Here is a 132325-nt window from a genome sequence, read left to right on the forward strand (position 1 = left end):
ACACTGTAGAGGCGAGTCCCCTCACCCCATGCGGGGAGGAGATGGCACGCTTGGGAAGCACTGCGCAAACACCTTCCTTCTTGTAGACAGGGGAGAGGAGCCCTAGCTGTGCTGGGGGTCTTCCACTCCCCCAGGGACTGTCCATACAAACACTGCGGCCTCACCTGTGTGTCGGATCCCAAATGCTGCTGACTTGTGGACAATGTCAGGTAAAGCATGCCCTGGCAGGAGGGGCCTGTGTCCTACCTCTTTTCTCCCACCACAGAGAAGGCCTCTGGTGTAGCTTTGCTTGCCAGGCTACTGCTGTCTGGCACAGTTGTGCCAAGATGTGAATTCCCCTTGCTTAGGAACACCCAAATTCTTCCTCCTTCTTCCTCTGCCAGGAAAAATCAGCCCAGCCTCTTCTTCCTCCAACGGCAAAAGAAGGAAAACTGGAAACAGGTGCCAGATATAAAGCCATCTGTAGCAGGCCATGCTGTTAGGCAATGTCACACTCAAGGTGGAGGGGCAAGGTGCAGCAGCAGCTGGACCCTGAGCAACATATGGCAGAGTTTGGGCACCGAATGGTCAGTGTGTGCACACACACGTATGGCAGAGAGTGTCCTTTTGACTGCCCTCACTGCAAAGAAAGATGACTTCCCACAGTGTTAGATCCTGGGGTCAGCAGAGTTCTATCCACGGCAAGGGGTGCTGCTGCAGGTCAGCCATCTGTTCGGTCTTTGTCCTGTTAATCTTCCCCCAGGAACATCTTGGCCAAACTGTACCCCTTTGCTAAAGGAGCAACCATCTGCACTTGAACCACAGCCCAGTCCAGGTGTTGGAAGTTTTCCTGCTGATGCTTTGTGCTTTTGCGAGAGGCCCTGAGAGGGCTTTGCCTGTTCATGACTTGACTGCGAAGCACCAGGTCTACCTGTACATGTATTTGTGCAGCACCCAGGAGTGCTTTGCCTAGTGCCACACAGTAGCTACACTCTTGGTGGTAGGCAGGAAACCTCTGGGTCTTTCAGGGCTGATCTTTAGATCTCTAACAGCTGAGTAATACAAACCCATTTTGCAGACCATCAGTCTCCCCTTGGCTTGAGGAGAACAGAGGTTTTGTTTCATGCCCACTGTGGATGGAATGAAAGTGCCTGGAGTGTATAGTGCCTGCTGTTTTTCTGTGAAAAACTCACCTTGTTCTGGGGCCAGTTCACCTTAGGACTCTAGGGTGCCCATTATACCTGAGCTGCATCTGGGATAATCTGTGCAGCAGCTCCTGGTCTGTCCCCCAACTCCTGATTTTCTCCACTATTGCTGAAAAGGATTTGCCACTCCTGTTGTCTTTCTTTCCCCCTTGAGCATTAATGCTTTCCAGACTCAACAGCACAGGCTTGCTCTTCTTGTCTTTGTATCACCACAATTACTATTCTACCTTTCCTTTCTCTCTTCCATAGCCTCCTTCATCAAGATATATTACTCCCTGCTCCCCAACACATGTGATATATCGCACCCTTTTAAGGGAGTCACCCTCAGGACAGCCCATCACCTGCTTTACCTGAAGAGCCTTGTCCATCCATTCACCTGTTTGTCTGGGAATTCCACACTTCCATGTTCGCAGGAGGGCAATAACTTTGGTTTGCAGTCCAGGCTGAAGACCAGTGTAACAATTAAGACCTCTTTTTTTCCCATTAACAGTATAAAGATCATGTGCTTTTTCCTGATCCGTAGCCTGGAGTTCAGCAGTGTGAACTAACATTTATAACAGGCAATGCCTGTAGGTACATTGCTCAGTAGCTTCACCCAGGTTTTGCTGATCCAGCTGCACGCGACTCTCAAATAGCCACAGTCCATGTTTCCTACCAAAGAGTTGAAAAAAAATGATGGTGTTTATTTATGAATTCCTCCAGGCACACCCACCTGGGATGTGGCATTAACCATGTCTCCAGGTGCTTGTTTCATATAGCTGCATGAATTTTCTACATCTGAACTTACTACATTCTTTACTGTGGAAGCCAGTCAGCCAGGTTGCAGCTATCATGTTTTCCCAAAGCCTCCCTCATGACATGGAGATCACTAGAAGAAACAGGTGGGACTTATAGTTGGTATTTTCATTCATTCTCTGGTTTAGCAAGCTTTCCTCACTATTTCCACTCTAACAGGGCTGTCGGGCTCCTGTGGTCCAGGGTCTCCATTTAAAATACCTTTATCACCATCATCCAGAGCCTTCCTGCCTACAGACTCAAATGAGCCATCCCCTACAAAAAAGGCTCTGGGAGCCTTTGGATTTGCTACTTAGTTCCCTGACTTCTCTGCTTTTAATTCACAAATGACCAGGGACCCTTTTCCATCTTCCCAATTCTCTGCAATCAGTTCTTTGACTAGTCCTGCCCAGCCAGAGCTCCTGATGCCTCTGGACCCAACATCTTCCCTGCAGCTGAAGTGAGGGGCTGCAGAGCTGAGCATCCCTGAAGTGCCCAGAGCAGCCTCTCTTTCCCATTGCAGGGCAGAACCTGGCAGGGTTTCCTGGGAGATAGGGGTGTCCCTTCATCCCCTCTGTGACTCAGTCTGGGGTTGCAGTGGGACACTCCACATCTCTGTTACAGGTTTCCACGCCCATGGTGCCCCAGCCTCTCCCCACACATCCCTGTGAGGCTGGGGGACATCAGCTGTGAGCTGCTGCTCTCATCACCACTCTTCTCCTAAGAGCTACCTTGCAGTGAGGAGGAGGCAAAGGGAGGCAGTAGAACAGCATGAGGGGCTGTTGGGTGAAGTGCAGAGAAGGAAGTGAAGGAAATTGGAGAGGAAGTGTTTGAACCATGAAGTGGTTTTCACCTGAATTTCTTTTCTGGCTGTCTCCAAAAATCCGGTATTTTAGCAACCAAGGTGAGGCCTGCAGGAGCTCTTTCATGAGTGTTGTTGAAGAGCATCTTAATTCTAAAAACAGTCATGAATACCTGGGGTATGGGGGTGGCTGGACAGGCTTAGTGGCTGCAACAGGAGCCCTGACTGATGGTTCCTTAGGGCTCATGGGTCAGTGTGGCCACCAGGATTCCTGGGTCCTGTTCCTGCCTCTGCCCCTGTCTTCAGGGGCACCATTGTGCAGAAGTCCCTGACACCTTGCAATGGAGATTGCCCACCTGAGCTCTTGACTGGATGAGAGGACTGGAGCTGCTCAGAGTCAGGCCATGCAGAGTTTGTGTATGCAGGGGGAAACTGGCCCCTTCAGGGGAGACCCCTGGGGGTGCCTTGAGCCACTGAGACTTCTCTGGACACAGCATTGGCCCCTTGCTGAGGGGGATGGAAGTCCATGGCCAAGCTTCCTCAGGGAGTGGGTCACATTTTGAGACCCACATCTGAACAGAAATGAGCCTTGTTTGAAGAAGGCTGAGGTGTTCTGCAGCTATAGCTGGGCACTGGAGAGACTGCTAGAAATGCCTATGTTAGAAATTAATCCTTCGACTTCTCATCAGCTCAGTGTGGGAGCCCAGACACTGCTTCTGATTTCTTCCCACTGGCTCTTCTTGTGCCTCCGGGTTGGCAAAGCAGGCTCAGAGGTGATATGGCAGGATGCCCCTGGTCCAGAACCATCCTGATGTCTCTATTTCAGCCGCAGACCTCTTCTGTGGTCAGAAGAGAGCTTCCAGCCTGAAGTCAGTCAAAAACTCAGCTCTGCAGCCCTGCTCATTTGTGTTTTTTACTGGAGGGTGGTGGTCTTCGGTTACACCTAAATCTGTCTGACATGTGCAGGGTGGCTGTGAGCTTGTTGGCTTTGAGCATGACATGTTTTACATTTGCTTTCCAGAGATTGTTACAATTTGGGATGGCATGGCTGATTGCTACCGATAACAGCTCCTGCTGCACAAGGCTGTTTCCTAGTCCTCCCCACAGACCCTGATGGTTTCATTAGTCCTGAACTCCCCTTCCACCACGCCATTGAGTACCATTGTTCTTCCCCTCCCTTAATGCAGAAAGAACATCTTGGAAGGATCTTGCCAGTGAGAATTATGCCACAGAGCAACTTCTGTGTCAATTGAGAGAAAAAGATGAAGCCCATCTTTGGTAGAATAAAGTGGGCTTTCTTCTTTGAGGAACTTCTCTAGCCCTACTGAGAGGGTGGAGAGGCCAACCATATAACCTGGCACATTGTTCAGGGTTTCTGCCAACCATTGGGTACCCCTCAGATCTTCCCTATCTCAAGGAGGTTTTATCCTTTTACTTTACCTAATAGTGCTTTGAAGATGAATAGAAGGGAGAGGGAAAAAATCTGGAATCTGTGGCTCTTCTCCAAAGCTTTCCAAAGTGCCTGTCAGGCATGGACAGGCCCCAAAACACTGCCACCATGGCCTGACAAGTCATCATTCAGTCCTTCCATCTAAAAAATGCATGTTACTGCTCCTTTCTTGCTGTTCTGCTTTCAGGCTGTCGGACTAACAGGTATGAGGGCCATCCATGTTCTGAAAGACTACTTCTGTTACATGAACAAGGAGGGTTTCAATTTTCAAGGACCTGTGTTTTATCTGGACAAACCATTTATACTTCAGAAGTATGTCAGATATACCAACAGTGTGATGCCTGATAAGAAGAGAGATTCAGACCTTTGCTTCCCCTCGGGCCGTAGCTGAGTCCATGCTAACTGCTCTGCAAGACTGCAGAAGGTCCCAAGAACAACTGAAGCTTGTCCAAATCACACAGCCACAAGGTTGTAAAGTGTAAAAAGGGCCCTTTGGGTAAAGCTTTTTTAAGAATACTGCCTAGAGTTAAACTTTGCTCTGCTTTAATGACTGGGTCCGTGCCATTCACATCTATGCTCCAGGGACTGCTGTCTGATAGCAGTTCGTTGTATCTGTTTATTTCTAATCTAACGGAGATAAAATTTATGTTCTATATTTATGCTGTACCATTCCTTGGGAAGGCAAATGCCAGTGTTCATGCAGACTCTTACAGCCTCATCCTAGTTCAAAGTGGGTCTAAGTCAGCTCTAGTCAGCCTTGAAACAGAGGTAGAAATGGTAGTTTGCACAAAGCCTCCTGATGGTCAGGTTTGCTATGATTTCTGGTCAGAATTGTCATCTCTGCAGCAGTACCATGCCATTGATGGTGTCTGTGGGGCACCAAGAGCTGCAATCTGTGTCTGGAGTGTGGCTTTCCTTCGGATGACCCCATTTTCTCCTTAATAGGAACATCAGTCTGTCTCAGACTGGATGCTGGCACCAAAAGCAAGGACATTTGCTGCTTGATTTGAGGGTCTCTGGGGTGATGAGGGGTGCAGAATACGCTGTCAGGGCTGTTGTGCAGCCCTTGCCTTTTGCTTCTTCATTGCAGCTATTTGACAAGGCACAGTGAGGTGTCTTCAGATCCCGAGTGGGACACTCTCAGTGGCCTCACAATCTCCTTGTTACGGGCACCAACCTCTTCTCCCCTCGTGGTCTCACCATCCTGTGCAGTGCTCATGCCAGGGGCTCAGTTTCTTTGTTCCTATTTCTGTAACTAAGCAATCATTGCTGCCCACTTGGCATTTCAGGTTTCAGCTTACAGTGTGTAGGGACTACAGAAACTTCTTTTAGGAACTATGCCAGAGGATTCAAGAAGACAGCTCCATAGCAGTGTATTGTGGTGATCTGAATCTGCTGAATGGCTGTAAAAGTGACTTTGTTCCTCTGTGGTTGTTTTCCAGGGCATTTAGAAAGGGCAGAGCCGGACTATGCACAGATATCGCTGAGCACCCACATTCCTCAGCAGAAGATGATGGACTGTAGAGATGCAACTATGTAAGTGTTGGGCCTTAACAAATGGAAAGGATTTTGTTATCAAGAACATTGGCATTCTTGTGTGCCAGGAAAAGAACATGATCATGAGATTTTGTGGAGATGTTTTTGAAGATAAGACTGGAAACCTGGTGAAATCTTTTGTCAATGTAAGGTCTTTTCTTTTGTTTTGAAGGCTGATCTAAAACTTGAAATGAGTTTTTTGGCCTGCCATGGCCTGGCTAGCTGCTCTGGCTAGACTTGATCTACAATAACATGAGCCCTCTTAGAACTGTTCTGTAGCTTTCAGTAGAGACTTTGTGACAGAGAAGAACTTGAGAAAAGCTGTATTAGGTCAAACCAAAGATCTAGCCACGTATCCCATCCTTTCCCTCAGCCTCTGCTGCAGCACATCCCAGACCAGGACCCTGAACTGCTGCTTTTACACCACTGCACTGTTTGGCTGAAGTCTTATAAATGGTATAAAGGAGAATGAAGGACTAGGTCTCTTTTCCTGCAAACTACAAATGCTACCGTTTAACTCTTGGGAGAGATATGGGCACTAGCATAACCTCTTGAAGCATTTATTCTCTGCACAAAAGTAACAATGCAGAACAAAAGCCAGCAGCAAGAAGAGCAGGCTAATGAAATACCTTCCTCTGTGCTTGCCTCCACTGACCTTTTCATTAGCAGAGAGTGTCCTGGCTGAGCCTCTTGACTCTTGCCCTTGAAAAAAGCCTGGTAGTGTTTTTACCCATTTCAAATCTTTGCCGTGCAGCTCTTGTTTGTAAGAATGGGGCCTAATGTTAAAGCAATCATGTGCAAGCTTCAGAGAGGCAGCTCATTCTGTGAGCAGCAGAGAGGTTTGTTATCTTTATGAGCAATGAGAGAATTTCTGAGAGTCATCTTATATATCTCTGTCCCCACTGTAGAAGCCTAAGCTGAGGCCTTTGATCATAGCCCACACAGAAACCGCTGTTTTCCAGATGATGTCTAGGAATGTCTTCATACTCCTGCAGTGAGTATCTTTGCTTCTGTAGCTTTGACTGACAAAATGAGCGGCTTCTCGCCTCGTGTTTGGCAAATCTGCCTGGGGCTGCCTTGGGCCTAGTTGTCAGGGATTATCTACTCATTAAGTTAGTTGTGTGTGTGAAGGTTTGTGTGTGAAGAAGAGAAATCAGAGAAAGAATTAGCTGAGAGGACTGAAGAAAAAGATGATGCAACAATATAGATATCCAAGAGATCCAGATCCCAAGAGTCTTTTCCCCCTGCGTGAAATTATTGTCCCCCAAAGAGACTCCGCGTTACCATCTCCCATCGCCCTTTTCAGAACATGGACTAGAGAAAGCAGTGGGACAAAAATACCTGTGGGAACAATGTGGCACTATAGAAATGGAGAGGTAGTCACACTTTGGGATCTGAAGGGGCAAGGGAACACTCCTAGGGAATGTGCCTCCAAGGGTGAGGAGTGCTGGCACACGCAGGTGTAGCACGTTCATGAGCAAGCCAGTCCATCATTCTTGAGGGAACTGTCACAGAGGTGCCATCCTGACGAGCTTCCCGATTTGGCATTTACAGAGGGTCTTCTGAGGGAGCACCTCTTCTCTCCAAGGCAATGTTCTGCAATCCAGATAGGTGATAGATACTATGGAAGAAATGAGGCTGACAGCAAGGGGGAGCAAAGCACACACTTGGGTGAGCCTCTTGGAGAAGTGGATTTGGGTAGCCCTGGGCTCTTGCATGTCTGTGAGGGGGCTGTTTCCCTTAGCAACATTGTCAGTATTAGTGCTGAGTGATTGGGAAGGTGTCACAAAGACTTGTGTTTTCTTTCTGGACAGCAAATGTGTAGCAGGCTTTGGTGAGACCCTCATGTTTGTTTCATTTCTGTCTTCTTGTTTCCAGGTTTGCTGATGAACTACCACTTGGCATACCAAAGGCAGACTGTGCCTCCATGTATCTTCAGCTTGCCCCAGAAAAGAAGACAGCAGAAGGTGGCTCTGAAGAGAAGAGCAGCACAACAGGTAATGAAAACAGCTGGCTCCTGACAGGGTCTGGGGGAGGGTGTCTGTTTTTACTGTTAAAAAATTCAGTCCTGGGTAGCATATAACACATCTGTCAGGACCCCATTTCTCCACTACTATCAATATCCAGTGACTCCTTCCAGACCAAGATCTCGGAACAGCCCCAGAGGCCAAAAAGGAGGTGAAAGATGCTTTCCCACTGAAACTCACTCACTGGCCTAAGCTGCAAACTCCTCTTTCCCTTTATGAATTTGTTTGTGCAGAAAGGAGTAAGCAAGTGGGAAAATCCTTCCAGCCTCTGAATAACAAACTCTTCCTGAAGCTTCATGTAATGGAAGGGTTGATGCATATCACTTAACGGAATTGTTTCAATCAGATGAGAACTGGGCTCCTGGAGCTGTGCGAGGGAGCTGTTTCCTTGGGTCACATTGCTTGTATTTGCGCTGAGCACTTCTGAACATGTGCCACAAGGGGTTCTGCTTATTCAGACAATTGTTCCAGAAGTTTAGGATCTTTCTGCCATTCCTTTTGGATTTAAATGAACCTGATTTTGTTTTAAAGTGAGGCAAGCTTTATTTTTTTAATGTTTTAATGTGAGGCAAGTTTTAATGTGAGGGCATGATGAAATGATCAGGGCAAGATAAAATTCCACTTGTTCTGCCTCAAGGAGACAGAGCAGTGTCCATTTTTGCTCTTTGTTTATGTTTTATTTAGTTAACTAGAAACCTCTTATTTTAAAAGAAATACTGGTTTTGTGGCCAGCACAAGAGAACTGTCAGAGACAGAGAAGTGGCAATACTGTTTGTCTCAGTAGAGCACTCTTCCTTCTTCTAAGCTATCCTCTAAATCATCCATTTCCATAAAAAACACGGAGTCGTTGGGAACACCAGTCTTTAATGCGATGGGCAGGAGGCAGGATGATGCCACCAGGTGCCTGGTTTTGGAAATAACATTGCTCCTCTCCATAGTGTGTCAGGAGAGGCCCTGGCCCTGGGCACCTGAGCATTACTGGGGGAATGTCATGCCACATCTGAGTAGTACAGCTTGTGGCTATCTCTTTTTCTTTCTGCTTCCGAGCAATTAATAGAGTGCACCTAATTCTCCTGCTTAACTGCCTTTTGCCGCAGGCAGGTGCTCAGCTCACAAGTGTGAGTTGGAGAGCAAACTCCTCCTGCACTCCTATAAACTCATCCTACCGTGTATTTTCAGTGTGCTACCATAAATCCCAGGGACCTCTGCAGAGGAAAAAGAAGTAAAGATGAAAGAATCCCCTGAAGCCAGACTCCCTGCTTTGGGAGAAGAACCAGTATGTGACATGGATTTACATCATTGCAGTATCATATTTAGACTCAGAAAAGCATAGCTACAGGTATATGGAGTCTTAAAAGATCCCTTCATGAGTGTTTATTTGAACATTCAATAGTGCATATTACTCCATATTTTTAAACTAACCTTGTCTTTCAGGTTTGCCTGTTCATTATCATGAGAGAGAAGCTGTCAGTGAAAGCCAAAGGACAAAAATAGGAATGTGCGGGCATGGATTGATCATCCCCCCAGGAAACTTAGACAGTCTTTGCCTACAGTACTTATACTTGAGTTTGGACTCAAGGCCTCACAGTTTAATGGCTGGAGCTAGTTGTTGCTGGACTTCTTGCAGAGGGAGAGCTCCAGATGGTCTTTTCATTTACTGTACCTTTCTTAGTACGAGCAGAAACATTATTTTTAATAATAAAAATTGTTTTTTTAAGTCCCATCTACTTGTTTCCTTGCACAGTACTTGAGACCTCAGGCAGAAGAACTGAAATCTGAGAAAGATGATGGCTTTCATCTAGAGAAGACTGAAATGCAATGGAAGAAGAAAGATAGCAAGCTGGCAAGAGTTATGGTAAGCACTTTTTTGGAAAGAGAAAACTAATTTCCACCCTGGTAACATCTTTGTCAAGACTGTGCACCTGTTTTCCAGAAGTATCAGGGTGAGGTCTTCTGCTTAAGAGAAGACATGGTGTTATTAGATCCCCATTGCTGGGATGGCCATTGCTGGAGAAGCAGCAAGTGGGGCAGTGAGCACTGATGCTCAAGATAAAACCTGAGGTCAGAGGAGGTCTTTAGGGTCTTGGTCCAATCTGCCAAACACCACTGGAGGATTTCACTTCCTCGTTCCTGTTCTGCAAATAGCCATTCCCTGCCCTCATTCGTGGTGCCATGAGTGATAGCAGAATGAGATCAAGCCCCTCCACTGGGAATTGCCATCAACCCCTGATCAGACCCAGCCACATTTCTGGGGACACATTGAGGTGACTACCCTGGTTCCCCAGGGTTCCTGCCAGGGACAGTTCTCCCTGTGGGGTGTTTGTGAGACCGGACTAGACCAGGTCAGCTGGGTGGCTGCACAGATCCTGCAGTGACTGGCTCCTCTACTGCTGAATTTTCAGGGTGTGAGTGAAGTTAGAGCCAGCGTCAAATCTTCCCTAATTCCAATGTAGGCAAAGCTGCGTGTTGTCATACCAGAAGTATATCAGCCTGACTTCTCACTGCCCTTCCCCTGGTGGATGAAAATACTGGGAAGAAGCTGGATGAAGAAAAGCCTGCAAGAGAAAAACTCATCTTCTGGAAGAAGGTCTCAGAGAAGGAAATTATTGTCTTCCTTCTTGGAGAAATGAAAAAGAAGAAACCAGCCCAGAGGCTGCAGACACAGCAAGAGTGTGTGCCTGCTCCAGCCAAGGCATGGGACAGTCAAGTGGCAGGGACCCGTCTGTGGAGTCAAGAATCCCAAGCCCTGAGCAATGGGGCTGGGTTTGGCATCCTCTGTTTGCTCATGGCATGGGAAATGCTGGGGTTAGACCCTCTGTCCAGGCTCCATTCTTCAGCCCACAGCTGGTACTTAAAGCTCGCCCCAAGTTGAAAGAGGTGGAGGGTACAAACTGGAGTATGTGTGCATGCGGGGGAAGGGGGAGGGAAGGGGGAAGGGTTCACAGCCAAGGCTAAGAGAGTTGTCTCTGCCTTTACAGCACCCTTTCATCATGAGCAAGGCAGGTTCTAAAATGACTGGAGCTATTTAAAGACTGCTGTGGAAGCAGCAAAAAGTGGAAGAAGAAGGTAGAGTTCAACAAAACATGGAAAACTGACAAGATGCAGTTCCCCCGGTAAATCCCTCCAAATGCCACTGGAGTTTCCCCTCTCCCACAAGTTCCTCCTTCCCCTGCCAGCAGCACTTGGGAGAGATGATCTTTTCCTGATGTCCCTCGTGAGATGGATAGGAGCAGGCTTTGGAGTCTGTGCCCTCGGCTCAGACCTCTGTTCCACCCAAGGGGGAGTTCCTGGGCACTCAGAACAGGATGTGAATATGGAAAAAGGGCAGCTGAAGGCAAAAGGATCTTCAAGTTTTGGTTCTCCCTTTTCAAGCCAGAGAGTCTGTCCTTCCCTCCCAGAGCAGCGACCCCAAGGCTCCTTGCCCTTTGGGCTGATACTGTTAAGTTCAAGGTCTCAGTCCTGGGCTGGTCAGCTGCACATAGTACTTTGCACTTGGCCTGGACCTGAGGGGCTATATGGCATCAGAAAGACCACTGAAGCTCTGTAGGAACCAGCTCCTACAATAAAGGGACTGAAATATGTCTGCAGTAAACTCTGCCCTCCTTCCTGTATATAAAACCAAGAGCTGTTGTTTTCCTCCTTAGCATACGGAAGAAGATGAAGCTCCAGGAGCACAAAGGAAAGTATGAGGACTTCCTGGCAGCACGGAAGATATGTGAGCAGTACGGCCAAGTTGAATCATGTAGGCCTGTGCCACTGCATTCAAGAAGGAAGCCTGAATAGACCCTAAGAAAACCCAAGGGGACAGCACTGCTGTCAGTGTTGCCTCCTTTGCAGCAGAGTAGTGCTTTTTAAAATGCTAAAATTCTTCTCCAAATGCAAAGCAGACCATGGATGCCTGCTTCCAACTGGAATAACTAGCCTGTGCCTTGCAATGCATCGATCTTCAGGATTTAGGAAAGGAAGGTGTGTTTAAAAAAAAATCATGTGTGCTATTCAATCCTAATATAAATTTGAACTATGTGTACACACCCTCCTGCTCACAACACCCTCTTCAGGGCCCATGCACACACAGCTGACATCTCTCATTCACAGAGATCTGTGTGTACAGAAAGGCATGGAGGGGATCTGAGTGTTCACAGAAAGTAACGGAGGGCATGTAGGCCCGCATGAGGGGGCTGAAGGGGATCTAAGCAAATAAAAAAGTGAATGGAAGAGAACTGAGAACACAGGGATGGGCATCAAGGGGGTCTGAGTTTGCATGCAGAGGAAAGGGGATGATCAGTGCATGCCTGGAGGTGATTAGGGGATATCTGAGCACACAAGTAGAAGAATGGGGGAGATCTGAGCTTGTGCAGTATTAGTAGAGGTCATCTGAAAGCTCAGGGACAGGAATGATGGGGGTAGTGCATAGTTGTGACATGAGCATGCACGGATGCGGTGTGCATGAAGAAGGGAATGGAGGGGAATGGAGGGGATCTGCCAATGCACAGAGGAGTATGGAGGAGCTGTGAGCACTCATGGATAGGAATGAAGGGAATGTGCATGGAGAGGAAAGAAGGAGGTCTGAGGGCTCACAGAGGGGAATGAAGGAGATCTGAGTGTACATGGAGGGGAATGGGGGAAACCTGAATGTGCGCAGAGGGGATAGAGGAAATCTGAGTGCTCACACAGAGCTCTGAGCACTCAGGCATGAGAATGAAAGGGATCTGAGCATACATGGAGAGGAAGGGAGACAATCAGAGCATGCGTCGAGGGAAACAGGATATAAATGAGCTTACATGGCATAGAAATGAGGGGATCGGAGCATGCATGGAAGGAGATAGAGGAGCTCTGGGTATGTACAATGGTGAATGATGGGGATCTGAGCACATTCAGAGGGAAACTAGTTCTCAGCATGCATGGAGGGGAACTGAGCAGATGTAGGCCTGTACAAAGAGGACTAGAGGGGAACTGAGTGCACATGGTGTGGAATAGAAGCAATCTGAATGTGCAGGGTATAGTGGGGACTTGAGCATATACAGAGGGAAAAGGAGGAGTTCTGAGCATGCACAAAAGTGAACAGTTGCGTTCTGAGAATGCATGGAGAGAAATAGAGTGACTCTGCTCAGAGAGGGGAATGAAGGATTCAGAGGGTGCATGTAGTGGAAAGGAGGGGATCTGGGCTTGTACAGTGGAGAACAGAGGGAATGAGTTTTCATGGATGAGAATGGAAGAGATCCAAATGGGCACGGAGGGGAATGGTGGGATCTGAGCTTGGATAGAGGGGATAAGAGGATATCTAAGAGCATACAGAGGGCAACAGTGGGGTTCTGAGCCCACACAAAGGGTCATGAAGGTGACACGAGCACTCAGGGATGGGAACAAAGAGGATTTGAATGCTCATGGATGGGAATGGAGGGGATATGGGAGTGCACGCGGTGGATATGGAGGGGATCAATGCACGTATACAGTGTAATGGGATCAGATCATGCACAGAAGGGAAAGGAAGGCATCGCTGCATGAAGGAGGGGGAATGGAAGATACAGAATTTTTAGGAGGCAAGTGAATTGGATCAGAGCCTACACAGAGTGTAACTGAGGCATTCTGAATATATGTGGAGGAATAGGGCTGATCTGATCACACACAGTGGGGAATGGGGCTGATCTAAGGGCACCTGTGGACCTGGCGAGGATCTGAGCATTCATGGAGGGCAACAGAGAAAAACAGGTCAGGCTAAGTTGTGGGTGAAGGAGATCTGAATGGGTACATCTGCAATGAGGGATGTGAGTACTGGTGTGTGGGGATGGTTGGGGTTTGTTTGCATTTGAAAGTCTATGGAGCCCAAATGCAGGTCTCTGTGGAGGACCAGAGCGTGATCCAAGGGATGTGGATGGGACAGAAAAATGAACAAAGAAGAGTGGAGAGGACTGGAGCAGAAGTGCAGCTCTCTGGAGGAGCATGAACCATGATTGCAGGGTTGTGCAGGGAATGGGGTAGGAATGGATAGCCTCGAGGGGCAGAGAGTGGGATTGCAGGGCAATGAATATTGCTGTTTTGGCTGTGGAGCATCCCACAACAGAAGAGGAGTGGAGCAGAGTGTGACCACAAAGTGCTGGGCAGTGTGTGGCAGAGAGCCTGAGGCAGGGCCTGGCCATGTCAGGAATGGTGGGGGGTGACCCCAAAGTGGGAAAAACAGCAGGGGAAAGGGCTGCCTGTTCAGGGGAGAAATTCGAGTTGCCCCTTCCCTGAAGAGAGGGCCAAAGGGAAGGCAGGGGGTTAATAGTTGGCTGGGGCTGCTCATGTGGTGTGGGGCAGCCCCACACTGACCAACTGATGCCAAAGCATCACTGATGTGCTCCTATTGCAGGAAATGTCCTCCAGAAGGAGCTAGTCCCTCCCTGGGTTCCTGTTGGACCATCCAGCCCCTGTCCAGTGCTTGATGCCCAGTGCACAAGGCCACCCCACAGCTCTAATGATACTGGGAGAACTACCAAGGGCTAGAAGCTCCCCAGGGATGTCCAGGAATTCCCTGGGCTGATGCCTGGGCCAGGGAGGTGGTCCTGAGAGAAGTGGGGGTCTAGGAAGGAGAAGCAGAGAGGAGTTGGGCACCTCAGGGCATCTGCCCTGGATCCAGCCCTCCCTCCCCAGCCCCTGTGACGTTCTGGAGCTCTCCATCCTGCCCAGCCCAGTCTGGTGCGCCAGAGCCTGGTGGTCGTGCCTGCAGCACAGTGCCCAGGCTGAGCACAGAGGAGATACACTCCTTGCTTTGGTCCTGACAGCAGTGTGGAGTGAGGGCTGGGCACAGGGTTGTGTGCCTGAGAAAGGGCACAGGGCCGTGCCCTTGCCTGCGCTGGGCTCAGCTGAAGTGGCTGAGGCCAGGAGCTGCAAGGCCACCAAGACACTCTGGCTGCAGCAAGAAAATTGCCTGCCATGCTGGGAATGGCCCTTAGGCGGCAGGGGAGACTGAGCACATTGCCCTGGCCAGCAGCATTTCCCCCCACACCCCCCACGTCAGAGAGGGAGAGCCCCTGGGCTCCACGAGGCGCTCACCGAGGACCCAAACCGCCTGCGCCCACACGCCGCAGGATTTGCACGGCCGGGCAGCAGGGCAGCAGAGCCCAGAGCTCTGCACGGCCGCTGGAGACACCATCCGCTCCGCAAAGGAAGCTCTCCAAGCAAGATTGCTTTAAAAGCCAAGTGGAACAGCCAGAGGATGTTTGCCTTCAAAACAATGGTGCTGTGTTTGCCTAGAGTTTTCCACGGTGGAGGTGAGGCTTTGAGAACGGGTGACTTCTCTCCTTTGCCTAGCCCCATTCTCCAGGGCTGCAACGGGTGTTTTCCCCACCAAAGGCCACAACGCATCATCCAGAATTCACCTGAGAGCCCCGCAGCCCAAACCTGGAGGCTCCAGGTCCCCGGCGCCCTTGTGCCGCCACGTCCCTCCCAAGGAAGTCAGTGTCGCAAAGCAGACCCTTTGCTATCTCCCAGCCACATGACCCTGCAATCCAAAAGTGCCCACAGACCCCAACGGGGAGCCAAGCAATGACCCAGACACGACTCTCTCCATGTGCCAAGCTGAGCTGAAAGCGTGACACACTGGACATAACTTGTCTGCCTCCTGAAAACCTAGCATTAGGTCCAAGGCTGCTCCAAGGCCTGAACACACACTTGTGCTTCATGCTACAATTAGTTCGTACTTTCAGAAGCAGAAGCTGAATGCTCTCTTCGAGCTTGCTAGAAGCTTTGGAGCCCAAGACAAACTGGCTGAGCTGCAGCAATATGGGAGACAGGGTGGGTTCCCAATAAATTGGCCTGAGTAGCAGCTCTGGAGAAAAACGTTCTGTGTCTCTGTAAGAGCAGAGGCTGGCTCTGCGCCAGGCCATATGCAGACAGCGCAGAAGACACCCCTGCTGACGCAATTTTTAGTCACTGCCCAAATATCCGATCCTCATTTCCGCAGCAAGAAGGAGAGGATTTTGTTTCACGAGTATCACAAAGTAATATTGCAGTGCAGGATCCCAGCTGCACAAGTAGAAATCTCCTTCCCCTGTTTGCACTGGCTGTGCAACTGCTCTGGATTGTGGACATGCATTTCTTAGGGCAAGTCAACTTTGCCGCACAATCATCTGCCAACAGGAAGGGAGAGAGACCTTCTTGGTGGGGTCATCTGGATATCACATCCGCTCACCAGGGCAGGAGGTCACGCCTGCAAATCCTTGAGGCAGACCTCGTCTGGTCAAGTTTCCAAATCCATTCCCCTCACCTTGACATCAGAAGAGGAATTTCTGCCTAGGGAAGTCACCTGTGAAATTCCACCCTAAGACTTTGTCCTGACCCGAATGTCCTTATCCAGGAGTGAATGTTACCTTGCTTAGAAGGAAGCCCTCCAGCCATTTCAGTTGCCTGCTGTTTGGCATCTCATGGAGCCCAAGACTGTCAGGTCTGGGATGTCCTGGAGAACTTTGAGGATGCGGTTCTTCTTGGGTTTCCTGCTTTCTTGTCCATGGTGCTCTCTCGTGCTTGTCAGTGACTCGGAGGTGCAGAAAGAGCAGGGGAAGGAATGGACTTGTTTTCTAGAGTGAGATGAGGGCATTCCATGGTGTTTGCTTCCTCCGGAGCCATGCAAAGCAATGCAGGTATCCTTGCAGTAGCACCCTGGGGAAGGGATTTTAGGCCATCCCACCTCCTTGCCCCTTGTGGGAAAGCCAGAGAAACTCCCTGCCTGAAACTGCCTGGGGTGCCCCGCTCCCTGGAAGCAGCACACACGCCCCAAGGGAGAGACCTTCTCCTTTGTCAGTCACACGCTAATCGTCTGGTCTGGCCTTTTCCCCAAACATCTCTGCAGGGAGCACATAAACACAGACCTCAGTGGACAAGCACATGCAAGTCTGTCATGGTTGGAATGGAAGCCAGCTCTACTACAAGGACATGCTTGTGTCACAGGACAGTTAATGCCCAAGCTATCCATACGCTCAAATAACATGTGCACACGCACGCACGCGTACACACATGCACACACACCGCCAGAAACAGCCCAGCCAGCAGTCCCCTTCTGTCTGCAAAGTGACAAGATGAAGTTAAGAAGCTGCTCCTCATGAAAGTTTCAAGCCTGTTAATACTCCACGGTTTTTAAACAACCCACACAGCAATGTTATATCTGAGAGAGAAAGTCTGCCTCAAGTCTTGCTGCTCCCTTGGAAAGGATGTATGGATTGGGGCAGGAAAAACTGTCTGTGATAGTTTTTCTACCATACCCCAGAGGGTCTGCTTGCAACCTGTGAGTCACTAAAAGCTCTTTGTCAATGACCAAGGCACAAAGGACCAGAAACCCCAGACTGTTCTTTCACAGAAGGCCTGAGTCTCCAGCTGAGGTCGGCAAGACCAACTGTGTCTTGGTTGAGCTTCTGCTCACGCTCTCGCCATTCAGAGCCACTTCCAGGATCAGGGAGTTCAAGCCAAGAAAATACTATGGTTCACAGGAGCTATGGTTTTCTTCCAGATCAGCAGATGAGGCTATCAAGAGAGCTCCGCTGGTTTTCAGTAGTACAGAAATCTGTTCTGAAAAGAGTCCGACTAAACTTGGGAACTGCCCTTGCTCTAGCTGCTCTGGAAGACAGCGATCCACACAACCTCAGTGGATTTCATGGGACATTGGCATGTCTGAAATGCTTTTTCCTTGTGCAGGGCTTTTCCCTTCCTCTCTGTTTTCTGGAGGGGCACTGTCCTCTGCTGTTGTTTTCTCTGGCTGTTCACCTGTTTCTGGAGCCTCTTCAGCAGAGCTTTCTTCCAGGTGGCTCCTCGATGCCCTCTGGAGGAAAACAGGCCATGCTTATTCTGTAATTCCTGCTGTTCCAGCATCCACAGCTGGCAAGATTCATGCTCCTCCCACCTGCTAGGTGCCTTCTTGGAGCCCTCTGGACTGTTCTTCTGGGGAAGTGTGGCTTTTTCCAGGTGGTGAGCTCAAGTTTTCAGTTTGCTCCTTTGGAGCCTCATCCCCACTGGCAACAGCTTCATCCAGCTCTGACACCTGTCTCACTGCCTGTTGATGCAGTGCCACTTCCTTGCTCATATTTTTCTCCTCTTCCGAAGTTTCTGGCACTTCTCTTTGCTTTTATTCAGGTTTCTGCTTTCTCATTGTCATTTGCCAAAACCTCTTAAAACACTGCAGGATGATTACGCAAATATCTAGTAGACAGCAGTCAGGACAAATGCCCCCTAGCTTCAACACAGCCTGCTTAGCCATGCAGACATGGAGCACCAATATACAGACAGTCCCCACACAACTGCAGGGAGCACTGGGCAGTTGGGCCAGCACATGTCAGTGCAGCCCACTTGAATGCTTAAGCACCACTGGCTTAACCAGTCTCAGCACACCACTGGGCTCACTGCAGGGTCAGCTCGCAAAAACCATTGCAGGTGTTCCCCAAAACACCACAACACACAAACCAACACCTTACACAATCATAAGGGCCCTGAGAGCGTTCCTGCTCCTGGAGTTCTGGGTGCCAGAGCTCAGGGCCAACTTAGAGCCAGCGCAGCTGAGGGAATCCCCTTCCCTCTGGCAACCGTGGGGAGAGACTCCCAGACAATGTTGTTGGGGGGCCACAGCCAGGCCCGATCCCCAGGCCCCAGGTGCTGCTTTCAGCTGAGGCTCCAGCACCTGGGCCCCCCCTGAGCTCCAGCTTCAGCTGCCTCGCAGCTATGCCTGAGCCTGGCTCTGGGCCCTGATGATCCAGACCCAGACTCTGGCCCGCAGGCTGACTTCATGGCCAGAAAGCTCTTCCTCAGCTCTGCCTCGTCACCACAAACCTCCCCAGCCAGCTGGACTCTCAAGTATCCCTCTTCTCCTACAGGGCTACAGTGGGGGTTCTGCCCATTGTAAAAGCCCAAAGGCTGCAACAGGTCAGTCAGGATTCAATGGAGAACCTCAGAAAACCCAAGTCAAGTTTAAAGAGTAAAACTCCAGCAATCGATTTGCAGCCTCCCAAAAGCCTGCTGTTATGGCCAAGAGCACCCCCTCAGCTGGGAACAACGCATTGGGTGCCCATAGCTGGGGTCAGACACTTGGCAGCACCTGGGAAACAAGCCCCAGGGCAATGGGGGACCAAGAGCTGCAGCAGGGCAGAGCGTGTCCCGCACCACGGAGCAGGGTAGAGAGGCCTTCATGGCTGCCGGTGGGCCAGGCAGCCCAGGGAAGAGCCTGTGATGAGGAAGAGCTGTTTGCTCCAGGAACTGGGAAGCTGCCCCATGCCCAAGGGGCAATTACTTTTAACTACTGGAAATTCCAGAGACAGAAAGAAAAGGAACAGCACGGGCACCAGAAGGAGTGCCCACTCTGGAGGGGCAGTACGAGCTCAGAGGGGTGAGGACAAAAGAAACTAGCTGGTGAGGGGCCAGGCATGTGGAGGTGCAATGTTATCATTTCACTTTTACAGAGAAAAAAGAACTACAGCAGGACTTGCTTCTGGTCACATCTAAGCAGAAACGCCAGGACACACGGAACAGACTGATGGCCCTCCATGCTAGCCACTAGTCTTTGCTTCCTCATCACAGGAAATTGTTCCCCAAAGGAGGACAAGAACCCACCTTTCATTTATCCACCAGACAAAAGAAGCATCCCCAGAACTCAGGGCCCAGTAGCTTGGCAACAGGCATCCCAGGCACTCCTCCTGGGAGCAAGCACAAGCTTCTCCCCAGGCAGCCCTGGTGAAATCACAGAACCAAAGCAGGCTGCAGCCAGGCAAGGAAGTGACTGCTGCCACCCTCACCTCTCTGCAGTCACAGCATTGCTGCCTCCAGCCTCGCTGGTGAATCACTTCTCCTTTTTGCCAAATGGATTTGGTATGAAAAACACAGATTCGCAGTTAAAGCCTCTCTGTCTCTCCAGACCCACGTGGACACTGCAACCCATCCAGTTTGGGGCTGGCAGCCTTTCACCTTCAGTGCTCCCTACTGGGGGATTTCAGGGTGCAAGTCCCCTTGCTTGGGCAAGGGCTGGTTCAAGAGCCAGGGGGTGAGTGTCTTGCCCTAGTCAAACCTGGGAATAATATCGTTAGTCTATTCATTAAATTCTATTTTAAGCTGCTGTCAAGGTTGAGCTCCGTGTGACTGTCAGAGCAGGGCACTAAGCAGAAGGAAGTGCTGTGTCTCCAAATGTCTGAATGTTCACAGACTAAAGGGAAAAGTTTAAAACACTTCTTAAAATTGAAGTGCTTTTAGATGCACCCCAGAGCACTCCATGTGCCCTCTGGTTCCCTCGGGACCCCTTTGTTTTTCATCCCATGCACTCCTAAGCTTTCTGTTTGCCTCCATGTCCCCTCAAGACCCAACCATGTGCATTTCAGTTTACCACAGAGCCCTGTTTGCCCTCTGGTCCCATCAGGACACCACTATTTTCCCTCCTGTACACCCCAAAGACCTCCATTTCCCTTTCAGTGCCCTCCCCCCACCCAGTGACCTTCATTTCATCTTCGATGCACACTAAGACCCTCCATGTGCCTTTCTGGTCCTTTCAGGATCTCGTTTTCTCTCCCATGCAGCCCAGAGGTCTCGTCTTCTGGATTCCTCAACACATTTCCCCCCTGGCCATGTCAGGATCCCTCCATCTGTCCTTCAGTGCATCCCAGAGCCCTTCCTTTGCCTTACACATGTCCCAGATCCCTCTGTTTGCTGGTCTGTGTGTCCAGAGCCCTGCACTGGCCCTCTTGTCCACCTGAAGACCTCTCTGTGTGCCTTTCAGTGGGCCCCAGGGCCCTCAATCTGCCTGCTGGGCCCTTCAGGACCCACCTCCGTAGCAATCCCACCCCACCCTCCAAAAGCATCAGCCCCAATCACCCACCAGCCTCTCCCCGCATCCCCAAGGCAGTCCTCTCTATACCTCTGGGGACCTGGGGGGACTGCCAGACAACTCAGCATCACCAGGACAAGCCATCACTGCCCTCACCCTCCCAAGACATACAAGTAGGCCCAAGATTTGGTTCACCTTAAGAAAAGTCTTTTTTAATATCTGCTTTTTTTTATTTTAAGAGTAATCGAATCCAATTCAGAGCTCAAAGTGACTACACAGCCATCACAAATGTGAGGTTCTCATCATCAGCACCATCACATCACCCTCACCCATGTGCTCTCCAGGCCATCCACTCAACCCCCCACTGCCACCTTTGGCTGCCCACAAAGCCCTCTCCCAGCCCCACAGGCTCCAAAGCATACCTTGCAGAATGGCCAGGACAGGCAAAAGCCTCCCCAAGCGTGCTTTTTGCTATGGCTAAAAAGTTGGAACTGCACAGCAAAACCCCCCCAGCCCCACTCACCTGCCAGCCACCCCTTCGGTCCCACACATCCCATCCCGCACCTCCAGGAATCTGGGCACATGGACAGGCTCTGTGGCATCACACTGTCCACACCAAAACATCTGCATTGCCTCAGGGACACCCCACATACCCCCACACCCAGACATGCCACAAAGGACCCAATGGGGGACTCTAGAGCTGGAGAAGGAAGGGAGACCCGGACACCAAGCAGAGGGAAAAAAGCAGCATAAGGCAGGCCCCAAGACCACATACATCCACTTCTGTACATACACCCTCATATCAGCTCCATTCCCTTCCACACAGCGGAATAGATCAGCTCTATTCCCCCACATGCGCCCTTAGTACAACTCTGTTCCCATCCTTACAGGATCAGAGCAGTTCCATTCCCCACATGAACCTTCATCTCCATCATTCTATTCCCTTCACACACACCCCTCTCTGTGCCTCCAGATCAGCTCAATTTCCTTGCATGTACAGTCGGAGCTCTTTACTTCCCTTTCCATGCCTTCAGACAAGCAGCACCCCTGCCATGCACCTTCACATCTCCCCCATTCCTCTCTACATGCCTGCAGATTGGTCTGCTCCCCTCTGTGCACGAACAGATCCCCTCAATTCCCCACCATGTGAACACAGATCAGCCATTCCCTTCCACGTGTATTCACATCCCCTCCAGGTCTTCATATTAGCTCCATTTCTCTCTGTGCCAGTTCAGATCCACTCTTTTCCCTGTGAGTGAAGACAAAACCTATCCCATTTCCTTTGTATGTGCACAGATCCATGCCAGTCCCCTCCACATGCCCTCACAACCCCATCACTACCCTCCAGGCAAGTTCAGATCTGCTCCATTTTATTGTGTGCGCCCTCAGATCGGGCCTGTTTCTGTCCTCATCTCCCAGACGGACCTCAGACCTACACTGTAGGTACCTTGTCTCTAGCCCTGTCTCTGTCCAGTATCTCATGTGTGGACCTTGGGCCTATGTGGTAGCCTTGTCTTCAGTCCTGTCTCTGTCACCATCTCCAACTCCTGACTGGACTCCCTGGATGTACCCTGGCCAGGTTCATCACCTACCTCACCCTGCCTGGGACTGTCAGTGGAGCTTGTTATCAACCACCTGGCTCAGTCCACCCTGGTCAGATGCTGTGGGACTGTGCCCTGCTGGTGAGGGAAATGCCTGTGTTGCAGACACAACATGCTCCCGAGCTTATCATCCCTCACACAGCAGCCCTACTCTTGGTGCTACCTGACACCCTTCCTATGGTCTTTATTCCTCTCTGTGGGTCATGCAGACTTGTCCACTCTCGCTCATAAACCCTGGTCCATGCCAACCCCTACCATAGGCACTCTGGTCCCATGTGTCCCCCTTCCCTACGTTCTCCATTCCCTTCCTTTTGCTTTATATGCACTCTGGCAACCTCTCCTCTCCATTGCTCACACGCTGAACCACTCAGTTCTCCTCTGCCTGTGCCCTGTGCCAGTCCTCCTGTGTGCTGTCTTTCCCTCTGTCCCTCCCTGGCTGAGCTCTGCTCCTTCCATTCCCCTCTGAAAGCCTTCTTGTGGGCTCTGCTCCCTTCCTTTCTGGTCCAGGAGCACACTGGTCCCACCGCCTGCCTCGATGGCCTTTCTTCCACTTCCTTTCCCTTTGTGTTCACTACAATCCACTTCACTCACCTTCCTGGGTGCTCTGATCTACTGCCTTCCCATCACATGCTCTTAGATGTGAACTTGCTCCTTCTGTGCCTCTCTTTGTGTACTCTGCTCCCCTCCATTCTCCTCCATGAGCGGCAGCTCCCCTGTTCCCCGTTACGCACACCAAGCCACTACGTTCTCCCTCACGTGTGCGCCATTCCACTCGTGTGCTCCATCACCTCCCTGCCTCTCCACGTGCACCCGCTCCCTTCCCACACGGAGAGGGATGGATGGGAATAGAGGAAACATAGCGGCGAACAGAGGACACCAGCATGAACAAGCTGGGGAGAAAAAATAGAGCTGATCAGAGCGAACATGGAGGGGAGGACGGAGGGGAATGGCGGGGCAGTGGTGGGAACCAAGCTCTAACAGACGGGAATCAAGGGGAAAGCCCGGGGGGATGGAGGCCAGCAGCACAGAGCCGACAGGAGCGTAGCGCAGCACCAAAGAACAGGCGCGCAGGAAGGGCCGGGGCTCCTCAGCTCGGGGCACCGGAGGAGACCGCGCACGCGCAGGAGCACGCGGAAGGGCCGGAGGAGGTACGGAGACGACACAGAGGCGCCCGGAGGAGCCACAGCGCCACCGAGCGGCAGCAGCAGGACCCTCCCCCACACACAGGAAATGGCGCGCCCGAACCCCCTCGGCCCCGCCTCCGCCGGAAGGACGTTGCTGCCCGAAGGACAGCACAGCCCGCCAATGGGGAGCGGGAGGCGGGGCAGCCTCCCGCTCTGGGGACGGGGGCGGGGCTACGAGGCGGCGGCGAGCGCCGGGGAGGCTGAGGCGGGGCGAGGCGCCGCGTGCAGCGACAACATGGCGGCGGCGGCGGCGGCGGCGGCGGCGGCGGGCGGCAGGAAGAGGAAAGCGCCGCGTGGGGCGGCGGCGGCGGGTCGGCGGCGACAGCGGCAGCAGCAGCAGCAGCGGGCTGCGGTGAGGGGAGGGCCGGGCCGGGCCGGGCCGGGGGAGCCTCTCGCGGCCGCCGCGTCCCCCCGCTGAGCGAGCCGCTGTGTTGTGCAGGCCCCGGGCGCGGAGGGCAAGGCGCGGGCGGCGGCCGGCTGGCACCGTGACGAGGAGGTGTCCAGTGACTCCGAGGCGGAGAGGTAAGGGGGGGCGGCGGGCGGGGGCGGCCGCGCCGCTGCCGGCGCTGGCACCGGCGGTCACGCGTGTCCCCACAGCCCCGCGGCTGGCGGGCGGCGCCGGCGGGAGGAGGAGGATGAGGTGGAGGAGACCCCGCAGGAGAAGAAGCTGCGGCTGGCGAAGCTGTACCTGGAGCAGCTGCGGCAGTACGGTGAGTCGCGGGGGCCGGCGCCGCCCGGAGGGGCTCTTCTGCTCGGGCGGCTGGGGGGGCAGCCCCGGCCTGGCCCCCTAACCTGCCCCATCCCTCCCCGGGGTTCCCCGGGCCCCAGGCCCCGCATCGGGGTCCCGCAGGGCCTCGCCCCGCTGGCCCGGCTCCCGGCACCGTGCCCAGGCAGTGGGGTGGAGTGGAGGGCAGCATCCCTGCTGTAATGGGAGGCCCCTGCCCAGCGGGGTGAGGAGCTGAGCCTGGCAGGTGGCAGGCATACAAACCTGGCCCTTACATCACGGTGTCTGGCACAGAGGAGGAGAAGGCAGAGGAAGAGGCCTTTGCGGACGATCTCATTGGCGACCGCCTAAAGGAAGATGTGGTGAGTAGGACACCAGTGGCCTGGTGCACCCCCTCGGCTGGGGACAGCATGGATCCCGCCTCCAGGTCCTTCCCTTCTCCCTCGGGACAGCAGCCCCCAGGAACAGAGTGCCTCTTCCCCCAAGTTGGGAGCGTGGAGGTGTCTCAGGGCCCTTCTCACAGAGGCTTGTCCTTCTTCCCTAGCTCGAGCAGAAGGGCCGATTGCAGCGTCTGGTTGCCAAAGATGTAAGTATGCAGGGCTGTCAGGCCTGGGAGAGCCCCTTCTGCTTTGGGCACACCATACCGTTCACCTTCAGAGAAATGCTACCATGGGCAGCTGTCGGGGTCAGACAGTGCTGGCAGGGGCACGGCCCCTGCTCTGCCGCAGTCATCGTGTGTGGGCTTGCCATGCTTCTGCCAAATGCAAGGATAAGGGCCCTTTTCCCTCCCTGGGACATTGGTGGTGCTTGGTTTGTGCCCAGGAGGAAGGGGAGGGAGATTGTTTTGGGACCCTTTGCTGTGTAGGGGTACTGACCTGTTTGAAGGCACAATGTGCCCAGACACCCCTGTGCTTGGGGAAGCATTTGGGGACCAGACCAGAGAGAGGCCCTGTTCACAACCCACTCTCTCCATTCAGGTGCAGCCTCCAGATCCAGCAAGCATACGAGTGTTGCGGGGGCACCAGCTGCCCATCACTTGCCTCGTCATTTCTCCAGATGACAAGTTCATCTTTTCAGCTGCCAAGGATGGCTTCATCATTAAATGCAAGTCTGGTTTCCTCCTCTTTAGGGCTTGAATCTATCCATTTCTCCCACTTAAACCTTGCAGAGACCCTGCTGCAGTAAGACTGTGGGGTCTTGCTGCGATTATCTGGCTGTCACAGGAGGTGCTGGGATCCTGAAGAGAAAAGGGAAGCTCTCTCTAGAGCATGGGGACCATGGGCTCTGGGGTTTGACCCTTGATGGGTCCAGGGACATCGTGGTTGCCCCTTCTAGGGTGTTGTGCAAGGTTTATTCAGCCTTTTGGTGGGGGATGAGACGCCAGCTTGCCCTGTGGGGGGGTTGGCAGGGATTTCCATCATTTGACAAAGGCTACCTTTTGTGCAGGGGAGGTGGAGAGTGGGAAGAGGCTGTGTGTGGTGCCTGGAGGGAAGAAGGGCACTGAAGAGCAGCAGGTGGGGCACACAGCTCACATCCTCTGCATGGCTATCTCATCGGACAGCAAGTACCTGGTAAGGTGACAGGAGGCTGGTGCTGTTGGCTGGGGCCCGTCGTCACCAGCACTGCTTGGCCCCTTTCCTGCACTCTTGGGAGCCTCTGGTGGAGGCGATCAGAAGGTGGGGAGTGCACCTCTTCTCACGGCCCTGGAGGGTAGTTTTTCAGCTGCAGATTTACCCTGTTAGGTTAAAACAGCCCCCACCCCTTCTAGAGTTGATGGCATGTTCCCAGGATGGGACCAGGTGGGATGGGAGCCTTGGTTGTGCCCTGCAACTGGGGAGGGCTGTGAGTCTCCAAGGGGAAGGGTTCAGGCATCCTCTGCTTCCTGCCAGGCAACTGGAGACAGGAACAAACTGATAATGATCTGGGAAGCAGCCACCTGCAAGCACCTGTACAAGTTCACCGGTCATCGTGATGCTGTGTCGGTGAGTAGATGGTGGGGACTGTGGGCATCAGCTGTGATGCCTCTGGGATCAGGCAGCTGTGTGCAACTGCGTTGTCCCTGGTGACTCTTACATGGGGGTTGGTTATGGTTCCTACCTAGCAGGAGCTGGAAAATGGGGAAGGGAGGCTCAGGGACTTATTTGAGGGCACACAAGGCTGCACTGGTATTCTTCTGTCCCCATGGGGGATGAGCTTTGCTGCACCTGCCCCCAGCTGTAACTGCTTATCAGCCCCATCCCAGGGCCTCTGGAGGTCTCTGAACCTCTTGCTGCCCCCAAAGAGGTAGCTTGGATGCGTGGTCCCCCTGAACAGGGCAGTCAATTTGTGGGACATCCCCTGGCCTTGCTGTGATCCCTGGGGACAGGTGGGAAGGGGAGACTTGTGGCTGTGCACATGTCCATCTGCCTTCTTGTCCCTCCGCAGGGCCTGTCCTTCCAGAAGGGTACACACCAGCTGTACAGTGCTTCCCATGACCGCTCCGTCAAGGTCTGGAACGTGGCGGAGAATGCGTACATAGAAACCCTGTAAGACCCCGGTCAGGCAGTGGGAGGTGAAGAGAGCACAGCACTGAGCCTTTGGGCACAGCGTGTGGGCAGCCTGCTGGCCGGAGGCACTCCAAGACCCTCCTGGTCTGGGATGTACCAGCAGCCCTGCCCAGAGACAGAGGCAGGGGAACAGAGAGCTGTGACTCAGGGCAGCCCTTTTTTCTCTCCCCCTCCAGATTTGGGCACCAGGACGTCATCACAGGGCTGGACAGCCTGAGCCGGGAGTGCTGTGTGACATCAGGGGGACGGGACGGCACGGTGCGGGTCTGGAAGATTCCCGAGGAGTCGCAGCTTGTGTTCTACGGGCACCAGTAGGTCCAGGGCGGATGAGGGGGCTCACGTGGGCTGTGAGCAGGCAGGTTGGGCTGGGGGTGAAGTGTGTGCACATACTGAGCCAGCACGTGCCCTGGTGAGCTCTTGGGTGCATGGGGCTTTATCTCCCTTCCCTCAGCAGAGTCCCAAAGCCCACTGATAATCAGTGCTAAACACCCACTCTCTTCAGGGGCTCTATTGACTGTATTCAGCTCATCAATGAGGAGCACATGGTATCAGGTGCAGATGACGGGTGAGTGCCAGGATGGGGCCATGCTGGGATTGGGTGTGTGCGTAGTCGTGCCCCCTGCACCTCCCTCACCACCCACTCCCCCGGACAGGTCCATCGCTCTGTGGGGGCTGACAAAGAAGAAGCCACTGGCGCTAGTGAGGCAAGCTCATGGCACACATGGCTCCCAGGGCCTGCAACAGCCGTACTGGATCTCGGCGGTGGCTGCTCTGCACAACAGTGACCTTGTTGCTACAGGTGCCTCATGCTGTGAGACCCTTGCTTTTGCTTGGAGGTGGTGCATAGAGGAGGCAGGGCAGGGGGCCTTGCTCCCTTCTTAAGACTGGGGTGCGTGGTGGTGGGTCTCTGTTCCTCTGCCCCAGGCTCACACAGTGCCAGCGTGAGGCTGTGGAAATGCGGCGAGGGATTTCGGAAACTGGAGCCCCTCTTTGACATCCCCCTGGTACGGACAGGGCAGGTGGGGGAGGTTGGGGTGGTGGAGAGCTTGGCTCTGTTCTGTTGGCTCAACATCTGGCTTTCCAGGAGGCCGCAGGTGAGGGCTGAGTGACTGCGGGAGTAAAGTTGCCATGCTGAAGCTGCCTGGTCCTCATGCCCATCCTCTCCCCTCCAGGTTGGCTTCGTCAACAGCCTGAAGTTCTCGGCGGCAGGTGACTTCCTGGTGGCTGGCCTCGGGCAGGAGCACCGGTACTGCTCCCTCTCCCCTGGGTTGCGGGTGCAAAGCTCCAGCTGGGTGGGGGCATGGGGCCCAGCTCCCTCCAAGGGCTGGGCACCTTTATCCAGTGTCCTGCCCAGGATGAGAAGGGGGGACACAGCTTGCTGTGAGAACAGGCACCAGCTGAACCTCATCTTCTCATCTACAGGCTGGGCCGGTGGTGGAGAATCAAAGAAGCCAAAAACAGTATCTGCATCATTCCCCTGAAGCAGAGGGCAGGAACAGCTGACAGCTCCTAGCCCCCTTGCTCACTGTCCCCCAGCCCTGTCTCCTTGTTCATTAAAGCCTCTGTTGTTCTTAGACTTGCTTTTGGTGTCATTGGTGTGGCTGCCCTACTGGGACAGGGAGAGCTCAAGAATTTCTGCCCCTCAGCACTGGAGTTCAGTGCGTGACCCTCCCTTTCTCCTCCCCCCCCCCCCCCCCAAACCCTGGCTGTAGGCCCTCCACCAGCACCGTAAGTTGTGCCATGGTTTTCACTTGTGCTCATGGCCCTGCACCCTGATAGCTGCCCTCTTCTCAGAAAAGTCAATTAGAGAAAAGAAAAGAACACTTTATTTACATAAAATTACCCAAAAAATCACAATCTTGCTCACAGAAAAAAATCTACTCTTAAAAACTTGGTTGGGCTCAAATACACAGGGCAGATCACTCAACCTAGGCAAATGCCAAAAAAACAGAACTCAGCAGCTGGCTGAGCAGGGGCTGTAATGGAGGGTTAGACATGGTGCTTTCTGTCGCCCTCAGCCCTGAGCGCCTTGTGCCAAGAAATGCTCTAGAAAAACTAAAAACACCAGGAGGATACATAGGTGGAGTACTCCGGCACAGCCTGGCTGTGCTTTTTCAGGTTGTTGGGGCAAGGGGAGGTGTGACGAGGGCCAGTGCAGCCATGGGTGCTCGGCTAGGGGGCACGAGGGGCAGTTGGGGCTAGCAGCACAGGTGCGAGGCAGCACCTGCCCTGTGGCTGTTGGGCTGCTCTTGGCTCCCTGCAAGCCCAGGGGCAAAAAAGAGTGGGAAAAGGTGAAATGTGCCAATGGCCAGTGCCTAGCTCTGGCTGTCCTGGGGCAGCATGACGTGTAACATGGCTCATTGCAGGGTGAGCAGGATGTGCAGTGCAGCTCAGTGTGAAGGAGAAGTGATGTGTACCGTGGCTCAGCAAAAGGAAAGCATGATGCGTAACACAGCTCACCACAAGGGAGGAAGAGTATGTACCATGGCATGGTGCGAGGGAAGTGCAGTGGGTAACGGCTCAGTGCAAGGGGAGCGTGATGTGTAATGTGACCTGGTGGAAGTGTGACATGTAACAGCTCAGCATGATGGAAGTGTGATGTATGACATGGCTTAGCATGAGAGAAGCACGATGTGTAACACAGCACAGTGTGAGGAAAGCCTGGCGTGTCGGCTCAGTGCAAGAAAGCACGATGTGTAATGGCTCAGTATGAGGGAAGCAGGGTATGTGACGTGGCTCAGTGCAAGGAAAGTGTGCAGTGTAACACAGCTCCGTGCCAGAGAAGTACGCCGTAACACAGCACAGTGCAAGGGAAGCATGTTGAGCACCCTGGCTCAGTGCACAGGTGGTGAGGCTCACGCTGGGCTGGGGGCTGAGCCTCCTTGCTGGCTCAGGCCCCCAGCAGCAGGGCACGAAGCCAGGGTGGGTTCTGCTCTCTGGGCTCTACCTCTGGCAGTGCCCTCACCTCAGTGAACAAGCCCGGGTGCAGTGCAGCCTTGCAGCTCTTGTTCGAACTGGAAAATCCCGAGGGGTCTGGGGCTGCTAGCAGGAGGGCAGGAGCTGCGCCACCTCAGACAAGCCAATCCCATCTCTCACAAGGATGACGTCGTGGAGTCCACCACCTCGCGACCGTTGCACACCGTGGGCACGTACTGTGAGGCAGAGCCTGGCCAAGAAGGTGGCAGTGAGCAGCGTGTTGGGGTCTGGCATCAGCCTTCCCCACCCCCCCAACGCCCACCCAGGCCATCCCACTTCGGTGGGCGATGGGTGCCCAGGGTTGCTGCACCTCACTGGGCTGTGGCAATGGGTGCCTGGGGTGGCTGCACCCCTAGTGTGGGTGATGGGCACCCAGTGTAGCTGCATCCCATTGTGGTGGGAAGTGGGTGTCTGGGCAGCTGCATCCCACTGGGATTGGGCGGGGAGGAGCAACAGGCAGTGGGTGCCTGCGGTGATGGCATCACGCTGGCGTGGGCAATGGGCACCCTGAGTGCCTGCATCCCACTGGGGCAGCGGGTGCTCAGGGCTACTGCATCCCCCTAGGATGGGGCAATGGGCGCCCATGAGCAGTACCCTCCAGCACACTATGCCACGGCCTTGAGGCTAGCAGCTGTGTGAAACAGGAGGGATCAGGATTTGGGATGGGGAACAGGGATGATCAATAGGGCACACAACAATGTCTTTCACTCTCCTGTTTTCAGCCATGTCCTACTCCCGTCCCAGCTTTGCTCCAGGGTCCTGTGCTGGTGTCTTCCACCCAGCAATGAGAAGTGGGGTGCTGGCCCCCAGCCCTCTCCCCCAGCCCTGCTGCACTTACCGTGGGACTGGCTAGAGCCTGCAGCTGCCACGCTGAAGCGAGTGGTGCCCACGCGGTGGCTGGCCACGTTCTTCTGTGGCTGGAAGAGGATGATGTGGAGTTTGGGGGTGAAGAGGCAGCCAAGGACCACGGTGCCGCTGAGGCTCACTGAGATGCACATGGTGGTGGTCTGGACCTGGAGATGGGGCAGTGGAGGGGGCAGCCATCAGGCCAGGCCTGCAGGCTCAATGGGATGCCAAGAAAGCTCCTCTGAACTGGTCTGCCATGAGCCCTCTGCCCCGAGCAGGGCAAGACAAGGCCTGCCCTGGTATCCCAGCCAGCTCCAGAGTGCAGAGGATGCTGCTGAGCCGTGGGGAAGGGCCACTGCCATGTGCATCCTGCTCTATGGACACACTGGGTGGGGGCAGGGTCCAGCACACTCCTCCCTGCCCTTCCCCAAGCTGGGACCTACGTGGAGCCAGGGACAAGGTGTTAGGGCCAGCAGCCATTGTCAGCTCCCCTTTCCCATTTGCCTGCACCACTTTTGCAAATTGGATGCCACATCCCACACCACATCTCTGTATCAGGGTGGCCTCACTTAGCGGGCTGAAACCCCAAGGCCATGGGAAAAAAAAATCCCCTGCCAGGCCAGTGCCTACATCCAGCTGGAGACTTGTGGGCAGAAGAAGACCACTGCCCCAACGAGGGCATGCTGCATGTGCGTGGCACGGCCTCGGAAACGCCCTAAACAGCCCACCCATGTGCCCAATTCACTGGGCCACACTGTTTCTCCAATGCCTTGCAAATGTCCCCATTTTGGACTTTTCCTGATGTGGAACCAGACTCCAGCACAGCTGTAACACACATTTCTGCTCCCACCAGGGGCTGCTGTTTCTCTCTAGAAAATCAAGAGCACAGTCGTTCTCACCATCTCTCTGCACTGCCAGCACCCACAAGGCCCAGAAAGGAGGACAGACATGGACCGCCCCTTCTCGGGAATAAGCATTGCCATGCGTCTGCTAGCTCCCTAGACCCACCACAGCATGCTCCCTGCTCTCCAGGACTGCTTGGCCTCCCTAGACTGCACCAGATCCATGCTCAGTGTTTGTCTCCAGGGGGAATGGGCAGAGGGTGATCAGGGCTGCCTTGTGCCCCCCTCATAGCCAGGCCCAAGGAGGGCAATTACTGCAGGGTGGGGGCTCGGAAGGGTGGGCAGCAGGTCAGGTGGTTGCTCTGGAGAGCTCAGGAACAGTGTGTCCCATCCTCATCCTTGCCAACAGCTTGCTAAGGGGCAGTCATGCCCCCAGGGACCTTTGCCCCTTCAGACACACCGTTTTAGCACCAGCTGTGGCCACACGCTTTATGAGTTCCAACCTCAAAGACTCCCTTCCCCAGACACACTCATCTCCCAGCCACAGGCCTTGCAGGGCCCATGTCACAAGGACCAGCTGGGTCAGGCCCTGCCTGAGCCCCCCGAAACTCAGGCTCTTACTCGGTAGTCACTGGAGGTCACATAGAAGATGGGCAGGAAGGCCAGCCAGATGATGCAGGTTGTGTACATTGTGAACCCAATGAACTTGGCCTCATTGAAGTTTTCGGGGCATTTCCGTGTCTTGAAGGCATACACCGTACACAGGACGATCAAGAGGACATTGTAGGTGAGCGAGATGAGCATGTTGGAGTCACGGTTGTTGCACTTAAGGATAACAATGTACCTCTTGTCAGGCTCAGTCTCCTTGCCTGTACCAGGGGTCTCCACCAGCAGCCAGATAACAACAATGATTAGCTGGCAGGAGATGAGGGCCATGCAGATGACCACCTGCGATGTGGGGCTTATGAACCGGGGGCGCTGCACTCCTTCCTTCACACCACTGAAGATCCTGGAGATGCGATTCGTCTTGGTCAAGAGAGCTGAATAGCAGACAGCAAAAGATGTGCCCAGCCCCAGGCGCCGGAGTGTGCACACCTCGGTGGAAGGCTTTGCGATGAAGATGAAGGTCATGCTGTAGCACATGAGGACCCCTGTGAGGAGAATGTAGCAGAGTTCCCGGCCTGAGGCTTTCACTATGGGGGTGTCATTGTTCTTGACAAAGACCCCAAAAACAAAGAGGGTGGAGATAAATCCCAGGCAAGAAATAGTGACGGGACCAATGGCCCAAACATCTTTCCAGCGAATGTACTCTTGGGGCAACTCAAAGCAACCATTGAGGGTCTCATTGGGCCAGTAACCAAGACCACAGTCCATGCAGGTGAATTCATCCAGCAGGTATTCATAAGGCTGGCAGGGGATGCAGATCCAGCAGCATATGTCTCCGGGCTGCATGCTCTTTATCTCATTCTTCTTGCATGGGTCACTGCACTGGGACACAGGGACAGATGTCTCAGCCCACGGGATGAGGCTGGTGTTGAGACTGAGCCCCTCGGCCCAGTAGCCCACCTTCTGATACCGATACCGCCCATCCATGTGGTGATAGTTGAAGATATTGTAGCGCCCAATCCCATCACCGTAGCGGTCAAATCGAACGATGCTTTTGGTATCTGCTGGTCTGAATGGAGCTGGAGGAGGAGATGGGGAGACAGTCACTGCTCAGAAAGCTGGCTCCACACTGCCGGTATGCTGCAGCAGCATTGCTCAGCATAGCCTGCTGACACCCCTCCCAGCCCGTTGGACAGGAAAGCACTTGCTCCCTGTGCAGAGATGAGGCTGCATCCAGCAGATTAAAGGGACATGTCCAAGCTGCTAAGGTCAAGGGCAAATTTCCAGCCTGTTCCCTGCCTTCATGATAACTCAGCAGTAATTGCTTCCACGGACATAGCAGGGTCATGAAAGTAATGGTGGAGAACTATCTCCCCACATGTCTAAGAGCTTGGCAATCCCCAGGCCAGCTCTGCAGGGGTAAAGTGTGTGGTGGGTTTTTTTTTTTTTTGGGGGGGGGGGAGGGGGAAGGGAGGGATTCTGAGTTCCTGTGCAGTATTGTTGCCTCCTACTACCTGCACAGCTCTGCATTACTTACAGGTAATGTTCAGCCCAGATTATGGAGGAGATACTTCAGATTCACCCCCAGAGCTGTGGGTCCCTGATCAACGGTCTCCCTCCAGTTTAGTTCCTGAAACAGGTGACTAAATCACAGAGCATGCAACTGGATGTCCAAAGACACACGTACTTTGGGGGGAAAGCCAGGGGTGGGGAGGGACCCTGTGGGACCCAGTCCCACACAGCCATAGTAGTCTGCCAGCTTCTTCTGGGAAGGGAAGGCTTGGATTTCCTCCAAAGAATGATGGTGTGCTATTAGTGTCCTGGGAGAGCCACAGCCCACTGTGTGAGGGCTCCCAGTTTGGGCACACTGGAGGAATTGTAGGGTTATAGGTGAAATCTGGCTCGCCTTGATCTTCCCTGCCCTTCCACCCATCCCCTTCAGATAGGTAGTCAAACCTCTTGTCCACCTCTGAACTCACCATCAAAATTAACGTTGAGGATGAAGTCCTTGTAGAACCTCTTGCCATTAACAGGTTTCATGGAGTCACAGAGTTTGGTGGCACTGGGACACAGAGCCTGGTGCATGTTGTGAAGAGAGTGAGCCATGGCATACACTGCATTAACGACAAACGTGATCTTGGACTCTGGCTCAAACTTGCCCGTCTTTAGGGAGTAGCGGCTGCAGTCCTGGGTATGGAAGCTGCACTTGAACTTGTGCTCCCAAAACTCCCTAAACCAGGGATTTCGGCTGTTGTTGTAGGGGCTGAGATTACGGAAGTAGGCAGCAAACTCTTTAATGGGGTATGCTGCCAGCTCAATGGTGATGGCTCCCTCAGCAACAGCTTCTCTCCCGGCCACCACGCTCTCCAAGGCTCCCCACCCGTCGCTGGCCACCCACATGAAGGACACATTTGCTCTGTGAGCAGCTGCCAGCAGCTCCCGGGCATCTTCACTCCGGGTGAACAACACAACCACTCTGGCACTGGGCTTCTGCAGCAAGGCCCTGACCACACCATCATAGGTCTTTTTGTTCATGGAGCGCCCCACCTTCTCTGAGGTAGCGATGCAGATGTTGCGCATGCGGGCTTCTTGCTCAAAGGCCTCTATGCCTGTTTCACCATAGTCGCCTTCTGAGGCCACAGTGGAGACATAGGTCCAGTTGAAGAAGCGGAGGATCTCCGACATGGCCTTGGCTTGGTAGAAGTCTGGCGGGACAGTGCGGGCGAAGTAATCGTAACGGGACTTGTCGCTCAGCTTGGCACTGGTGGAGGCATAGCTGATCTGTGGGATCTGGAAGAGCCGCAGCAGGTTGGCTACCTGTGTGGAGGAGGAAGGACGAGCATAAGGTGCAAGGGACCTTGCCCAGCTGTGGTCTGCTCCTGCTGCTCTCCTGAAGACATGTCCCAAGCAGGGACAGAGTTCCCACTGTAAGATCTCTGCCCAACACCACATGTTAAAGGGTCAGCCAACCACCCCATTGAGCCTAAACACAGTAGTGTGCTTGTAGAGCAATCCCACATCTGGTGGCCCAGAGACCCTGACTGCTCAGCAACCAGCTCACAGCAGGCAGACAGACAGGTGGAAGGGACGTTCACAGGATGGCCCAAGCCTGTGTGTGTGCTAGAGCATGGCTGTAAGTGTGGACCTTGCAGGGCTGTGGCAGCCTCAGCCCACAAGCTGAGCCCTCAACAACCCACCAGTCGCATATAAGAGCTTCTGCTCCTTTATTAGTCCTTGGCCAGCCGTTAGCCTTTGCTGCCAAAGGCAGCCAGGCCTTGGCAAGGGTGGGGATAAGAGAACAGAGGGAAAGACCCACAGGATGGCCCAGCCGTGTCTGAGAACTTAGCAGGCTGTTGTGATCCTGCAGCAGGGCCATTTGCTGGCTCTTGCCTGCTTGCCCCTCCCATGCCAGGGAAGGGACATCATGCTGCCTAGTGGGCAAAGGGACTTGGGGTCATTTTCTCACCCAAGTCCTCCAGCTGCGCTGTGATTACTTGCTCTCAGGAAGCACAGCAGTTTTGCAGGGTTCCCGTTCCTTCCAGCTCCTGCTTATTCCTTTGTTTTTAATATTCATACTCTCTCCTCTGAAATTCGGGGCAGGGAACGGCGAGGGAACGAGTAAATGGACTCATCACAAAAGCAGGAAAATCCACCACAGGTGACCCACGAGAGACAGTGTGTCCCTGAGGACAAAGCCAACGCGCCTCAGCACAAGGAGGGCCTCCTCAGCATCCCCACTGCTCGCCGGCAGGGAGAAAGGACCGGGAGCAGGGTGAGCGCTCCCTGCACGCCTTGCCTGTCCGTTCCGGGGCCAGAGGGAGGCATCAGGGTGCTGAAGACGGGGAGGGGGCTGCTGGCAGCCCGTAGCCCCCTGCAAATGCCTGGCACAGCTGCCCCTTCCAGCCGCTCAGCAGAAACACTCGTTACCTTCAAAGGGGAAAAAGCGCTGCTAATGAGGCTGTTAAAAATCCAGGCGCTCAGAGCAGCATGGGGGGATGGGGGGGGTCAGGAGCCTGCCGGCCAATGGGAACAGGGAGCCTGAATGCATCTCTCTACTCCCCATGCAAGAGCCATGCCATTTAATTAACATGGACAAATATGTTTTTAACAGCAAATTACTTCTCCTAATGGGAAAAAGGCCCCAGAGAACAGCAGTGCCTCTGCCTAGGTTTAGCCTGGGGTTGGAGCTATCAGACAATAATTCCTTCCCATGAAGGCTTGCGGCTCACTGGCCAGGTGCGTGAGCCAGCTGCAGGGCTCCACGCGCCCTGGAAGAACCCGAAAATTTTCTCTCCCAACTGTCTCGGAAGCATGCTGTCTCAAGAGGTGCCCTCTGCACCAGGGCACCTTAGGGTGCTTGGATATAGCAGTGAGTGCTGGAACATGCCCTGGCATCAAGCTGAACTGCAAGAGGAGGGAAAAGCACCCATACAGCCCAGGCCAGTGCCCATCGCCATCACTAGGCACTAGCTTCCTCCATCCTACAAGTGGGGAAACATGGGCACTCGCAGACAGAAAGCTGCACACAGGAACTGGTGGGTGTGCTTAGACAATCCCAAGGGACTTTCAAAATCTTAGCGAGCATGTGGCCCGCCGACAGCCCCAAGGTCTTGGCTGGCCCCTCTAGCTGGCTGCATCGTTAGGAATGATGCTCTTTCCAATGCATCTCACTGCCAAAGCTGACCCCTGGATTCACAGAGCCACTGGTTTGGGAAGCTGAGCTGCATTGCATCCAGGGTTACAGCCCAGGTCTCAGATGCTAGAGGTGCCCATTCCTGCAGGCAGGCACTGAGGACGTGGAGGAGGCTGTCTCCTCCTTGTACCCTGTCCCATCTAGGCAATGCTCTCATCTGAACCCAGAAAAGATGTGGAGCTGGCCGTCGCAGTTGGCCGGGGTTTGGTGCAGGGGATGGTAGGGTTGGGACCCTGGCAAGCATCATCCTAGCTGGCATCGCCTTGTGGCCCCCCCCCCCCGCCTCATATCTGACGGCTTTAACACCCATCCTGTCACAGGCAAGAAGGGCCACGGAAGTTGGGTCCTCTCCCACAGGCCTGTCAGGAGACATCACAGCCGTACTGGAGAGTGTCCCCACACTGACCAGTGCATCAAACCCTCCAGGAACAGGAGTCATGGGGCTGCAAGTGAGCCGACCTTGAGTGCTGGCATACTCTTCCTCCCACAGTGCAACATCCCAGGGGAATGACCATGCACAACAGCCGGGTGTCACGATAGTGAAGCAGCCCCAAGCCCCCAGTGCTACACTGGGAAGGGGGGACTGGGACAATGCAGATGTCCCATGGCAGCTGGCTCCTCCAGAGCAGCCCACCAGGACTGTGGTGAGTGGACTCCCTCCTCCGCCATGGCCCAAGTCATGTGCTGGATGCTGGCGCTCATCTCTTGGGCAGGGAGATAGACGGATAGCGTGAACCCTCGCAGGGCCAAACTGGGGAGACACAGCACCTCCTGCAATCTCTCTTTCCCCCATCTCTGCCCTGCTATGTATGGGTTTGCACCCAGTTTGCACCTGGACCAGGACACACTTCCCCAGCTGGTTATTTAGGCTCCTTTGAGTGACAGAATTGCTACAGCCTACAGTCTATGTGCAGGGCAGCATTTAGGTCCTGAGGCATCTCCTGGCAAAGTGTGCCTGCAGGCCTAGGAGGAGCTGTGTCGTATCTATCGCTGGCAGCAGCCAAAGAGGCTGCCCGAGGAAGCTTGGGTGACACCTCCCTCACGTATGCTCCTGGTCTCCAGGGATTTGCAGCTCAGCAACTTTCCCAGAGGCTATTTCTATGGATTTAGTAACCTTCAAGAGGTTGTTTTTCCATAAACTTGCCCAGTCTTCTCTCAAACACAATTTTAGCTTCCAAACTCCTGCAGCAAGGAGTCCCACCAGTAAATATGACCAGGAGAAAAACACCACCTTCGGTTCATTCTGAACCACCTCTAGGCTGCATTCAGTCCCCAGATTCTTGTCCTGGACCATGGGGAAGAGCTGATTCCTCTCCTGGCCTAGATCAGCCCCAGGTTGCCAATGTGTGCCATGTTTCCAAGGGACCCCCTGCTCCATCTCCGCAGCAGGAACGTCATGCTGACGCAGCTGTGGCCATCCAGGCCTGGTGGCATGGGCAGCTGGTCCGCCAGGCCCTGTGGCAGGCAGTGAACAGCGTGCTCAGCATCCAGGCCTGGTGGCGCCGAGCCGTCGCCCGGCAGCGGGAAGAGAGGCGGCTGCAGGCCCTGTCGGCGTACTTGAGGCTCGAGAGGGCGAGCGTCATCCTCCAGGCCCATGCCAGGATGTGGAATGCCAGGACCCAGTACAAGAAGTACCAGAAGGCAGCTCACACTATTCAAAATGGCTGGTGGAAGATCAGGGAGCTGAGGGCACTGGCCGGCCACCACAACACAGAGGATGCCATGGACCTGAATATCAAGATAATCATTGGCTAAGGAGCCCCTGCTACAGCTCTCATGCTTTGGCAAGCCACAGGAGGTGAAAAAAAGTATCTCCCATCTGTTTCCCATCCTGGCCAGTGTCCACCTTAGAGGGAATTGGCAGGGGATGATTTTGCCATGGCCCAAGTTGCAAAGGCCTTTGCTGAGGAGCTGGTGTTGGGCAGGCCCAGCAAGGTCCTCCACAGCCTGAGATGGGGAGCCCTCAAGGGGTAGCCCAGGCACTGGCTGGGCCTCAGATCCCCAAATTAGTGACCAGATTGGTCTGGGAACACCATGGTAGAGAAATAGCTCCTAGTGTAAGCCTTGTGGCTCTCCCATCGGATAGGCCATCATCCCCTCCACTGCCTAGGGAGCACAGCATGACCTCAGAGCAAGCAGACCATAATGGTAGCAAGGGTGCAAGGGAGAAGAGGGTAGCTACACTCCTTCAAGCCCCGAGAAAACGGAAAGGGGAGGTTTTTCTTTAGCAGAAATTCAGACACCCCCCCAACACACTCCCAGGGAAGGAAGCAGACACGTAGCCAAGGAAGAGGATGAGCCCAGAGCTTCCCAGTTTGAGGCAATCCTAGGCCAATAAAGGCTGAGATATTGTAGCCCTGTAACCAGGTTACCCCCACTGCCATTTCTGTCAGCCACTCAGGCCAATCAGAGACCCTCTCGCCTTCCTGCATGGTACCTGGATGGAGACGTCACTGTAGGAGCCCCCAATGACGCCAGTGATGGCTGTGGGCACATCATCGTGGACAGCGTAGGAGCCATCAGGGCAGATATGCTCAGAGCCATCCACCTTGGTCAAGGATGCACGAACGAAGTCAAGTGACTGCTCCAGGGCATAAGTGTCCTTGGAGCAGGTGTCAAGGATGTGGGCACCCAGCGTGACCCCTGGCAGGATACTTGGGTCCTTGTTGATCTCGTCCAGGGCGAAGAGCATAGCCTCAAGACGCTGGATGCCCCGGTGCTCATTGATTTTGCCACAGTCTTCACTCCCCACACCTTTCTCGTGCACAGGAAAGAGGCCCCCGATGACCAGGTCCCCGTCGATGCTGATCTCCTTCTTGACAGCTGGGCCATGCCCGCTGGCCAAGCAGGCAGCGGAGTGCAGCAGCCAGACCCAGAGGGCAACTGGGACCACCATGGGGTGCATCGGTGCCGGCAGGGGGACACACATTACCCCCTGTTGCCAGTTGCCACTCCTGAAGATGAGGGCAGCTGGTCCCAAAGCATCAGGTGGCAGGGGGTCAGAGATGCATGCTGTCAGCAGAAGAGGATCGTGCTGCCTGGAGAGAGCACTCAGCACCTGGAAAAGCAGAGAGACGAGACAGTGGGTCTGAGGGATGCAAAGAGAGCCAGGGACCGTCTCCCAGCAGTGCTGCTGCTGCAAGGGGACGCTCAGAGATGTCATGCCTGGAGACTGAGCATCAGGCTTGAGGGGACCCGGAGAGCTTATTGGTCTTCCATCAGCTCCAAGGGTGAGCCTGTTTGTGTTCTCCATCCCAGTGTGCCCACACCAGCCCCTGTGTCCTGTAAGGAGAGGCCCCTCACGCCCTGCGAAGGGGTAGGAAAGAGCCAAGCAGATGTGACAGCCCCAGCAGCTACCCAGGACTTCCAATACATGAATAAGTGACACAAATCTGGAGACACAAGCTGGGGCTTGGGGTCTGATCCTACCACAAAGACTTCCAGGAGGAGCCGGAACGTCCAAGGCAGCCTGGGAGCCAGCTCCCGCAGCAGCACCAAGCAGAGTGGCTAGGTAGAGGAGAGCTTTTCTGGACCATTAAAACATCAGGGAGGGAAGAAAGGAATCAGGGATGTCACCCAGGTGCAGGAATGTAACCCAAGGGCATGGACATCACCCAGGGCAGGGATGTCACCCAGGTACAGGGATGTCACGAAGGGCTGAGATGTCACCTGGGGTCAGGGATGTCTCCCAGGTACAGGGATGTCACCCAATCCAAGGATGTCACCCAGGGCCAGCACACCATCCAGGACAGGAGCTTTTAACCTGTGGCAGGAATGTCACCAAGAGAGAGGACACCATCCAGGGCAAGGACATCACCCAGGGGCATGGATGTCACCCAAGGGGAGGGATGTTGTCCAGGGCAGAGACGTCACGCAAGGACAGGAACGCTACCCGGGGGCAGGGCCATTACCCAGGGCAGGGATGTCCCCTGGGGCAGGGACAGCTAGCCTGGGCTGGGCAGACAGACCCAACGCTGGCTCCAAGCAGAGCATCCTGACCCAAACCACAGCACTGACTGCCTGGATGGGGCCTGCAACTATGTATGTCCCGCAAATGAGCAGGACATTGCTGCTAAGCCCCATTTGCCAACTGGACTGCTAAGCCCTGGGCTGACACACATGGACAACTGCTGCATTCACTGTATTTTAGACACTGCTTTTTCACCCCCTTCCTTCCCCATATACTAAATTTGGAAATTTCAGGAAAAGTAAAAGTCAGGTTTGCTTGCTGCTGCTGCATAAACCACAATGGAGCTAAGAAATCAAAGACTTTTGCAAAAGACATGCCTTTTTTGGATATAAATGAAGTCTCTTCAGAGATTAGTTGCTTTTCCCCAAAACATGGGAGAGGGTTTTTTTTTCCCCCCATTTAAAGTCAACTTCTGAAACCCTGCAGCTCTGGGATTAGGCATCTGGGCCATGAAAAGCAGGAGCGGCAAGGAGACCCACAGCAGCCTGGCAACCTCAGGATGCTCCAGAATTGGGGTGACACTACAGGTCCCTGACACCTGGGCGCAACACAAATTTGCAGCAGTGGGGAAAGGCCGCTGCACGGTTAGGGTGCTCATGGGGGCATGTGGGTCCTGCAGTGCTGGATGACTAGAGGGGAATGATGGCTGGTGATGCCAGATGGTGAGGCTACATGGTGATGCCAGACAGTGATACTGGAAGGCAGTGATACTGGAAGGCAGTGATACTGGAAGGCAGATGGACGGCATTGCTGGGCAGTGATGCCAGACAGTGATGCTGGACAGTGATGGCAATGCTGCATGACGCTGCTGGACGGCAATACTGGACGTCAATGCCAGATCATGATGCTGGATGGCAATGCTGAATGGTGAAGCAAGACAGCAATGCTGGATCGTGATGCTGGATAGTGATGACAGACCACAATGCTGGACAGCAATGCTGTGCCCCCTGCTATCCCACCCCAAAGCAGCTCTGTACCCTGCACCCTCCCCTGGGGCATGACCGGGGCACCCCCTGATGCCCATGAGTGCACAGTCAGTGCCCGCAGGGCAGGCAGATTTGCCCTGGGTGCAGAGATGCTCACAGCCAAGGAAGCAAGCCCTAGGACGTGCAGTGAGAGAGTAGACCCTTGAGGCTTCAGCGCCAGCTGGAAGGCAACCAGGAGCCAATGGTGATTCTCCACAGCTGTCAACCCCCCAAAGAGGGGAGGAGCAGTGCGGTGAAGGGTGTAATTTGGGAGGGGTGAAGAGGGCAAGCAGCTGGAACCTGCATGAGGACTTCTTTGCTCATGCCGCAAAAATCTCTCCCTGGCATGAGCTGGGCAGTACCCTGCCTCGCTAGGGTGCCTTCTGCCCGCAATGGGCCCCCAGCCACCTGGAGGCATTTCTTACCCAGCCCTCCAGTTCAGTGGAGCTTGGGGAAAAGGCTGAGAAAGAGTCCCTGCATAATTTGAGAGGTGAACACATTTAAGGGATGGGTACATTGCTCCCAGGGATTCCTCAAGCAGGAACGAGGCCAAACGCACATCAGCGTGGATGGAGTCTAGCGGCAGGCTGAGCTCTGGCGTATGGGGTCAGCAATGTGGGGAATACTGCTGCTCCCTGGGGTCCAGCTCTCCCTAGGGCAGCCAGCAAGTTCCATGGGATGAAGGGCATCTTTGGGATAGGCTCTCCTGAAAGAGCAGCTCGCAAAACATCACCTGCCCTGCAGCGAGCTCAATCAAGGAGTCCATGTGCTGGGTTATGGCCACCCTTGGGGCTGCTTGGGTAGGTTGGCATGATGCTGGAAAGGAACATCTGGGGAACATCTAAGGAAGTGAAGCTGCAGCTGGCAGACAGGCTTGAGGGCATCCTGAGAGCACCAGGCAAAGCAGAGCCAAGTCCATCCCAATGGACATAGGGCAGTGGAGGGACTCCTGTCTGCTCCCAGCTGCATATGGCCTCTCCTTCCCAAAACATCAGCAAGAATAAATGTTTACAACTTGCAGTCAGTCCTACATGCCCTGAGAACATCCTAACCACCCCCAGCAATGAAATTGTGGCTAGACTATGACCTGCTCATCTCTGATACCAGCACACTTAGGGGCAGAGTGGGATTAGAGAGGACAGGGGTATGGAGAGGCACTAATCAGGAGCACAAGCCCTCATGCAAGACCACAGGGAGTGGAAAGCCAGCCCTTGCCCCACTTCCCAGAGAGAACACACAGCCCGTGTGTGCACCTGCGCTCACACACACGCTGCACCATGGCTGGACTCCTCCCTTGGGGCGGGTGCCACTGTCACTGCATGCATACACACAGCTGTACGAGCATGCACCGTGTGTAGGTTACAAGGTATAGGTTACACACTGTGTATTTGCACAGCTGTACGCACTGCATCTTCACGCAGCTCTATAGGGAGTGCAGTATGTGTGTGCACCCATCTGCACAGAGACGCACTGCGTGTGCACGCTCACACACAGCTGCAGGGTGTGCGTATCTGTATAGGTGTGCACTGTGTGTGCACGCGCACAACAATATATTCAGTGTGCACATCTGTACGGCTATGTACTGCGTGTGTGTGTGTACACGTCAGCATGGGGTACGCTGTGCAGGTACGCAAAGCTTTGAAAAGTCTCTCCCATCACCTCCTTTCAGGGTCCCGGGTGGTCCCATGGGGCCATGGCCACCTCTACTGGGCTCTCCCCCCGCCCCAGGGTCTTCACAGCCACCCTTCTCCCCCAGCAGCCTGCAAGCCCTGGCGCACCATGGGGTCAAAACACCCACGCTGGGGCTCTCGCCACGTCGCCTCCGACCACTGTAACCATTTGGCTCCTCCTGTCCAGCCTGGAGAGAGCAACGAGTAGCCAGGAAAGCACGGAAGGAGAGAAAGCAAGGAAAGAGGAGCCTAGAGTGGTTGAGCCCACACAGCTCTGGGACTGTGCCCCCAGCAGCAAGGCCAGGGAGGAGGGTGCCTCCTGCTCCACACCAGCTCTGCTGAGGAGCTTGGGCAAGGATACGGTGTCCCATGTTTCACTAATCCATCCATCCCATCCCCTCCCAAACTAGCCCTGGGCTCTAGCCACCCTTGCAGCCCACGGGATCCCATCACCGCCCTGGCCGAGGACAGCTGGAGAAGGCAGCTATGGGCGCAGCATCGTCCCACAGTGAGCCCCAGCCATGGCGCCGTCCTGCCAAAACAGCATCTGTGCCCCGGGGGAGAGCGGGAAGCTGTCCCCACTTGTGCCAGGGCAGTCCCCTCCGCTTTGCTGCCTCATAGCCCCCATCTCTCCTTCAGGGTGCCCCTGGGGCGCCAGCCTGCCCACGCCAGGGTGCTCCAGGATTCGACCACACAGCTGACCGCGGGCATTGCCTCGCTGGGCAGAAAGCAAGAGGGGTCCACGAAACATTAAGGGAAAAGGGGGCTGCAGAGGTCCCGTCCCACCAGTGGCTCCGGGTGCCTGGCTGCCGCGGGCTCAGCACCACCAGGTCCTTGCTAGGACGGGGACCCCCCCAGCGGGCTCTCACTGCCGAGGCTCTGGGGAAGGCGTCCCGTGCCCTGCGCCCCACGGGCTCCGGGGGCTGACGGCGGGGTCCTGCCCCGGGCCGGGGGCGGCAGCAGCGCCCGGCCTTGGGGAGGTCGTGCTGCCCGAAGGTGAAGCTCCAGCCCCAGCCACCCCCGTGCACACGCACAGCCAGCCCGACCGGCGCCGCTGCCCCCGCCGCGGTGCCGCTGCCCGGCCTCGGCTCCCCTCCCGCAGCCCCGGAGCCCCGCGAGCGGCGCCGCGCTGCCCGGCTGCACAGCCCCGCGGTGCCGCGGCCCCGACGGCTCCGCGGCGTCCCGGCTCCTGCGCTCCGCCGCCGCGGGCGCGGGGCTCCGGGGGTCCTGGGGGGCTGCCGCTCCGTCAGGGCACGGCGTGGCCCGAGGCCACGGGGTCGGGCGCCGGGGGTGGCGGCGGCGCGGGAGCCGCAGCGCTTACCTGGGCCCGGCGGGCTGCGCCGGGAGACGGTGCCGGTGCCGATGCTGGTGCCGGTGCCGGTGCCGGTGCCGGTGCAGAAGCCGCCTCCGAGCCGCGGCTGCCGCCCGCCTCCCGCCGCCGCCTCTGACACTCCGCCAGCCCCAGCCGCGCCGAGCTGCTCCGCCCCCCCCCGGCCCGGCCCGGCCCCGGCCCCCGCCCCGGCCCCGGCCCCCGCCCCGGCCGCAGCCCGCTGGGCAGCGGCACCCCCGGGCCGCGGCTCGCAGGTTCCTCCCGGCCCTGCCCGCAGCGGCGACGGCCACTGCCGGGGCTGCCCCGCCTGCCGTCGGGCTGCTGACAGCACCGGCACGGCGGGCACGGGCACGGCGGGCAGGGGACGGCCGCATCCAGGCAGGGCACGGCGACCGGGCAGGGCACGGCCGTGCCCAGGCGGGACACAGCCAGTCTTCGTCAGTGCAGAGCCAGATCCAGGCAGGACGTGGCCAGATCCAGGCAGGGCTCAGGCAGGACACGGCTGGACCAGGCAGGGCCTGACCACATCCAGGCAGGACATGATCAGCGCACAGAGAGACCCAGCAGGGCTCGGGTCTACACCTGCACATCCACAGCCCGGTGTCCCTGGGGCCACTCACCCCATGCCTGGCACTGCCCCCTGCCCAGGCTGGCATCATGCTCACCAAAACCTCTGGAAGCACCCAAGGGCCCAGCACCAACCAGCTGACACCCCCCAGCCCCCCAGCATGCAGCCTCCAGCACCCATGCTTAGCCCAAGCACTGAGCTTGGGGGGTGGCTTGGGGGATGCTCACGAGGGGGTGATCCGATCAGGGGTCCAGCAACTTCCCACGGCAGAGATGGCAGCTGGAGGTAGTGTTTTGGGTCACTGGCTGCCTTACAACATTTGCCCAAATCCTCACTGGCCCCATTTGGCCTCCCAGGATCCTGTAGCACTGCATCCTGAGTGGTCCCCAAGAGAGGGACAAGAATGGGATGACTGGGGGTGACCAGGGGCAGAGGCAAGCAGGTGCCTCCAGGGCTCTGACAGCTTTCCATGTGGCCCCAAATAACCATCTCACTGCCCTGTGCCTCAGCTTCCCCACTGTGCTGGCAGGCTGCAGGTAGGGATGCCACAACAAAATTCAGCACTGTTCAGTCCCCCACCCTCCAACGGTCCTGTTTTTGGGAGGATAACACAGGACCTCGGGGGCTAGGTCACCTCCCAGGGCTCTCACAGTGCAGAGGCTCCAGATGCTCCTGGTCCATCTCCTTCAGCACTCGAAGCACAGGCAGACCAGGGTGTTGTGGGACAGGAGGATGCCTTGGCTGCGGGGACCCTTCATCAGCTCTTCTGCACCTTGCTGCAGCTTTGGCATTTCTGGCAATGGAGGGATGATGGCAAATCCCCCCTCCCCATGTGATGGGGCTAGGGGACAAGTGGCTTTAGGATCTGCTGTCTGGCTCCAGCCCCCAGGGAGAATCATCCAGGCATAAATATTTCAGGGGGTTTGGTTGTTTTGTAATAACTGGCAACAAAGATAAACACCCAGGAAGAGCAATATTTTTCCATGTGGGCTGGAGGAGTTTAATATTTTATCACTCAGAGCACAAAATATTTATGAACAACCTCATGTCAATCGCTGGCTGAGGAATAATCTTCACCTTTTCAAGCCAGGAAGGACATGTCCCGCCCTGGCGGGATGGCCAGAGGTGTTCCCTGTCCCATATCCCCCCACACCCAACTTGTGGAGGAACAAGCCTTGGGTTGCCAAAGGGAAACTGAGGCACCAGGCAGAGCCGAGTGATGGACCTGGGCAAGAAACTTAGCTCTGCTGGGCCATGAGAGGTGTTCTAACCCCTAGACATTGGTGCAGGGCACTGTGGCAGCTGGGCTGATGACATCCTGGCTGCTTTCTCCTCTCTGGGGGTGAGCCTGTTCTTGGCTGCCTGCTCCTCTTCCGGGGGCTGCAACCAGGGCCTGCACAGGGACCACTCTCCATCCGAGCTCTAACACAGCCCTAAATCACTCCTCCACGATCCCCGGGCCAGCCCCAGTGGGGCACCCCACAGATGGCTGTAGTGTGCCCAAGGGTGCTGCAGACACCTACGGTCCTGCTGGATGGGACAAGTCCTGTTTTCCATGTCGACAGCCCAGCAGACAGAATGAGTGGGGAGAAGAGGCAAGGCAGGCTGTGCAGCTCTCCCCCCAGGACCCAGGAGCTCTCCCCTGTCAACGAAGAGTAAGGTGAAGGGATGGGGCAGGGAGGAAGCAGAGCCGCCCGTACCTCCCCAACCCTTCTGTGCCTCTCCCAGCCCAGACAGGCTGGTCCTGCTCACTGCTGAACCCCATCAAAGAAGCCCCAGAGAGCCAGCAGGGGCTGCAGCCAGGAGGGGAACATGGCAGTACCATGTCCACCAAGGACTCAGTGAAGTGGTACGTGGGCATTTTTACTCCCAGTGGGTTTTCAAGACCCAGGAAGAAATTATTCTCCTCCAGCAAAGGTCTGACCCAGCTCAGCACAGCGGATGTGGCCACCTCATCACTCACAGAGCAGCTTGAGAAAGCAGGTGCTGTCCTGGCCCCTCAGCTCAAGCCCTTCTATGAAAGCGAGTGCAATCAATAGGGCCAGCCGGGGCATTGCCAGGCATCCATGCACTCCTCCTCGCACCGCATCCTTCTCACGGAGCACTGGGAGGGTGCGGGGAGCCTGGGAATTCACAGCAGCATGGGAAAGGAGAGGCAGGCCTTGCACAGGACAGCCCAGAAGTCCAGAGCCTGTAGCCTGTTCCCTGCCACGGGGAAGGAAAGCACAATCAGCCAAGAGGCAGTCAATAACCCCGCTGGCCACCTCAGAGGAAAAGCATCCACTTTATTACAGCTTCCAAAAGCTCCCATGGCAGTTTCAGGAGGACAATTTTACACTGGATGTTTCAATTTTCTGCAAGGAAAAGAGAAGGGGGGAACAAAATCAACCAACCCTATTCATTGCTCTTTGGTGCTAGAAAACACACACCCATGTGACGGAGAAATAGACTGTGGGTGAGAGAGGGGCACCGACAGAGAGAACAGAGAGAGGGGGAACCTGTGCAATGCACACACACACACCCAGAGGTGCCCGCAGAGAATTTGCAAGGCAACTAGAGACACACAAACTGCAAATGCATTTCGCTGCCCACCAGCCTGCACCTACCCCAGCACACCCTAGCATTGCAGGAGACCCACTGCCTCCCAGCTCCAACCCCGTGGCTGAACCATCTGTCCCTGTAACATTCAAACACCCTTTCTGCGAAGAGGGAGAGCAGGTCCCAGGAAGAATCAGTAACTTAAATCTCTTGGCTGGAGAGGAAGGAGACAGGAAAGATGGCCAGTTCTCGGTACTTCAGATCCCTACGAAAGGTGAGGAAGCCAGGTCTCTGCTTTACTCTTCGCCTCTCTCAGCAGCAATGGGCTCCTTGGTCCACTTGCCTGTGACCTCCTGGTCTTCTGCATAGCCCAAGTCAGGCGGCAGGCCTGGGGCTCCCTCCCCATCCCCGGTGACTTCTAGGTCCAGCTCCTCGAAGGAGGAGCCACTGGCTCCGGACTCGCTGTAGCTGTGCTCACTACGATTGTCGGCCTCCTCCCGACCGCGGCTGGCTGGGAACGGCGACAGGATGGAGGTGGCCACTGAGGTGTCTCTGCTGCCGGTTGTGGCTTCCACGCTGATGGAGCTGGTCTCACTCATGGTGTCAGCCCCTGGGACAGACAGAGAAGGGAGGAAGTGAATGTTGAGGCAAGGAGGGGATGCTGCAGGTCTGGGTGTTCCAGTGCAATGTGCCTTTGAAGACACCAAAAACCTTGGAGATGACAGCAAAGCAACAGGCCACAGTGGAGAGAAACATCTAGCTCTCATCGCCTCCTGTGCCTTCAAACAACCGGGCCAAGACAGGTGTGAGCACCCTGTGATGGGATGCTGAGAGTTGATTTATTAATGCTAGACTCAGAAGAGAGGCACTGAAGAGCAGCAGCTGTGAAATAAGCCCCCCAGCTCGCCAGCAGTGCCTCAGTCTACCAGCTGCACGCTGGCACCACTGCTGTTTTCTACGCGCACAAGACCCAGCAACCCTTCGTGATGGAGAGCGCCCGGCCTGGGAGCGAGGGGATAACCCTGCCCTGATCATGGCACTAGAAGTGGGAACGATGTGTGGGGTAGGGTGCCGTGCCACAAAGGTCAGAAAGGAGTTGGAAGGGCTGCTTCATTCCTTGAGCACCAAATGAGGCAGAGACGCACGAGGGGAAAGCGGTATGTGATCAGGTCCTTGGACGTGCTAAAGTCAGAGTTAAAGCTACATATGCAGCCTTCATTGCAGAGCCTCCTCATGCTGGCTTTGACACATAACAGTTGTTGTAACTCACCCTTCATTCCTCTGCTCTCCCAGTTGCTCTAATGGGAGTAACTATGGTAGGAGAGTGACTCTGCCCACAACATGATTACGTTACAGTATCAACAACAAGCCCTGGAGAAACCTGCCAAAACACTACCATACATGCAGATCAAGTGGTGCCTACCCTGGCTAATCACATCCCACACTGTCCTCCGCACAGCCGAGACCCAGCCCTCTCATCTCATATCACCCAGGGTATTTCAGCCGCCAGTACAGTGACAGAGACTCTCCGCAAGAGCAGACAGAGATCCAGTGCCTTTAGAGAGATGTTCTCCACGGCAGGGGAAAACCACTGATGGTCAGAGGGTCCCAGCTCTTCTAGGTGTGTGGCAAAGAAGGACGGACAGCGTTGGGAAGATGGCTGTGCACTGGGGCTGCAGCTGCCCTGCTCCAAGCCTCCCCACACCCAGCCCATGAGCCAGGCTTCCCAGAGAAGGAGGCCTTGGGACCTCAAGAGAACATGCAAGGGACCTACAGATGGAGAGAGGCACAGAGGGGTGCAGGCAGGACTGGGGAGACCGGGGGAGGTGAAGCAGGGGCACAAGGGCTGACAAAGTGGAGGGGAAGCTGGTGGCCCTTATCCTTCCCTTCTGCCTGGCCCTGGGAACAGCAGGTAGCATCTTCCCTTTCTCTCCCCAAGCACCAAGTCCTTCTGCCCCAGCTTTCTTCTCACAACATGGGCCCACGCTGCCCAGTGAAATGGTCCTGCCTTCCCCCACACACCCAGTGGAGACGGAGGGGTGGACTCAGGCCAAGGTGGGAGTGCTTGAAAGCACACGGGCACATGGGGCAGCAGCAAACCCAGCTCAAGGCTTGAGGATGGAGGGCAGCAGAGTGGGATCACCAATCTGCATTCCCAGCCGGATCAACATTTCCACGTCACCGGATCTACAACCCCCCTCACACCCATCACATTATGGAGTTGGCAGGTGCTTGGGCCCACTCCAGCTTCCTGCACGGACCCCGGGGGCTGCCTCCGCATGCCTAGCTGGGCCCCTCAGTCCACCACCTCCTCCTCAGCAGATCACTGTCTCATTATCTTGGTCAACAGCACAAGCAAGGAGTTGACAAAGAGACAACTGTGTCAGATAAAGAACAGCAGCTTAGTGCTGTTGCCAGAGCAACCAGCGGGGAGACAAGACTCTCCTGTAAAACATTAATCATTGTTAATTATGACATCACAGAGTTATGACAACAGCAGCAAACGGTGGCCTTCCCACAGCGGAAGAAGTCTGTCCTTTCGCCTGGTGTCACTCCCTTCCCCATCCTCTTCCTCTTCCAGCTGCCTGGAAGCACGTGCTGGGCTCGGGCTGCCTTCTGGTTCTGCTATCGCCTCTGCTTATTCCTTCTCCCAGGCGTAAGAACTGCACCAGGTTGGAAAATCACGCCAAACAACACTCCCATTTCAAGCCTAGGAAGGGAAAACGGGGAATAACACCTGCGAGAAAATGGGAAATCTTGGCAGGCATCATTCAGCATGACAGTTGCTCAGCAATACTTGAGGTCCAGCTCAGGAGCAACACTAGAAGAGGACTGCAGGTTCATCAACACCAGCAAAGCTCATCTCCTGTGCGCACACTGCCTTGGGGACATCACAGCCTGGGGCGCACAGCCAGATACAGAGCCAGCAAGCAGCAAAGAGAACTGCAATGAACCCAGAGGGTCTCAAAAAGAGGGAGAAGAAAGCACTCTCCTCTGGACAGCATTAACACACACACCCCTTCCAGCACAGCCAGACGCAGCTCCATCTTCAGACTGTGGCACACGAGCTCGACCAGCCTTCTGAAACCAGGGCTGCCCATAAAAGAGCAAGGAGTTCCCTGCAGGGATCGCCAGCCTCCTCAAATGCCCAGCAATAAAACCCTCCGCCTTTTCTCCAGCTCAGTGGCAGGCGCTCTGGCTTCTGGACGGAAGGGACCTACCAGAGGATTCTTCTTCAAAACACTGTTAAATTGCCATACTTTCTTTGCTGTTTTTGCTTCTTGGCACGGTTGGCTGCCAAGAGAACTGCTTGGAAATGGCAGTTCTTTCCCTTCTGAGCAGCAGCATCCCACAGTCCCACCTTCACAGCAAGAACAATTCGGAGAGGACCAAGCAGCAGCAGCAAGACTGGGAGCAAACAGGAAATGCACAGAAAAAAAGCACAGCTGCTCCCTGATCAATCCTGCCTTCGTCCTGCCCCTGCAGGCCCACGTGAGCGGACTTTTGACAGTTCTTAGCTGAGGCTAACATTAGCAAAAGAACCCACCCAAGCATCTCCTCTCCCATCTCTGCCAAGGTTCACAGGCCAGTGCCTACGCTTCACCCCAGAAGCGTTTACATTTCAGCAGGTGTCATGAGCTGAGCTGCACCAAGCGCTCAGCTTTCCAAACAAGCAGTGCTCGGAGAATACTCACTGAAGGGGAATAAAGAAACACCACCCCTGGAAACGCTGCATGTTTTCTACAAGATCAGGGAGAGTCTTAACATGGAAACCACATTTACTCTAAGTTAAAAAAGATGTTTTGCATGCTGCTGGTTAGGTGCTCACTGAAGGAGACCACGGGTGACAAGGAGCTGAGCAGGCAGGGCAGGCAGAAAGCCAGGAGCTCCTGTGCTACCTGCAGCAACCTCAGCAGGGCAGTGGGTCAACCGACACCCTCTAGAAAGATCAAGAGCACAGGGAGCTGCAGGAGACGAAGAGCACGCAATCTCCAAGCTCACTGCAAGATGGGTGCCACCTCCTCAAGCAGATTGCCTTTTACGTGAGCTCTAAACTGCACGCCAGGATTTGCACAAACCCTACTGCATAGCAAGACAGGGCAGTCTGTCTTGCACAGCGCAACCGTTCATGGGAAGCTGCAAACGGGCATGCTGGGCATCAAACAATGCAGGAGCTGTCTTGGACGAACATCCAAAGGAGCTTGGGGAACCGGCCAGCAGCAGAGGCTCCTTTCTTTGCTGCTGGCCTGCTGGTGTGGGCACTGGGAAAGGGTCATAGGGAAGTAATGCAGAATTTCAGGGCTGTGGGATCAGCCTCATAACAGATTTCCAGCAAACGGGTCAAGTCAACAGACTACATAAAGCATGCAGCCCCACGCATCCATGCGCGCCGACTTAATGGTTGGGCCAGGGTGAGCAGGGTGCCCAGCAGAGCTTCCCTGCAGAGACCCTGCAAGGAAGGACAGGCTCTGGCTGGAGGACCATTCTAGACAGGCAAAGCAGTAGCTCCTGTCTCCTTTCAAATAAAGCCTTAAAACTCCTGAGGCCAACCAAGGCTTTTCAAGCTCCCTAGCGGGGACCTCAAAAGATCAAGTTTAGCCAAAACACTGGTGTAGCTTCAGTGCTTTGAGGTCACACAGACACACTCCCTCCATGGCTCACCGGTGTCAGGCAAAGCACAGCACGCAGCTTCCGGACTGAAGCTCACACCATTTGTGTTCATCTTGAGTCCCTCAAAAAGCTGGGCCAAGAACGAACCAAGTCTTTCTCTGCCTGCACAATAACCATCCTGTATTAAGGAGGGGACAGTTCCAGCTGAGGAGCTGTCATGTAACCATACAACACAAAATTAAGGAAGTCTTGAGGAGACAAGCACCAGCTTTGGAAGTTAAAAGACATGGATAAAGTTGACCTATGGTTGCAGTAGCTCTGCTCTAAGCTGACTTCACAGAAAAACGCCGTTGTTCTCACCCCCAGCAGCCTTGTCTCTCTTCTGCTCTGAGGGCGACAATAAATAGATTCATGTTTCCTTTTAGCCAGGCACTTTTTCACTGCTCTGTCACTTTTGATCATGTTTGAGCAGCCTCAGCTGGCAAATCTGCCCATTTCAGCAGCCTTGTTCCCTTCTGCACAGGACGAGGCTTGCTCTGGTACAGCCTTCCAGTCCGGTCAGGCACGTTTTGGCCAGGCAGTGCAGGTGGCCAAAACGCGCAGGGGCAAGAGAAGGAGCCATTTGCTCTTGTGGAAAACACGGCTCACCTTTGGCACGCGGACGTGGCATGAACCCACATATGTTCCAGCAGATTTACAGCTGAGCCCGGGGAGGCCAGGCAGGGAACGTGGCAGGGGTCTAAGGGGCCAGTCAAACCAAGGCTGGTCTCTTCAAAAGGTGCCTTGTGCGTGGCAGGGATTCAGCTCTCATCTCATGAACACTGAGGTTTCTGGCAGCCCTCACTCCCAGGAGGGACCGGATCTTACAGCACTTCAACTTTTGCAGCCAGTGCTTCAAACCTCTGAAGCCCAGTTGCAAGTCGAAATCCACAGCCAGCGATCCCCCCCATTCTGGATTTAAGCCCTCTATAGATGCTCTTCAGTCACAGCCTTTCCTTACACCTCATGTTACCACTCCTGGGTTAGCAACAGGGCCTTGGGTCACTGCTAAGGAAGAGCTATTATTTTATTGTTTGGGTTGAAGCAGAGCAAGCTGCTGACCAGTAAGGACTGCAGATAAGGCATGGGCTCCAGATGTGGGAGGCAGCTGGAGGATGCAGACCAAAGCCAGGACAAGGCCCAGGAGGGATGTGGTGGTGAGCCCCTGCTCCATGGCCTTCTGCACAGCATTGGGGTTTCTTTCCTACCTTGCAGATGTCCTCCCAGCTCCTCCTGCCTGACTATCTTCTGGACACAGCTTCCCTCCCTGGAAATTCAACTTGCCAGCCATTCTCAGAGCAATGCCTTGGGACTCTCAGGTGTCGAGTCTTTCCTACATAAATAAAGTTAGTAACAGCTGCACAGGGTCCATGCTGTACAAGAGCTGACTGTAGGAGCCATCAGCTCTCTCAAGACCAGCTGGACACTGACGAGCAAAGCCCAAGTCAGCAACCCCTTATGAAAAGGTTGCCTGTGATATTTCTTAAACAGAACCTGCAGGGGACTCTTAAGAGAGTCCTGCAAGGGGCAGCAATTTTCACTCAGCAAGAAAAGAGCCCTGCTCCCCAGCTAGGTCCTCCAAACCTGAACTGGGATATGGCAGGGCTCAACAAGAGCCTCAGAAGGAGACCACAACGGTCAGGACAGGAGGACTTAGTCCCTCCTATCATTGCTGCATGGTCCTGCCCAGCTTTGACAGTCCACCGAGTTCACACACCTGTCCCTGTAGTTGGCTGCTGATGAGAAGCCCATATACAGCATCTCCCCTACTCTGTAAAGCACACAGACTAACTCAAAACAGCTGGAGAAGAGGTCAGCTGCAGAGCCAAGGAGGGGAAGAGCTGCAGTCTAAAACACGCCTTGCACCAACTGCTTCATCTTGCCCATGGCACCTCCTTTTGCCCCCCAAAGAGCAGGCTGATATGATGGCACAGATCTCCCGCATCCCACTTTTCAAGGCCTTGCTAGCCTCTGCTCTGAGAGCTGGCCCCAGCTCCTGGGTCCAACAAGGGTTTTCCCTATGGCATGCAGCTAGGTGGAAAGACACAGTCCCGTGAAAACACTCTTACTTATTCTGCCTCCTCCAAATAGCCATCCTGCTACAACAGGTTCACAGATCAGGAGCACGGAACCTAAAAAGTTTTCCTTTGTGAAAAAGAGAGACAGTTTCTGACTTGCCAGATGCAAAGACTACTAAAACATAGCACTGCAGCCAATCTAACTAGGCTGTGACCACTGGCAGTGTCTGAACATCCAGGACTTGACTTATTATTATAACAAAATGTATCTTGTATTAATACTGGGGCTGAGCCCAAGCTGGAAAGGATAAGATGGCTCATCTACAGGAGTACAGTGTGTTCTGAGGGTCAGGAAAGCCAAGAGCAAGTGAAAGCATTGAAGTATGAGGCTTGAAGCCAAACTACGTCTGCTTGGGATTCTCTTTCCAGGCAGAGGAATGGCCAACCATTTTGCAAACTGAGAGGAGACTCTGCAGGTCCAAAGCAACAGACAGCTAGGACAGGTCAGATGGGACAACTGCTTGGCAGGAGCTGGCCACACATTTTGAAAGAGGGGAAATTCTCCTTGAAGAGCTCACTGCCTTGGAGAGGGCAGAGCAGCCAGATGGATCGGGTAGCCAGTGGCGCTGACTTTGCTGTTACTGGGGCTGCAATCGCCGTTGCAACTACAACACTGAGACACCGCAGCACAGCGCACGCTACAAAGCCAGCTGGATCTGGGGGAGCCAGGGAACAAGCCCAGGCTGAAGGCCACACTAGGTGCTGCGGAGCCCACCCACAGGCCAGGGCCAAGGCTGAGAGTGCCACCTAAGAAGAAGGGAAGCCAAGAGGCCAACACCAGCAGCCAGGACACCAGCCAGGTGAGAGGTGCAACGGCCAGAGCTGTTTTCAGACCAGCTAGGGAGCCTTAGACAGCAGAGCAGCTGCTCCCACAGAGGAACTGCTCATCTGGCAACTGCTAAAGAGCCTCAGCAGGGCCCCAGCCACCCCAGGCAGCTCAGTCCTGGGGACAAAGCAGCTTCCAGCAGCCCTGGGCCACCCCGGGTAAGGTCAGCTAGAAAACCTCCTGGGAAAGAGGGCTGGCTTGCTCCCCTCTCACGTCACCCTGCTGGGACACAAATGTCTAAGCACAATTCCCCTCTTGGTGTACTTGGGCCCTCTGTTTTCCCAGCCTGATCAAATATTCATCGTCTCTGCTGCTAAATAATAGATCAATGAGCTGTCAGGAGAGGCACAACTAATCTGAGCTTGCTAAAGCTAAAGCCCGCCAGGCATCATGTGCCAGGGCAGGCCAGGCAGAACAGCAGGCAGGCCAAGTCCCCGCGTGGCAGGCAGAAGTGTCCCTGCCTGTGCGTGAGCTTGGCACTGGGAGCCATGCCCCAGGCTGGGCCTGGCAGGAGAGGCTTGCCGGGATGCTTCTTTAACAGGGATGGTGGTTAAGCAGGGAAAAGGGGTGAGGCAGAGTACATCAGGAAGGGCCACCAGTGTCCCCCCGTCACACTGGGGCTCAGCAGGTGATGCCACCAGAGTCACACAGACAGGACGCTGGCCGCCTAGTTCCTTGCCTAGCTCAGCTGAGCAGGGCCCAGCACCAGGGGAGTCACAGGGTGCAGGACTGGGGACTTGGAGACTGAGAAAACAGTCCTGGGCAATGCACATGGGAGCCTGGGCAAAGTGCAGGCAGCCTGCATCCAAGCAAGAGGGAACAGTCCAGTCTCCACTTCGGAAATGCCACATAGTCCCAGGAACATGGCTGGAAGAAACCTTCTCCAAAACAGACTGCTGGACAGACTAAACTCCAGCAAAAGTAGCACCTGAGCCTCTTGGCAGAGCCATGTGCTTAGAAACCATCTGTGTTCTCACCAGGAAGCCCATGTCAAGAGGCGACTTTTGTTTGCTTTCACCTTCCACTCACTGCAGCAGGGTCACACTTGGGAGCACGCTGCTGAGAACAAGCCTGGAGCGAAGGCCCACTGAGTGCAACACTGATGCCAAAGCCCAAGAAAATAATTAAGTACAAAACAAAACTGATTGTGATTGACACTGGCTCCCTGGAGACCCATCGGCCACGTTCCAAAAATGTTTCCTGTCTTTCTGATGACCCTGATGGTTGCAAAGAAGGGACAGAGTTGGTGCTGAGGCATCAGCATCTCCCAATTCATTCCACGTGTGCTGAGTACATCAGTCCTCAGAGAAGCAGCCAGAATCTTGTTCCATGCATAGAGAGATGACAAAGAGTAGAGACATTGGATCAAACTCAGCAGCCTTTGCAGTCATTAGTTTCACTCAAAGCTGGAGGCACACAGCATCTTGTAGGATGAAGTCAAGAGAGGAAAGACGACATATGACAGCCTAAATGAGAGATGTGTATTCCCTGCTACAAGGTCAGGCGCTCACTGCTCAGGTTCAAGAAAACAAATCCAAGCCCTTGTTGCGCAGACGAGTTGCTGGCTTCTGTGTAGCACTAGCACACGGAAAGGTGGGGGAAATGGCAGAGCCTTCCACTGGAAATTCCTGAAGTGATTAATTCAAGCCAGCTTCGGATTCGTTGGAATAGCTGCTTGTGGAGAGCTTGGAGAGCCATGGCTGAAAGGTGCTGTGTCCACGCAAAACATTATTAAACATTATGGTTGCTCTGAAATCAAATGGTCATTTATGGGTTTTTCAACATTTTGGGGGAAGAGGGGGAAAAGAGGGCTTAAATATTCCAATTTGAGGCTCCAACTGAATGAGAAGTGATGGTCCAACACTGCCTAGTGCAGAGCACCCTCAACTGCCATTTGCCTCAATGAGAGGAAAAGGTGCTCAGCACTTCCCTGGCTGATCCCACTTTTACCTTTCGACCCAGCAGGGAGCAAGAGCACCATTTCTGGATTTCCTCTGTTCGTGTACGGCCACTGCCTCTGGAGGAGCTGATCTGCGCCAGCAGAGAACAGGGCCCGCTCACGCCCCTCCAGCAGCATCCCTGCTCTTTGCAGACTGAGGTGGAATCAGGGCTGTCAGCACCGAGGTGAATCGAGCGATAATCCAAGCCCTTGTAATTAGAAGGGGGAAAGCGCCGAAAGGCAGACTGGGACATTGCTGTACCTGCGCTCCAGCCAGGAGAGAAATGAATGAAAGCTGTCAAAGACACCCTGGGAACTGCAGGATCATTAAGGGCTTGTACTGGCCATCACACCTGTTTCAAGGAGCTGTGACTAAGCTGAACTAGCTCTCTGAGCAGCTCACCAGGGAAGACGGGAATAAAAAAAAAGGGATAGGAAGAAAAATCATTGCCTTCTCTCTCTCCAACCCAGAGGTGGGCCTATGAACAAAATGGTTGCACAGATCCAGGAGCAATAGGAGCAGGCAGCATCATCCAGGACAGAAAATACATGGAAATGGGAGGACAGGTCTCTACTGTTAACACTTTCAGCTTGGTTTCTAGGGAAAGTCATGGTCTGTGTGTTTGTCTACACGTGCTTCCCTCACCCTAATGCCTTCTGAACCCAGTCCCCTTTCAGCCCCTTCAACTGCAGTTCTCCAATCTGTAAAGCATCGTGTTCAAAACTTTTGAAATGAGAGACCAGGCAGAGCAGAGACAACCATCAGTTGTCCCTGTCCAGTAGGATCTCCTCTCATGCTAGGATTCGGGAAATCCAGGCAGGACTTCAACGGCAAGAAGCGAAGCCCTGAGAGAGGCTTCCCCACCACACTGTTCATGGACCGCCTGCTGACACCAACCAAAGCATCTGTGCTGCTGAAACAGGGTCTGCCTGACAGCCCCAGAGACTCAACCCTTGTGGCCAGAGCAGCACAGACAACAGTAAATCGAGCTTCTCTCATCAACAGGCTTCCTGGCAGGCACCTCTCTTGCAGAAGAGGCAGCCTTTCCCACAGCCTGGGGCATGCTGCATCCTCAGTCACCTCACCCAAAGCGTTGGGAGCCTGGATAATTTGTATCACTCAGGCCAGTGGCTGCAGGACAGAGGTGCTCTTTGGCCACCGGCTCCCTCTGCCCAACGCCACTGCCGAGAAGGCCTCCCCACTGTCACTCCCCACAGAGCAGGGCTCACTCACCAAAACGTTCCCTGTGTGCCAGCAAAGTTACAGCAGCCTGGTGGCCCTGTGACATCACAGGGATGGAAGAGTTGCATTTATGACCTTAGGGATTCTCAGACAAAAATGACACAATCAGCCGGAGAGCTTGTCAGTTCCTTGGCCCTCTCCAACCCCAGCGGGATTTGGTGAGAAAGAGCGATGTGATGATCTTGGCCCCAGATGTTCTCTACAGCTCCCAGACCCATTTCCGTTTCTACGCTCAGCAATGAAGATGGTAACAATGATGATATCTAAACTTAAATTTTTAGTCCTTACAGAGGCAATGCCAACCTCTTAAAGCTATTATTATTTTAAGCTGGTTTTCTGCAGACTCAGCAGACGACACTGCATCAGATTGCATTTATGAAAGCTTATCTACGCAACTGGAAAGGTGGTGATGGAGGAGCCACAGGAGAATTGCTGTTACAGCATGCCACTATTTCTAGGAAGCCCATCCCAGGGTAGCGGCCATACATCACCTACCATCTAAAATCTGAAACAGCTTCCTGTCCCTTCTTCTAACTGGGCAGGAGGATCCACCACCAAGGAAATCTTGGCAGGAGAGTCACAGAAGAAGCACCAAGAAACCAGGCAGCGCAGGAAAATAAATGCACTGAATAATTCCCCATCCATGCTGGCTGGGGGCTTATATACCATCTAGAGTGGGTGCAGCCTGGACAGGCCTGCCAGGAGCAAAAAGTCTAGGGTTTTGGACATCATCCCATTTCAGCATTCACCCTCTCTCTCAAGATCCCTCCATATTTCTGCTGCAATGTAGAAGCCGTAACTTTGAAAACAGCACACTGACTAAAACCATCTACTAGCACCAAAATGGAGTTATTCTGAACAACACTTCAAAACACCTTAACAATCTATGCATTGTAATGCATGTGTCTATGCATTACAAAACATAGTTTTCTTTCCACAGTTTCAGATGCAAAGTTACTCCAGGCCCAAATTTCTGAGACTAGACATACAGAAATGTGCATATGCAATTAGAGGAGCCAAGGACCTGCAGGAGCTTTTGTTCACATTAGTTCTGTTGTCCCTTTATAGAAGTAGGCTGAAAGCTACACAACATAGCTAAAGGCCTATGTCTGAAGAGCATGACAGGTTTTAGCATCACCAGAGCAAACACTGCAGTGCTGCCCAGGCTTTCTGCCAGATGAGCACCTGAGGCTTGCATGCCACAGCTTCTCTCATTACATACATACATCCTGACACGTCTTGAAATGTCCATGCGTGACCTCATTGCATGACCACATGTTCACACTGCTGCCTGAGGGGCCTTGGAAAGAAAACAGGAGGGAGCAGGCCACAGGGCACATTCAGTGTTCTGGTAGACCAGGGTTAGCTCCCAAACCAGCCACTCCGATATAAAGTCAGACAAAAAGGTGAAAAGTAGAAAGAGTGCCATAAAAATACTAGAACTCAAAACTTTGGGAACACACTCAAATTAGACTCTTAACTTCAGTACTAAATGGAAAGCGCTCCCACAAAGCAATTTTCCTGCTTGTTTTTACAGTGAACACGATTAAGAATTAAAGCAATTCAAAATTGAAGATGTGTAAAAAAAATTACCAAACTACCCATGAGGCAGAGAGGTACGTTCCGTAGCCAGAAAAGGCTGTCATGATTTTTTCATGTCCATTACACAAGCACGGGCAATCTGCAGGGCAGGAAGAGGCACCTTCCCCAGAAAGTCGCCCTATGAGCCTGTGAAAGTCCAGCATGTAGAAATCCCCACTGCTTGCCGAAATCTCAAATTACACAGCTTTCGTATCTCACAAACATGTGAGTATGTGGGCCGACTGCAGTAACTAGCATTTCGGGTTACTATAGCACTGCTGTTCTGCGCCTACAGTGATTGTGGTCCCTTCCTTTATAAATACATACAGACTCCAACAGATCTCTTTAAGCAGATGCTATTGGATCATTCTACCACCAGCTACAGAAAACTGGTATTTAAGTTCTTCACAATCGCAATATGTAACAGTTGAAGATGAGATCAAGAAAGATGTATATGACAAGGAAAAAAAACAAGCCCAGCTGCAACCAAAAGTTGCAATATCCAGTTCTGTTATAATATCAGGGGACCAGTGCCTCTGCAGCAGCACTGAGAGCAGATTTACCCTTTCCCTGACATCACAGGGAAATGGACCATGTACTCTCCAGGGCATGGCATATGTCCCCCAGGACAAGATCAGGCTTTATTTTTTCAATCACAGTGATAGGAAATGGGTTCACTGAAATTTGGTGATTCCCTGATCAGGCAGGCACTTAGCAGGCACAGGTCAGCCCCCTCGACTGCTGCAACGGAGACATCCGGGACCCCTGACCTTTGGGAAGGCAGATGCAAACAGGAGAATAGGAGCTTGCGCATAAGTCACTCATACCTGTGATATCTGTCTGGGCATCTTCAGCCTCAGCTCTGTTCTTCCTCTCCAACTCTTTCATTTCAGGCACGTAAAAGTCCCCTTGGCGAGCAAGGGGACACACAAAATAGATTCGGTCTTCTTTGTAGATCTCAAGTCTGGGATGGGCACACAGCTTCCTCTCCTGAAAGAGAGCAGGCAACCATGACGTTAGGAATGTAGCTCCATCCCTGGCAGCCACCTCATCAAGCAGACCTGCTGATGGTGGCTTGTGATAAGCTGGCAAAGTTGGAGACCATCCGGTTTTACCCACAGCCCTGATGCCACAGATGCTTGGGCTCAAAGGAGAGAGACGAGTCCCCTTTACCACGTGCCCACATGCCATCCGGAAATCACAGTGCCATTTTCCCCATAGCACCAGCTTTTGCATGTGAAGGACCATGGGCTCAGCCAAGGAAGGTCAGCAGCAAGCAGCTGCACCAGGCTCCCAAAGGAGGCACTGAGTTCCTGAGCCCTGCAGCGGCCAAGACACCCAGCTCACCTTCAGTGACCCATCTCTGGAAGACCAAACTCAGCACAGTTTTCAGCATGGGTGTTTCAGAAGAGACTCACGCCCCAGGCAGCAAGCTAGGGTGGTAACTGCTCCACACTGCAGAGGTGCTTTGGGGGAAAGGAACAGGGGACCCATTCGGTCACACTGGACATGCCAAACCATGCATGGAAGCACCACAGGTCTGCCTCCCACGCCCTGAGACACGCCAGGCCCAAGTCCTGGTGAAAATCCCAGCTCATCCCAGACCTCATCATGGGCTGAAGCAAGGCGGGTGTCTCAGTTCCCTGCAGCAGGGCTGTGCCTCTGCTGACTGCCACCCCCGCTCTCCATCGCCAGGAGCAAGGGGTTTGGGGGAACCCAGCAGCTGCTCTCGCAGAGCCTGCCAAGCCTCAAGCCTCAAGCCTCTCCTCTCAGCAGGCATGCGAGAGTCCTTCAAGCAGGCACACCACTTTCCTGCTAATTAATATAATCCAGAAGTGACAGCTAAAGCAGCCCCTTTCAGAAATGCGAGGGCAGGGGGAGTTGGAGATGAACTCATTGCACTTCAGACAATCTTCCCACCTCCTCTTCCTCACCCGACCTCCACCTCCCCCCGGCAGCACACTTCAGGCTCACAGAGACCCAACCAGCCCAGTCTCTGCCAGCCTGGCAGGGACATGTGATGGGGGCACTTTTCTCCTAACACCCAGGCCCATGTGAAGTCAGGTAAGTGGGGCTCTGGGCATTCACATGGGCCAGGGGCCAGGCCGAAAAAAGCAGCTAGACCCTGCTTGCTGTCCCCTCCTCACCCACCCAAATGCTGCAGTGCCGGCAGTTCGCTTGGCAGGGGGGGCAGACTGTTGACAAGCCAGGTGAGAAGGGAGAGTGTCTCTTCAGTGGGTTTTTGCCTTTTCACATCACTGACAACTTTTATTTTGGGAGCTCAGGCAGCACAACACATATTCCCAGAGCCCTGTGCTGGAAAAGCCTATGCCTGAGAGCAGGGAGGGCTGCAGAGCCATGCTGTTCTGCAGGCAAAGCACCTACAGAAACCAAAACGGATGCAGCAATGTGGGGCTGGAGCATAAGGACCTTCCCGCTGTATAAACCAACATCTCATGGCCATTCCTGGATTTCATCCTCTCCCTGTTCCGGCTCTTCTTACAGGTCAAGTGAGGTCCAGGGAATTAAAGGGTACAGGAGCATGGGACATTGGCTTCTCAAGACATGTCGACTCGATTGCCAGCAACCATGGTCCATCTCTAGGGGAAGTACCCAAAGCTGTGCAGAGCTTGGGCCTGACTCTATACAGAAACAAGGCACTGGATGCCCCCAACTGTCCTCCTCCTCCTCCCTGCCCAGACAGAGACTTTCTCAGCCTTAAAGGGCCAAACCACTCTCCTCCCCACAGAAAGCCCACAAAAAGCCAGGCAGCTCTGACCCCACATTACCAGGAATCAATCACAAATGTGAGAAAGGGATGGAGAAACTGCACAGAGCTGCCCACGAAGGCTGGTTTGATGAGATAGATACTGGCTACCAGGAAGAGAAGGCAGGAGGATTGCCAGCATCGAAGGAGCCTTTGGAGAAATGTTCAGAGGCCATGCACATGAGGGCAAGCGGGGGAAGTCAGAGGCGGTGCAAAGCCTCCTTTCACCCCTGCCGTCTGGCTCCCTCTCATGCAGCTCCTGCAGTGCTTTCCTCTCAGTGTCAGGGCCTCCAGCTGCGGGAATGGCGGCATCCCCCCGTCTGCCTGGGCTGCTGCCCTGGAGTACATCCCGTGCACCCCAAAACGCCACATCCCCTGAAGCCAGGGCTGGCCCCTCACTTCTTGCCAATGGCAGCTCTACGGCCACATTAACTATCACCTTACAAAAACCTGTTTATTCCCATTGCTGTACCAAACCTCCTCTGCTCCCACGAATGGACTGAGCTGCTTTCAAACCATTCATTTCCTGGCCAAAAGAAGGCATCAGGCAGAGTCCACGACACAGAAGAGCCAAAGCAAACTTCTCTCCACATCCCTAGCAGCAAGGCTCGCTGCCTGAAGAGCCATCTCCATGCTGACGTGATGCTGTCTTTCTCTCCCTGACCTGCTGCCCAGGGAATGGACACACAGGATATCACAGAGGTCTTAACCAAAAAGGTGAGAAATGGAGTAACGATGATGAGCGAGCGGGAGCTAGCGGACGACCTCCCAGCGACACGACAGATCACAGGAAACTTCAGACCCCAAAGTGCAGGTGAGGAGCTGATGGCAGCCGTCACCTGCCCTTAAACAGTGACATTCAAGGCCAGATGTAGTCCCCAGATGCTCTCATGAGCGTTTATATCAGTGTGAGGCTAACGACCACCCAAGGACAGGCTGCGGAGCAGGGAGGCAGGGACATCCTGCCAGGAGCACTCAGGACACCTCAGGGTCCCTGCTGATGGATGGGCCATTCAAATGACCTTTGCAGGTGCCAGCAGGGCCAGGGACAACCTCCACACAGAGTTGTGGCATCACAGCTTCAAGCCAGGTTTCCTCTAAAGAGGATACTCAGAGGGGCAATATTCCATCTATAGGCAATAACAGTTACCTCCAGTCAAATTAATCCTATCCCAGTTGCCCAAACCTTTGGGCTGGAGCCAAGAAACCCTTCCAGATTCCCCGTAAGGAAGGATGGAAGCAGGATATACAGCGAGAAAAGCCACTAAGAGTCATTTTCAGGCCTAGTCTTTCAGGGAAAGCCAGCAGGAACCCTGCCAGCTCAATGCCTTGGATAAGTGGCCTAGGGTATTTTGTGGCAGGTGTACAAGGGCCAGAGACACTAGTGAAAATCTTCACTTTCTCTCCATGGGGCCTCAGTTTCCCCATCTGCAAAACTGTGATGGAAATATGAACTGTAAGCCTTGAGAATATAGGGGGCCACAGCTGCTGATGGAGAGCAGGCAGTAGGAAACACACTCAAGCCTGGGCAGAGTTTTTGCTGGTGCAGAAGGCCGCCTTATCCCATTCCAACATCTCAGAGCCTACATGAGCTCAGACCCAGAGTTTTGGCAGGGTCCCTTATCCAACTGACTAAATCAAGGCAATCTGTGAAATCCCAGCACCTCGAAAACTCCTGGCTGGGCAGCGTCCCAGGTTAGGGTCCAGCCTCCGTTTAACTGGGGCATACAGCAAGCTTGAGCCCCGCACGGAGGCGTCAGCGCTGAACAGGGAAATCAGTTTTCTCACCCACGTGCTGCAGGAACAAGGAAATACAGCCCCCTCCAACATCCTGTGCAGGCGATACCTCTTGTGACCGAGCTGAGAGTACTGCTGAAAGGAAATCGCATTTCTGACAGGCAGGCAAACCCGATCCCTCAAAGAGACTCGCAGGAACACGGGCAGGCTTCCAACGCATTTGAAGCCTAGAGTTCCCACTTTCAGGCAGGTGAAACAGTAACACACACGGATCAAAACTGTATTAAATAAAAACAAGTTGAGTTGTTTTTAGCAGCAGAGCAGAGGCGGATCATGTAACTCCTGCTTTTTAAGCAACAAACCAGACAAGAATCCTCCCCACCACTCTGCCCCTTGCTCCATTAACAACAAGCCCGTCAGGGAATCTTCAGCTCCGTTCGTTATTTTAGGTTACTGCAACACGTACCAGAGACAGCGATCTCCAAGATCCATCGGTTTTTTGGAGGGATCCAGCTGGCCCTCCACCACTTAATGCAGACTAGGACGACGCAAAGGATATTAGAGCAGAGACACCCTCACTAGGATTCACATACTCTAAGCACTCTGAAGCCTCAGGGCTGCAGTCTGGCCTCCAAGACATCCCAAGCCGACTACCCAAAGCCTATCCTGGGACTCCTGAGCAGCAGTTCTGGGACATACTCTCTCAGAACGATTTGTCAAGGCTGCTACAACTCCCCTTCCAATTATACAGAAAGAGTAGTGACTTCCCTCAAAGCACAAGCAGTGCTCCCTTTGTGCACAAGAAAAGCGGGAATCACGGCTTTTTAAGGAACAAAAGAGTACAACTGTATGAAGAGCAGGCTCCCAGATTTGCAGTTGAGCCAAACACTTTTCATGCTTTGGGACTGTCCTGTAAGAGAGATGAGGATGCTCTGTCCTGCCAGAGCAGGACTGGGAGCTTTCACTGGGAGAAACTTTGTCTTCCTGATGAGGGGCGGACACTCACTGTGAACACCCACCTCATTACGGACACCAACAAGGATGCTTAATACTTGACCTTCTTCCTACCTCATCCAAAGCTTTCCCCCAAAACAGCTGGAAGGAAATCTCCTCAGATCATATCGGTTTTCTAGTAGCAGAACAGGGCACTCAAGGATGCGGCTGCAATCCCTGTGGGGGAACAGCAGCACCAGCACATGCATGATGTGACTTGCAGTCTGCATCAGTATGTTGCAGGACAGAGAGGGAAAGCAATACACAGAGCAATTACGATGGCTGCAAAATAACGGGACGAGGGAAAACATAGCCCGCATTGTCACGGGTACTTCCATACCACCCACATCCCTGCGGAAGCAGGACTGCTGACAAAGTCCTGAAACCCATCGCAGCCATGGCTTGTTTAAAGGAGAGCTGAAAGGAGCTTGCACACCAGTTGCACACCAGCAGGGCCTGATCAGGGACCACCAGCTTTAAAAATGCCTCCAATCATCTCCAAAGGATTAGGCCAAAACACAGCCACCAAGCTACCATCCTTTCCACCAGGGAACTCCACTCTGCGGTCAGATCTCAAGGAAGCAAGAAAATCACCTTACTGTCAATCCAAACACAGAGAATAGGACAGCGAAGGGCAAGGGGCCTCAAACTATGCTCTCAGACCCCACAGGGATCAGTCGCTCCAGGTGAAAAAGACACTGCTGGCAACAGCTTCCCATCATTTTGAGTGCCCAGTCCCAGACTGTACTGGCATAACCCGGAGCTGACTGCAAGCGGCCGAAAGCCCATACTGCCCACCCTGCCCACCCTCCGGGCCAGCCCCGGGCAGGAGCGAGACAAGAAGCGCCGAGACTGAGCGACTGCTCTGCCTCTCTGCCACCAACGCACGCAGGTGGGAATGAACTCACTGCTTTCCCAGCTGCCTAATTTATGCCTTTGCAAATCAAGTCATGATCCAGACTAGAGAGCCAGCCCTTAAATCTGCACTTCTTCCCAGAGCAACCCAGCTCCTTGCAGGGCCACTGCAGAGCTCAAAAGTAGCAGCGAACTGGCTATCCTTGAAAAATTTTGCAGGAATACAGGGCTGCACCACGAGCTCCTCCTTCCAGCTGCACAGCTGGCCCAGGTCTCTGGGGTGAGAAGGCTGCAGCACCCAAGGGAGAAGCAGGAGGAGGACCCAGATGGGAGAACAAGCAGTGTGAAAAGATGGCAAAGGTACGAAGAGGCAAATCGGGAGCTGGGTTTTGGGCAGCGGTGACGCCGAGGAGAGAATTGAGACAGGAGGCTGAGCTCAGGCAAGATGGACAGCATGGGGCACTGTGCACGCCAGCTACACACACACGGACCCTCATCAAGGGTGGCTGAAGCTGGGAAAGTGAATTAGATCGACAGAGAGAGGGGCCTGAGAGAGGGGACGAGGAAGGCCTACAGGACATGCTGCAGGAACAGCTCCTGAAGGTCTGTCAGGGGAGGGCTGCATCACTGCAGGGAGGATGAGCAAGTGCTCAGGCAGAAACGGAAACCAGAGCACAGGTCTGGGGTGGCCAAACACGGAGAAGGGAGGCAGCAGACAGGAACAAGGTCCCGTCCAGGCTGGAACCACGGGGATGAGGCTTGAGGAAAAGGCAGAGGAGACGAGACTGGGAGACAGGACTAAGAAAGGCACAGAAGTGAAGCGCTCAAAGGGGGATCACAAGGCAGGTGGAGGTGGAGCAAAGCGTGATCAACAGGTGGCATCAGCGTGGGACAGAGCAGGCTGAGGACGAGCTCAGGGGGGAGGAAGGCCACAAGCTGGCTGCAAGGGAGAGAAACAACTGTGAGAGACTTGAGACCAGAGTCCAAAAGTAAAGAAGTAAGCGCATAGCGAAATAGCGAAGGCCCAAGGACATGGCAAAACAACAGGGAAGTTCAACATGCAATAAGCTGCGCAGCTGGGAAACAAGCCCCTCCATTAACCGTGCAGCTAAGTCAACAGATGGAGTGGCAAGGTGGATGTGGAAGTTTGCTGGGCAAAGCCCTCGAGTCAAATCAAATGCAGTCTCGCACAGGCGGAGAAGCTCACCGAGATGTGAACAGCGGGACACTGAGAGCAGCAGGGGCCAGGCTGCTAGCAAGGAAGGCAGAGCCAGAATAACTGGGGCAGAAAAGGGGTGTAGCCTCTTCTCAAGGTCATGCAGCATCATGTCCCTTCTGAGTCCTCGCCACAAGTTCATCCTTCCTAAAGGAACTGAGATCGACAGCCCAGCTAAGCGCAAATAAGGGGTGCCCAGGTAGAAGAGTGACAACCAGCAGAGATGGAGAAGTCAGCGCAGGCCACAAGGCTCCTTTATTTCTATGCAGGACCCTCCAGGTGGTTACATGCCTGTGCAAGCATCAGATTTATTGCTCGCAATCCATACCATGAGGCGATATATATGCAGCAAATCCAGTGCATCCAGAGCACATCAGCTTAATCCCGACATGCACAGCAGATCCAGCATATTCCTGCTGCGTCAGACCCACTGCTTCACATGAAGCCAACTCCTTCTTGTCCCATTCAGGGGCCATGGTGCAAAGATGCTCACCATCATCTTGGGAACCATCTCTTACATAGGGGAAGACGCTGAGCACTCTTCTTTCCCAGGTGAAGCAAACACCATCCCTCCAATCCTTATCCCCAGGCCCCATTTCCAACTCACACATCATCACCTTGCTCCCCTCGGGACCTTCTCCATGTTGTCCCCATCTTTCTAGAAACAGAGTATCCCTCAGCCTTTTGCTTCTGCGAGCAGCAGGATTACACACTGTACCCAGTATTTCAAAAGGTCTTTCCTGGCATGCCGGCAGAGCAGGAGGTAGCATCTCCGCAGTGGCACAAGCTTTCCTCTCCCTGCTATTCCATTAATGAATAAACTGTTGCTTGACCCTCTTTCTCCAGCTGCTCTGAGGGGCAGCTAGCAAGCGCGCCAAGCCGAGCCGACTGGCTAGCTGCCCCACAGCTGACACCCCTCGATGATTTGGCACGAGGGCAGGTTTCCTTTTAAAGGCCAGGAGAGTCCCAGGAGTCTGCCAAGCATCAGCTGCCCATGGATGCAGCTCCCTGCCAAAGCTTCGGTTCTATTCTGGGCCTTGACTTATAACCTCCCGGGTGGAGGATGCGCCTGCTTCCCCTTGCTGGCTTTGGATGGGCACAAGAGCTGCTCCAGCTCTATGGGATATGTGAGGAGGTGGCTAAGAAGTGCCCTGGTGCTGCATGAAAAGAGACTAGTATCCAAATAACGGCTGTTGCAGGAGATCCTCTGCATCAACTGCTCACAGTGCCCAGGGATGAACACAGGACCAGGCAAAGGAGAGAAGGAGAACTGCCCAGTGAAAGGTCCTTCCTGCCCCATCAACCCCCAAGGGTGGCTGTTCCCCTGGTACCTGGTTCAAAGAGGCCATCACTAACGTTGCAATGCCAGCACGGGAGCACAAGGAGCGGAGGCTGATGCGGCAAACCTGATGGCACCACCAGAAAGCAGGCAGGTCAGGGAGTGCCTGCGAGGCTCCGGGGCTACAGAAAAGAATTACTTGCTACCTGGAAAAAGCAGTCTTGAGCAAAGAAAAATCCAGCCGTGTCTAAAGAGTTAGAGGCAAAATGATGGCTGAATGAACAGACAGAAAATAGATATGTAAAGGACAGATTGATCATGATATCTGATACCTGAATAAATGAATGCAGGAGCCTGAACCAAGAGAAAGGCAAAGACTGACGAGTCTCCATTTTTTGTTCTCAGCAGCAGTAGCTACACACAGGTTTGTGCTTTTTTTTTTGTTGGGCTGATACAAGACACTTGAGCAAGACAAACTTCTCTGCAGCTCTAATCTGAAAGCAGCCACTCGAGAGCAATAGAAAGCAGTCAAATCATTTTCTCCCACTTCCCCAGAGCCCAGCAAGCCCCATGCAGTGAGCAGGGGCACTTCAGCCAGCTTTCACTGATGCAGAGGGAAGGAGGAGACATCTCCCACAGTGTATGGGGCAGAGGGAGAGACAGCAAACAAATCTACCCAAAGCACAGAGATGGCAGGGGGTCATCCTGCCCCCTTTCATTGACACGCTGGCTTGGAGATGCCCAAGGAATCCATCACTTCCTTGCCGGAAAGGCTGAGCACCCCCGTGGGAGGACACTCAGCTGCACTCCCAACCCTCTCTGAGGACGCTCATTTTGTACTTCTGGCCATCACCACTCTGCCACGCAGTCAGGGGGTTGCCCTGAAACTGCAGGGCAGCAGTGCAGGCGGATGAGCAATGTCCCGTCTGCTCCCTCCTGGGCGAGGGCCTGGAAACCACACTCAGGGAGATAAGGGCTACTGAGCTCCCGTGGACATCCCATGCCCCTTCATAGGTGGGAAGAGGCATCATTTCACGCACTTCCCCACTATCCTACAAGTCCTGCGAGGAGGATCCAGGACAGGAATCATGCCTAAGTCCAGGTCTTTTCCCTGGTCCTCTCCTTCCCTAGTCTTGTGCTTATCAAACTTCACATCAGAGGCTGCCTTTAATTTTGAGTACAAGGTACCCATCTAATTAAAATTTAATTTACAGCTCAACCTGAAGTCATTAAAATACAAGCTGAATCCTGTCAAAATTAAAAAAAGGAGGCCGTGGCTTGCTCATGCTGCACAGTGCCCCTTGGTGTTTGTCGGGAAACAGAAGGCAAGTTGGAGCACTGCAGGGATGGGCTTTGTCACTTCATCAGGCTCATCTGCTCAGAAATTCAAATGTCACCAAATGGATCTGCTTCGTCTCCCACTGCTGGAAGAATTCACTGCTTGTTAAAAGACCAGCAAACAAAGAGCCTTGTGGTTACAGCCAGCAAAACAGTCAGTCGGCAAAAGGTCTTCTCACGGTCCTGGCAATGCTCAAGCAGACCAGCACTCGGGCTTCAGCCAAACCAACCATCTGCCTCAAGGTGCTTGCTCAGCCCTAGACTCCCCTAGAAAAGCTGTGTGGAAACACAGCAGAGGGGTTCAGGGTCCCTTGCTGGCAGGTAAAAAGTGGTGGAACATCATCGAGATTGCAAATGAACATGGAAGTCAGCTGGCAGGTCTTCCTGCCTCTCCACTGAGTGCCTGCATGTAGTCTTCACCCTCCCTGTGCTGACGAATCCCTCCCACCCCACAGCCAGGGCTGCCGAAGAGCAAACGTAGACTCATCCCCCCTGGCCTGGCTCACGGGGTAACCTTGAAGACATGCCAGGCAGGTCACTCACGGTTCCAGGGCTGACCACTACAATAACATCTCGGGGAAAGGATTCCCACATTGCCACCAAACTCTGAGCTTCCCAGGGTGGCAAAACTGACGTCCCAACCAGCCACATCTTGAGACTGAATCATCCGTGCCACAGAGGAGCCGAGCAGCTCCTGCCTCTGCAGAGATGTTCACCTCACGTCCCAGCTCACCTCGGCCTCCACACCCTCGCCCAGCATGCCTATCTCCGGCAGAGCCAGGCCTGGCAAGGGTGGAGTAGAAACAGAAGGAGAGAGATGAGAGAAAGGGAAAGAAGGGAGAAGATGAGCAAATGGAAAGAGTTACAGATGCAGAGTCTCTGGAGCGCCTGTCACCCTCCTCTGCTGGAGGATCTCCTGCCTTCTGGCAATGCGTACAAGTGTCTGTAAAACGGAACCATTATCGGAAAAGCAGCAGGGGAGTAAGAGACCAGTTATCCTGACAGATGCTCTCTCTTCAACCTAGCCCTTAGAAACACTAAGTGGCCCTCTGAGCTGCAGCACTCCGCGCATCTGCCGTCCAAGCGATGGTTTTAGCCAGAGGAAGACACATTCGAATGCAAAGCACGGGGGAACCCAGACACCCCTCCTTTCAACACTACCCACTGCCTAAAGCAAACGTCAGGCTCTCGTCGGGCACTTCTGGAAAGGAGGTAGAGCTATTCCAACCCTGCCAGGCACAAATGGGCCCCAGGAGCAGGTGACAGCACAGGATCGAGGAACAGCACAGCATCCAGCTTGGAGATCAGCCTCTTCCCCTGCTGTGGTCCCAATCGAGAAAACAAACCTTCCCAAACAGGTAGATCAGTGAAAGGCCCAAGTCGGCCTTGGGACGGGCATGCAGACTCACAGAGAAGCTGCTCCTAGTTTCACATCAGCCGTTTGTACGTTAGCTTGTCACAACGCACATGAGAGTGCCGGGCGCTGGTGCAGTTTGCAAGGCTCTTACAGCCAGGGGATGCAATGACACCAGCACAGCACAGAGAAAGGCTGCGGGGCCTGCTGAGGACCGGCCCTACCTGCCACCCTGCCGCAAACCCAGAGCAAACCCAGTGACTCAAACACATTTTCAGTGCTCAGCGGAAGAGCAGAGTCTGCCCACAGCATGGTGGTTCTCCTCAGAGTTCGGGTTCTCCTTGCTACCGCATTTGATTACAAACATCAGATACAATCTTCTAAATGGTGGCATCCACGGCACAGGCTTGGTTCTCACCGTAACACAGCACGGAGCCACAGGGCCAACAAGAGGTGATGCTGACAGGCCAGTTATGCCTCCAGCCTGCTGGTCCCTCCCTCGTCCTTCCACGCTAGGACACACACAGCCTCTGCTTCCTCCATTTGTTACACTTATAAGCTCAGGTTGAGCTTGTTCAGACAGGCCCAGACAGCCCAGGGGAAGGAGCCGAAGCCCTCCACAGAGCAACACGCTTGGCGAAGTGCAGAAGTAGGCTTGCGGTGCTATTAAGAAAACCTGCACTCCTCTCCTATTTAAACTCCAGCCTCCTTAAGAGCCAGCCCTGAGGAGTCTCCTTTTCCACCCATCCCGCACCCTCTGCCAAGCTGCTTTACACGGGAATCGGAGAGGGAAGGCAGCAGGGGACGACAGCACTCCTCCTCGCAGCAGCACCTCCTGCCTGACAGACAGCTCTTGGAATGGAAATAATAAAAAGGAATTAAGGGATGGCACGAGGGGAAAGTGCGCGAAGAGATGTTGCCTTGGAAAACAAGATTGGACACATGGCAGGAGGGGTAGACAGGCGGGGAGCTGGCAGGACAGAGATGCTTGGATGCATGGATGGGCAACCAGGGCCCAGCAGGGGTTAACCGCATCCTCGGCAGACTCGACAGAGCATCAGCATGATCCATGCCCAGCCACGGCCAGGCAGCGCTTGTGAAGGCTCTGCCCTTCATCACAGTTCCCAAAACCTTGCACTGCATCAGCTCCGGGTGCCAACATGGCACTGCCTCCTCCCTCGGTCATCCACAGCCATTTCACCCTGAGGAGAAACGGATGGGGGATGCAAACACATGGGTGCCCACAGAGAGCACCAGTGCCCATCGCCGCAGTAGCTGAGGGCCTAGGAGGTACTGCTGGCTGGGAGGCTCTCCCAGGTCCCCGCCGGCTGCCAAACCAGTGCTCCGGCAGCGTGGGTCTGTGACGTGAGAGGTGGACAGAAGCGCTGGGCTGGCACGGGCCCCTCCTGACCATGCATCTCTCCCTACACCGTGCTTTCAGATGTCCTGGCAATCAACCGCTCTCTAAACAGCGCAGAACGTATAGTTTAAATGCGAACTCTCCCAGACACTGCCCTGACATTATTCTAGCTGAACCCTTTAAAAAAAAAAAAAAAGTCCAAGAAAATTAACCATATATATCTGACTGAATCTGAGGAATTATTCACATGACCAATGAGGTTATATTTCCCCCCTTTCATAAGCAGGCATGCAATGCACAGCCAGGGAGAGCACCCATGTTCGCACCAGTCCCAATGCACCCTGGCAGCATATATATATTCACACACATCCAGAAGCTCAGAGCTCACCCATTCTCTCACACAAACATCAGCAAGGGCTCATGTGTCTTCTCGCTATGACTGCCCCCTCTTTTGCACCGCTGGGACTCAGATTGCTGCTTTTTATGCCAGCAAGTCAGCTTGTACTCAGCTGCAGTGCAGGGGGATCCAGGAGACCTGACATGTCTCTTCCCCTGGCACACCAGCATCTCCTGCCCGCTGCTCTGAGAAAACAAGACTCCATCATGTCTTGCTTTCAGGCAGGGAAAGTCCATCCTCTTCTCCTCTGGAGTAAGAAGTCCTGCACTTTGATGCCAGGGATATAAAGAAATGGCAAAACTGTAAGGAGTTGAAGGGCCCTGAATTCAGTCACTAAAATTAGACCTAGAGATCAGTATGCTGAAACTGAGCCACTGGCTAGTACTGCAGGGACTGTGCTGTGTGCCACATCCTCCTCATTTCCTCACATGCTCCACGCTCAGTATGTCATCCCATCTTATATTAGACTGTGCGTGCTGGGTAGTGCAGACTGGCTTTTTTAGTCTGTATAGTGCCTAGCTCAGCAGGCCTCTGACGGAGAGCAGGGCCCTTTGGAGCTTTCCCAGTTCAGACAGGGAGCCGTGTGAAAGCACCTGTGTTGGGCCACCACATCACCCTCAGCCCCAGGCTGGGGATTTCTCCGTTTTCATTTCTCTTTGTCCCCTCTGGCCCCATCTGACCTCCAGCAGTGCTGCTTGGAGACAAGCGCACATGCAAGACCCATCGGGTGCTACAGAACAGCCCTGCTTTCACACACCAGGCAGAGAGAGACAGCGTCACAGCAAGGGAGAGCACACCGCCCCATGCTCTGCCAGTCCGCCTGTACGGCCGGGCACCCCCTCGCAACCAGCCTGCACCCCAGTGCGTGGCTCCAGAGGGCAAAGGAGACAACACCTGTTGGCAGGTGGGTTTGATCCTGCCCAAACCAAGGGGACCAGCCAGCGGGAATGGAGTGCGGTAATGCTGTGCTCCCTTCGCGAAGTGAGAGGATACCAGACACCTTCAGAGCAGGATCAGCAACTGAGACGTGTAAACCTGCAGCTACAGCTGCTAAGCAGCAGCCCCGACCAAGGATAAAACTGGCCTTGGTGCAGGATCACTTACTGCAGCAGAGCCCTGGTGAGGGCAGGCCACAGGAAGGGAGCTCTCAGATCACGGTCAGACATCTCCTCCTTGGCTCCAAATCCCTGACCCTGCAGACAACAATTAAAACTGCCCTTCTTTTCCAGGTTTTGAGAAGAGATGTTCTCCCCTCGGCTAGAATGAGTTCAGCGGTACTGATGCCAGACCAGGAGGATGGACAACAAAGCACCTCTGCCTGTGCCAGCCAAGCAGGGTCTTGTTCCCATTCACTGTGGCAGACAGTTGTGGTGCACGTGGCCCAACCTTGGTTTCAGGTCTTCCTTGCAGAGCCACAGCTCTGATCACAGGGATAAAACAAGTGAGTCTGTGTTCCTGGGGCAGCCTGCCCTGGGACAAAGGGGCAGAAATCACAGAATCACAGAAGGGTTGAGGTTGAAAGTGACCTCTGGAGATCATGTAGTCAGTCCTCGTGAGCAGGAGAGCTCAAGCAAGGTCCTTGAGCAGGTTGCTCAGGACTGTACCCAGACAGCTTTTGAATATCGCCAGAGATGAAGTCTCCACAACCTCTCTAGGCAACCTGTTTCAGTGCTCAGTCACCTTCACAGCAACAGTGTTTTTTCTTATGTTCAGACAGAACTTCCAGTGTTTCAGTTTGTACTCTTTGCCTCTTGTCCTGCCACTGAGCACCACTGAAGAGAGTCTGGCTCCATCTTCTTTACACCCTCCCTTCAGATATTAATACACATTGATAAGATTCCCACCTCAGTCTTCTCTTCTCCAGGCTAAACAATCTCAGCTCTCTCAGCCTTTCCTCACATGAACGATGCTCCAGTCCCTTAATCATCCTAGCAGCACCAGTAGCTCCATACCTCTTTTGTACTGGGGAGCCCAGAACGGGACACAGAACTCCTGGTGTGGCCTCACCAGTGCTGAGTAGAGGGGAAGGATCACCTCTCCTGATCTGCTGGCAACGCTCTCCCTAATGCAGCCCAGGATACCACTGGTCTTTGCTGGGAGGGTACATTGCTGGTCTGTGTCCAACTTCCCGTCCACCAAATTGGGAGTAGGGGGAAGCATGTGGAAATCAGCATGGTTTGGGCAAAAGCGAAGATGAGACACTGGAGGGAAAGGCAGGTGGACACGCTTTCTACCAGTAACATGTCAAACCTCAAGGAAACCCTGGTATTTCACAGTTTGCAGCTCAGGCAGATCTATGGCACTGAACAGGGCACACATGGAGGGCCGCTGCAGGTGAGTCACAACACTGAGGTTTGTCTGGATCACACAGCTCCTTTTTTTCCAAGGAGGCGTCCAACCCAACCCTCCAGGATTTGCACAGCAGCAATTTACCTCCAGAAGTGGCCAGTATAGATAGCCAGCACCCAACATACGTAGCGAGCGCCGAACTGTGAACATGGTGCTACTGAGTGCTGTGAAACAGCTGCTGCTTCCCAGCCTGGAGAAAGTCACATTTCAGAAGCTGGTGAAACTGTGCCCACATACATGTACTTTACTTTGAAATCCCTTGTGCTCAGAGGTGTTACAGAAACGTAAGGTGATATTATTGTAATCGAGAAAATCCCATTTCCACCAGTCAGCAGGAAAAATGAACAACGACAAAACACCATTCCAGTGCTATAGCAGTGCTGGGGACAGGGGAGACCAATAACCAGAAAACGAAAAATCACTGCAGGACAGCAAATCCTCCAGGCAGCAAAATACATCAGCTGACAATTAACACCTCCCACAGCCAACAGCATCTCTCCCTGCCCTCCAATTTCTACATGGGAGTCACCATTCTGCAACCAGGACACCATCCTGTAAATCGAACGGTGCTTTGCCTTCAGGACAGAGAGGTGAAAATCGGCTTCTGAGATGCCCTCCAACAGCGGCGAGAGAAAGAGCATTTGGACTGTGGGAGCTGAGAAACTCAGGCTCACTAGATGGAAGAGTTTTTCATTTTCACCTTGGTGAAGGCAGCCTGCCATGCAATTTACACCTCGGCTGTCTTCCTCACACTTCCCAGGGTCGAAACACCCAGCTGCTCCTGTCCTGGCACGCACGCGCTTTCCTGCGCAGCGGAGCCAGAGGAACCGGAGAGCAGCAGCTGTCACATGCAGCAAAACCAGGACGTGCGAGAATGACCAGGTGTGAATTCCTGGGCACAGGAGCTCCCCTTCCCTGCTCCTGCCCTCGGCTGGGGGGTCCCAGCTCAGAGAGAGGACTGGGTGTGGAGCCGCAGAAATGGTCTCTTTGATGGGTGCAGGCTGCTGCTGGAAGCTGCTGTAGGACTCCTCTACTTTACCCCTTCCCAGGAAGGATATGGAGAGGTTCCTTCCTTTACTCTTTTCCAGCAAGTCCTAACAGACTTTCCCTTTCTGCAAACACAGACAAGCTAAGGATCTCTTCTCCTTCACCCATTCGGCACCTTGTCAAGATGCATCAGAGATCCTATAACATCAACCAAATCCAAGAGCATCCTCCATCTTTAGAGACAAGGATTGGAAAGACCCCAGGTCAGGCAGCAAGTCCCAGCATGACAGTCGGAACAGAAGCAAATTTTTTCAGAAGGTAGCCAGAGGACAGCAAGAGCTCGTGCATGGGAACAGAGACAGAAATCCCTATCCCCCTACTGCAAAGGACAAGCCTGGGATACAGCTGCAGCATCGGACGAGGTTACCAGCCTACCTTAAGGTGCTCAGATACGTTAGCACACACACTATTAGGGTGGTACTTTCCTGCTCCCATCTATGGGAAGTTCACTTGCAGAATAAGGAGCTGACAGAGCAACCACACATAATTCCGATTTATGGAGTTTGGGTCCCTCACAATTTTACAGTTATTTGGTACTAATTAATCCTGGAACAGAGAGTTTCAAAAGTGAAGTAAACATTGCATTTAAAATCAGTTTCCTTCATCAGCTTCTTAAAATTCCCTGCTTTCCACACCACCAAATTCTGTTTTGCTCTTGTACAAGCAATGGGGTAAGTGAAGCCAGCTAGGTAGCCTTTTCTCTCCCATTTCCAGTGCTATGCTGTATGTCCTCCACTCTTCCTTTTTCCCTGAATGCAACTGTCCAAACTGCGTCCCTTCCTATTTGTCATTACTCCCCCGTCACTTTCATATGGAAGCTCCCTGAAGGGGACTTTGGTTTTAACGTAACATCACGGCTATGGGAGTGTGTACTTCAGCAGCCACACATGCAAGGAGCTGGATGGGACTGAGGGAGGTGATGACCACAGCTGGAGAGGGTTGCTTCTGTTTCAGACTACGGGTCCCCAGGGACCGACACTCTCCTTTCAGTCCTCCGAGGATGCTTTTTCAGCATTAATCACACAGCCGAAGAAGAGGCTGACGCAATGATCACCATCACGGATGACTGGAGCAATGCTAAATTGCTCTGCCTGTTCTGTTGCCTTCGCGAGGCTGCCAAGAATTGCAGCTGTGGCAATTTCTCTGCCTCTTGTCAAGGCCGGGCCTTCCATTTCCTCATCAGGAAAGGAATAATAAGATGCTTTCAGGCACATCCCACTCTGGCCAGGTAGGCCACTGGACTGAAGACTCTCATACTACGCAGGGCGTCAGGCAGGTAAGAAGGACCTCTCTGAAACATAGGTCATTAGGCTGCTCTCAGGAATAATAAATATTAAGCTAGAGAACTACATACCAATCTTGAGATACCCATTAGTAGTTTGTTTCTTGTGCTGGAAGATTTTCTTCCATGCCTAACTCACAGCTGAGAGCCCTGAGGGCTCCTGATCCACTTGAATTTTCAGTGTTATCCCAATCCACCTTGATTTTCGACATCATCTCTTGGGAGAGCACTCACTTCAGTATTTGCCATTCCACAACAGGAACACACTTGTTATTTCCAGCCCTCTATGTCCTTACCAATAACAGGTCCTACAATGAAACAGTTGTGTGACTAAATCGAAGTAATAGAGACATTACAGGAACACAAGAACATGAGCTCCAGCCTTGCCACTTCAACCAATGCCCAAAGCACATGGAAAGTGTCTAAACAGTGTCCTGAACTGAGGTCTGGGCCTTTCCCACAGAATCTCAACCCTTTTATCTTGCTGTTCAGCTCCAGAGGTCTTTCTCTCTAGCTGCTCTTCTACAGCTTATTTGTCACCAGAACAAATTCAGTAGATGTGTCAGATTAACGCCTCTGGGAAGAAACGGCACAATGGAATTAATACCTCAGTCCTTTCCTACCTCCCTGAACAAGCTTGTCTTTCTGTAATGCCCCCAGCTCCAAGGCTTTATGAAACATATTTCATGAAGAGCTAAACTCATCCTCACACCATCCCTTCGGAGATAAGAAAGTTGAAAAAGAAAGTTTAAGAACTTGAGCTTCCTGAACTTACACAGATAAAGTCGCCACAAGTCTAGAGCAAAGCCAGGATGCAGACTGCCTGATTCCCAAGGTCGTCTCCGGACAAAGACAGTCCTTCCCTCCCCACTGATTAGGATTTAACATCAGGTATATCAGCCTAATTTAGAAAGAAGAAATGCTAACAAACAGGAAGACCAAGCAGTTTTTAGCCTAGTTTGCTGAGGAAGAACAGATAAGGCGATCATGATGTCCATCAGTTTGTCCCCAGCACAGCATGTTGGCAAATTTCAACCAATTCTGACAGCGGAACACAAGTCCCAAATATATAAAGATCTTTCAAGCTACAGGATAACAGGCAGCCAACGGAGGAGAAAGACTATTTGATTTCCTGCTAAGGGAAAGGCCATGGCACAAGTTTTACTCAGTCAGACGCCAGGATCCCTCATGGGCACTCCAAGGCACACACATCCAAAGGCCACCATGTGTCCTTGGTTCACTGCTCACACTCCTCCTGCTTCTTCTTTCCTTGCCCCAGGAACAGATGGCATTGGACCTGTCTTGTGTTTCAGGACTGGTGTTTTAAAAGCAAGTCAGAGCCCAGGACAAGCTCCTTTCTGAATTTTTATCAGTATATAAACAAACAAGAGAGACATTTCCCTGAAGGCTTTCAGGAAAGCTGTGTTCAAAGCTCCCATGCCTGAGAGCTGACACCTCTTCCCAAAAAGCTGACAATCCTTAGGGGCAAACAGCAAAGAGCAAGTGACCCTGGCAGGCTCCAGTGTGAAGCAGGACTCCTGCCGGTAAGCTCAGCTAATGAAGCCCCCAGAGCCTCCAGACACTGCAAGCTAACTGCGTTAATGATTTGCCCTAGGAAATCTCCCCTGCAAACAGCACTACCAGGCAGAAAGCAAAAGGCAAAAAGGCATATTGCCTCCAATTTGGGAGGCCCAAGTGCCAGGAAATCCAGACACAGTCAAAGTCAAGGGGAGATTAAGGGGGGCAAACGAGCAGCATCGGACAGCACTGGTGGCAATGGCCAGGTTGGTTTTGCTCAGCCCAGGACAGGGGCACAGCACAGACCCAGGTGCCCAAGCTTGGTCTGATGGGCTTAGCTGGGAACCTCCAGAGGAAGACTGAGATTTGAGGTAGTGACCCCAATCTCTTGCCTTTACTAACTACAAAGCTGAGGGCAGGCGGGCTTCTAACTTTGGTTCTTCAGTTAGATGGGATGAACCTGGGTCATCAGTTGTCCCTTCTGAAGCCTCTGAAGAGCCTCCATGAAAACCTGCTATGTCAAGTCAAGATCTGTGAAGAGCTAATTTATAAGTCCAGCCATAGGCTGCACTGGCAGCACTACTAGTCTGAAGAAAACCACCTCCCAGTGTGGAAACAAAGCATATTCAGTGGGGACTCCCAGAAAGAAAGGGCACCAGAAGCCACCTGGATATCTTCTCCATACAGCTGCATGTCTGCTGCAAGGTGGAAATGGGGCAAAACCCAAGAAGCTCAGGAGGCTTCATCCGTTTCCATAGATGGGGGAACAGATGGGACCTGTCCACCTTGCAGAGTCTTGCTCTTTGGCCCCACTGCTTCTCAGTGCTGGAGTCCTCAGTGAGTAGTGCTTTGGGAGAGCACTTGGGAGATTCAAAAATAAACCCAGAAATGGTGCTATTTCAGGGGGAAACATGCAGACTATCTCTCCAGCCACTTTGCCCAGAGCACGAGTTGGAGGCAAACTGGGGTTGGGTACCTACTCTTCCATCCCAGCACGCCCCCAATTCCTCCTCCTCCTCCACCACCAGGGACAGGGTCCCAGAGGGGCTCATTACCTCGGCCTAGAGAGGACAGCACCTGCTGAGAGCTCTGCTGCAGTGCCAGAGTGCGCAGTGAGCCAATTACCAGCCTGTGCTGGCAGGTAGCAAGCACACAAAGCAAGTGCCTCCAAAGGAAGATTTCTGCTGCAGTCACCAAGCACAGGCACCAGGCAAGGGGAGGGTAGCAGCTGCTTCTCGCGACCTTTGCAGTCTGGCTGCTTTTCCTCCGCCAGCTCAGAATCATGTTTTTAACTGTGCAGATCAATCAGGAGATGAAATCGAAGTGAATTAGGCAAGGACAGAGCCCAGCCTCTCTTTGCCCTTCCAGGAGCCAGCTCCTTTCCTGCTACTTTCAGAAGCTCCCACAGGTGCTGTGTACCTGTGCAAACAGGTGAGGAGGGTTTTGGACACTGAAAAAAGCAATCTAATGCAGGCACCGTCCCTAAACTTTAAAGGTAATCCAAAAGCCATGCTCTCACTTTCCTCACTGCAAGCCAGCATGCAGTCTTGGACCCAGCTGGAGCAAACCCTCTGCAGTCCACCGTACCCCCCAGGCCCAGGCCCCTCCAGGCCAGCAGCCCTACCTGCACCCACTGCCCCCGAGGCTGTCCCGCGGGCAGGAGGCAGGCAAGCAGGCAGGACTGACAGCATTCGGAGGCAGCTCCCTCACTGCAGAGTACACCCAGTGCGTGGATATCGCAGAAGAGCACTGTCATCACTTGCCACACAACTCAGTATGAAGCCAGAGCTGAGCTGACCCTACGGCTCAGCAGCCACAAAAAGCTTGGCTTGCAGAGACTGGGAGCAGCTGATGCTAACTGCAGAGCAGGGAAAGCCGAGGGAGTAAATCTCTTTGGCTGCAATGCAAAAAGCTCTGATGGACACAAGCAGCCCCTGCCAAAGTGAGGTTTGTTAGGAGACACAGCTTTGCAGGGGAACTGGTGGGAAATAGAGGCAGGGGCTTCTCAGGAGGGCGGGAATGCTGAGCAAGGGAAGGACAAATGAAAGGATCAGGACATGTATATGAGAAAGGAGAGCGATGCAAGAAGCAAAGAGGAATCCAATTCTGCAACAAGGGCAAGATCCACAGCACCAGGCAGTTCCTGCAGCTGCACTGATCATTTCCACTCTGCTCATCTCCTGAATTGGTCAACAGAGAAGCATCAAAGCAAATCTTTCTCCAACACTGACCTCTTGACAATCTTCTTCCAATTCACACACTGATTATTTTACCGCTGCCCAAACTGTGAATCTGCACAGCATGAAAATAAGAGCAGCTGGCCACAGCAGATGATAAATATCTACCTCTTAGCATGTCAAGGAGCTGCTACCATCTCCAGGCAGAAATAAATCCCAGAGGAGCAGCTGAGAGTATCTGGCCATCCAGGAGCAGGGAGAAAATGCCAGTGTCTACAGTGGGAATGAGGCCATGGTTTTCTTCCCTCCAGCTTTCCTGCAGTGCCTTATTGCACAACAGTACTTAAACAGAGTTGGTCAACAAATACAAGAAGCCAGGATGTAGCTAACAGCAGCACTACTCTTGTGAACAGCCCCAGCATAGCCTCTTCAACTGCAAGGGGCCAGGACATTGGCTTGGGTTTCATCTGAAAGACAACAGCCCCCAACACCATGCCAAGACACGGACTCACAAACCTACCACTCTTCCCAGCTGCCTTCCTTAAAGATCTCTCCATGAACTTCTGACAAGCTGAAGCAACACTTTTGCCTTAGGATTCACTCCACAGAGCTGTGAAGATAAGGAGGATAGAAATCATAAAACCTTTAAATATTCTAGGGCATCTTCTGCTTGATGGTAGGTGTATGGAAGGGAGGGGACAGGAGACAGAAGCTAAAGTTTTTAGGAGTCCTATAATGCAAACCTGTGCCTCATCCACAGGTTTACACTATGACTGACTCTATGGGATGAGCAACCAGGGTAAGGGACACGGAGCAGTTACTAACCTGTTCTTCCTGCCGCACTCAGCTCTGTTACACACACACACATGTGTGCGTACACACACACACACACACACAAACAAACACACTCGTCCTTGAGTCGTCATTATAATTCCTCGTATTAGCAGAAGATGAACAAGTAGCACACACCAGCTGTGGAGTAAGCATCTGAGAGTAATCGTAAAATCTGTCAAAAAATCACCCCAATTACTCCATAGCACCAGAAACTCCAAGGCATCCTGACTCTCCCTCAAACCCTTTGAAATGCAAAGCTGCACCGTCTGGCATAATTTAATTTGAAGCTCATCAGCAGCCTCTGCCTCAGATCGGCAGAGGCCTTGCTGAGCTTTGGAAGGAATGCGCACACATCCAGACACAAAAATTGCAGACACCTAAAAGCACTCAAACTTCAGTGGCTGGAAGAGTCAAACACACCCCAAGCCTCATTAGTGACTCCATTTCTCCTTCCCAATGTCAGAGGGGGCTGGCTGTGAGTTTTTCCTCTTCCTGTGCAATGAGTCCTGCTGGCTTTCTCTCACTTGCTTGGTGTCCCAGGTGGACAAAGGTTTGGCCAGCAGGGCAGTTTGGGGGCAAGCATCTCTCAGATACTTCATTCATGAAAGCCTGGAGTAGAGCTCAGGGTCTCTGTTGCTGCTGGGGCTGCTCTCACAATCCAGAAAGCTTCCAAAATCCTTCTCTGTCTCCTCTTGTGCACACAAGCCATAAGATCAAGACTTTTTTTTCCCCCCGTCCCCTAAGTGACAAGTTTTAGAGAAAGTGGATACAGTGGCCACAGGAATCTGATCCATGGTCTTTCCTGTCCCAGAAGCTGTACTTAGGCTCCGCTCCAAGTCAGTGCAGAAAACTCTTTCTAGTTTTTCTCTGCTATCCAGAAGAAGAGGTGATGCTCCTTCCCCACCAGCTCCTCTCTTAGGTGGATTTGTTCCTCTCTTCCACACTGGAGACGCATCCTTTTTCTGCACTATACTCCCAAACCTCCCACAGGCCCTGGGAGGGCTAAGACATCTCACCTACGGGAGAACACATCTCCAGCACAACAGAAATGCACCCACTCAAACTAGGCATGAGCCGGCAGTGAGCCTCCTGCTCACTGAGGAGCCCAGGAAACACAAATGTTAGGTGGGTTAGGGGCAAAGCAATGGGACACTGCCTTGGCGCACACACATAAGCACTGGCTCCATACAACAGGTATCTTCAATTTCTTCCCAATGTCAAGCATCGCAGAAGAGATTAGGAGAGAAGTCAGCTCAAAGGTGGCAGAGGACAAGCACTGACTTAAGCCTTAGCCAGTCCCCAGCGTGCCACTGTGTTCCCTACCCATTCTGGTTTGACGGTAGGAGAATGCCTTGCTTGCTCCTTTTTGAGCGAGCAACAGAGAGAGATGCCAGATGCCTCTCCACCCAGCCCACTAGAGAGGAAGGCAAAGCAGCTTGTCATGGCTTACCACTCATTAGTCACTTGCCAGTTCTGTCTCTGATGGAGCAGCGCCAAGCATTGCAGGAAGCCCAGATATCACTGCACCTTTCAAAGCAGCCAGGCCGCAGACATCCATCAGCTGCCTAATACAATAGTCTGGGGAGACATCACAGCCTCTCAGACCCAGGGGCAAGTTCTCACCTAGAGTTCTTCTAAGCAGCTCCTGGCACCATTGCTGAAGTTAGGAACTGTCAACATTTCTATTAAAGGCTCCCGTTTCCACTGGTTTGGCTCAAGCGGAGAGGCTGGAATAAGCAGCTGCATGCTGGAAAAGAAACGGGACAAAAGGAAACCTGGAGCTGGGGGTTCCTGGACTCTCCAAAAACCCACCAAGCCAAGAATTAAGCAAAGCTAGACAATGCTCCTTCAAGGAGCTCACAGACCAGGTCGCAAGCAGCACTGAAGTCCTGCAACCGCAGGCACCTAAAGACCACAGAGAAGAACACACTCCTGGCCCCAAGGCACTCGCAAATTCAGAAGATTTCAAAATGGTCAGATTTTAGTAGCATGATTTTCTGCAGCCTGACGAGACAATAAGACAGAGTTCAACTTGGGGTGGTTTTAACAATGGCTCTCCAAACAGAGAGATAGTCTGTTTGCTCCTCAAAATGGGTCATGATCTGTTTGTTTTCCCTAGGTCTGCACCGAACCACTTCACTTCACACCTTGCACAGTGCCATAAATGCCCCTCCTGCATGAACTGTGTGAACAGGCTCTGTAAACACCAGTGGGTGTGGATGGAGAAACAGTTACCAGAAAACAGAAGACTAAAAAGAGGAAAAGTACATGCTGAGAGGTAGCATGTGAAAGTCTCCCAAAAAGTGATGAGCTTTGGAGATTACTGTACCTGTTGAATTCACAAGAACTGATAAATTCAAGACACCACAAATCTGCTGAATCTGTCCAATGCTACCAGCCCACACTAGCTTCAACGGCAGGTCATGTAAATTGTACAACATCCAAAAAGGCAGTGGCTACTATATGCAGACAAAAACAACAGGATTCTATATAACTCTGGTGAAACAAGGGACCTTGCGGGACTTTCAGCATCACCCTCTGCTTCTGAGTAAACAGCCGGGGTTAGGCTCCCCGCTGCTGCTTCAACCAGGTAACTATTTGTGATTGTACGAGTGTGTGTGATGAATTAATTAAATATACTGGGTGAATAGTTATCTACTATTAATGATCAAAGCTTGATTCTATTAAGAATAACAGCTTAATTAATAAAAGGTGTTCTAATAAGTATTGGTTGTGATCTGTTTTTCCCCTGACTTGATACCCTGTCAGGAAAATTTACACCAGCAGCAGGTATATACCAAAGAAAACTGGCCATCTGGCCCCTTCCAGCAGGGCTCTCCTAATGGGTCGCAAGCCATTTCTCATCTATAACACAGCATCCACAAGTGCCGTACCAACGCTTAATCTTCCTGTTGAAAAGCTAGATGTGCGTGCTGGCCCTAGCCACGGAAGCAGGATCTCCTCGTCCAGCTTTCACTAACCCCTCAAATGGGCAATTCCAAACTGGGCACCGTAACAAGGAGTGGGCGATTGCAAAGCCCCAAGCCCAAAGCCAGCAGCTCACCTATTGCACATAAGCTCTCTGCATGGGAAGGAGCGAGAGCCAATTTTGTTATTTCATCCCTATGATCAAATCACCTCCCAGCCATAAGATTTGCTCTAATAATCTGCACAGGCCAGCAACCCCGAGATCCATCCATATTCTCGCTCAAAGCAAAAGAGAAATGTTTTCCTTCTCTTGGCTTCTGAATCAGGGCCTTTACTAACCCTTTATACCTAACTAGAATCAAAAAAGTGCAAGTTAGTTGTAGCACAATGGTAGCTTTTCTGGACATAGAAATGCCATTACTTTCAAATCTAATATCTCACTGCTCTGCAGGTTTCAAAGTGGGAGCTTCACAGAACTGGAAACTGGGCCAGCCATCGTTTGTAGGGGGAGGACAGTATTTCTAAGAAGCTGTTTCACATTTGTTCGGGTTCATTTTACTGTTTCTCAAGCCCAGCACAGCTGGCATGGACAGGCTTAGAGGGGCAGGGAGAAGAACCAGCCCAGCAAAGCTCATTAGGACTCCATTAAAATAACTGCAGATGGGGAGATCAATCTCATTCTTGAATCAACTGACTAGCTGGGGAGTAGACCCAAAGGTTTGGGGTGGAACCATCATTCGCAAGAGCTGGACCCATCTCAAATGCCTGACAAGAAAACCCTTCAAGCTGAATGCATCCTCTAGATTTCTCTATAAATATATTCAGGGGAGAATACGCGTACAGATTGAGTCAATAAAGAGATCTGACAGAAAAGCACTGTAGTAGTTTACTCTCCCTCCTCGCCCAAGGCAAACCATTTCAGCTCCTTCTCTCCCTTGGACAGCCGAGTAAAATATCCCTGGCTTTCTCCATGATCATTAATCCTTGCTGCAAAGGAGATGGGGGAACAAATCTTTGTGCCTGAGCGAATACATCTCTGTGACAATTCTGCAAGGCTGGATAAGCCTTCACAAGACTGCAAGTCTGAGGTCTCCAAGGCAGCTGCTGAGAGCGAGCGGGCTGGCTGGCCCCTCCCGGGAAGGAGCTGGGGGCTTACAGTGCTCACCAACGGGACCACCAGCTGACAGGCAGCACCAGGCCAGGCTTCTGGCTATCAGCAGTCGTCCACACTGTCTGGCATGCAGGAGAATGCAGACGCTTGAGAGAAACTAGTTGGCTCTCTTTTCAGAAGCTGCCTTTGGAAATGCTACTTGAAAAGGAAGCAGGATGGAAACATGACCAGTGTGATGGATGTCACAGAAAAGCACCCAAAACACGGGACTGAGCAGTCAGTGGCCTCAGGACTCCCTTTTCCATCCCTAGCCATGAACTCTCCAAGGCCAAGTCTAGGTCTTGGAGTGAGCTAGCCTGGCTGCTCCCGGGCTTTGTAGAGAAGCTGAAGGAGCCAGCCCCCTGTCCTGTTCATCTGGAACTGACACCTCCAGCCCACTCCACCCGGGTTTTTGTTTTAGTTATCCAAGCCCTAGAAGATGAGACACTGTCTCAACTTAGCCATGAGAGCAGGGAGAGTGCATCTTCCCAAATAAATTCAGGAGTCTGCAAGGAACAACCTGCTAAGCCAGCTGCAGCTTTGCCTAGTAAAGGAGTCCTCCTCCCTCTGGGGGCTTTGCCCTCTCCAGCACTTGCCAAAGAGGAAAGGGCCTCCACAGGGCTCTGAGCTGCAGCCTTCTTCTCTGAGCTTCCCTGAAATGATCCAAGATTCGTTAGCCTGACCTCGTTCCCAGCACAAACACCAGAGCACTCCTCTCTGCTGCCGAGCCAGGGAAGGCTCCAAGACCCTCAAGAGCCTCCACACACTTAAGAGGAAAGAGCTCTGCGGGGTTCACAGGACATCAGCTGCAGCCCTGCAGTGTGGGGCAGGCAAACACATTGAGCTCAAAGATTTCAGCAAACAGAAGAGCTGTAGCAGCAAGTTTCCATGAACACCTGGCTCCTGCAGCCCAGTCCCCTTCTCTCCATCCTTGGGGTGAGGGACAGCCGGCACACTCCACCCGCAACACCATGCTATGCTTTGCCAGGGCTGCTATGCAGAAGTTACACCTGTTCCTTGCACTAGCCAAAGCGTCTGTCCAAGGGTTATGGCAAGGGAGAGCCAGACACCCCACTGCTTAAGAAAGAGAGAGAAGATTTTACTCCACGAAGGCCACGAGAGAAACAAACATTAATATCCTCATCCCAATACTGTGTCTAACCCGCAACTGCTGCCAGCACAATGCGACTGTGGCAGAATCACCCCTGCATGAAGCCATGCAGATCTGGGAAGGCGGTGGCAGCTGGAAGCCTGTATCCCACACAAAGTCTTTGCCGGAGACCAGGACCCTTCTGCCTACTGCTGCAACGAAGCTGCTTCTAGGGTGGAACGTAGCAGACGTTTGCACAGAATCAACCAGAAATCAGGAAAAGCGGGCAATTTTACGTATGAGACTGAAATGACAGGGGCAGGGAGGCTTTGTGACTACCAGAGTTCGATGCTGGCCTGAAAACCTCTTTTCTGTTCATAGCAGTGATGCCATTGGAGCTGTGGTTTTACACCTCCCCCAGGCAACCGAACAGCGGAGGCAAAACAGAGGAAGGGGGGCCATCCCCCAGCTTGCCCATCCCAGCGCTCCGCATGGCTGGACCTGCAAGATGAACGGTGCTCGCAAACTCAGAGCCGCAGGTGCAGCGCTCACGCACGCCCCGGCAGCCAGCGCATGCGGAGCTCGACACGCACAGAAGCACGTGCGGCACGAGTCACTCGCCGCCAGCTCTGCCAGGGCAGCGCCCAGCCTCCAACACGAAGCACGTTCAGGGCTAAGTCACAGGTCACCCGCTTGTCTGCGAGGATCACGGAAAAACTGACAGCAGATGAACAGTGGCCTGGGGCTGCCAAACATCTCCCAGAGAAGGGGGAAGTTGGGAGGCCTGTTGTGAATGGCAGGAGATGTGACGCAGAGGCCCAGACTCCCATATGTTCCATTAGCTAAAAGGGAGGAGCAAATTTCCCTGCAGAAACAGGTTAAAAACAGAACCACTCTGCTTAAGGAACTCACCCTGAGACAGGTCTGAAGGTCCCTAAGGCTTTAGATGATCTGACACAGCAGAGAGCCCCTTCCAGGCTCTCTGCGAGAAGGAAGAACAGACAGAAGTCCCCAGGGTCTCCTCAGATTGAGCATAGTTCAGACTCAGGAGGCTGCTCTCACACCAACAAAAAGTCCTTGGATGCCAGGTAAGGATGCTGAGCACAAGGTTCAGGAAGGCGGTTTGGCGAGCTGCCTGCCAAAAAGCCTTCACTTGGCTTAGTTCTCATCCTAATCCCCTGCGTTTCAAATCGGGCTTCTCTCTCTCTCCTGCACACACCAGCGTGTGACGCTGAAGGCTGGGTCACTGGTGCTCACACGACTAAAACTTTTTAGGAAGGTTTTGTTGCTAAAAATATTTAATAAATAGAAGTTGCTGTGAATGCACGAACTGATGTGATCTGACATGCAGCTGGGGGTTGCCAGCTATCAGTGAGCAGGCATCCTTGCTGCAGAGGCAATGCTGAAAACCAGCTGTCAGGGTAAGTCAGCAGGAGATGTACGTGCCCGCGAAGGTGCCAAGATCATTTGGAGACAACCGTTCCCCAGCTGCAGGCTTCCTCCTCCACTGGGAGGACAGGACAGAGGCAACCAGCATCCAAATGGATGTGGTACCCCCTGGAATTGCAAGTCACCCTAAAGAGGTGCTCGGGTCAGAGCACACAGCGCTCACTCCTCACCCGCTCCTTCTGCCCACGCTGAGGACAAGCATCTCGCTGGCTCCCACAGCCAAGGCTGCCCTTCCAGCACCCCTAGCCAACAGCACCCAGCAACCACTTTCCAACACCCACCAGCCAACAGGCAACTAGATAAAGCAAAAACACTCGCCCAACAACCCCAACTTCGTCCGCTTCATTTCTCCCTTCTTCAGCTCCTGTGGCCACAAGCAACGGTGGGAGACCACACCAGCACATCACAGGTTGGATGCAGCATCCCCATCCCCCATGCCTCAGTTTCCCTGTCCATGAAACAAGCTGCCATACATTCCCCCGGGCTACAGGGAGGCACTTCGAGCATCGGGCTGTACTTCATTGCCCTTCAACATAACAAGCTACGAACATCTGATGTGTTGCAATGCCTAAAACTAAAGGAGAAAAGAGACCAAAATTACTACATAGCTGAGGGCGCCTAGATATGAGTGGCAGGCGAAAAGGACACAACACCACTGAGGACTTCCTCTGTCATATGATAAATAGAGCCAGATCCCTCTCTGAAAGGCCGCTTTCCATGAGCCCCATGCAGCAGCCATTTCCCCGACAGCAGTGTCTGAGATAGCTTTTGTTTCTAAAAGGGGAAACTAAGTGGGATGTGTTTCAAAAGGGTCCTGTTCCTTCCCACTCACTTCCAAATCCTGCTGCTGGCTGGCTTTCATCACTAGTAAGGGCAAAAACAGGGACACGGCTTGTCTTCAGTTCCCAAATCTGAGTCAGACCATAACACTAAGGTCAAAAAACACAAAAGTGGAAAACCTTGAAAATGGAAAATCTCACAGCCTCTTTCGGGATGGGCCTGAGGGGTAAACAGCACATTGATCTCCTTCCCACAGCCCCGGGGAAGGAAAGACGAAGGGAGAGGTCGGCAGAAATGTGTCTGTGCCACCCTTGCCACTCAGGGTGTCCGTATCCCGCTGGGGAAGGGTCACCTCCCCCCCCCGACCAAGTGCCACCTGCAGGAGAGGTTATTAGCCTGTGACTGCATCCGCACTGGAGATGTTTGAGGGACAACCAGGCAGAGAGGAGCCGAGACCTGCTGCCGCCACAGCATCCAGGTGCCCAACCCGCTGCCAGGAGGTGCAAGGGGCTAGCAAGACCTACAGTGGGCAAAGCACACGCAGCACGGGCTGGGTGACAGCAGACACTTGCAAAGGCTCCCAAAACCTCTTCCCCAGAGTCTGTATCCTTCGTCCGAGTCCCTGCCAAGCCCAGAGCCCTACGGCCTGCCGTGCTGTCAGTTCTGGTCTCATCTCTGCCATCAGTGCAAGTTAGACAAGTCAAATCCTCTATGACACTCCAGGGCCTTTTCCCCCTGTTTTTATTAGCTACATGAGGATCATTTGACAACAGCATCAAATAACTTCATATCTTCCCGGGTTCTCCACAGAGACGGAGAGACTCCACAAGAACGACGTTATCCCACCTAGCCAGACAGACAGGATGCCAGCGAGACTTCTGCCCCTCCTCTCCTCAGCACCCCAAACTGCTTCTCAGGACATTCACGAACCAATATCCACGGTCACCCCGAGGCAGAGGAGTACAGGAAGCATGAGGACACAGAGCTCAAACTCCCAGAAAGCCACAGACATGTTCTGCAGGGTGACCTACAGTTTATGAATAATCTAAGGGATTTTCCAGATGCAATGAGGGAAAAGATCACTTGGACAAGTCCTTCCAGGCCAACAAGATGAGACAGAGAGGGTAGAAAAGTCGCAGCTTGGTGACAACGAATTCTGCATTGAGGAATCCTGCTCCTTTTCCTCCCTGGGAAGATGGGGATGCAACTTGGAGTGGCGTTGGCCCAGTCAAAGGGCTAAACCTTGATTGATGCTCTTCCACCTGCAGTCCCCAGAGCTCTAAGGGGACCAAAGGAGGTAGCGAAGACAAGCAAGGCTACTATTGAGGAATGATGCTCACTGAGAGGGCTGACTCCTCGCTGACAGGCCCACAGCCAATTTAAAACCCTCTGGTCAGACCAGAAGATCAGTAGAGCAGCTGGGAAGGACAAAAGGACAGAGAAAAAATAACAGCACTCATTTAGACCAAAATCCTATTGCTGTGAACAAAGCAAATCATGGCATCAAAAGACAGGAGAGAGAAAAGCCTTCCCTGGCCTGTACACTAATACTAGAGACAATACGTTGTTTCTGAAGTGCCTCTTTCAGGAGCACAAATGCAGGCAGATCGGCATAACACGGTGCGAGGCGGCACAGTTCACCCAGCGGCACGCAAAACAAACCGTTCTGGAAAGGTCAGACGGGCACACTAGCAGGGCAGGAGGTGCTTCTTGTCAAAAGTGATAGTACCTGTTCCCCTGTCATTGCCAATACAGTCTTGTATTGCTCGTGAATCAGATCTTGATTCACAGATCTTGAATGCTTGCAAATCAACATCCCAACGCATAAAGTTCAAGAGAGAGCACAAGCCCACGTCTGCGACAAAGCCCCAGCACACCGGAGCACTGGCTGACCAGTGCCAGGACCAGCTATTTGGATAGCGTAGGAGAAGGGATGCTGCGTTGTCACAAGAAACTTCAGCCCACGTAGCGCATCCTAGACATAAGGAGGAAAAATTCCAAGGTTGAAATAAGAGCTGTCGTTTTCCCAACTCAGGAAGCGTTAATCCCCGTGCGAAAAGCAGGAGGCGGGAAGGGGCAGCTCGGCATCCGACGCGGAGTGACGGACAGAGAAGCCGATTAGCAGTAGCTGCAGGCGAGTCACTGGATCTCGAGCACTTCTGCCACACACAAACAGATTGGAGCCCAAACCACTCACACGCGCCAAGCCGGTATTTAAAAAGGCTCCATTCACAGAGCAGGAAATAAATGAACAAAATCAGCTGGAAGAAAGAATTTAGGCAGAAAAATGTTACAATAATTGAGCACTCTGTGAATATTTTACTAGCTGCCAACCCCCTGACTCCAAGCCCCTCTCACATAATCAAGCGAAAAGCCTGTTCCAGGGTTTTGCCTTTAAAACAAAAAGACAAACTGGCTGGGATGGGAAAGCAGCTCTAAAGACAATCTGTTATAACAACCAGGAGAAAAGTGACTTTGACAGTTATGAACAAAGCCAGAAAACTGTAGAAATGCGATAAGGGAAGCAAAAGGAGGAATACAAGGCGCATGCACGCTCACAAGAGCTGCAGGCACCACAACTTAGCTGCAGTAAAGGACCACACGTAGGTTTCCATTCCCCTATAGACAGGAAGCAGTTCGTATTAAGAGACTGTTTAGGGGATTGGAACTGATTGTACAGGGAACAGAAAGAGTCTGAACAGCAGCACAGATCCCTGACGAGCCGACAAGGAGAAACCCCTGCGGTACCGCTGAGAAGGGAGGAGCATTCACTGAATATTTCTGCTCCGGATTTAGAAAAAAGCCACAAACACAGTCAGAGGATGCTGATTAAATGTTTTCTTTTCCATAGGAAGATATAACCCATGGCTAACATAAGCATGGGTTTTAAAAGCACAGAGTCCAGATAACATGTATTTAAAACATGTAAAAGACCTGGCTGATGAGTTCTCTGCATGTCAAATAGTGATTTCTGATCAGCTGGGAGACACTAGGAAGTAGAAGAGGGTCAGGAGCCTGTATTGTACCAACATTTGAAATGGGTAAATAGGCTGACTTGGGTAATTACAGGCCTGTCAGCCAAAGACCGAGCCAAACCAAAATAAAGAGACAGCTACAACAGGACTTGATCATCAGAAAGCAAAGGACATTGGCATAATTAATGTCAAACAATGCACGTCTACGGAAAACAGATCCCATCGGCTGACATGATTTATTTTTGTGGGGATTACAAACTTCATTGACAAATGAACTAGCACTGCTGTTACACATTCACACTCAGAGAAGACACTAGAGTTGGTACCATTTCCCATTTTTATCAAGAAACTACAACCACATCAAATGACCATGGCACATATTTGAAGTTATTATAAGCTGACTCAAAACAAACCCGTGACCAAGGGGTTTGTTACCGAGGGCAGTGTTTCTACCAGGATCCTGGAGAGATCAGCTCTCTGCCTAAGCGGTTCAGTAACATCACTGCTCCAGCTGGCATGGGATACACCATACAGAGACTGGAGGAACAGAAAGAAAGCAGAGGACACCTCCCTGAAAGCAATTTACTGGGATCTCTCAGAAAATTGGAATAACTTAACCCCGCACTCATTCATACAAACGTCAAGGTTGAAAACAAAAGGCCGTGTTTCCACATCAAGGGCCTTCATTTTTGGAAATGCTGTTTTTGAGGAAGACTTGGTGCACAACGCAGACAATAGCCTGAAATGGAGATTACAGCACCATGCCTGGACTGAAACAGCTATTGTACTCCTGGAAAGACCGACGAGAGAATATCAAACCAAAGACCAAAGTCAGAAAACCTCAACATCCTACGGTAGTAAGACCGCTGCTGAAATAACGTGTCCAGTTCTGCTATCTACAATTCAGAGACGTTCCTAAGCTAAAAGCAGGTCAGAAAAGGGACCCATCAATTATGAAGAGATCGGAAAATACGTCAGAGTGAAAGACTTTGCAAGCTCTATATATTTAGCTTTTCAAAGAGAAAGGTAAGAGGTGACTTCATCCTAAACTGTCAGAGCCGACAAGAGGAACAAAGCTCAGATAACTGAGCTCTGTAAGGCTCTGTAATCTAGCGGCCAAAGGAATAATGAGATCCCGTGGCAAGAAATGGTAGTGAGGCACACTTGCACCAGAAAGAAGGGCCAAGTCTTTCAAGCAGTGAAGGCAGCAACCTGGTGCAAGAACCTAGGAAGAGTCCCACCTTGGTAAGCACCCTGGGGTCACTGCCACAGCACTCCTCCAGACTGAGGGCAGGAGCTCTCCTAAACCACTCGTCGTGGCTCGTACCAGGCAGTAGTTCGGAGGAGCGTGGCAGCCCACGCTAGGCGAGGGATTGGCTGGACCGGCCTCCCCGATTCCTCCCGGCCTTAAGAAGCCTGTCTCTCGTGGCCACTGCTGCTGCCGCTCATCCCCTGAAAGACACGTGTGCTGTAAAACACTGCCGCACGAGCTCAGTGAGGAGGCTATAACCCGGTGGGAAACACCCCACTGCAGAACCCAGAGGAGGGAGAAGGCTGTTCTGGGCACGGTGGGTTTTGCTGAAAACCACACAAAGCATTTGCCAGAACAGCTAAAGAGATGAAACCCCAGTTTTCAAAGTTACACAGAGTCAGAGTTCAGAGCCAGACAGCTCATATTCAAGTTCAGACGAGGCTGATAGGCACCGGAGAAGCAACCAGGAAGATGAGAGCACCTTCCTCCCCCTTTGCTGCTCCATCTGCATGTCATCCTCAGCTGGAAGGAGCACGACCTCCATCAGTCACAGGCCCAAGCTTCCTACCCAAACTCCCAAGAAAAGAGGCCAGTTTGAACCAGTCACTGCTCAGCCTGCCACAGGAGACACCTGGCAGCTACTGCACTGTCAAACCCAGGGGTACGTTGCCACGAACTGTAACAGCCCAGATGGACATCCCACCTAGGATGCAATTAGCTGCCTCTCTGGCTGCCCAAGCAGCTCCAGGGAAGGGAGATCCAAGCCTGTCAGCCTCACGGCGCTTGCAAGAGGCCAATATGGATGCAGAGAGATTCGCAAACACACAGGCTGCCACAGAGAGCTAATTAAACCCAAGCCAGAATGAGTGCTCCCTGAAATGGCAGGAGGTTATGGTTTAATAACCCACTCGCAGGGCTGTTAAAAACAGCCACCGCAGGAGAATAGCTTTACAGAAGCTCTCATTCACATTCCCCAACCTACAAGGAGGGCAGCTCTGCAGCTGAAAAACGCTATTCCCACCTTCCCCATGACACCCATGGGCGCATTAACCGTCACCCTGCCGGCACAGCCTCTTTGCTCTGCTTTGGGCCAAGGACAACGAATAGCAGAAGTAGACCAGGCAGGTCACCCGCGACACGGCCTGCAGGTTTCTGAAGGGCGAGAGAAGTACAGGGGAGGCAGTGATTTGAATAGAAGAGCTGGGATTCAGGAATCCTGGGTCCGACTGTCAGCTGTGCTGGGGGGCTAATGGGTGAACAGCACAGCCTCTTTGCACCCCCGTGTTCCCACATATGAAAGCAGGGCATACCCGTCTGGCAGCAGGGAGAGGTATTGGCAGAAGCCATTTGGAAAGAAATGTGTTGGAGGGACACTACATAACCCCAGCCTACCCCTTAAATAATACACATGCAGAGCAGTAAGCCAGCAGGGTCTCCTGGGCTTCTCCAAAGGCAATTCAGGCCGTCACTGCTGCTGTCAGCCTGCCACACAAGAGGAAGAATTCCCTCACTTAGCTGCTGGGGATGGCTCAAAGGGCTGCAGCCCTTTCCTCACAGTTCCTTAAAGCCTTGGCTGCATCCAAAGTGCCATGGAAATGCCAGCTCCCGAGCCAGACGAGAGTCACCGGGGTGCTGCAGGGCAGCCTGGCTGCAGTGGGTGCTGCCCAGTACCAGCCCATCTCCTTTCTGCACAGGTCCAAGCAGGACTGAGCTGCCGGGCCGCAATCCCCAGCTTCTCCTAACGTGCCCAGCCAACCACTCGCTGCGTCGGAGCTGTGCCTGCGCTGCCAGGGAAATCTGGGCAACGGGTGTTCCCGGTGACTTCGGCCAGGTGCCAGCGAGCTCAAATCATGCCATATTCCCCACGCGTGTCCACAAGCCTTCACCCTCAGCGGCTCTAGGATTCATCATTTAGCGACAGGAGAGACTTGTGGCAAGGGTGCTGGAGGTCTATCAGCACTGGAGGGATTTGGGCTCCCCCCAAGCCTCTTTCGTCTCACCCCCAGCCGGGCCCAGCAGCAGTTTCCAGCACATCCCAAGGCTTCCCACTGTGGACGACACAGGGGTTACAGCTGAAGCCAACCCGGCATCCAGGCTGCCAGTGCACCAAGGCTCTGCCTGGAAGGGAAGGGGCTGTCCTGCCCTCACCCTTCCCACCAAATGAGGGCTCCCCTCCCTTGCTCCCTCTGGCTCCACATCCCAGGCCACCCCCCAGCATTTCTCCTCATCCTGTTCTCTCCGCTAATCCCCAAATCCTTGTCTCCTTCTCCCCAACGCACCTCCATGAGCCCCTTTCCAGTGCCCTTCCCCTCCCTTTCCCTTTCCCCTCTCTGATTTTTCAGCAGCTCCAGAGCCTGTTCCTCTTCTTCCACCCTCCCTCCCCACCTTCAAAGTCTTCCACTTCCCTCATTTCAGCCCCTCTCCCGGCTGCAGCTCCCCTGCCTGCCTCCTCCATCTCCCCCCCCTCCGTCTCCCACACCTCCTCTCTCTGCGCTCCTTCCCCTTATTAACAGGCTGCTAAGCTGTCCTCCCATCTGACGGAAACTGCTCCATTTGAACTAATTCTTTCTCTCGACTGGAGCCGGCGTTTCATCTCTGCCACTGTGCCCCCTTTAATGCCTCTTCTCTTTTGCAATCCGGTCCCCTCCTCCCCAAATCCCACGGGGAGGCAAGGGCAGCAAGGGGATCTCTGTGCTTGGCACGCCTGACCCGCAACTCTCATTAAAAGAATCTTTTTCAAAGCAGACACTGTGAAAAATAAATAAATTAATTAAAATAAATCTGTCTCACTGCTGTCTCGGTTTCCTTAAGGGAGGCCGGCACGGGGTGGGGGGGGAAAGAGAAGGGATGGAAGAAGCTATTTGGAGAAGTAGTCTCCATGGTAACCCACATTCCCATCACAAAATGGGCACAGGTCACCTGTTTCCATGAAAGTTTCTTCCTCCCTCCTTCCTTCCCCCTTTCCAAGCCTTCCCGCCTCGCCACCAGGTGCCAGGGGAGCCGACGCCAGCGGGGAACGCCAGCACGGCTCCGACAGCGCAGCGGGCTGGGGGAACGCTGGCTCACCGCAGCCGCTCGCGTCCCTGAGCCTCAGCTACCCGCTCCAGGGAGGAAAGCAAGTGCAGAAGCTCGCTGGCGTGTGCACAGCGTCTCCAGGGGCTCCAGAGCAGCCTGGGTTCGGCAACGGGCAAAAAGGAGCCAAGCGCTGACATGCCTGCTAACAGCAACGGGTGCCACGGCTCAGCAAGTGCAGCTGCTTCCGGAGAGGGACACGAGTGCTGGGGATCCGGCAAAAACGGAGGGAGAGCTGCAGATGGCTGTGCTGGTGCTGAGGCGGGCCAGGACGTGGGCACACAGCCCAGCGACAGGATGAGGCTGGTCCCTGCATAAAGCAAACCTTGGGTCACTGGGGAACCAGGGACTAGGCTGGGCTTCAGCTCTTGAGAAACACCAGGCATGCTTCTAGCAAAGCCCCCAGCGCAGGTTTCGGGACGCAGCCCACGGCTGAGCTGCAGATGACCTCCTAACATCCCCCAGTAATGTCGCAGAAAGTCCAGAGCCTCCACCGCCCTTGGCACAGCGCGCTGGGACAGGCAGGAGTCCCGAGCCCGCTCCCTCTGCCTCGAACCAGCTATTGCTCAGGCAGGGAACTCCATCTCCCTGTTTTCATCCTCACAGTCCGTCTAACACATCTGGGGTGGCAACACTCTGCCAAAGGACTTTAGGATAGACAAAGGCATGTGCCCCTACGAACACGCTCCTGGGACTGAAGCAGGCATGGCCTGAGGGCAGGATTCCTCACAGGCAAAGCAGATCGTGGCCAGGCATCACGGAATGATGCCAGCACCCAAATTCCAAATTTGGGGGTTATCCTATTTCACTCCCAAAACAGCAAAGAACTCCCCAGGATTGACAGTATCTCTCCTCCCCACGCAGCTGAAGATCTACTACAAACTTTACAGGGATGGTGGTATCAATGAGAGGAACATATGCCTGAGAGCAGAGCACTTGGTCTGCTCCAGACAAAAGGGGAGATGGAGATCAAGATGGTCCCCCTCCTCTGCTCACTCTGAACACTTCCCTGGATACTGGCACTTCCATATGATTTCAGTTATCTATTTTATTTAGAAAATGGCCACTCTCATTCAAAGCTGCCAGGTGTTCCCAGAACAATCTGCAGTTCCCTTTTTAGCTCTAACGATTTCATCTCCTGTGTGACAGATGTGCTCGCCAAGACCTTTCCCCGAGCAACGGAATGTCAGTCCCGCGTCGCCGAGTGCTCACTGAGCCAGCCTGGTGCTCCCACCCTCTCCAGCCCCTTCCCTCTGCACACACACACGCACATGTTGTCGCAGGCCTGGCAGCAGCACCCAACCCTCCCCCCTAAAAAAACCAGCCAGCACATCTCCAGCACAGCAGCCAGGTTCCAGGAAGAGATGCAGAGAGGATGGAGCAACAAGAGGATGACAGCAAACAACACACACATTATGCTCTCCATGCCAGTCCCCGGCAGCCTGGGGGGGCAAGGTAGCAGTGGTCTCATCTGTCCTGGGCTTAGTCCACCTTCTGCTGGTCTCAGCAGGCAGCTGCCTAAGGCCAGGGCAGGCAAGGTGGTCTGCTCCCAGCCCTCAGCTGAAATTCTTGGGTTGGCACCCAAGTAGCAATCTTGCAGCAAAAGCAGGCTGAAGAGATTCTCACAGTTCCCCCACAGTGCTGGGATTTTTGCCAGGAAAAGCAAGTTTATAAATAGTGTGTTTCCACATGAACAAATGAAATTGCCGGCACTTGATGGTCAAATAAGCCACACGTTGAGCACCAGCCTTTCCCAAACATCTTCCCCAATGAGGAAGCATGGTCACCTTTCCTCCACCTCACAACTAGACAGAACCTTTCTCATTCTCCAGAAAGGCCTAGATCTGGAGGTGTCTGTGTCAGGTGTGACCCATCTCACAGTCCAACCCTCTCCCTGCTTACAAACACCCTCGTTGCAGTTGGTCTGGCAGCAAGCACAAACCAGTGGAGCAGCCCCACACTTGACTCAAAAAGACTGAAGCAGGGAGAATAGCCACAAGCTCAGGAAGGTGGCAAGGGCTAAAACAGCAATGAGCTCCACAGGATGAAGGCCAGACGGGCTGGCAGAGATACAATCCAAAGGACATAGATTTCAATTCATTGCTTGAAATCAAGTTTTCATCAGCTCATGGGCCAGAAAGATTCTACCTTCTCCCCCCAGGAGACATTTGCCCCACAGGTGAGGCTGGCAGCTGAAACAGCAGTTTCACAGCACCATACATTACAACAAAGGTGTACGTACCTGTCTGATCATAATTACTAGCCAGACTTTCAAGCAGAAAAACAGTTTTTACCTCTGCGTAAGGGAGAAGTGGAGCAAATCATCAGATGAGAACTTGCTTCTCCAAATCAGACAATGGCAGAAAAGACTGCCCAACCCTCACCAGCTGAATGAACGGGAGGACATCCCTGCTGGGGAACTACGTGCCAGACCGCAAAAGGAGATCTTGCTCACACGGCCCAGGGGAAGAAAGACATCAAGAGAAAAGAACTTGGAGCAGTCCTATCAGCCGATGGCAGTAAGAGCCTTTAACAGTCTTTTTAGCAAGTGTGCTGCTCTTCTTGCCACAGCTGCTTACCTTGATGTAGGTGTCGAGGGCTGGGTGGACACGGTTGACTGCCAGATGGATAGACAATGGTGTGGTGAATGGGAATGTCGCCATGACCACGTGGCTGGGAGCGGGGAAGGAGAAGATCTTGAAGCCATACTTCTGGAATTGCTTGATCTGCTCCTCCGATGGCTTTGCCTCACCCTCACTCAGGATTCGGCCTATGGCAAATCGGCACTTTTCTGGCGGTACCTGACCAAAGGGAACAAACAGACAGCGTCAGAAAAAGAAAGAGGCTGAACACAGGCCAAGGCCACACACATCCAGCTGCTGAGTCTGGCAGCCAAGAGAACACTTCGAAAACTGAATGGCCTTTACTTGGCCAGGCTGGCCAGGCTGTGCCAGAGCTGGCAGCTCAGCTTCAGAAAGCCCTACTCCCAATACAGGCTGAGTTTCTCTCCTAAAACCTGAAATGCAATTTGGTTTTCCCTCGTGTAAAATCAGGAGACAAGAGGACAGAATCTTGGCTCTCACCTGAGGAACATAAATTAAGGCAAAGGCAATCAGCAGCAGCCCAGCACAAGAGCATCAGGCACACCAAACCATGTACCTGCTCCTAGCCAAGACACTGATCTGCCCCCAAATTTTTCATGCTCCTCCCAGCTTCTAAGCTCACAGTCAAATGGGGAAAGGCACTAATCTCCTCTTTGGAAGGCAAAGGGACTTGCCCACAGGACTTGCAGCAGAGAACTGAACCCTGCTCAGCTGCTTGCTGGCAAAAGCCTTTCATCCAAACCTGCCCCAGTGGCTGCAGAGCTCTAAAAGCAGGGAAAGCAGGGCTGTTAGCAGAACCACTGAACTCATTCCCTCCCAGAAAACCCGTCCCACCTCTCACTGTGACACACCTAGACTGCCCAGGGTGCCCGTACAGCTTCCCAAAAAGGGTCTCATGATCCCACTCATGCTCAGGGGGAAGCACTGGGGAGCCACTGCAGGTCCTCCAACCCCATGTGCAAGGCTGAAGCTGGCTTCTTCCACCTCTCCAAAGAGGGACAGTTTTGGCTCCAGAAGAGAAAGCCGGCTGGAGGGGAACTGAGATCACCTCTCTGGGACAGGAGCAGCACCATGATGGCTGGTCCATGGGCCACAGCCGCTGCAGAAAGCCCCTGCATGACGGTGCTAACCCTATCAAAGGCCCAATTGGAGAGAGACGCTCACTCCCGTTCCCATCTGCAGAATATCCCACAACTCTGGGAGTTTTAAAAATAGTGCGACAGCAATCTGTCTTGTTTGCCTCCATCCCACCCTGGAGGATGGAAGTCTGCTGGCATGCATGGGAGCGGGCCTGGAGAGAAACAGAGAACACATTCAGGTAAAGCAGTCTTGCAAGGCCAGGGCAGACCTGGTCAAACCAATTCTCTTCCCGTCTTGCAACCAGGGAGAGCCAGCATGAGGGCAGCCCCACAGAGGCACCTGCCTCCAAGAGCCTCCCAAACCCCACCAGCATGAGGGGGCACAGGCATTAAGCCAGAGGGAAACTGGGAGGCTGCCAGGGTCAGTCCTGAGCGGGGCACACTTGTTACGACGTGCTGCTTTAGGAGTGGGGAACAGAGGCATGGAAGACATGCACACAGTCACCAAGCTTTTAGTAGCAACACAAAGAGAAATAAATCCCCTTTAGTCCCAGACCCCAACGACAGAGAAAACACAAAACATATTGTCTTTCCAGATTTGGGGGTGCCAGTCTCCTATCAAGACTGGAGGCTGCAGGGTCCCAGGCCAGGCCTAGGGGTGGGCTAACTTCCTCAGGCAAAGGGGAGCTGGAGGCTGCACTCCCAAAGCAGTGCTGGTCCTCAGTCTTTCCTCTAGCAGTGCTGGTCCACGCAACTCTCACCGTCTCCACACCAGGCAGACGTTTTCATTTCTGCTTTTTAACAAAATCCTGCCACCTAGCTTCACATCTGCACGGGGCACCGGGCAGGGGTGTGCCAGGGAACAGGATAGCCCAGTGACTCTCCCCTGAGGTACTGCTAAAGGACGCAATGCACCTTCCTCCTGCAATGGAGCCCAGCTCCCCTGCACTGATTCCAGTTAGGCTGCCTTCCCCCCATCAGCAAAGCTACTGTCCTTCCAGCCCCCCAAAGAGACACTCAGCGAAGGAGCTGGCAGGCAGCCTTGGGAGGCAGGATGCTTCCAGAGACAGGGCTCCTTTCCCCCATGCTGCAGCGGTTTGAAAAAGGAGCCCAGCCGGGAGAGGAGGGTGCAGCAGGCACCAAGGAAGCACTGTCCAAGCAGGCCAGAAGTGTTTGTGCTCCTGCTACCTGCTCTCAAACCTGCCTGACAGAGAGGGGATGCCACAGATGGGAACCAAGAGCGGCAGTACACAAGCCCAGCTGCCTCCTGCTAACCATCTCTCTTCTCTTCCCTTCAGCTGGTGAGGGATGGAGAACGAAGGTCTCCAAACTCATGCCATAGAAGGGGACAAAATTCACGAGGATCTGCTAAGAGAAGTGTAAGCAACAGCCAGGGAGACAGACAACCTGCTCAAATTGGCCTCACTAAACCTTGGTAAGAAAGACAGCAGGCAAAAAGAGGGTGCAACCAAGACCAGCATGTTATTACTCCCCTGCTTTCCATCCCCGTGTGCCTCCCAAGGGGATCACCGCTCCACACTCCTCAGTCTTTCCTCCAACTCTGCTTGTGCTAAAGCTCAGCGACATCTTCTCCTGTAGCTTACCCATCCCGCATAGGACTCCTTGCCCTCCCTTCCCCTTACAAAAACTTTGATGCTGCAGCACAGGACCATCCTAGAGAGGAAACAGAAGCAGATGTAAATGAGAAGAAAGGAAAAAAAATTTTTCAGAAGCAACATCATCCATCAGGCAAGGGACTCGTGTGAGACGGCTCACTGCTGTCCTCGTGTGCTGCAAGAGGGAGATGCATGCAGGGCTTTGCAGAGCATTGCTAACTTGGGGCAGGGGAAGGGAAGAATCGCCCCAAAAAGAGCAAGAAAGAGCAATGAAAAGGGACCAAGGGGGGAAGGCCCAGATGAATCAAGCTCCCACACAAAGCAACAACAGCTCTGGTTTGCTGTGCTTGACATAGGCTGGGATTTGGGCTGACACCAGTAACGACAAGCCAAACTGCTCTTCCAATGTACATTTGGTCTCCAGCACAAGACAGGCTCCCCATCACTGGTACAAGGGGACATTAGCAGTGCAGGACACATGCTACACGGATGAACCCCATGCAATCCCTGCAGTTGAGGGCAGCTTTACACCAGCCCAGCAGTCCATTAGAGCACTATGTGATATAAAGCTATACAGCACAACCATTAAAGCAATAGGAAACCCCGACCCCCTCTAAATCCATGCATGAGAACAGGAAGCTTGTTAACAGCAAGAACAAGAAAAGGCAAAAGTTTGACTTCACAAGTTTTTCTGAAGTGGTCAAAGAACTGGGAAGCGGTCTAGACCCAGTGCAGAACACCAGGGAAACAGGATGGATGAAGGTTATTATCATAATAATTCCTCAGAAGTATCAGGAACCAGCACAGTACCACAAATAGCATAGACATGAATCTTAAATGTGGACAAAAATGGAAAGGAAATCTCTTCCTGGGCCATTGCTGATAGGGATATATATCCATTACAATTCAGAAACTACTGCTTTATCTGAGATTACAGAACATTTCATTAGAGATCAGCACTAGAGCACTCAGATGCTCAAGGAAAACCTAGATAAAATTCCTTTAAACACACAATTTCCTTTCATGTAGTGAGCAAAGATAATTCACCTACAACCCCAGAGCAATCAATTAAACAAGCTGCCAGGGCAAGGAGCATCAGCCAGGCCAGACTCATCTGCTCCCTCCCTTCTCCTTTTAACTCTCTTTTTTACAGCGTGCAGTCCTGCAGGCACTTTCTCAACGACCTCAGCAAGGCGGTTTTGCCTTCTGCCCTGCCTGGCAAAACCCATCTCAAGTGAGGAAAGGAAATACTCCATTGTAAGTACTTAATGTCAAAACCAGGCTTCCCTCCTGCAGTTCCCTAACGGATTTGTCCCTTCAAGGTGAGGTGGGCAGGTGCCAGTGAAAGCCTGTGGTTTAGAGAGCTGAAACAAGGAAGGGAAGAGTGTACATTCAAAATGTAGCTTTCCTGAAGACATAAATTAGAAATATCCTGCATTAAACAAGGAAGGGAAGAGTGTACATTCAAAATGTAGCTTTCCTGAAGACATAAATTAGAAATATCCTGCATTAACAGGAATTTGGTCCGATCGTGAGATATTAAAGCAGCATGTTACACCGCAGGTTTCAGCAGCAGCAGACACACCCGTATCTAGGGGGAACTGAACAACAAACGCGACCTGCCATGGGAGAAGCTCCTGGGAGATCTATCACTCCCGTGCAGGTAACAGTAATCATACCCTCAGCTGCCCCAAAAACCTGAGTGGAGAAGCTGTGGAAACGACTGGTTCTCCTATTCGTGTAACAGCTCTGCCTGTGAGCAAAACTCACTCCTGCATTTGGAGAGCACTTTGTCTCATCTGTCAAACACTTGGGCATGGGCTATTCTTTGAGCACACAAACATGCAGACTGGAGGCAAAAGGCCCCAGCATGTGCCTACAGCTAAATTTGAGCAAAAGTGCTTGGCTGGAGCTGGGCAGAAACCTGCCTGCCATATCCAGCCCTTGCTGATGAGTTATTTTTGTTCCCTGCCAGAGGTGGGGGAAGGAGGGAGAAGCTGTCTAGGCTGCTAAAAGATTAAATAAAAGGAAGAAAATGTGGAAGTTAATATTAATCATGTCCATTAAAATACTTAACACATTGCTGGCAAGGGCTTTCCAGCACTCAGGGAACATCTTTGTGCAAGTACGTGAAAATCAGAGGGCAGCAAGGAGCCCCAGGAGATGCCAGGCTACAACTGCCTCTGCAAGGCCCAATGTGACGCAGAACCAACCAGCAGGCTTCAGACACCCCTCCGAACAAAGGACTCTTCTTTGCCTTAATCCTGGCAGCAAGCTGTCACCCACTGCTTTTCCTGCTGCCTTCCAGCTTTCAAAATCCCACGTTCCCTTCTCTCAAGATCTGCCTTTGCTGCGAAGGCAAGCCAGACAAACTAGCAAAAGTCCCACTGGGACCATCCCCTCTTCATCAGCAGTGCTGGAGTCACCAAAATCCTGCAGGGAGATGGTGCGAGGAGCACACCAGGAGCCAGGCTCAAAGGCCCTTCCTAGACAAGGGCCTGTCTGCATTTCACCGCCCGCTTGGCCAGGGATGCCACGGGACACAGCAGGCAGCCAGCAATTTCCATTGTCTCAGGATGAAAGTGTCTATTTTTGGTCACAGGTGAATATCAGAGGTGGGCTGTCAGCTCTCAGTGGACCAGCCTCTCCTTCCTGTGCAAAGGGAAGTTTCAAGCCACATCAAGGTCACAACAGCGCTAAGGAGGAGGAGCAGGAGCTCATTTTCCTCTTGGCAACATCTTCCATGGGGGAAAGGCAGGCTGCCCGATGAATCCCACCCCACCGAGCCTCCGAGACTGAGGCACCAGCAGCGCACGCTGTCTGCTGCTCCCACACGCTCTCAGCCACAGCTAGCACGGACACCCAGATGCCAAGGCCTAGGGAGGCACAGATGTGCAGGGCCTGAGCCAGCATACCAGACAGGAGCATTGCCATAGCCAGCTGTGCAGCCCATCCAAAATCAGTCCCTTTTTGACTTGCCTTAAGGCAAGGCAGCCATTTCTGTGTCCGACCCAAGGACAAGCTCATTCCCAGCACTTGGTGCATGCTTTATCAGTGCCACAGGCCCTTGGCCTGACTGTCCGCAAAGGGCTGTCAGCAGAAGCAGCGGTGCTGAGTTCAGACAAAGTGCAGCACTCTCACTCTTCGCTGGTCAGCTGGAAACAGCCCAGGACTTTGCAGGAGAGAAAAGAAAGCAGTATCCTGGGTTTTCCTCCTACCTCTGTCACTGACTGACAGCTGCGCTGTTCTGTAGGAGTCACGTCACCTGCTTGGCTCACTCTTCCCATCAATGAGACGGGGATCTCCCAGCAAAGCTGATTCACGTCATTTATTTGCAATTCACTGGCATTTTACTGCTCACAAACGGATGATAACTTATAAGAACCAAGCACAACCCTTTGTACAGCACCCAACACTATCCAGCAGCTGCAATCGGAAGAAACGTGCTCGTGTCCTCCCTGAGCTCCTAGACGCTCAGCCCCTCTCAGGACTGTGGCATCAGAGACTGGCTTGCACAGAGCAGAGATGCTGCCAAAACTCGGAACACCTCAAAAATGCACAAGCTGAAATTGCTGAGAGTGGGATCAGACCCAAATCGCAGTAACAACAGGAGAGAGATCAGCCTGAAGGCAACCCTCTGGGTTTAGCCTCCTGGGACAACCACCGCAGCCTCCCTGCCAGCAAGGGTTAGCACTGACGTCTGCTGCAGAGGTGGCAGGAACATGCTGTTTCTCTTGGCTCAGTGGGAATGAACTCAGCAGCCACAGATCAGCCCAGAAAACTTCCTACCAGAGCTCCTGCAGCTCTGTTAGAAGAATGCAGAGTTGCAAAGACTGAAGTTTGCCAGAATGCCCACAGGTTTCAGAGACAGAAAGGCTCCTGTCACTTTGCAGAGCCTCCAGGCTTGCACAGCCCCAAGGCTACTTCCTACAATCTTCGCACAACCCAGGACACCAGGCCCTACTGTGCCCTAGCCTGTCGCAGCACCTACAGGGCAAACGCGTCCCTGGCAGAGGCATAAGGCAAGTATCACTCAACCGCCACGTCGTGAACAAACCCAGCCCTTCCAGACAAGGACAAGGTCTGTGGATCTGCCTGCCAACTCGTTGTGCCCCATCCTGAACACAAGAGGGGCCACAGCTTCCAGTCCCCTTTCATCTTTGCCCTACCAGAGGGCAGAAAGCAACTCCCCACTCAATCCACCTGTCCAGAAGGATCCAAGAGGAAAGCAGGTTCCCTGCCTGGAATCACAGCCAGGAACTCCCAGCCTGACCCACAGATTTAGGGCTAAGCATCATCGAAACCATCTAGAGACCCGCACAAACTTGCCACCACCCTTCACAAGGGCCCCACTGTGGACTGCAGCTCTCCACAGTGTCTTGCCCAGCGCAAGGAGCTTGCCTTGGCCCTCAGCGGGGACATCAAGTCCTCCCAACAGCATCAGCCACCCTGCTCTATCGCTAAAGACAACAGGAGAAGAGGGAGCAGCATCAGGGCAGACCCCAGAGAGAAAAGGGACTTTGTCACTTTTCTCCAGGATGGGCTGCAAGGACAAAAATTAGTGAAAGGCAGAACTGGCCACTCCGACCACTGCCATAGTGCCATCAGGCCTAAGTACCCCAGCCCATACCTGCACTCCCCAGAGACTCCCACTCATCCAGTCCAAATGAGACACCTCATGTAGGCAGAAATGCCCAAGTGCATCTGGTCAGATCCTGTTTCTGCTCAACTCATTCCAGAAGGGCATGTCCCCTTTGCCACTCGCCTTCCCAGACAGGGAAGAAGCACTGCAGGATGGCTCTTCTCTGTTTCCCATGGTCCAGAAGCAACAACTGGAAGATACATATAAGGCAGCTTTTCATGCCCTAGGATACAAAGACATCTCTGTCTAAGGAGTTTAAGGCACCAAACTCCACAGAGCACAGTCAAGTTCAGTGTTGTCTTGCCTCTCGTCCCTTCCTGCTACAGTGCTCCAAGGAGCCATGCGGCGCTGCATTTTCATGGACAGGTATTACCCAGCCCACGAGGGTTCCTCAGGGAAAGCCGGTCATCTCAACACCCCAGAGAACAGCAGCACTGCAAGAGCTGTCAGCCCAATTGCTACGCCCCGCTCCAAACCCCAGCGCGTGTGCCCAAGTGTGCACACGCAGCTGCTGGCCACTCTGCTGTCCCTCCTCCCTCACAGCATTCCTCCAAGGTCACACTGGCTATTGCAGCATTACTGGGGAGCCAGTCTGTCTGCCATGGACAAATGCCCACCTGCTGTTATCTGGAGCCCTGAGTGCCATCCAGCATCAGCAGCCAGCCTCCCTGACCCCCAGCAAGTTAAGTTGCATGTTCAACTGCTCTTATTGCTCTCTGGATGGTATCCACCAGAGTACTTAGCTCTGGCTCGTAGCCATCAAGCAGTGAACTTTCTGCTCACCTCTCAGTCGGAAACATACCATCCAGTAACAGTTTCATCAGACAGGAGCCACTACCCTCACCACACACCATCTGAGGCTTCAATAAGAATGATCGAGAGACTGAAAGCCTAAAGGGAAACTCAAAAATCCATGAGAGAGGGAGAAAGGTGAGAAGGCCTATGGATAAGGATATAGCAAACTGAAGAGACCACCTCCTTTGAGCCACAGAGTAGAAGCTGCAGTTCCGAAGGAGTCTTGGCTGCACTTCCTGCTGCCAGCGGGTCTGTCAAGGAATGCTCACCTTGGGAGTATGGACATCGGCCTCTTCTCCATAACCAAATAATGGATACAACTTGTTAACAGGCCTTATCAGAAGACAGCAAGCTATGCTCAGCCACTGCCTTCCAGTAAGGGTTACCCAAGAGACTGTCTGCTTTCAGGTACCTTTCCACACCAATCATCCTTTACAGATCTGGGAGACCAGGTCGTGTGAATCCTAGCAACCATCTAAGGAACATGAGCTGCAAGTGCCCAGAATACCATCAGGGAGTAGCCCAAGCCATGAATCTGAGCGCCAACCATGAGAAGAGCAATGCCAGGGCTGCTTGCAGACTCCACCAGGCACGTCTTACCGTGTGAGGGTTGTCATAGTAGACACCGATGGAGCAGAGCTTCGAAGAGATGCTGCAGCTGTCTGTGAACAGTTGCCCTGATTCGCCGTACGGCCCGATTCTGAACTTGTAGGCCAGCGTGATGCTGCCGACAGGCGGTGAGCCAGCACTCACAACCACCTCGGTGAAAAGCCCCGAGTAGACAACGAAACCAAAGACGGTCAGCAGCAGCAGCACAACCAGCACTCCGATCAACCCAAGGAGTGCCCAGTCAGACATGATGCTTGGTGCTTCAAACTCTGCTCACAAACTACTGGTAAGAGAAGAGAAGAAAAAGGAGGGGAGTTAAGCTAACCCTTGGAGAAAGCAGTCATTCTCTAAAGCTATTTTTTTCTAGCAAAAACCACCCACTTCCAATTCCTCTTCCTTATGCATGAAGGAGGTTTAAAAGCAACTGAGCCCCCCCGCCCCAGTAACCTTCTGTAAGTTAATACCACATTGCCTTAGCCTGTTCCAGCTCGGTCACCAGATACAAATTATGTTGCTTTGATATCTCTTGGGAATGAAGTGGTGAAAAGAATGGGACAGAAAGGCACTGTCCTCATCTCCCAAAAAAACAGCCAAACTGCCCACAACCAGCACTGCATTCAAGAGAGATCAAAAACTAATCAGGAAGCCCATAACACTGGACATATCATAAACAGGTACACAGCACTGGGCTAAAGATTATTGGACCATAATCAACTACTTTATCATTTATACATACCAGCCCCTATATTTTGACCCAGGCAGCTCTCCTGTCAAAAAGTTTTGAGCTAGAAGCCCATTCCTTTAAAGAGCTAAACTGGAATTATGATGGTCTAGAGGCAAGCCTTGCATACCTAGAACCAAACACACTGAGCGTCTCAGAGGCATCAGCTAAAAGCCCAGCTAGAAAAAGCATCTCCAACATGCTAAGGTGCAACAAATTAGTAATATTTATTTTAGATTGCTTTCTTAATCTGGAAGAGTTTTTAAAACCCCAACCAAGACTGCCTGTTTTGTTCGATTTTTGCTGACTGTACAATACACCAGCTTGGTGAATGTCCCTTGCTAGTTTTCATCCACCAAGCACAATTGCTTTGGGGAGTTTTAATCAAGCATAGCAAAGGCAAGTTGTTTATATTTTATTCTCCCTTGAAACACAGTTCTGATCACAAGGACTGTTTGTGAAGTTCCTTTGGGGTTTCTAACAGGAGCTAGGTTTGAAAGCTAGAATTCAAATACACAATTCACCTTCAACTCTATTTTATAAACATGGTTCCTCTGGAAAAAAGTTCTTCACCTCAGCTATGTTTGTTCAGGCTTGCAAAGAAAAAAAGCCAAATCCTGGTAAGAACCACTCACAGTTCAGCTCCTGTTCCTACCCAAGGTAAGCATGAGTAGAGGAGAATCACAGAACAGTTGAGGTTGGAAAGGACCTCTAGATATCATCTAGTCCAATCGCCCTGCTCAAGCAGGGTCACGTAGAGCACGTTGCCCAGGACTCTGTCCAGATGGCTTTTGAGTATCTCCAAGGATGGAGACTCCACAACCTCTCCGGGCAACGAGTACAGTAAAACCAAACATGCAAAGCCAGCATGATCAGCTGCTGCCCTTCGTCTCAGCACCACAGCAGGGTCAAGCCGGGGACAGTTTGATTAGTTTGCACCACAGACCTACTCACCTGAAAAATCAGAGGTGCTCAAACTAGGAGTTCATGATCTCTGCCCTACACAGATGCAGGATCTCCGTCTCTGTAACAGGAACAAAGAAATATCATTACTTTTTAAAGACATGAAGCCAAAAGCAAAAATCTTTTTCAGAAACAAAGTCATATCAAAACATTTTGAAGATATTTTGTTGCACTAGGTATGGGCGCAAGGATCTACTCCCCAAAGGACAGACATCATGAAAAGCCATGCTGCAGAATTTTACAGGAACCCAAAGATAAAGGCAAAGATTTCTTTCCAAAACTCTAAGATCAAATATACTGTGATAGAGAAGAAAGAAAATTAAAAAGCAATGGCATGACTTGAATGAGGACAGCTTTTTGCACCAGCATCTGCCCACAGGTCTTACTTCTGGTCTTCATCCCCTTGGCTTCAGCTCTTCCCCACAGATACTCCAGAAAACCTTAGCCTTGACTTGCAACCCTCTCTGCTTAACCTGGGACAAGCAGCTGCACTCAACACCTTTTCTGTGGTAATCATGAAGCAGAATGCTCTCAAACCTTTACCTTACACAAAAATTACAGGTCCATTTCAATTCTTAACACTATCATGTGTCAGCCTAATAGATAACTCAGATCTATTACTTTAAATTATTTACCTGTTTTGCTATTTTTTTATAATCTATCAAATCAGTCAACTTGAAAATGTTAAAGATTATAGATTTCAAATGACAGAAGGATTATTTTATCCTCTTCTCTTCATGATTCAGTTTAACCTGTACATGGTTCTTTAATCATGTGCAATACACATGTGATTTGCCATTTGCCCTCACTAGAGGTGACAGGATCTAAGTTTGCACAATCCCTTTCCAACCTGGTACGCAGCCAGAAAACTGAGATTTGCTAGTGAACTGTTAGGCTTCCCTCTCCCTGGCACACCGTATTCTCTGACGAGAGAGGACAATTTCAGATCGTAAGAAGAAATTGACCAAAACAGTTTCAACAAGTAACAAAAATGAAGTCAATATTTTATGCCACCTGGGCAAGAAAGCACAGCTCTTGGCCCTGCATGTTTTTATAGCCCAAAGCCTGCTCAATGTCATCTCAGAAGCGAGACCACACAGCTTGTGTCACACCTCTACACAGAACAGTCACACGACAGGCAGAAAGCACGCACAGTACACAGAGGGAGAAGGCTGCAGTCAGCGCTTTTAAAAAAGTGATAGGAGGCAAATGAACAAAGCCACCAAGTGATCAGTCTCTCCGGTGCACAGACGCTGTTTAAACCCACATAAATGGGGAGCTACTACCGAATCGCAGCTCCCCCTCGGTTAGCGGCGAGCGGCTGCCACAGCCTGCAAGCCCAGCGCTTCGCTCTGTGCTTCCTGGTTCCCAGCAGCAGCGGGGAGGTCACGGGCTGAGCTCAGCCCACGAAGCCTCTCCTTCCTCGCCTTAAAGTGCCTGATGGAAAACTTTGAACGACTCATTTTGGAAGCAACTGTGTGTGTCAAATGCTCCAGACGGGAACAAAACAGATCTGTTGTTCCTTCCATTAACCCACCCTGCCTTCTTCTCCCATGCACCTGGACTGCGATCCTCCGTTTGTGGCATCTGCTCAGCGAACTCCATGGCCACAGGCAGGGGATTACGGCTTCAGGTGAGGACTGAGCAGAGTGGAACGAGAAGCCACCCCTGCGCTGGGCAGCCTGCCATCCCGGCCTCAGGTGACGGGGAACTTGGTACGCGAGACAAGGAACAGCCTTGTCCCCTGCTCCCTTCATCCCAGCTGCCACAACGCATGAATGTCAGCCAGGGCCAACTTCCCTCTCCATCCAAAGCCTCAGAGAGATCGGCTGCATCCACCTCCCTCAGGAGACGCGCGAGGCGGCTGCTCTGGGGCGCTCACCCGAGTGCCCCTGTACGGGGGCCTGCACGAGGGGCGAAAGCCTAGGAAATCCCAGCGGCTTCCTCCCAAACACATCTTCGTCCTCAGCCAAGAGAGGCAGCAGGCAGTGGGGCACTGTCCTGGCCAGCATCACTCCCTGGGCCACCACCAGAGCCAGTGTCAGTCCCAAGCCATCACCTGCCGTGGGTCAATCCCCTCCTTGGCCCCACGGTCCCCGTCGCTCTGCAACCCCCCCAGTGAGACCTTCTGAACCCCCCCAGTGAGACCTCTTGATCCGGCCCAGCATGTCCACGCCTGCCCCACAGGGCCCAGGGCACGGCGCCTCGGCCGGGACCTGCCGTCTGCCGCGGGACCACCACGAGATCCTCCATCCCACCCAGGACCTCCTCCTCCATCACCCGCACCAGCATCCCCAGCCGCGACCCACGGACCCCCCCGAGGGATCCCCGGGGATGGCGGCACCGCAGACCCTCCAGAGGGCTCCCGGGTGCCCGTCACCCCCACGAGAGCCCCCGGGGACCCGGCCCCCCCCCGAGGGCCCCCCGGTGGCCGGAGCACAGGGCTCTCCGCTGACCCCTTCGGAGGGGTCCCGGGTGCTCGTCCTCCCCGCGGACTCTGCGACTCCTGCCCGCGCTCCCGGGACCTGCGTGCCCGCCCCCCGCGGGGTCCCCGGCGCCTCCCCCCGCCCCGCTCACCCGCGCTCGCAGGTCGCGGCTCCGGCAGGCGACGGCTGCGCTCGGGGGCGCGCGCGCGGCCCGCGGAGGGCGGGGGCGGCAGGGCCACGCACAGGGACGCGCGCGCGCGCCCCCGCCACCGCGCATGGCCGCGAGAGGCGGGCGGAGCCCGCGCGCGCCAGGACGCCGGCCCGCGCGCCGGGGCGGGGCGCGGCACCCTGGGTAGTACCAGCGGAAAGGGGGCAGGGGAGGCGCGGCGCTTCCGGCGGCTCCCGCCCGGGCGGTTAATAGACGCGGGGGACGCGCCCCCCCGCCCCCCCGCCATGGTTTCGCTCTCACCGTAAAGGGAAGGGGGAGCCGGGAGCGCCCCGCGCAGGGGGCGCCCCCTAGCGACGGGGCCTGAGGCACCGCCACGTAGCGGCGGGGCTGCGACCAGGGACCAGGATCGCCCGGCCCTACCTGGCCCCTCCCCGGGGAGACGGAGCCCGGGGGGACGGAGGCCCAAGGCTTTGGTCGGTCAGGGATCTCCACAGGCGGCAGCGCAGTGTGTGTTTAAAGCGGGTTAACAAGGCAACGCTGTCCCAAACACTGGTGTCTCACCACCGCCATAACACAGGAGGCCGAGGGCTCGCTGTTATACCTAAATAAATGGCCGTTGCCTCACACAGGACCGTATAACTCCTTCACGTCCCTTCCCACTTGCAGCCCTGGCTGCGAGCTCCGGGAGGCCATCAGGATCTCCACTGAGGGCAACCGTGTGGGCGCATGGATGCCGGGGCCTCTAATGACTTTACACGGGGAAAAGGTAGGAAGGGAAAGGCGTTACGGGCTGCCTCCGTAACACTGCACCGCTGCTAAGGCAGAGCAACAGATTTTGGTGAGGTTTATAGAGCGGGGTAGACCCCTCTTTCCAAGGTAAAAGCTGTCCCCACCCTGGCTGCCTCCCCCTGCCGAGCAGGGTCCTGACACAGGGCATCTCAGCCTGGCCTCCCTGGGCCGCAGGCAGCCTGCAGACTCAGAAACAGGCTCAGAAAACAGCTGCCTGGGCTGCCACAGAGCCGGAGGAGCAGTCCCCAGCGCTACCTCCGCCGCTTAGCACCGACAGCAGTGCTCCTCTTGGGAACCCCCTTGGATAAAAAGCTCAGAAGGCAGCCCAGGAGCCCCGCAGCTCTGTCACACAGAAGCAGGAGGCGTGCAGATAGGATGTAAACTACACAGGGATATCAGTGATCAACTTCTTACTCTCTGTCAACATAGGCATGCAGGCAAAGGCTAGTTTCTTCCATCCTCTGATGATTTGCGGCTGTTTTCGTCTGTTCTGCAGCCCAGTATCAGCTGGTTCTGCACCCTTTGCTCAGAGTTATCCTTAACACAATGCCTACATATAGATATTCTGAAAAAAGTGAATTCAAAGTAGCTGACTGCCACACAAAGTACCCTGAAATGTAAGAATGTTTAGCAGAATTATCACGGTATCAAATAGCTTATACTGCAAGCTCTTCTCTTTCACTTATAGACCCCTGTTATGAGAATTATTTACATCAACCAACACAGTATGGGTCAGAGGAGTGCATGGAAAGAAGTTAACTTTCTCATTGCTAGATTCAGCATTTGCTCTAATAAATCGAGACATATTCTTTTAAAAGATTTGGGCATCCCCATTTATAAGCACTTTTCACTCTTCAAAGTGAGCAGTTGACATAGCTGAACACGAATGACAAGCAATGACTTGACTTCCTCCAGCTTCCCCTTTATTAGGGATGTCACAGCTTGGCAGCTCAGCATTCATCCAGGCTGAATTACTTCAGCAGCTTCGGTCAGTGAGATCTCTTCCGTTGAGTTTCAGGCCTAGTAACAGCGAGGACACCTCCAGCTAATATGCTCCTTCCTTTGAGCACTGGACAAACACAGGTGCCACATGACTACAAGTTCCGTCAGCTGCACATCATAACCCTGCCCACAAGGTCTGGTAGATTTGGAGGAGTGGGCAGAGCTGGTCTTCAGTGGCTGGGCCACCTCTGAGAATCCCAGAGGTGGTTTTGAGCAGCTGCTAACAGGTTCCCACGGGTCCATGTGCTGGCAGCTGTTGCAACCTGGCAGAAATACCAACATCTCAATAGACTCAGCTTGGCTTCTCCCTGTCAGACCCAGATTGGGCTTTCCCACTGCACAGCTGGAAGAGAAGACAGCTAGATAACTCTGCAGAGATGGACAGCACTAGGTGACAAGGGGGAGAACCAGAAGAGCTGAAAAGAGGTTAGACACTTGTTTCATTTAAGGGTTCATTTCAGGGCTATTTTCAGATGCTCTTGGCTGCTTCTGAGGCATTCTCTAAGCCCAGAGCAAATGTGGGTCACCCTTCTCCAGCAGCCAGGAAGCTGAACTCTTTCTTTCCCATCAGCTGGGCTTTATCGCCCAGAAGGGAACTCCATTAGCTAATTGATAAAACTGCATCTGGAAGATCTGCAAAGCTTCAGCCAGCACAGGAACTAGTCAGTAGGAGCACCATCACTTTGCACACCCCTCAGTGTCCCAAGCTCTGGTGTCCTTGGGAAAGTCATACTATGTCTCACAATCCACTTCTGTCACTGCACAGCAGTCAGCTCACACCTCATCTCACCCTTGGAGGAATTCCCCATCCCACAGTTCCCCAAAAGAGCACGCAGCACCACAAAGCTCTGGTGCTCAGGCAGGAACCTCTGCCCCTCCACTTCTCAGGCAACTCCTCAAGTCCCAATTTCTTTTCAAGGAACGGGACCAAACACGGTATCCTAAAGAAGCACTCAATTTTCCCCACCTCCCCATTCTTCTTCCAGAGAGCCATACCAGAAGGGCCCAGCTATAATAACCATCCTCCCTTTCCTCCTCCTGTATAAGGGCAACCTTCACACTTTCCTCTTTACTTCCTCTTTACACCAAGCTTTCTCCAGCCTCTTCTACCCTCTGAGTAGGGGAAATTTGCTCTCTGATAGCACACCGAATAAATCACCCATCTGAGGTACCTCCAGATGCAGCAACAACAATTAACGGAGTTTGCTTCTTCGCATTAACCCTCTCTTGCTATGGTTTCATACAGCTCACTACATCTCATTTCTTCTGGGCTAGGTTCTTCTCTGTTTCCAGAGGTCATTCTAGCTTTGAGGAGTGTTAATGCACTGGCATGAAGCAGGAAAGTGCACTTAAAAACAGTAATTTGAAATATTATAATATTTTGCCTTTTTTCCATCAGTTTCCTAGTAAGGATCTTGAGGCTTTCTGTAAACTGGAATTGGTTGTATCTCAGAGGCGCTCCTTGTACTTGACTTTATAGCTCTTTTGCAGCTAGAAGAAAATATTACAGCTTAGTTACATGTCTTGCCTGGAGCTATGCAGTAAATCACTGGCAGAAAGAGGAACAGAACCCAAGAGTCTTTTAACTGCCCATTCTGGCCATTAGATAGTCCTCTTTCTCTCCAGCCTTAAAGATTTTTTAGCCCAGTATACATTTACTACTTAACACATATGTTTTCCAACGACAGCAGCAAATGCTGATGTTTTGGATCATACTTAACAACTTCATGTCTTTCCTCTGAAACAGGCAATACATTGAATAAAGAACAGAAGCAGAAGCACTTCAAACCTGTGCTCTTCAGTCATCTTTATGCGATTCAGTGTTTGCTCAGCCTCGTCCCGTGCCCCCCATTGCTACAGGCATGACAGACAGTGTCACCTTTTTCTCCCAGCCAGGCCAGTTCCTCAGCTCAGGTCCTAGGTGTTCAGGCCCAGGAGCGACCGAGGGTTATCGAAGACATTTGGCCTCAGCAGGTTTGTCTGGGCTGTGCTTGGTCCCAGGCATCTCTGATGGGGTGACTCACCCACCTTCAGCCCATTCTCATTTAAATTCTCTCTCTCCAGGAGACAAAAATGTAAGTGGGTTGTGAGCAGCAGCATATGCGGGTGAGCCATCATATGGAGGGACTCCAGATTCACCTCAGCAGCAGCAGAGACAGTGCACAGGCCCGTGTGTGCTGCTGGCAGTGATGAGGCCCGATGAGGCAGTCACTGTACTCAGCTCCACATCATCTTCAGCATGGCACGTGGGCCCTGTGCTGGGGAACTCATGCCCTGCCTGCAGTCAGGCCCAGGGGGTGGTCCAGCATGCTGGATTTCCAGCTCTGCTCTCACCTGCTGGGCCCTCCATCTCCTGCTCTCATGATCCAGCAAGGTGTGCAGTTGTCGATCCATCCCTCAGCTGTCCTGGGTTCCTGTGAGAAAAAGTGAGCTGAGCTTTGTGAAGTTCACTTTAGATGCAACATAAGCGAATAGATGTGGAGAGGATGTTTATTGCCTTGGGAACATGGCAAAACACAAACAACTCTGACTAACTCAGCATGTAAATACCCTCCCTAGAGAGGAAGGCGAACAGCCAGAAGAGAATACACAGCTCGAGGGAATTTCCATCACCACAGAAGCACTGGGACTCCACCCTGAAGTCCTTCCTGACTCTGTTAACAAGGCAACTCAACATTAGCACTGATAAACTGAGACCAGCACTTGGTCGCCTTCAGACAACTGGAGACTGGCAGTCATGAAATTCATTGGAAGGGAGGCAACCCAGATCCATGGAAAATATTCACCTCGTGGAAGGGAGGCTGTCTACAAAGGGGCAGAACCAGAGTCCACCCAGGCCAGGTGCTGTTTCTCAGAGGCCCAAAGCAACGTTCCTCGGAGCAAGCCACAAAACTGAACAGCACAGTATCACCACAGCATTAAGGCCAGGTTCATCACACCTCCTGAACACTACCCTGGTATTTTGTCCTGTCCTGTGCACAGGGCGTAGTAGGCAGGAAGGCTGAGCCCACCAGGAAAAATATAAATCACTGGGGATATTTTGAGCTCTACCGGTTGCAGCAGTCGGTGTGACTCTGAGCTGCAGCACAGATTGCTCCAGTCAGCCACGGCATTCTGTGGCCAGACTGGGTGAGGAAAAAGCATAATATCCTCTGCATATCATATGTTCCAGAAAGCATAACATCATAGTGCGGGGAAAGGAGAAAATGGGGAAGACCTGTCGTGGGGCTATTCCCTGAACTACAACGTCTACCCCATTAGGCAGATGTCACTTCCCGGGAACTGTGCAGCCCAGCTCACAACCCCCACAGCACAGTGCCTGAGGAGCTCTCCTGAGGCCCAGCCACCCATCTATGCTGCTGAAATCCACTTGGAAGCTTTCCCTATATTTACAGCCTGCCCAATGAACCCCACACCAGAAACTGGAGAAAACCTCGCCAATGCTCACAAGGGGCAAGGGGCAAGACCAGGCTGCAGCTCAAAATGTATCTAAATCAGATTTCTGCCTTTGGTTCCCTGAAGTGCAGGGTTAGAGTTACTGGTAGAGTCAGGTTGCTAAGGGCCTTCAGAGCGGGAGGTCCTCTGGGGAGCAGCCCCAAAGGCCACGCAGGCCTACCCCTTAGCACAGGCCAACACTTAGACTTTCTCATCACCCACCATCTGCAGCATAAACTTTTAAACCTTTTGTTTTGTTAATATTTGCCACTGTAGAGCTTCTTGTGCTGATAGAAAAATTTTCTGACATACTATTCATCTGTTGAAATGAAGCTGCTGTTGATGGGAAAACCTTGACAGAAAACCAGGATGGGCTCCCTGTCTTGCCAAATGCACATACCCTGATATCTGGTGATAGCCATGTGTGTGGAAGCCAAGCAGAGCACTGGCATGATAAAGAAAGGAAACATCTCTCCCAAAGGACAGAGAGCAAGAAAAGAAGCCATCTGCCAAAACTGGCCAGGGGCTGTCAGATGTGGGGGCTGCAAGCCTGTGTATCAGTCACAGATGTGAGGTACCAAACTGCCTAGTATTTCTTACGTGCTTGTGATACTTGTACAGCATAGGCATTGATGTAGCCATGATCTCCAGTGTCCTCGCCTTTATCCTCACAGCCATCCAGTTCCCAGAACTGGACTGCTCCTCTCCGAACAACCTGGGCTTTGCAGGGACACAGGGACAAACTCTGCCCTCAGTGGCAGTGTTTACAAGAGACCGCTCGCTCTTGGCTGCATTCATTATCCTGGAGGCCCAGGCTCTGCCTCTGCCCAGACATCATTTCCCTGGGGTCATTTCATGCTGTTTCTGCTGCTGCTGTGAGCTGAGAGCCTGGCAGCATATCAGTGCTTCACTTTTTAGTGCCTCCTCTAACAAAAAAGAGGAGATGCACCAAAGGATTAACTATCGATCAGTGGTTTTCCTCTTACGCTTAAGTCCATTTCCCATCACTTTCTTCTATATTTCTTTCTCTTGACAGAAATTCAAAATTCATCGTGTTACAGAGTAAGAAGAGAAAAGGCATTTACATTTTTTCAGACAAACTTAAAAGCCTTAAGAAATATGAAAGTCTTATGGTTAACAGTCTATTTAGGCAACCAGTATTAAATAGCAAACTATTTTTCTCTTGGCTCTATTAGCAAAAATAGTCTTGTAATTAAATGAAAAGTTTTCAAGTTTTAACTCAACCTTCCCCATCTTCCACCTTCTGAAATGAAAAGAGGAAAGTTTAGATTCTTGCCTGTCAAAAGATTTCTCCCCTAAGGAGCTGAAGAAGTGCATGAACTTGGGCAGCCAGGCTATATGTGAAGCACCAGAGCCCAATAGGAAACTCAGCATTGCCAGAGCCATCTAGCTGCCTCCAGAAGATGATGTGTTCTGCTCCGTTCAGCACTGCAGCACGTTTACTGACCAAATGCTGACAGGTAAACAGCAGCCAGGCACACTTCCAAGATTTACTACCAAATCCAGTGAGCGCGTAGATCCAAGTCACTGAACCGTGCAAACCTTGACAGAGAAGAATCCACTCACTACAGCAAAACTCAAGTCACCAAACCAACAGAACAAAGTACAAGCACCAATAAAACAGTGCGTAATGCCTATACTGTGTCCTGAGAAGCATAAATTTACAGCAGCAGGATTAGGAGGAATTTCCAGCTTAGAGACCAGTCCTTTTTGGTCCAATGCATTGCATCTTATGATTTTTCAATATATTTACCAGATGCTACCTTTAAAATAAACAGGCTTCTTGCTCCAGTAAGTAGCTTTTCCAGGCATTCACTTTGGACAGGTGGAAGTCAGAAGAAGGGTTCTAACCCACTTTTATTTATAACTAGTGTGTACCCATCTTTTCCTGTGTTTATACTGACTTCCATGTGGTGAGTTTTACTATGTATAAATACTTCAAGGGGAAAAATCTTATCCCATTGCAGCTTTCATTTTCTGGGATAAAGAAATCAAGAAAAACCTGCTTTCATACAAACATTCCCCTTCTCTACAGCTATTCCATTTGACTTAATATTTTAGAGTAAGGATGTGAAGAATTAGACAGATTATTCCAGGTGTTTTGCTAGGCCCTTACTTATCTCACAGGAAATTTCCATGGATATTACAAGAAAACTTACCTGAAGTTACTGAAAAAAGGCTTGTGCAGGTTCTAGCCTATGATCTGCTCCTTTTGCTATCAGAGCACCAAAGAACATATTAGAATTTCAAACCTGTAATTGTCAGCTATTGAGTGAGATACTAGGATTTTTTTTTTGTTTAGAAAATTGTGATGAAGCTTTCATCTCTCCCTTTTAGATATCACATCCCCCTCAGTAGCTACTGTGACAGTGACCAGTCATTCAGACTCCCCTCTCCAAGGTTAGTAATCAAACTTGTACATTGCTTTGATTTTTGTGAACTAAAGATCACTTATAAGTTTGGAGGGAAGCTTTATTCGGCTTTGAACTCCACTGAAAATTACTTTAGACAGTTGAGAGCTCCACTCATTTAGAACTAGGTGCAGAATTTTGACTCCTGAGCAAGCAGGACTATTGCAATTGCTCCCAAAGATGCCAAGTGGGAGTCAGTGCTCAGAGAGGATCTCTTGTCTGAAGCAGGGTCCTGCTCCCCTAAAACTGGTAGTGAAACTTCCAGGAGATGTTTGTGCCTAATCCACAGAGGAATATCTCTTTTTACCTGCACTGTTAATATTGGTACTCCCTGCTGTAACTTATCACACAGCCACATGAAGAATGGGTTATGCACATCTTTTACTTCTGAGAATGTATTTTGTAGGGCCATTTGCATTGAAATAGTCTCTTCATTTCTTCTCCTTTGGCATGCTCTGAACTTTCACAGTTTAGTGGACACTGTAAATTTCCTTCTTCATCCTCAGGATCATCTTATATTGTCTTTGAGCTACAAAAGAATACTCATATACAAACTAGATCTTTTCTATCCTTTTTAACTTTTTTTTCTTGTATATGAAGTTTAGATTAAGTTTAGAATTTTTCTTTCTGAAAATTTGAAATATTTCACACAGAGTGTTTTTTCCTTTTTTTGTCTACACAGAAACAAGAAAAGCAAGAACATGCTACATTCTGTCTTTCTGGCTTTGAAAATGGTGCTCGCAAAAAGTGCTGGTTTTAACGTGGTCATGTCAACAAGTTCACTCTCTAAAGTGAGTGACACTTTAGACTGGTACCCAGCATTTTCTTATGCTCTGATGCTCTACAGCTCTAGTGGCTACTGTGGAATAGAGAATACCATGGGAGAAACCCTTCCATTGAAACAGAACAGCCCATGACTAATAGAAATCGTACTGCCCTCAGCTGTGTAATATAGCTTCACCCTCCTTCCCTTCTTGGGTCAGTTAGGCTGAATCTCAACGCCTTCATTTCAAGGGATAAAAGCACACACTCAGTTTTTCTGGCTCACTCTTGAGCAACAGCCACTTGATTAGGAGTTTGAGCCCCTCTGGACTCAGAAAGCGGATGCTGGTCCCAGCTCAAGACCTCCATATAAGACATCTGCATTCTTCAGGGAGGAGATCAGCAAAATAGTGAGTCGAAAAAGCTACTTTCCATCCTGCTGCATGAAATGGGACCAGAATCAACTCAATGATTTCTAGGTAAAAAACGGATGCAGGTTATGGTCCTACTTTGACTCCTGTTACAGCCAAAAAGGCACTTCCAGACCACAGTTCTTCTTAGGCACCTATTTTAGACTAAGGTGAGCCATGCCTCAATTTTCTCTCTGCCTTCACTACACTAGGAACCTAGACAAATAACTCAAGCATATATATCTAACGAAAATGGAAAGAATTACATCTGTTTTTGGGACTGCTAGAAAAATATCTACTTGTGGTGTAGATCACTGCTCAGAATTGTTGGGTTTTGTTGCAGTCTCAGTAGACAAAGCTGGAAAGAAGTAAGGACTGAAAGGCAGCCTAGAAAAAAAGACAGAGGAGCAGTGGTGGACTAACGTGTCACAGATTGTCACAAGATTGTCACAAGCCTAAGCTTGAGGGGCCAATCACAAAGAACGCATGTCAATTCCAGACCAGGTTTCCTGCTATAAGTTGGCAGCTTTTCTGACCAGGATATCTTGCAGAGACTGCTGTTCTCATCTGCAAAGTTACAAACTGAGTTGAGGGGCATTTCCAAATAGCAAAAGTGTATTTTGGCTCAACATTGAACATTTTGTCTTGGCTTTTTCAGGTAAATCAATTTCTCAAGCTATTGGAAGCTTATGAGACTGCTCTGAGGTTTAACTGGTCCTTATTGCCATTAAGAGCTCAGGCTAAACTCAAATTTTTGGTATAGAATAGAAAAGTGAAAATCCCTAGGGGCTCCCTCAAGCTTTCCTGCAAAACCTTGGGATTAAATTTTGATGAGCTCTGACTTGCTCGGGTCAGAATTGCTCCTGGGAAGGGACTTACAGGAGGAGTGCTTACATCAGCAGATCCAATGGGGAAAAGATGACTTCCTCAGAGCCTGTGAAAGGACAACCCACTATCTCTAGGGACAATTATAGGGACATTCTGTACCTACAGATGACCAACATGAGCCTTGAGGATGCTGCTGAGTATAACTGCACAGGGAACACACTGCACAGAAGCCAGTGTGAGCTCAGTCAAAAATTGCAAACAGTGGCTTTGAACTAGACCACAATACTCCTAAAGTCAGCGTGGCCCTTCGGTATTCCAGACAGCACAGCATTTAAGAAAGGATTCATCAGACTTCACCTTAGGGACCTAATATACACAGCCACATCTGAGCTAGCCCTACAGAGTCCCTATAAAGTCAGCAGAGAGCAGGAGGGCCTTCCACCGTGGGATGCAGGCTTACTAAGCATACTGAAATGACAGAGGTTCACGGTAGTAGTGGTTGACTCAGAGCCATTCACAATACACAAGACATCGTTTGCTCTCCCTTGCCCCAAACACAGCCTCTGCATTTAGCTCTGCTTACTCCAATATCAACAAAAGTCCCATTTTTTTAACTTTTGTGGCCCAGTGACATATGTTCTGCAGAGACTTGTGCCAAAACTTGGATTCCTAAAAGTGAGGCTTTTCCCCATTTAACTACAAAACACCTTTGCTCCTTTCACAGGAAAGGACAAGTCTTACACCTCCTCAGTATTTGCTCCTGCATCCTTTGCCTCTTGTCAAAAAACATATTTAAAAAAGAGAATGTAAAAGGGTCGCATTAAGTCTGCCAGTGAAAAAAGATACTTCTCTTCATTAATGCAGCCCTCTCCTGAGTTTCTGAAGCTGGAATATTCTTCCTGAAGGCTCAGCTCAGGATAAAATCCCGAGTTTATGCCTTGATTTTTCTTAGGGAAGTTTTTGTGCAACTCTGCAGCAGTGTGAGCTGAGTTGCCTGGAAGAAAGGTTTCTGTTGATCCAAGTGATCATTTTTAAGCTCTTCTCAAACTGAACAGTCTAGGAATGCTCTTTATACAATCACCACGTTTCAATATGCACAGTTTTAGAGGAAAACTTCCAGAAGTTGCCATTCCCTGAGTTGCCAAAGCTTTGAATTCAGAAATATTTTAGCATGTCAGGGACAGCTCTCTGCAAAATTTGAGTGTTATTTCCGTGGAACAAGTGCACTGTCTGATTTGTGTCAGTCACCACTGCACAGGCCCCACAATTTATCATTAATTCAAACCATCAGCATGAAGCTGATGCTGCTCCATCTACTGAGGTGGAGGAAAGACTTCAGATTTCTAGCATTAGTACCTTGGTGAAATATGAACAGGATTTGGGGGACTGATTGCGGCTGAGAAGAGAGATTCTGTTTCATATGACATTTGGTAATACCTTCTCACTTGGTCTTAGCCAAGTAACAATCTGTCTTCCTTGGGTACAAAGCAGCACACTGAGACCAGAATCGCAACAAAGGCAGTGTGTGCTTCAGGGTCTCATCAGAATTTAAAATGAAGTCATCTGCCATAAGGACTATCTTCATGACTGGAGAAATAGAACATGAGATGCCTGGCAAGAAGACAGACCGCCTTGACTTTTCAGCTTTGTCACCCACCTGCTGTGAAATTGGCCAAAAGGTAAGTAAGTGTGGTGGAAACCAGTCCATAGATATGGAACATGGTCACCACATTTTCTTATTTGCCTTTTCCAAAGCCCAACCGATTAATGCAGGTGACTCGCATGAGCTGGGTCTGAAGCTCTGTTTTGAAGGTACAAGGACTGCATAAAAACAGCTCTAGTATAAAGCAGCAAAAGACCTCTGTGGTAAACTGAATTCAGCAATATCACCGGTTTCTGATTCATAGCCCCTTTCTGCCCACCTGTACACTCCATACACATACCTGCAAAACTAGGATGATTCAGCCCACTTGGAGCTTTGCCATAGGCGGCTGGACAGAATAAGACTGATGTAGCTGTAAAGCAACATCTAGTGAAGAAATTCTTATCCTTTTTCCTTTCCTATTTCCTTAAAATTAAGGCATACTTTGTAACATTCCTACCGGACAAAGCAGGAAGGCTACCAATGAGTTGCACCAGGAGACAAGGCAGATTGGATCAGGTTCTTATTCCACTTATGCCTTTTGTGTGTTTGAGTAACAAGAAATAGCTAAAACCATCTGAACAGACCAACTAGTCTTGAGTCAACCTCAAACCAGTGTAACCTAGCCCTTTCCCTTTTCTGCTTCTGTTACCTGGCAAATATCCCAGATAAAAGGGCTACTTGCATTGCTCAGACACACAGCAGGGCATTCTGTCTCCAGCTGATAACAGGAAGGTGTTGCACACAGTGCAGTTTTGCAGTGTCACAGTGCAACAGAGGGAGGCATTGCCAGCTCAGTCAGAAACTTCAAGACCCTACAGTCAAAACGTTCCACCTTCAAACAGCTTCTCAGCCCCACTGCTCCCAGTCTGTTCCAGCACACTATCTATTGTGGCTTCTCATTGCACAGAGAAACAGTACCCAATACATGTATTTAAAGCAAAAAAATTTAAGCACTTTCAGGTTAGTGTCCACCTCCTGCAAGTCAGGTTTAACTTCTCATCTTGCTGGGCCACCCAGACAGCTTACCAACTCCCAAGTGGGTGTCTCTGCTGGTTGAGCAAGTTCAATAGTGAGCTGACAGCTCCCTCCTCTGTTAGAAAGCACTAAAAGCATTCTAAACTTTGTCCTCCAAGTGTCACTTGGAGCAATGAACTTGAATAATAGGGAGAATATTTTGCATTTTCTCCCATTTTTGCACATAGGAGAGGGAGGTGTCCAGTGCAGTTTTTTGGTGGTACAGAAATGGACAGAACCCCCTCAGCCAGGTGCACAGAGTGCTACTAAGGCTTCAGTTCTCATCCTGTTGCACGGCAGACGATTTGGGTGAGCTTTACAGCCTGCAGCAGGGCATGGCCAGTGCTGCCTCCCCCTTTCCAGCTGTATAAGCGTACACCAGGAGTCCTGCTCTTGTTCTTTAGTGATCTGGCTTTTTAGAGCATAACCGCACACCACAGGAAGGAAGTAGAGCAGAAGCACTATCAACACACTGAGTGTGTCAGAGAAGAGCACTCTGACAATGGTGGTGGGGCTCTCTCGGCTGCTCAGGTGCAGCATGTTTCAGGCTGATGGGGCATCCTTTAGTCCTTCCCTTCTATATGGACAAAAAATAGCGTTTTTCCTGAGCATTTAATGGCAGGCTGAAGTCACATATGAAAATTTAGTCCCAGTAGAATATTATTTCTGATGTTTTCCTCTGCTAGCCACACAGCTGGAACATAAGCTGAGTGTCATACATGCTATATGTTTGTTCCTTGTGCAAAGTGTGTGTCTGGAATAGGGTGAATATTCTAAGGGCTTTTTTACGAGTCCTTGAATCAAAATCAGAATTTTTTGGCAGTGGGACTTAACTGAAAATCAGATTTTGAAATACTATTAAAATGAGGGAGAAATTAAATTCTTTCAGGATCAAAGTGCCTCAATGTACTCTGTTCAATTTACCCTCTAAAAATAAAGGAAGCAAGGTTTTATTTCACTTTCTCCCACTGCAACTCTTCTTAGAGCTGTTCCGAATGTTTCTAAATGCCAAAAATTGGAAGAGAACAATCAGATTATCTTATTCCAAACTGCACAAAAAAAGTTAATGTTAAATACCTGATTGTACAATTGAAACCTTCTACTCTCTTTATTGTAATGTTTTCTAAAGCATTAAAAAATTATGTTCTGCTCCATTTAAAAATTCAAAGCTCCTGGTAAATTGGGTCTATGAGCATAAGCTGCATTTCACTGGTCTCACTCGCCACCTGCTAGTCAAGTTGTAGATTTTTCTGGTAGGGTTTTTAATTCAATGAATTCTTTCTGCACACACCATAAGGTAAACTTACTCGCTTTCACTGCATGTTCTTGCCCTGCCAGCTACTGTGCACTTAGAGCCGGCAGAATGCCACACAGAGGCTTTAGCAAAGATGAATATGTGAAAGAAGTAGAATAATTGTGAACTGAGATTCAAAGCTGCTTTCACCTGAGGTATGAGTCAAAAGGATTGTACAAAAAAAGTAAATGACTTGCAACAAGAAGAGAATGATAGTGATATATAGAAAAGGTTTTCAGAATTGCTTTGGGAGCTGTTTGTGCCTTATTCGCAAGAGGAAGATCAGTCATATTAGGATTAAGGGATGAGGTTGTGAAACTCATTGCTATTAGAAGCTGTCATGCCCAAGAACCAGTTAGAGTCTCTAAGAGCTACAGACTTCTAGATAAACAAGGAGCTTGTCTTTGGTCATTCTCAGGTAGGGATGCAAGATACGCTTTCTGGTTCAGGTAATAAACCATATTCACACGAGGAGGCCAAGAAGATTCCATACTTGGACAGGGGAATACAGAACACCAAGATGTCCAGTAAATTCTGCTGTAGGATTTGTACGTGTGGTTGCTGCATCTGTGTAAGCATAAGAAAAGCCTCAAGACCCAGGCTGTTCTTGGAAGGCCTATGTTCCTCTGAACCTCAACAGTTTCTATATCAGGGTTTCCCACAGCGGGAATATAAAGCTGCTTCCTTCTTCAGAAGTCCTACAACAGAGCTGGCTGCTCCTTGGGTCAGGTGAGTCTGACCAGTACCATCTAGGAGCTGCCACAACCAAACCTGTGCCAATGTTACACACTAATCACACTGAACTGGGACTCATTTGTCCAACTATGGCTAAAGGCCCCATGTTGGGCAGCAGACTAGCAGCTTTCTGGAGCTTCTGCTCCTCCTCTGCAAATCGGAGGCTTCTGATATTGCTTCTCTCTGGGGAAGGATGGTCCCTAGTTCTATGGATATCCACTGTGAATCTCCTCCTCGTTAGGGCTATCATGACATTACCAATCAGCACAGTGCCCCAAGATCTGCCTGCAAGCTGCACTCCTTGGAGAGATGTAACTGGGTTAATTGCTACAGTCAAAGGGAAGCAGGATACTAAAGGACTGGCCTTTGAGGTGCTCACTTCCTTTAGGACTTCAGACAAGTGTCTTGCCCTTCAGGGTTCTTTATCTATGAGATGGGACACAGAAGCTAAATTTGTTAAAGCTGGCACTTGGTCAGGGAGAGAACGACAGACAGAAGTCCTAAATGGAAGAAATACATCTCTTCTTGGTTTGGACTCTGTTTCTTTTACATATTTTATACTGGCACCAGAGGGAGAGGTCCCATTTGCATAACTGGGCCATGGATAAGGAACTTTGGGAAGACACTTACAATGATCAGAGTGCCTTAACCTGCTAATTTTCATTCATTACGAATCCAGACTGTTTATTCCCCTCAGCCTGAGTTCAGATAAAAGCTATTGACTTTAGGAGGAGCTGGACATCCAGATCTGCTTGGAAAGGTCATGTTTTTTATTTTTAAACATACAAACACATTTTTGCATGGGTAGATATAGATGTGTCATACTGGTAAAATTACAGCAGTTCTGAAGCAATAATAAAATTGATAACATTTTATGTTGAGTAAGCATGTCTGGAAACTGGGATGGTTATCCAGAAAAAAAAAAACATACAAAAACAACTATAATACAATTGAATAATAGAAAACATTTGAGCACAGTAAGTTATGGAAGGACTTTTGCTAAATAATGTCACGCTGTGGTGTTAGAAGCCCTCCTAGATTCCTGGCTCAGGAACTATGCTTTGTCTTCAATCAAGTGAGTATAACTTGATTAAAAATATAATCCATACTGTGCTCCCTAAGAAAACTCCTGATCAGCTAGAGCTTCTTGTTATTTCCACCGATTTTTTGTTTGTTTCTTGTAGCTGTAAACACACTTGAAAGACTGCCTGACTTAAGTGGAATTGATTGCAAAAGCTATACTGCAAAAGATATTCTGGAATGTCTCAGCTGTTCCCAAAAATCAGATGAGAAACATTTTTTTCCCGTATAGACTCTTATCTTGCAGAAGAATAAATTAGAAAAGAAATAAAATTGCATTTCTGAGCAACTAATTGATTCAGAATAAGTTGCTTTAACTCATAAATAAAGTCTATGCATGTGGTATGGGAAGAGCTGCAGTCTTCTACTGCCTCCTCATCCTTGAAGCTGATATCTAGTGAGGTCCTGGCCATAATATAAAAGTCAAGATGAAGACTTTGTTTCAAACCATGCTTGCCATAACATAGATACAAGACAAAGATTAGAGAACACGGCAATGCAGCCCTACAGACACCTTCGAAAGGTGCGATTTAGAGAGAGGGAGTTAGACCAAGGATCTTCCTAGCTAGTAGTAAAGCTTTGTGGTTGCCACCCTTGTTGAAGTGAAAGCTCTTTATACATTATGTCTGCCAAATAGGAAAAAGCAGCTCTACACTTGTCAAGCTCCTGAAGCATGTCAATTAACACAAAGCTCACTTTAACAGTGCTGACCTGACCGGGGGCCACAGACCCATCCAAATCCAAAGAGCACTCTGCCTTGGACAAAGAAATATTAGTCTAGGAAAAAGAATACGCAAAATGTGATGAAAATACGTGACAGGGTTTTGTAAACCAGACCTGGAATAAAGGCCAAACTTCGTATTGGAGCAGAAAAGAGCAGCAGATCACATCTTCTATCAGAGAGTGAGGATAATAGAAAAGATGAAAACAATGTGCAACTTAGAAATATCTGAGTCATAGCTAGAGCTCCATCAAGCTGGTGCCCAAGCCACATAGATTATTTCTCTACTGACTTCAGACAAATGAATTTCAGTCTCAATATTTTATAACATTAGAAGTGGATTGGTATCAGTTATCCTAAGAACATACCATCCCATGGAGCAAGCTATCATAGGGTCTCAATGTCGATACATATTCTTGACTGTTACTGAAGAATCAGTCACAGGCTGCATGCATTAAAACTATGTATTAGTTTGTATCAAAGGTTTGTAACTGTCTACCTTCACTAAAAAACAAAAACCAAAAACAGCCTCATTGGATTGGAACACTTCACCTGCAAAGAGCTAGCCTCACAGACATTTTTATTGGCAGGGGATTAAGCAGCTCCTTCCTCTACAGATGCCAGACAGTAGTCCATAAAAAGGCCAGTCTGAAGTTAGCTGGCAATGCAACTACAGTCAAATCAAGAGAGAAGGGGGATGGGAAGAGGTCCCCATTGACAGGATCACATGCCAGGGCCAGCAGAGCACCCAGTTTCCCTTAGGGGAGCACTGAATAAATAGGCAAAATTCAAACTCCAGCTAAAGACCATGTTGCCTGTCACACAAAGGAACTTTATGTTGATAATCTGATTACTAAATGTCATCAACCTCCTCCATACATCTGATAGCCTGCACTTGAATTTCTTTTTCAGCCACGCAGATGGAGATGTCCAAGCCCTTAAGGCTGTCTCCTTACATTCAGACCAAACTTCCTGTTTCAGTTTGTGCCCGTTGCCTCTCATCCTATCACTGGGCATTACTGAAAAGAGTCTGGCCCATGCTCTGGACACCCTCCTTTCAGATACTTATACACATTGGTAAGATCCCGCCTCAGCCTTCTCCAGGCTGAACAGGCACAGCTCTCTCAGCTTTTCCTCATGAGAGAGACTCCAGACCCCTAATCATCTTCCTAGCCCTACGCTGGACTCGCTCCAGTAGCTCCATGTCTCTCTTGTGTTGGGGAGCCCAGAACTGGACACAGTACTCCAGGTGTGGCCTCACCAGGGCTGAGTAGAGGGGAAGGATCACCTCCCTCGACCTGTTGGTAATGCTCCTCCTAAAGCAGCCCAGGATACCATTGGCCATCTTGGCCACAAGGGCACACAGCTGGCTCATGGTCCACTTGCTGTCCAGCTACCAGGACTCCCACATCTTTCTTCATAGAGCTGCTTTCCAGCAGGTCAGCCCCTAGCCTGTACTGGTGCACGGGGTTATTCCTCCCTAGGTACAGGACCCTGCACTTCCCTTTACTGAATTTCATGAGGTTCCCCTCTGCCCACCTCTCCAGGCTGTCCAAGTCCCTCTGAATGGCAGCACAGCCCTCTGGTGTATCAACCCCTCCTCCCAGTTTTATATCATCAACAAACTTGCTGCGGGGGCACTCTGTCCCTTCATCCAGGTCATTGATGAGTAAGTTGAATAATACTGGACCCAGTATTGATCCCTGGGGGACACTGCTAGCTACAGGCCTCCAACTAGACTCTGTACCACTGAGCGCAACCCTCTGAGCTCTGCCATTCAGCCAGTTCTCAATCCACCTCACTGTCCACTCACCTAGCCCACACTTCCTGAGCTTGCCTATGAGGATGTTACAGGAGACGGTGTCAAAAGCCTTGCTGAAGTCAAGGCAGACAACATCCACTGCTCTCCCCTCATCTACCCAGCCAGTCATTTCATCATAGAAGGCTATCAGGCTGGTTAAGCATGATTTCCCCTTGGTGAATCTGTGCTGACTACTCCTGATTACATTCTTATCCTTTATATGCTTTGAAATGGTGTCCAGGATGAACTGCTCCATCATCTTTCCAGAAATCAAAGTGAGGCTGACTGGCCTGTAGTTCTCTGAATCCTCCTTCTGGTCTTTTTTGAAAACCAGAGTGACATTGGCTTTCTTCCAGCTCTCAGTCACTTCTCCTGATCTCCATGACCTTTCAAAGATGATGGAGAGTGGCCTAGCAATGACATCAGCCATCTCCCTCAGCACTTGTGTGTGCATCCCATCCTGACCCATGGACTTGCGGATGTCTAATTTAAGCAATCCCTAACCTGATCTTCCTCCACCAAGGGAAAGTCTTCCTTTCTCCAGACTTTCTCCCTGGTCTCCAGGGCCTGGGATCCCTGAGGGCTGGTCTTTCTAGTAAAGACTGAGGCAAAGAAGGCATTTAGTATCTTAGTATCTCTGCCTTTTCTGCACCCTTTGTCATGAGGGCCCCTGCCCCATTCAGCTGCAGGCCCACATCTCCCCTAGTCTTCCTTTTGTCACTGATGTATTTAAAGCCCCTCTTGTTGTCTTTGCCATCCCTTGCCAGATTTAATTCCACATGGGCCTTGGCCTTCCTCGTCACATCCCTGCATACTCAGACAACATCCCTGTATCCCTCCCAAGTGGTCTGTCCCTGCTTCCACCTTCTGTACACTTCCTTATTCTGTTTGAGCTTTGCTAGGAGCTCCTTGTTCATCCAGGCAGGTCTCCTGCCCCCTTTGCTTGACTTCTTGCTCATTGGGATGCGCCAATCTTGAGCTTGGAGGAAGTGATGCTTGAATATTAACGAGCTCTCTTGGATCCCCCCGCTTCCTTTTAGGGCCCTACCCCACAGGATTCTTCCAAGTAGGTCCCTGAAAAGGCCAAACTTTGCTCTCCTGAAGTTCAGGATTGTGATCCTACAGCCTGAACTGCCTCTGAAATTGTATCCAGGAGCAGGATTTCTGGTACTAAAGACTCCTCCAGTCCCTCACCATGGTACACACTACTCCAGTAAAGAGCAGTGCACAGAGGAAAGGAGCCTCACAGCTCCATGGGAGACAGCTCATAGGACAAACCATTAGCAGGTGAAGTCGAGAAAATGGGACCCACAGGCATCTTCCCCAGACTGAAGGCAGAGAACACACCTCCCTCTGAAGTCCCCCTCTCTTCCCCTGTGCAAGGCTGGGGCAGGGGGAGAGGTGTTGAGGCAACTCACAGCCACCCCTCAGCTGGGGAGGGGGGTGGAGGGGAAGACTGCAGCCTCTGCAAGCAAAAGCAGCCAGAGGACTCCAAGTTTTGTGTTCCCAGGCAGAAAAACACCCCAGAAGCCCCAGGACAGCCCCTGCCCTGTCAAGGCCCTGCTGCCACCAGGCTCATCCACACCACGGCAGGAAAAGGGGAAGACAGACAGCCAGGCCAGGGCTGAAGCAACAGG

General features: G+C 52.0%; 3 protein-coding genes across 8 annotated transcripts; 1 reads left to right on the forward strand and 2 right to left on the reverse strand.

The window, feature by feature from the left end:
* Positions 1 to 23465: 23465 nt before the first annotated feature.
* Positions 23466 to 28171, forward strand: RRP9 (ribosomal RNA processing 9, U3 small nucleolar RNA binding protein). 2 transcript variants are annotated; one of them, XM_064518573.1, is made up of 15 exons: positions 23466 to 23679; positions 23767 to 23849; positions 23925 to 24037; positions 24346 to 24413; positions 24596 to 24637; positions 25029 to 25155; positions 25498 to 25622; positions 25941 to 26033; positions 26476 to 26576; positions 26774 to 26908; positions 27100 to 27162; positions 27251 to 27408; positions 27522 to 27601; positions 27770 to 27843; positions 28020 to 28171. In XM_064518573.1, the coding sequence occupies exons 1-15, from the start codon at positions 23563 to 23565 to the stop codon at positions 28108 to 28110; spliced, it is 1470 nt and encodes a 489-aa protein (XP_064374643.1). In that variant the 5' UTR covers positions 23466 to 23562; the 3' UTR covers positions 28111 to 28171. The 2 variants fall into 2 exon arrangements, with proteins under 2 accessions (XP_064374643.1, XP_025966371.2); XM_026110586.2 differs by having other exon boundaries at positions 23467 to 23679; positions 27251 to 27396.
* Positions 28172 to 28400: 229 nt separating this feature from the next.
* On the reverse strand, positions 28401 to 44557 carry GRM2 (glutamate metabotropic receptor 2). Its single transcript, XM_064518574.1, has 6 exons — positions 44487 to 44557; positions 38998 to 39618; positions 33847 to 34684; positions 31883 to 32946; positions 30412 to 30586; positions 28401 to 29763 (listed from the first exon to the last, which is right to left on the reverse strand). The coding sequence occupies exons 2-6, from the start codon at positions 39487 to 39489 to the stop codon at positions 29690 to 29692; spliced, it is 2643 nt and encodes an 880-aa protein (XP_064374644.1). The 5' UTR covers positions 39490 to 39618; positions 44487 to 44557; the 3' UTR covers positions 28401 to 29689.
* Positions 44558 to 47328: 2771 nt separating this feature from the next.
* Positions 47329 to 112881, reverse strand: TEX264 (testis expressed 264, ER-phagy receptor). 5 transcript variants are annotated; one of them, XM_064518578.1, is made up of 7 exons: positions 112723 to 112881; positions 110137 to 110206; positions 108453 to 108744; positions 99697 to 99918; positions 60746 to 60908; positions 47945 to 48211; positions 47329 to 47417 (listed from the first exon to the last, which is right to left on the reverse strand). In XM_064518578.1, the coding sequence occupies exons 3-7, from the start codon at positions 108708 to 108710 to the stop codon at positions 47410 to 47412; spliced, it is 918 nt and encodes a 305-aa protein (XP_064374648.1). In that variant the 5' UTR covers positions 108711 to 108744; positions 110137 to 110206; positions 112723 to 112881; the 3' UTR covers positions 47329 to 47409. The 5 variants fall into 5 exon arrangements, with proteins under 5 accessions (XP_064374648.1, XP_064374647.1, XP_064374645.1 ...); XM_064518577.1 differs by having other exon boundaries at positions 47329 to 48211; positions 108453 to 108741; XM_064518575.1 differs by having other exon boundaries at positions 47329 to 48211.
* Between the last annotated feature and the right edge of the window lie 19444 nt (positions 112882 to 132325).

The sequence above is a fragment of the Dromaius novaehollandiae genome, chromosome 12, assembly GCF_036370855.1.
Source record: "Dromaius novaehollandiae isolate bDroNov1 chromosome 12, bDroNov1.hap1, whole genome shotgun sequence".
In the NCBI taxonomy this organism is placed as follows: domain Eukaryota; kingdom Metazoa; phylum Chordata; class Aves; order Casuariiformes; family Dromaiidae; genus Dromaius; species Dromaius novaehollandiae.

Coding starts and splice junctions, on each gene's coding strand:
- RRP9 (XM_064518573.1), top strand. CDS start 23,563: ATGGCGGCGGCGGCGGCGGCGGCGGCGGCGGCGGGCGGCAGGAAGAGG. Junction 25,623..25,940: donor CATCGGACAGCAAGTACCTG/GTAAGGTGACAG, acceptor GCTTCCTGCCAG/GCAACTGGAGACAGGAACAA. Junction 26,034..26,475: donor GTCATCGTGATGCTGTGTCG/GTGAGTAGATGG, acceptor GTCCCTCCGCAG/GGCCTGTCCTTCCAGAAGGG.
- GRM2 (XM_064518574.1), bottom strand. CDS start 39,489: ATGTGTGTCCCCCTGCCGGCACCGATGCACCCCATGGTGGTCCCAGTT. Junction 34,685..38,997: donor ACAGTGACGTCTCCATCCAG/GTACCATGCAGG, acceptor TCCTCCACACAG/GTAGCCAACCTGCTGCGGCT. Junction 32,947..33,846: donor CCTCAACGTTAATTTTGATG/GTGAGTTCAGAG, acceptor CTCCTCCTCCAG/CTCCATTCAGACCAGCAGAT.
- TEX264 (XM_064518577.1), bottom strand. CDS start 108,710: ATGTCTGACTGGGCACTCCTTGGGTTGATCGGAGTGCTGGTTGTGCTG. Junction 99,919..108,452: donor ACTATGACAACCCTCACACG/GTAAGACGTGCC, acceptor CCCTTTGGTCAG/GTACCGCCAGAAAAGTGCCG. Junction 60,909..99,696: donor CCCTCGACACCTACATCAAG/GTAAGCAGCTGT, acceptor GCTCTCTTTCAG/GAGAGGAAGCTGTGTGCCCA.